Here is a 128,110-nt window from a genome sequence, read left to right on the forward strand (position 1 = left end):
GTGGCACATACCTTTAACCCCAGTACTGGGGAGGCAGAGGCAGGCAGATCTCTGTGAGTTCAGCCTGGTCTACCAAGCTAGTTCCAGGACAGGCTCCAAAGCAGCAATACAGAGAAACCCTGTCTCAAAAAACCAAAAAAAAAAGAAAAAAAGAAAAAAAAGAAAGAAAAGAAAAGAAAAAAGAATTATTAGAGTGGAGCCAGGTAGTGGTGGCACACACCTTTAATCCCTAAACCCAGCATTTGGGAATCAGAGGTAGGCAGATCTCAGTGAGTTTGAGGCCAGCCAGTCTACAAACAGAGTTCCAGAACAGCCAGAGCTGGGACTAAAGGTGTGCACCACTATCTGGCTTATTTCTGATTTTTAATTATGTGTATATGTGTGGGTTTGTGCACCTAAGTGCAGTGCTTATAGAGTCCAGAAGAGAGTTGGATCTCTTGAAGCCAGAGTTACAGGAGGTTGTGAGCCATTGATGTGGATGCTAGGAACTGAACTTGAGTGCTATTCAAGAGTAGGAAGTATTTTTAACTGCTGAACCATTTTTCCATTCCCTCTCCTGCACTTATTTATTCACTCAGACAAGCTCTCACTATGTAGCCCTGGCCAACCTGGAACTTGATTTGTAAACCAGGCTGGCCTTGAATTCAGGTATGTGCCATTGTATCTGGCTTCTGAAGTGTGTTTTTTTTTTGGGGGGGGGTTGTTTGATGTTTAGGTCTCATTTCGTAGTCCACATGGCCTAAACAATGGCCCTCCTCCCTGCCTCCTTGGTGCTAGCTTATAGTGTGTACCCCTCCTTCCTGCCTGGGTCCTGATTTTCTATGATCATCTCTGAGGAAGACAAAATGTACCCTATATTTTTGGTTGTGATCCCAGCCTTTAACCGCTGAGCCATCTCTCCAGCCAACAAAATGTATCCTAATCTTCATCTCCTATCAAAAATTCATGTCCTTAACAAAGAAGAAAAAAATAATGAGGAATAAACTCAGCTTGATTTTCCACCTACATAAATAGTGTGAGCCCAATTATGGCCAGAGCCTACAGGTCTGCCAGAGGATATTTAGATAGCTCTCTTACTCCAAGAAGTCACAGGAATCAGGTGTCACCTTTCATTTCTCTGAGCACTCATGTCTACATGCCACATCTTCAACAGCCCGGCTGTAACACTAGAAACAGGGACCAGACCTTCAAACACCATCACAGAGCAGATTTGAACTCTGGTGCTCTACTGGAACAGCCTCTGAGCAGATGTTCAACAAAGCTTTGAACAACCACAAAATAAAACCTATTGGGGAAAAATAAGTTAATTACATATACTATGGAAAAAACAAGGTCCCCCAAAAACTATACAGTGTCTGGTGTAGTCTAGGTTGCTCTCAAACTCACTATGAGGCAGTCCTCCAGCCTCCACCCCTCGCTGGAATTGCAGACCTGTACCACCAGGCCCCATATGTGCTGTGCTGGAGATGGAACCCTGTGCCTCCTGTCTTTACAAGAGTTCTTCCCTTTGAGCCCCAGTCTTTCACCAGGTCATCTTTCTCCAGGGTGCTTGGCACTCACTGGGAGTTTCCAGGGCTAGCTACAGGATCAATCCATTCCCTGGATTTTCACATGCTAAGCTTGTACATGGCCATGGTTTCCATCCCAAGCACTAAAGCAGAAAGCCAATGACCCTTAATGAAAGTCAGGCACCCACCTACTGGAGGCACCCAGGCTTTCTCCCACTACCCTGTTCCTGTTCCATCCTGTTGTCTCCCTCTCTGAGCCCCTCTAGCCTGAACTCTTTCCTTTAGCACCTGAACCTAGTTCTCCAGCTACCAGTCACCTTGGGTGACTGCCAAATAATGTTAAGCCACTAAATAAAGGACTCTTATCTCATCACTTTGAAAGATTCAGTGTTGCTAAAATTCCATCCCTGAGGATTTGTCCCTCCTCCTGAGATCCCAAGGACAAATGGAGGTTTGAGTCCACCAAAGTTCACCCAGAAAAGCTAATGAGTTTATTGAACTTACTTACAGAGCATGTGTAAGGGATTGAGAGCAGGAGTGTGGATAACCCCACAAAGCAGCCACACTGGAAAGCATGGATGAATGACTTTGATGTGGCTATGTAGATGAAGCCTGCCTCTCCTAGTCCTTTCCTATTTAGCCCCTCCTGGAGGCCACATGCAGTTAGAACAGAATTTCCGTCAGCTGGTTGGGAGGCATGGCTGGATTTTTTAGATGGTCTCATGACCATCTCTGCCCCTCCTATAAAGCAACATTCTTTAACACAAGCCCAGCTGAAATAATTTTGCAAACTGGCACAACTGATTTGATGAAGGTGGCAGTGTGGTTTGGAAGGCAGTCCCGCACAACACTGAGGCATGAGGAGGTCCAATACCATCCTGGGTTACAAGGGACATCTTGTGGGGAAGGAGGAAACCTATATGTGGGAGGGATGACTTTAGGAAGAGGAACAACTTGGGTGGAGAATGGGAGGCCATGCAGAACATGGGCAGATTAGGGGAGAAATGGTTAATTTTGAGAACTCTTACCTGCTGTGTGTAATCCAGCCAGAGGTGTGATGTAATTCAGCTGTGGTAGGACCCTAGGCTAAGGGCTGGAGAGCAACTGCTTTGTCAACTGCTTGTGGCCCAGTAGTGCCCCCTTTAGGGAGAAATGAGCATTGCTTACCAGGACTGCCAGTCTGGAAGCATGGGCCTGCTGGAGCCATGTACTGTTCAAGCCATACTTTAACTCAACTTCACCCCTGTAAGTGAACTTTTTAAAAACAGATTTAATATACACACCTGTATACCTTTTTACACCTTTATGTCAGAAGAGGGCATCAGATCCCATTAGAGATAATTGTGAACCACCATATGGTTGCTGGGTATTGAACTCATGACATCTGGAAAAGCAGTCAGTGCTCTTAACCAATGTGAACTTAAAAAAATATTTTTATGAACATTAATTAGTGCATGTATGTCTGTGAGGATGTCAGATCCCCTGTAACTGGAGGGGACAGTTGTAAGAGGCCACATGGGTGATGGGAATTGAACCAGGGTCCTCTGGAAGAGCAGTCAACAAACTCTCAATAGTAGTACCAGTGTGAAGCATGTGATGCCCAACTATGGATTGCTTTAAACTCTGTTACTCATCACATATAGGACCCTAAAAAGCAAAACAATTCTCTTCACATGTTTCTGACATGTTTGTATTTGGACAAATGTGTGACCCTAGCTTCGTTTTTTTTCCCCTTTGCATGGTATGAAAGCTGTTAGATCTGACGATATTGAGCTCTGAAGTACTTAGAGAGTGTATACAATCCTGTGTATGCATGAAGCTGAACACACACTGGAGTGGGGGCACTGGCTAAAAGCAAACAGCAGGGTTTTCATTATGTACTAAACTGAATACTTGAAACACCAAGTATCACATATTCAAACACAGCAATAAACAGGTTGGCCAGTGCTTGCTGTTAGGCCTGTGGAAGTTAAGAGCCCTGGGTATCACACAGTGAAAAAATAATCTTCATAGGTGTAGGAACACACCTACAAACGTTTTTAACTATGCTTTCCATGGCAACCATTTTGTATTTCGAGTGTTTCTCTGTATAACTCAGGCTGGCCTTAGACTCTGCTGGTATTAATGGTATGTGCCACCACCTATTACGCTTTTAATTAAAAAGAAAAACTTTGTGAGGGTGTTTTGCCTGCCTGCTGCCTGGAGGCCTAAAGAGGTTATTGATGCCCTAGAACTAGAGTTTCAGATTGATGCTGGACACTGAATCTTGGTCCTCTGGAAAAGCAGCCAATGGGCTTAAGAAGAGTCATTTCTCCAACTCCGAAGTTTGTAATTCTGACAGTAATGTTGAGGCAGGAACATTATGGCAAATTTGAAGCTAGGTTTTAGTATACCATGAGTTCTTGTCAGCTAGGACTCGAATTAAAAAAAAAAAAAAGTGTTATTTTTAACTTCATGGAAGTATGTGTGCTTACATGGCTAAGACAGCTAAGGCTCGGTTATTTCACTGTTCCTTAACATTAAAAAAGTAAAATGGGTTAAATGTATCCCACGTGTCTATCCTGCTTATTGTAATTCTGGATACTCAATATCAGGTCACCCTGTGCTTTTGAAAAACCTTGTCTCAAAACTGGGGTGTGGGTGTGGCATGCTTTTAGTCCCAGCATTCCAGGAGGCAGAGGAAGGTGAATCTCTGAGTTCAAGACTAGCCTGGTCTACAAGAGCTAGTTCCAGGACAGGTTCCAAAGCCACACAGAAACTGTCTCAAAAAACAGAAAAAAAAAAAAAAAAAAAAAAGGGGGGGGGGATCAGATGATAATGCGTCAGCATCATGTTGACCAAGCAGCTCTAACCCATAATTAAGGAAAGAAGGAAGCTATGAGCATTTCTCCCAAAGTCCAGGGTTGTCTTCATGTGACACCAGAACCTTTCACACAGGAAAACAATAGATCAAACCAAAAAGTAAAGGGGGGAGGGGGAACAACTCTGAAAAAAAAAAATTTTTTTTTTTTTTTTTTTTGGTTTTTCAAGACAGGGTTTCTGTGATTTGGGAGGCTGTCCTGGAACAAACTCTTGTAGACCAGGCTGGTCTCGAACTCACAGTGATCCCCCTATCTCTGAAAAAATCAGTCTACAAACTGAAGGATTGTGTCCTTTAGGCAGGTTTTATTTCCAGTATATCAAACCCTTGGCCATAAGAAATCTACTTCTGACTGGCAAAACCCATAAATCAGAAAGGCTCAAGGGAAAATATAAATCGCTGTATTTAAAATCTTAAGAAAATGTCAAGACTTCATTATTTTACCAGCAAACCACAATAACACCTGCACCTTCTCAGTAACTGGAAATGGTTTTCCCTTAAAACAAAAAATTAAGCATACCAGCCACACCAAGAAGTACTCAATTGACCAAGCTTGACCTATGGAAAAAATATTTTTTCAGCTTCAGTTTTTAACTTACTTTCAACTATGCATCTTCAGGGGAGGCCCATCTAAAGCTAGAGGCATTGAACCACTTTGGAGATACAAGTTGTAGTGAGGCACAATATGTGGGGGCTAGGAACCTAATATAGACCCTCTGAGGAACCTCTGAGCCATCTCTTCTGGCCCACTAACATACAACACACCTACCACCTCACTTGTGCAAATTCAGGACAATACTCCTTACAAATTACATTAAAACCTGAAATCACACAAAACTTGAAGGCAATTTTTCACACTGCCTTGGCTGGCCTGGAACTCAGATCTGCCTGCCTCTGCCTCCCAAGTGCTGGGATTAAAGGTTAGTGCCACTATGACCAACTTCAGCTATCACTATTCTTTCTTTTTAAAAAGAATTTACGTACACTGTTCTACAGGCCAGAAGAGGGCACCAAATCTCATTATAAATGATTGAGCCACCATGTGGTTGCTGGGTATTGAACCAGAATCTCTAGAAGAGCAGCCAATTGAGTACTCTTAAACTCTGAGCCATCTCTCCAGCTATTCTTAATGTCCTCAGTGCAATTAATTGAAGTGATAATTACTTGGCTGGAGAGATGATTCAATCATAGCAAGTCTTGAGCCTAGGGCCAGAATTTGGTTTTGAACACCCAAATCAGGTTGTATCAATGACTCCATCTTCAAGGGCATCTAACACATAACTACCTCAGTACCCATACATATTTATACACTTTCCATAATGAAATTTAAACCTTTAAAAAAAAAAAGCTACACTTGCAATCTTTTCACATCTTTAATAATATCACCAAACAGGACTACAAAGATGGCTCATAAGAATTTGTTCCTCCTGCCAGGCAGGAGGCAGCTCATGCCTTTAATACCAGCACTCGGGTGAGTTTGAGGCCAGCCTGGTCTACAAGGCTATTAGGACAGCTATGGCTGTTAAAGAGAAACTGTTTCAGAAGCATATTTGTTCCTCTTGTAGAGGACTATGTGCAGTGTACAAACACACACACACACCAGCTCATCACTCTTAATACCCTTTTCTGAACTACTGGGCACAAGGCACAAATCACATAACTACAGAAACTCATATACCCACACACTGGTAACATATCTTTTAAATTTTAAGCTCATTTATACCCCCAAATCCACACAGCCAATTTCAACATTCTTACCTGATAATTAACAGACTGATGACACAAACTTGACAGCCTCCACATTCCAGTATCAGGAACCAACAAACTAAAGTCAAATAAATATCAGACATCTTTGGGAATGCAAGAACTTTATTCAAAGTGCAATGAAACTTGTTAACAGGTTAAAAGATGGGGGAAACTACGACACCTCCCCCCCTCAAGCCCAAGAACAAGCACAAGGTGTGCTCTTTCTAGACACTGTAGTGAGAAAGGTGCGTCCATCTTCCTGTTTGACTTTCTTGGTGGTGTTACTGGGCTCAACCTCCAGGGTGATGGTCTTGCCTGTCAGGGTCTTCACAAAGATCTGCATCCCACCCCTGAGGCGGAGGACCAGGTGCAGGGTGGACTCTTTCTGGATGTTGTAGTCGGACAGGGTGCGGCCATCTTCCAGCTGCTTGCCAGCAAAGATCAGCCTCTGCTGGTCAGGGGGGATGCCCTCCTTGTCCTGGATCTTTGCCTTGACATTCTCGATGGTGTCACTGGGCTCGACCTCCAAGGTGATGGTCTTGCCTGTCAGGGTCTTCACAAAGATCTGCATCCCACCCCTGAGGCGGAGGACCAGGTGCAGGGTGGACTCTTTCTGGATGTTGTAGTCAGACAGGGTGCGGCCATCTTCCAGCTGCTTGCCAGCAAAGATCAGCCTCTGCTGGTCAGGGGGATGCCCTCCTTGTCCTGGATCTTTGCCTTGACATTCTCGATGGTGTCACTGGGCTCGACCTCCAGGGTGATGGTCTTGCCTGTCAGGGTCTTCACAAAGATCTGCATCCCACCCCTGAGGCGGAGGACCAGGTGCAGGGTGGACTCTTTCTGGATGTTGTAGTCGGACAGGGTGCGGCCATCTTCCAGCTGCTTGCCAGCAAAGATCAGCCTCTGCTGGTCAGGGGGGATGCCCTCCTTGTCCTGGATCTTTGCCTTGACATTCTCGATGGTGTCACTGGGCTCGACCTCCAGGGTGATGGTCTTGCCTGTCAGGGTCTTCACAAAGATCTGCATCCCACCCCTGAGGCGGAGGACCAGGTGCAGGGTGGACTCTTTCTGGATGTTGTAGTCGGACAGGGTGCGGCCATCTTCCAGCTGCTTGCCAGCAAAGATCAGCCTCTGCTGGTCAGGGGGGATGCCCTCCTTGTCCTGGATCTTTGCCTTGACATTCTCGATGGTGTCACTGGGCTCGACCTCCAGGGTGATGGTCTTGCCTGTCAGGGTCTTCACAAAGATCTGCATCCCACCCCTGAGGCGGAGGACCAGGTGCAGGGTGGACTCTTTCTGGATGTTGTAGTCAGACAGGGTGCGGCCATCTTCCAGCTGCTTGCCAGCAAAGATCAGCCTCTGCTGGTCAGGGGGGATGCCCTCCTTGTCCTGGATCTTTGCCTTGACATTCTCGATGGTGTCACTGGGCTCGACCTCCAAGGTGATGGTCTTGCCTGTCAGGGTCTTCACAAAGATCTGCATCCCACCCCTGAGGCGGAGGACCAGGTGCAGGGTGGACTCTTTCTGGATGTTGTAGTCAGACAGGGTGCGGCCATCTTCCAGCTGCTTGCCAGCAAAGATCAGCCTCTGCTGGTCAGGGGGGATGCCCTCCTTGTCCTGGATCTTTGCCTTGACATTCTCGATGGTGTCACTGGGCTCGACCTCCAAGGTGATGGTCTTGCCTGTCAGGGTCTTCACAAAGATCTGCATCCCACCCCTGAGGCGGAGGACCAGGTGCAGGGTGGACTCTTTCTGGATGTTGTAGTCGGACAGGGTGCGGCCATCTTCCAGCTGCTTGCCAGCAAAGATCAGCCTCTGCTGGTCAGGGGGGATGCCCTCCTTGTCCTGGATCTTTGCCTTGACATTCTCGATGGTGTCACTGGGCTCGACCTCCAAGGTGATGGTCTTGCCTGTCAGGGTCTTCACAAAGATCTGCATCCCACCCCTGAGGCGGAGGACCAGGTGCAGGGTGGACTCTTTCTGGATGTTGTAGTCGGACAGGGTGCGGCCATCTTCCAGCTGCTTGCCAGCAAAGATCAGCCTCTGCTGGTCAGGGGGGATGCCCTCCTTGTCCTGGATCTTTGCCTTGACATTCTCGATGGTGTCACTGGGCTCGACCTCCAAGGTGATGGTCTTGCCTGTCAGGGTCTTCACAAAGATCTGCATCCCACCCCTGAGGCGGAGGACCAGGTGCAGGGTGGACTCTTTCTGGATGTTGTAGTCAGACAGGGTGCGGCCATCTTCCAGCTGCTTGCCAGCAAAGATCAGCCTCTGCTGGTCAGGGGGGATGCCCTCCTTGTCCTGGATCTTTGCCTTGACATTCTCGATGGTGTCACTGGGCTCGACCTCCAGGGTGATGGTCTTGCCTGTCAGGGTCTTCACAAAGATCTGCATCCCACCCCTGAGGCGGAGGACCAGGTGCAGGGTGGACTCTTTCTGGATGTTGTAGTCGGACAGGGTGCGGCCATCTTCCAGCTGCTTGCCAGCAAAGATCAGCCTCTGCTGGTCAGGGGGGATGCCCTCCTTGTCCTGGATCTTTGCCTTGACATTCTCGATGGTGTCACTGGGCTCGACCTCCAGGGTGATGGTCTTGCCTGTCAGGGTCTTCACAAAGATCTGCATCCCACCCCTGAGGCGGAGGACCAGGTGCAGGGTGGACTCTTTCTGGATGTTGTAGTCGGACAGGGTGCGGCCATCTTCCAGCTGCTTGCCAGCAAAGATCAGCCTCTGCTGGTCAGGGGGGATGCCCTCCTTGTCCTGGATCTTTGCCTTGACATTCTCGATGGTGTCACTGGGCTCGACCTCCAGGGTGATGGTCTTGCCTGTCAGGGTCTTCACAAAGATCTGCATCCCACCCCTGAGGCGGAGGACCAGGTGCAGGGTGGACTCTTTCTGGATGTTGTAGTCAGACAGGGTGCGGCCATCTTCCAGCTGCTTGCCAGCAAAGATCAGCCTCTGCTGGTCAGGGGGGATGCCCTCCTTGTCCTGGATCTTTGCCTTGACATTCTCGATGGTGTCACTGGGCTCGACCTCCAAGGTGATGGTCTTGCCTGTCAGGGTCTTCACAAAGATCTGCATCCCACCCCTGAGGCGGAGGACCAGGTGCAGGGTGGACTCTTTCTGGATGTTGTAGTCGGACAGGGTGCGGCCATCTTCCAGCTGCTTGCCAGCAAAGATCAGCCTCTGCTGGTCAGGGGGGATGCCCTCCTTGTCCTGGATCTTTGCCTTGACATTCTCGATGGTGTCACTGGGCTCGACCTCCAGGGTGATGGTCTTACCAGTTAAGGTTTTCACGAAGATCTGCATTGTCTGTCACACACAAGCACATACACACACAAAAAAGTAAAAAATCAGGTCAGATATGACATAAATGTTCATTGATCTCTGTGAAATGGATAGCAGTTTAGTTCACATATTTAATCCAGCTATACAGATCCTGTCTGAAGATTATTTTCTAAATCCAAAAATAAAAATCATAAAATTATATTTCAAATAGGAGATTATTGAGTGGTATTGGAGGATGCCTTTAATCTCAGGACTGGTGAGGTATGGGTAATTTGTGAGATTAAGATCAGCCTTGTCTTCTAGAACATGCAGGGCTACACAGAAAAAGGTGTCTCAAAATACAAACCAAAAGGAAAGCCACTTAAGTATGGTGTACCTGGTCTATATTATCAATTTGGTGGGTGGAAACTGCAGTACCAATGTCTGAAAGTGATTTACTGGCTATCTGCATAGTGAGCAGAAAGCCTGGTCTACATTGACACCTTACGTCATTGAGAGAATCTATACCAAATAGGCAGGAAATCAGACCGGATCTGCTCTTTGATAACCAGCAAGGACTACTGACTTCCTTTAAAAAAAAAAATTGGGAGTTCAAGCCAGTGCACTCCTTTATTCTGAGCACTGAGGAGACATGGGACAGGCAGATCTCCATTAGGTAGGACAGTGAGATCCTATCACTAACTCAAGTAGGTCAAAACTCAACACCAAGAATGAACTTGCAGAAACCCCAGACTATAACAAAGTCTGGAGTGGTGGCAGACACCTTGAATCTTCTTATGTGGGGCCGCATAGGCCGCGGCTCTGGTTTAGAGTTCCAGGCCAGCCATGAGCGAGAGTCTCTACACGGAAAATGGGGGGAGGGGGCGTCAAGGAATGAAACTCAATGTAGGCTCACTTATCCCCCTCTGTGGATATCCGGTTCCTCTGTTCACTGTGAAGAGGCTACCCCGAGGCCGAGGCCCTACCCCTGTCCTACCAGTGAGGCAGAGCTATATAGTCAGGGAAATAGCCTCGCCACCCATTATGAGCCCATAGAAGCCGCGACGTCATGTGCGCCGTAGGCCAGGTTCAACCGCCACCAACCGACCTCCCCACCCCACCCCCGCCGCCTTCCGCATGCCTCGGTCACACTTCCGTCTTTAGTAACAGATGGAAACCCGACCGACCGACCGACCTCTCCGGACAGTCACACGCACACGGCTCTCACATCAGAGGCATCCACGGCCCTCAGCCCGTCAAATAAAAACCCCAAAACAAAGCCAAAAGCGGGTTAGCCGCAAGTTCCCGGCTTGTGAGAAGCCGCAGCGGCCTCGCGGGCCTGCTTCCCCCAACCTCGTCGAGCGCCTCAGGGCCGCTCCTCTTCCCCCTCAGGCTTCCACTCGGCCGCCATCTTGCCGCCGGGTCCTCCGCCTCAGGACAGTCGCCCTCCTCGCGGGCCGCGGGAACGGAACGTCCAGGCCGCGGGCTGGGCCCTCGTGTCTGGGTCACCCTCCCCCGACCCCTCCCGGCCTCTCAGCCCCGCCAGACGCGGCGGCTTTCCCCCTCACCAGCGGTGGCGGCAGCAGTCCTCACAAAGACGCAGAGACGATACAGGCGTTCTCGACGGAACTAGCTGCGGCCCGCCCCGGCGTCGCTTTATATAATCCTCGGAAGCCCCGCCCTCCCCGCGATCCCTCCGCGGAAATGCGGCCAGGGACTACTTTCCGGGCCGTTCCTGTCTCCGCAGCGGAAGCTCCTGACTACAGCTAACAAGGTCACCTCATGGAGTGTTCGTGTGTGGCGCCCAGACAGTGGGGGGCTTTGTGTGGCGGGGAAGGGCTGCGACCTTGTGCGGCCCCGCGGAGGGATCAGTGTGTGTGACGAGTCAATCGCTACGTGGTCGGCGCGAGAACCCGGATCGGATCAGCGCGGCCGGAGCGGAGCTCGGCGCATGCGCAGTGCGGCCTCGCGCCCAAGACACCCACCCGCTTTCCCGGCTTGGGGGTCCCTGTGGCCTCTGCGTGCTCTAGGCATCTAGGGCTTTAGTTCGTGTCACACTGGGGGCCCTTTGGAGGCCTCGCCTCCTCAGCCCCTTCAGCCCTGGCTGGTCCCTGAGCTCAGCTGTCAGCTTCCTGGCACTGTGACAGGATGGATGACTCTGCAAATCTCAAAACAAGGGGAACGAATAAAAAAGGTTAATACATTAAAAAAAAAAAAATTATAAAGTGGAGGAATCTCTTCCCGATTTTGGACAATGAATCTGAATTCGCTATAGGCAGAAAAATCCACACAGCTCTTGAAAACCCTTAGCATTAGACCTGAACGAAGCCCCTCGGAACTAGATCTTTCCAGGCTGTTCTTGAGCCTGTTTACACTTGGTATCCTTGGATTCCAGAAGGTTCTGGTTGCCACCAAGGAAAGGTCAAATTTTCAACATCTTGTTAATATTTAGCCTACCTAAGAGATTGAAACCTTTGAAGCCCTAGATTTTCTTATTTTGTTTTTGTTGTTGTTGAGACAGGCTCTCACTCTGTAGCTCTAGCTGCCTGGAGCAAGCTATGTAGACCAGGCAGGCCTCTGCCATCCAAGTGCTGGGATCAAGATGTGTGCTACCACATCAAGCCTAAGCCCCAGATTTTGTTGTTGTTGTTGTGAGACAGGATTTCTCTGTGTAAATCTGGTGTCCTGGAACTCACTTTGTAGACCAGGCCAGCCTCGAGTTCACAGAGATCCTCCTTTGTCTCCCTAGTACTGGGATTAAAAGTGGGTACCATCACTGCTCAGCTAAGCCCCAGATTTTTAATTGAAAACTCCAGTCATTTTCCATTAAGCTACATCCATCCCCCAAACCTTTAATTCATTAAATAAGATATAAATCCACAGAAGCAGGAGGATGTCCAAATTCCAGGCAAGCCTGGTCTTCATATAGAGAGTAAGTTTCAGGTCAGCCAGGCTATACAGAGAAACCCTGTCTCGCCAGGCGTTGGTGGCACACACCTTTAATTGTAGCACTTGGGAAGCAAAGGCAGACAGATCTCTGTGAGTTCAACTGGGTCTACAGAGCCAGTTCCAGGACAGGCTCCAAAGCAATACAGAGAAACCCTGTCTCAAAAAACAACAAAAAAAACAGTCTCTAAAAAAAAAAAAAAGATAATAATCATTATCATCATCCCTGGGGTCTCCAGAGAGATGGCTCAGCAATAAGAGCAGGTATAACTTCCAGAAGACCTGAGTTCAATTCCCAGCAGCCATGGCAAGTAATTCATAATGGCCTATGTGTAACTCCAGCTTCAGGGGGTCAAATAGAGATACACACACTAAATCTTTGCTGGGAATGGTGGTGCATGCCTGTTTTTTTGTTTTGTTTTGTTTTGTTTTTTTCCAGACAGGGTTTCTCCTTGTAGCTTGGGAGGCTGTCCTGGAACTCACTCTGTAGACCAGGCTGACCTCCATCTCAAAGAGATCTGCCTGCCTCTGCTTCCCAAGTGCTAGGATTAAAGGAGTGTGCCACAGACGCCCGGTGGTGGCACGTGCCTTTAATCCCAGCATTTTTCTGAGGGTTTTGTTGTTTTGGAGACAGGGACTCCATTCACAGCCCTGGTTACCCTGGAACTCACACTGTAGACCAGGCTGAGCTCTAAATTACAGGGAACCTCCTGCCTCTACCACCCAGGTGCTGAGATTTCAGGTGTGTTTGGTTCCCCAGGTTTAGGAATTCATAATAATTTAAGATCAGAAGTATTGTTAAAAACAGACTTTAATTTCTGTGATTTTCCATGAATGAAGTCATATACCACTGAGAAATTAAAATGTCATTCCCTAAGACACCCTGGTGGTTTCTGAGACAGATTTCTGTGCAGGCCAATTCTTTCTAGATTTCAGACATAAGTTTAGAAGGGACAAAAACACCGAGGCTGATTCTAAAGCAATTCTGGCTTCCAGATACACCCATGCTATATTTGGCTGTCACTCTGCTTCTGCCTCGTGATTCCTGTTTCTTGGCTGAGTCATCAGCTTTATGGCATCAGCATTTTCCAAAGTCTAGAAACTTCAGAGCCAAACAGCCTTGATTTCAGAGGTGGGGGAGGGAGAAGAGGAGGAAGGCTGGAGAGTTGGACCCGGCCAAGGGTTAGCTTGGAAAGGAAAGAATGTTCAGAGGGTTTGGGGGAAGATAACAGTGGGGGTAAATAAGATTCTTATGTTATTTCCAACAAACATGACCAAAATGCATTATATTAAGGTATGAAACAATATTGAAACTCATTATGTATTTTTATTATTTACTTATTTATTTAGATTTTATTTTGAGACAGGGCTTCCCTGTGTAGCCCTGGCTCTCCTGGAACTCACCTTGATGACCAGGCTGGCCTAGAACTCCCACGGAGATCTACCAGCCTCTGCCCCTCCCCAAGTGCTGGGATAAAAGTCTGTGTGAGCCACCACGCCCAGCTCCAGCCTCCCACTTTAAAATAGACATTTTCAAATAATCTTTGAGAATTACTTACATACATACATTGTATTTTTTATCACCTCCTCTCCCATTTCCTCCCTTCAACTCCTTTCTGGACACCCCTGCCCAGTCCCCTTCTTAACTTCACATCCAAACTTTTTTATTTTGTTTTTATTTTTAATAACCCATCAGCACTGTGTTCTCACCACAGAGGTGACCTGATCCTCAAGGGCACAGGGCAAGTAGGACGGGAGGAAGGAAATGGTCTCACTTCAGAGCTGGCTGCTATAACCCAACACAGCGTCCCAGCCAGGAGCGAGCCCTCCTGCAAAGCTGTCACAACCCTGATGGGAAAGGAGAGGGTAATACCAGTCACAGAGGCCAGAGACACTCATAGACAAGTCACAGTGACAGGCACTGCCACCCACATGGAATCCTGTGTCCCCAGATGTCCCCTACACAGACCTTGGGGACAGATTATCACAGTCGCCGGTCTATTTTCTGAAAGGGATTCTAATGTCTTCATGTCCTACTTGGCCTCGGGACTTAGGTATTAAGTCACAGCCCTAAAATCCCAAACCTCCTGACCTAGAATAGGAAGTGCTCGAAGGTGCTAGAAGTCCTGTGACTCACTGGATTCCGTTTGCAGTTCGTTCCACACACGGATCCGTCCTTTGCAGGCTACCAGGGATGACAGCTTCAAAGCTGGCACCAATGAGGACAGAGCAAGGGGCCTGGCAACAGGGAGGGATTGGCAGAGGACACCTGCGTGGGATGGGCTGAGCAGGGCAGGGCTAGGCCCCAAGCTTCCTGATGGGGGATGGGGCTGGTGGCTGCTGCTGGGTCAGCCTGATCTGAAGGTCACACCTGGTGTGTGACTGGGTTCAGGAAAAGGGACTGGGACTCAGAACAAGGGTCAGCTGGTGTTTTTCTCCTCAAAAGGAAGTGTGGAGCCAGAAGTCTGTTTTGTCATGCGTTGTGTAACTAGACGAGGTTACCAAGACCAAGGGCAAGCCTCAGCTTGTAGAGCAAGAGAAAAACAGGGTGCTGTGTTCTGCTTCCTGGTTATGAACAAACATAGGAAGGCTGCAATTTGCCTCAACTCACACAGGATCCAGCCCGTGGTCCACCTTGTGCTGTTCGCGGGGAATATTTGGAGAATTACTTGGTTTTGTTTTTTGTTTTGTTTTCTGTTTTCCAAGACAGGATTTCTCTGTGTAGTCCTGGCTGTCCTGGAACTAGCTATGTAGACCAGACTGGCCTCTGACTCTCAGAGCTCCCCCTAACTCTTGCCTCCCCAGTGCTGGGATTAAAGACTGCCTGGTTTTAAATATGTCATTGTTGAGAGTGGAGGTCAGTAGTGTTAAACAGAGTCCTCCCCTACCAGCTGTACAATTGCAGTGCTGAGGCAGGGCAGAAAGACAGGAAATGGTGGGAACTTGAGAGGGGAGGCTGAGAGACCTCTCACCAGCTGACACCTTGGACAGGCACTTCAGAGGCAGACTGAGCTCTGTAAATTCAAAGCCTGCCTGGTCTACATAGCAAGTTCCAGGCCAGCCAGGGCTACACAGTGTGACCCTGTGTCCAAAAACAAAATCAAGCCCAGCTGTGGGGGCACAGGCCTTTAAATCCCGTATTCAGGAGCAGAGGCAGGGGGAAATCTCTGAATTTGATGCAAATTCCAGGACAACTAGGGTTATATAGAGAAACTCAGTCTTCAAAAACCAAAACAACAACAAAAAAACTCCAAAGCAAGCAAGCAAGCAAACAAGCAAAAGCCCAAACCAAGTAATTCTCCGAATTAAAAACACAGAGCCCAGAGCTGAAAAGTCTGGTCTTCAGAGCAGGTCATGACTGGGTCCTTATGAACTGAGACCCACAGAGTCCTTGTTATTTCTACCCTTGTCATAAACAGGAAATGTTTTTCTCTCTCCCTTTGCTTTACAAGCTGAGGTCTGACCTTGGCCAATAAAATAAAAATATATCCAATACAGTTCATATTGTCCAATACAGAGATTATATTGTCGTCATAGACAGATACTAGGCCTGAATGTTTATGACTTCAGTCATGGTCTCATTCCTTTTGAACACATCATTGGAGACTCTGACACTGTTTATAGTAAAGGTACCCGATTTCCTGTATCATTGTGGGCTTGACTTGGCTAGTAGAGATGGCAAACCTGGCAGAAGCCAGTCAGTCATCTCACTCTGAGGTTTCCTAGCAACCCTGTGAAGACAGGAACTTCAAACCCCACCCCGTCCTAATCCATCATCATCACACACACACACACACACACACACCAGCAAGGAGCCCTTTTTCACACTCTTTGGGACCCCCATATCATGTATAAGCCTATATTAAAAATATTTGTTTACTTATTTTTGGCTTTTCAGGATAGGGTTTCTCAGTGTAGCTTTGGCTGTCCTAGAGCTAGATGTGTATTTCAGGCTGGCCTGGAACTCACAGAGATCTATCTGCTTCTGCCTCTCAAGTGTGAGTGCTGGGATTAAAGGCGTGCACCACCAGCGCCCAGCTAAAATGTCTTTCTTAAACCCCTACTCAGCTTCTTCATACCCCCTAGTCCTAGTCCTGAATGTGTTTGTTTGTTTGTTTGTTTGTTTTTGGTTGTTTTCTATAGAAGCCATGAACTTTAGTTTGGCTTGAATCTAGATGTCCAAAAGTTTACGGGAACTTTTTGTGCCTCCTGACCCTGTACCCCAAAACACTCAATATCCATTACTCCTTCATTCTCCCCCCCCCCACCCCGTTTTTGTTTTTGGTTTTTGTTTTTGAAGACAGGGTTTCTCTGTGGTTTTGCAGGCTGTCCTGAAACTAGCTCTTGTAGACCAGGCTGGTCTCAAACTCACAGAGATCCTCCTGCCTCTGCCTCCTGAGTGCTGGGATTAAACTCGTATGTCACCACTGCCCAGCTCTCCCTCCCCCTCCAGTTTTTAAAGACAAGATCTGACTGCCCTGGCTGCCTGGAACTCGATTTATGGATCAAATCGGCCTTGAATGCACAGAGACCCTCCTGCATCTGCCAGCCGAATGCTGAGATTTGAGACAGGGCTGCTCCTCATAGTCTTCCTTTCTTTTTAATAACTTCTCATTTATTATTAGGGGTGGAGCTGTGGGCTGTGTGTTATAACATGCATGTGTGTGCATGTGGATCAGATCAGCCTGATGGAGTCAGTTCTCCCCTTCTGACTTACATGAGTGGGGTTGGACTTGCAGCTACCACTCCATCACTGAGCCATCTTGATGCCCCCAGGCTGTTTGTCTAGAGACTTACTTATTTTTATTTTATGTGTAAGGGTGCTTGCCTGCACATATGGTCCAGGCACCACCTGCATGCAGCGCCTGAGGAGGCCAAAGAAGGCATAGAATCCACTGGCACTGGAGTTACAGTGTTATGGCTGAAGAGGTTCCATGTTATGTTAGGCATCCATCTAGTATCCACCGTCCATTGGCACCCACCAGCCATTTGTCGCTGACTCCAGTCCCTGGAAGATAAGTTTCCAGTAACCCTGACTCAGTGACCTCTCCTCAACTCAAAAATATACATCCCTGACTATCTACTTGCTTGCACAGATACCCAAAGATTGTTTTTGAGTTGGCTTAACTATTTAACTTGGCAGAACAGAACAGTTTTTACTTGCTCACATAGATATTGAAGGTGTGTGTGTGTGTGTGTGTGTGTGTGTGTGTGTGTATGTGAGAGAGAGAGAGAGGGATTTTCCCCTTTAAAAGCCCTTCCCCATGCCCCTCCTACACAGCAGTCTCAAATTTGGCTCTGAGATTGTCTGTCCTGCTAGCAGTTAATCAGTAAAGCTTTTCATTACATTTGAATTGGTCTATGGTCTTTTCCCAGGGATCATAAATTCTATAATAGATGACTTTGCGCTGCCTTGTGGGTGCTGGGAACCAAACTCTAGTCCTTTGCAAGTGTTTGTAACTGTTGTGCCATCTCTCCCAACCCCCCCCTGCTCTCTTGAGAGGGAATTTCATACTACATAGCTCAGGCTGATCATAAGCTCCAGGTGATTTTTCTGCTTCAGCCTTCCAAGTGCTGGGATTCAGAACTGGGCACAACATGGCATCTTTCTGAACTAAAACACCTCCTTTAAATATTTAGCCTACCCCTCCCCTATCCTTCACGTTCATCTTTCTACTTTAATCTGAGGCTTACTTTTCATCTTTTCATGGACATCTAATGGACTTTTCTTACTGTAAAATAATTTTTTTTGGTTTTTTTTTGAGACAGGGTTTCTCTGTGTAGCTTTGGAGCCTGTCCTGGAACTCACTCTGTAGACCGGACTGGTCTTGAACTCACAGAGATCTGCCTGCCTCTGCCTCCCAAGTGCTGGGATTAAAGGCGTGCCCCACCGACACCCGGCTTTGTAAAATAATTTTATAGTTAATATTTTTTGGTTAGCATGCAAACTACCAGGTATCATGAAAACATTTCATGCATATGTGTCATTATATGTTGTTCTCATTCACCATTTAAAAAAATTTTTTTTTTTTTGAGACAAAGTTTCTTAGCCCATAGTGGCCTGGAACTCATCATGTAGCTCAGCCTCTCACATTCTGGAAATACAGGAATGAACCATTTCTCCCAGCTTAAAATAAAACCCAGCAGTAGAAACACCATAGTCTTTTGTTTTTACCAAAGTTTCCCTCTATCCCCTTTGCCCAGCCCTCCCCCCACCCCAATCCCGGGGCAAATCCATCCACTCCTCCACTATTTCTCTTCAGACACAGGCAGGTATCCCATGGATATCAATCAACCACGATGTATCAAACTGCAGTGAGAGTAGGCACCTCCTCTTCTATTAAGGCTGGATGAGACGATCCAGTAGGAGGGGTGGGTCCCAAAAGCAGGCAACAAGGCCCGAGACATCTGCTGCTCTCACTGTTAGGAATCCCACAAGAAGACGAAGCTACACAACTGTACCACATATACAGAAGGCCTAGGTTAGTCCCATCATGATTCCCTGGTGTCATTTCAGTCTCTGTGAGCCTCTATGACCCCACCTTAATTGATTCTGTGAGTTTTCTCGTGGTGCCCTGGACACCATTGCATCCTACAAACCTTCCTCCCCCTCTTTGAAGGATTCCCCATACTCCGCCTAATGGAAAAACCATATTTTTGCCTGGCATTGGTGGCTCATGCCTTTAATCCCCGACCTCAGGAGGCAGAGGCAGGCAGATCTCTGTGAGATCAAGGCCAGCCTGGTCTACAGAGAGATTTCCAAGACAATCAGAGATACACAGAGAAACCCTGTCTCAAAAACAAAACAAAACAAGAACACAAAAACCAACCATACAAACAAAAAAACAAAAGAAAGAGAGAGCGTAATTTCAACAACTCATAACTCCGGAGATGCCCCCCACATTCCTAGTACAAGCCTTTGGCAGTGATGATCCCTCTTCATGTTTTCCCTTATCCCGAGTGTTGGTAAGGTAAAAGATAAAGGGTAAACCAGAAGCAGGTCATTAGTTTCCTGTCAGACTGGATAGACCATTTGAAAAATCACCACTAACTTCTTTTAATCCTTGTTGACATTAGGGAGAAAGAACCTTCCCCAAGCTCATTAAGCGAGCGTGTCAGGATGTAAATGGTGAGTCATATCAGGTATCTTGTCTCAAAAACAAAAACTTTGCTCTGCACTAGGGAGGCAGATGGATCTCTGAGTTTGAGGCCAGCCTGATCTACGTGGTGAGATCCAGATCAGGGCTCCTTAGTGAGACACTGTCTCAAATATGATAATAGGCAAGAGAAATAGAATTGCATTCAGTTCCAAGGGATCTGAGGCACTTTCCTGGCCTCCTCAGGCACCAGGCACACTCATGGTGCACAGATGTACAGGCAGGCAAACACCCACATGTAAAAATACTTTAAAAATAATAAAGGGCTAGGCAGTGGCGGCACAGGCCTTTAATCCTAGCACTGGGGAGGCAGAGGCAGGTGGAGCTGTGTGAGTTCAAGGCCAGCCTGGTCTACAGAGCTAGTTCCAGGACAGCTAGGGCTGTTACACAAAGAAACCCTGTCTCAAAAACAAACAAAAATAATAATAAAGAAAAACTTCAACATCAAGAGAAAAGGATGGATTGGGAATGCGGGTGGCAAGAGTGGGAAAGAGTTGGGAGTGGATATTATCAAGATTCATTGTTTACATGTGGGAAATTGTCAACAAGTTAGAGACATACAGCCAGAAAGAAAAAAGTATTCAATTTCCAGGACAACAGGTGGAATTGAAAAGTATTACATTAAGTGAAGTAACTTGGGCTAAGAAAGACAAACATCCCATGTTTAATTTTTTTGTTTGTTTGTTTGTTTTTGTTTTTTGAGAAAGGGTTTCTCTGTATTGCTTTGGAGCCTGTCCTGGAACTGGAATTAGCTCTGTAGACCAGGCTGGCCTCAAACCCACTGAGATCCACCTGCCTCTGCCTCCTGAGTGCTGGGATTAAAGGTGTGCACAACCAACATCAGGCTCCTTGTTTGCTTTTATATGGGAATGTTAGCTTCTAATTTTTATATATGCATATGAATTGTGACTAAGAAACTAGGGGGTCTAAAAGGAGGAAAACCAGGGCTTTATGAAGAGCAGTGGCAGGGCACTAGAACCCATGAAATAAGGAAATGGAAAGGGAAGCTGGGTGTGTGGTGCACATCTTTAATCTTGTGAGTTTTGAGGCCAGCCTGGTTTATACAGGACAGCCAGGGCTACATAGAGAGACCTTGTCGAAAGAAAGAAAGGAAGGAAGGAAGGAAGGAAGGAAGGAAGGAAAAGAGGAAGGGGAATAGTGGAGCAGAAGGGTTTAGGCAGGGATGGAGTCTGGGAAAATATTATATTTTTTTCTTTGGGCTCAGTGAATTTCTTACTGCTCTTGCAGAGGACCTAGGTTTGGTTCCCAACACAAATCAGGAGAATGAGGAGAGCCAAGCAAAACCAAGTAGGCACTAAAATGCTGTAAGGAAGCCTCTCTCTCTCTCTCTCTCTCTCTCTCTCTCTCTCTCTCTCTCTCTCTCTCTCTCTCTCTCTCTCATTTTTTAAAAAGGAAAATAAGCTGGTAGTGTTGATTCATGTCTTTTATCTGAGCACTTGAGAGGCAGAGGCAGGTGGATCTCTGTGAGTTCAAGACAAGCCCAGCCTACATAGTGAGTTCCAAGCCAGCCAGAGTTGCCTTGTAAAACCCTGTTTCACAACAATAGCCAGTCAGCAGTCCAGCATTGATGGAGAAGGGGGCTGAGGAGCTATGGAAATTTGATGGCTGCTTGAGGACTGTGCAGTCAACATGATCTGTAGAACACACAGGCTCTTTTACTTTTTACTTACGTAATTAGATACAGGGTTGCTCTGTGCAGCTTTGGTTGTCCTGGATCACCCTATAGATGAGGCTGCCCTCGAACTCATAGAAATACACCTGCCTCCCAAGTGCTGGGTTTAAAGGTGTGCTTTATTTATTTACTTTTTAAAGTGCACTTTTTTTTTTTAAATGTAACACTTCACGAATTTGTATGTCTTTCTTGCTTATCTCTGTATCGTTTCAATTTCAGTATATGTATGTACTGCCGAAGCCAGCGCTAAAGTGCACGCAGGTACTGTGCATCGCTAAGCATGAAAAGCCCGGGAGAGAGGGGGGGACGACACGGGGTCAGTGGGAAAGAGTGCCCTGAAGCCACCACAGGCAAACTACCCTGGTGGTCCTCCCTCTGGCTTTGCAATCTTCACTTTTCCCTGATGCCTGCTCTCTTATGATCGCTCTAGCGACGCATTTTAAAAATTTTACAGGCTTCAGGATTAGTAGGAATGTAAAATTCTCAGTTCCAAGAGTTTACCGTCATGGCGATCCTTACAAAAATGTCTTTTCTGGCTCAAAGACTCAGAAGTAGGAATAGATTGAAAAGAAAGACTCAGAAGTAGGAATAGATTGAAAAGAAGTGGAGATGCCGGGGATCGAACCCGGGGCCTCATACATGCAAAGCATGCGCTCTACCACTGAGCTACATCCCCCACCCGGTTTTCCACCTGCTTGAAAAACTCCTGCTATATGCTACTAATGACGGTTTGGGTAGATTGTGTTGCTTTTTTTTCTTTCTCCCTCTAAATTAAATTTGCGTGTGTTTATTTAAAAGGGTTTTAAAGGCTTGGTAAAATTAATTGTCTTATATTTTCCAAACAAATGTATTCGTTATTGCGTTGATATAAGCTAAAATTTTACCAGATTCAGAGAACAGGAAATAAAATAAAATAAATCCTTAATAAATAAAGACGACCCCAATGTTCTTCACCCAATATTCTTTGCTTCCTCATCCTTGAGATGCTTTCCAACCTCGATCGCTGAGTTTATAATAAATCTTCCTGAAACCCTTCCTCTCTCTGCCTCCCTCCATCCTTCCACCTATCCCCCTCCTGGAAGAATTTTCTGGATATGAAATGGCTAATAGTTTCAGACTCCACAATTAGGACTCAAATTTGGAGCAAGGTCTCAGACTCTGCAATGTCTCTGTGAACAGTGTCGGGGGTTGGGGGCCGGGGGTGGTTGTTTGACAGGGAGCCGAGAGAAAAGGCTACAAGCCTCCATGACTACACCCGGGGATTGCCCATCACTTCCGGCGAGGATACTGTACCCTCAAATGATCTGCCTGACAGTGATACCCATTAGCGCATTCACAGCAGCTGGTGCCTGATGTCGTCTACAAGAATGCTGGGCGTAGCAACTGACGTTGCCTGACCTCTCTGATGCTCATATGAGACCTGGAGACACACCTACAGTCCCTACCCTGCTTGCTAGGACAGTCAACAAGGACAGAACCCTTATAGGCTGGAGAATGAGATGTGGTAGCAGTCTCTGGTGTGGAGTGCAGCAAAGGGCTGCTGCATTCTCATCGTCATCCTCCTGCCCCCTGTGTGAATTTCCACGTCTTCTTGCCCCTGGGTGTTAGGGGATTGGAGGCTGCGTTGCTCACAGGGGATAGAGCAGTCCATGAGCAATCGGTCTGGCCCTTCCTCCTTTGGGTCCGAGGCCCTGGGAGGGAACCGGGCAGATAAACGGGTGGCTGACTTTGAACAAGGCTCAAGGAGCAAGGCGAAGTTACTCATCTTCCACCACGCAGGGATTTGCACTCGCTGTTTCCTCAGCGTGGAATGATTTTCCCAGTTCTCGGGACTGGCTCCCTTTTACTGACCACCCAATCCCCTCTAAAGGGCCCACAAGGGAACAAATGAACGGAAGGATGGTTACAGTTCGGGAAGATATACAATTGTATGGGGACAATAAAACGTCCTAAATTCACAGACATCAGAAGGTTATCTGTGGCAGGGGCTGGAAGGAGACGCAGTGTGTGTCGCAGAGTGAGCTTCCATCTTGTGACTGCAGGTACCAGGGACATGGAGGGATGCTGGGAGACAACAGTGTCTTTCTTGCAACTCAGGCTGAGCTCGTGTGGTGTATAAAGGGATGGAACCCATCAATGAGGATCGGCCTTATTTTTCTGCGACAGGGTGAAATATGTCCATGGAAGCTGAATTTAAATAGGCTGGAATACAGTTAAAAACACGATGGAATTGGTTTAAAAAAAAAAAAGGACGCTAACTCCCCGTCGGGGAATCGAACCCCGGTCTCCCGCGTGACAGGCGGGGATACTCACCACTATACTAACGAGGAAGAGAGCTGGTTTTTGGCTTTGCAAGAAGCTCCTTTAAGATTCTTCGAATTCCGTGTCACTGATTTATAAAAATGAAAAATAAATTTGATTTGGCAGAATCTCGCCTTTGAAATGTTCATTCCCTTCTTGAGTTCTTTTTTTGCCATCTGAATTCAGACCGCAGACATTAATGAGTAGACACCAAGCGTACACCAGCAGACTTCAACAGACATCACAGAGTAGGACGCTTTAGGGAACACTTCAAGTCACTCCAAATGTGGTGTATCTAGGTTTCCAGAGGCATTGGCTTCAGTGTACGATGTTCGTGACTTCTGTGAAGAAAACTTACGCACTTCGTACATTGAAAAGGAATGCAGAGAAAATAAAGGGCTGCCGAAACCCGGGATCGAACCAGGGACCTTTAGATCTTCAGTCTAACGCTCTCCCAACTGAGCTATTTCGGCGGCTGTCGCTGGATCGCTCTTTTTCTCCTCTCCTTGTTTCGAAAGCTTTCCGTTCTTGGCTTTTCCAAGATTCAATGCCTGGAAATTCACACTACCCAAATCTCATCCCTTGGTCACCCCACTATCTACCAGAGTCCTTCGGGAACCCCCCCCGGGACTTTATTGTTCACTTTGAGTTTATTATCATTTCCCCTGTGTATTAGCTGGAAGGACACACCTACTCTGACCTCAGCCATGGCGGAAGACCCCAGTATTGGCAACGCTTAGTGGGTGCTTACTAAACGTCGGTCGAGCGTGTAACAACCGCACGGATAAGCCCTTCTTGGCTTACAGGTCTGCTCCTCCTGTTCCCCTCTTGGAGAAGGAGTAAGGTCACTTCTGAAGGCAGGCCGCTGCCAGGCACCCAGGGGTAACAGACGCTGGCTGGGCGAGTAAACACTGTCAGGGCAGGGCTGGCCACACTTCACTCAGATCCCGCCTCCAAGCGCGTGGTATACGTTCCTGTGCACACTTGTTCAGCCTCGAAGCACGTGGAAACGCAAGAGGTGGGGATGGGAATGGGTCCTGCCTGCTTCCTTCCCTTCGTTGAGCAGAAAGTGGAAGGCTTGTGTGAGGCACCAAGGGGGAGGAAGTGAGGTCCCTGAGGTGGGCAGTAAGAGACAGGAGAAGGGATTAGACGTTCCGCAAGCCATCTGGGGGCTGAATCACAAGTCTTCCCCGACTAATGAGTGCATGGGCCGGGTGGGCTACAGAGGCAGCCACATCCAGGAAGGGTGGGGCTGGTGTGTGTGGTGGTCCAACCCGGAGCTGTGGTGTCTGGGCCACGCCTGCAGAAACGGGCCCATAAAGGGATATTGAGGGGGCCAAGGAGGAGGAAAGGGACCTTGTAGATGACCTTGATCTGGGATCGGGGGGCGGGAAGGGGTGAAGATGATGCCCAAGAGTTGGCGTGGTGGTTGGGTGGAAAGTTGACCGCAGGCATTGTCACTTTTCCACATGCAGAGTCAGCCATTTCAGCAAACCAAGGTCCCCCAAGTGGCCCCGCCGAAAGTTATGAGTCTCACTCTGACAGGCAATGTCTAATATACGTCAGAATGTGACTTTAAAGGATGGCTAGAGCTGAGTATATGGAGTCCTTGGGGTCGGTCCTATGTGAAGGAGCAGCTGGGAGAAGAAACGGGAGGAGAGGACACACACACACACACACACACACAGAGAAACTACCTTGGGCTTGCACCCTCCAGTCCCAGAGGGCTTACGTTTCTGTTGTTTAACACTCCCAGCCTTTGAGGTTTTGTCATGGCTTGGCAGCTGGAGGTCACACAACCAGGCTACAGTATACCTCTCCATCCACACACGGGGTTTTCCTAGACAGGATTGAGTTCAGGTGTCACGTACGGGGCTGATTTAGAAGAAACAGGAGGTCTTGCTCCCTTCTGGAATCCTATTCCCGTCCCACCCCCACCTCATATGGTAGGTAAACACTCTGCGCTCAGTCCGTTTGTTTAGTTTTTTGACACAGGGTTTCTCTGTAGCTTCCTGTCCTGGAACTCGCCCAATAGACTGGCCTCAAACTCACAGAGATGCGCCTGCCTCTGCCTCCCGAGTGCTGGGATTAAAGACGTGAGCCACCACCGCCCAGCAACCTTTAAAAATTTTAATTTGAGACCGTTTCATTAAATTGCCCAGGATTGTTTTTACCTCACTTATTAGTTCAGGCTGGCTCAGTTCTCAGCATCCACAAGGTGGCTCACAACTCCAGTTTCAGGGGATCTGACCTCTCTACTGTACGAACAGCAGACACCTCGGTAGTCCACATATATACAATACATTTTGGCAAAACACATAAAATAAATAAATCTAAAAATAATCAGTTTGGGTACACAAAGTATTGTCTCAAAAAAAAAAATAACCAAAATAAAAAAGCAAAGAACTGGGAGTGGAGGAGATGAAATTCTGTAAGCTAAGCACGGGGGGGGGGGGGGGGCTGAGGCAGGAGAATTGCTCCTGGAATTCAAGGCCTGCCCGGGTTACAGACCAAGAGGAATTAAAAAAGAAAACCCTGGCGAGAAGTGGGCACCTGTTTTACGCTTCTCAGAGAGTACTTTAACTTGGCTTTTACAAATAAATAAATAAACAAATAAATAAAACAGATCTTCACAACAAAAATGGAGTAAGGTGAGAAAGTAAAGTGGGAGATATCTTTGGAGAGGTAGCCCTGTTGGCAGGCTGGAATGCCTGGCCTCTTGGTGTTAACCAGATGCCCAGGGGCTGAACCATCTTCTTAGCCAAACTCATTCATATCAACCCTAAGTGAACTCAGGGATTCCCTGTAAAATTCGCGAAAGTGGGGAAGGGTGACGTCGGGGAGAACATAGGGTAAGGATCTGAAATTAAATTAATAACCCAGTACCAACAGTAAAACCATAGGACATCAATGATGCTGAAGCTATGAGTATTCAGGATATGAAGACCTGTGCTTTGACTCTTACATGATTCCAGCAAATGATCTTAAGCCTGGAGAACTTCGACTTCTAGAAGTTGATAACTGAGTAGTATTACCAATAGAATTACCTATTTGTATATTAATTTCATCTGAAGATGTACTTCACTCATGAGCTGTATCATCCCTAGGCCCCAAAACCGATGCAATTCCAGGACGCCTAAACTAAGCTAAAATCTCATCCAACCATCTAGGGTTATTCTATGCCCAATGCTCAGGAAACTGCAGATCTAAACACAGAGATAGTCCCATTTAAATGCTTTGAAAACTGAACTGTATCAATAATTTAATGTCATTGTGAAGCTTAGAGGGTTAACTTTTTCAGTTAAAGTTAGAGATATGACATCTCCATAATGATGTTCCACAATTAGACATATCTACATGATTTATCACTGTCCTAGCCTCTACGATTATACTTTTCATCCTAATTCAATTAAAAATTTATTTGCAAAAATTTCCTACTAACCCCTCCAATAAACATCTAAAACACACAAAATCAAATAACCCCGAGAATCCAAATGAATGAAAATTTATTCGCTTCTTTTTTAACCACAAAAATAATAGGTCTCCCTATTGTAATTGCTATCATAATTTTTCCTTCAATACTATTAACATCTTCCAAATGCTTAGTAAGTAACCGCTTCCACACATTTCAAGAATGATTAATTAAATTAATTACTAAACAAATAATGATGATTCACTCACCAAAAGGATGAACCTGACCTTTAATGCTAGTATCCCTAATTATATTTATTGGGTCAACAAACCTTCTAGGCTTATTGCCCCACACATTTGTCCCAACAACTCAATTATCTATAAATCTTGGAATAGCAATCCCACTATGAGCAGGGATCATAATTTCAGGGTTTCATCACAAAATAAAAGACTCATTAGCCCGCTTTCTACCTCAAGGAACCCCTATTTCACTAATTCCTATACTTACCATTATCCAAACTATTAGCCTATTTATTAGCCCTTGCAGTTCGTCTAACAGCTAATACCACTGCAGGACACCTACTTATGCATTTTATTGGAAAGGCCACACTAATTCTTACAACTATTAGCCCATCAACTGCTACAATCACATTTATTATCCTAGTTTTCCTTACTTTCCTAGAATTTGCTGTAGCTCTAATTCAAGTCTATGTATTCACCCCCCTATAAGCCTTTATCTACACGATAACACATAATGACCCACCAAACACATGGGTATCACATAATAATCACAAATCCATGACCGAGTCCATAGTGAAGGAGCACAGGTTTTTTTTTTTTTTTTTTTTTTTTTTTTCTTGCTCAGATCCATGGTGAATGAGGCTAGGACTTCTAAAATACAAAACCACCTTTATGGCCTCCCCGTCGGGGAATCGAACCCCGGTCTCCCGCGTGACAGGCGGGGATACTCACCACTATACTAACGAGGACGAGCCTTAGTAGGTATTTTCCAGACAAGTTGCTATAGACGGATACACAGAGAGGCTGTCACCCGATCTCTTCTTTTCCGTGTCCCTCTTCTCCTGCTCTTTCTCTCTTTCATCTATGTTTCTTTCCCTCTCCTTCTATTCTCTCTGACTGACATCTCAGTTTATAGCGCTCACATCATGAGCAGAGACGGAAAACTTCGCAGCAGTGTGTGTTTGATAACCATCACTATTCCGGAAAATCTCCTTCTTAGCAAGGGGATGTAGCTCAGTGGTAGAGCGCATGCTTTGCATGTATGAGGCCCCGGGTTCAATCCCCGGCATCTCCACTCTGTTTTCTTTTAAGCCCTCCAGTAAATTAGGTCGGAAAGCAAGGCCTCCTTTCCTACCACGTGGGGAACCGGCGCCCCAGAAAGGGCCCTACCGGGCAGACTGACTTTGCAAGGATGGCCGGAATCAGCATTTGTAAATCAACTCCTGTAGTTACTTGTGAATGGAGCAGGAGGAAAACACTGCATTTCTAAGGAGGTCCTATAACCAGCGGCTACTGAACGCCTATTGGTGTAATGTGCACGCACTGAGCATCCGTAGTGTGTCCAAATAGAATATCAAGTAGCCCAACAATCTTGCCAAGACCACGCAAGGAGTCTCAGCCTTTCTGGAACTCTAATTCCAATTCGAGGCTAACACTAGAAATCCCAGGGATGTTTTATGATGATGCACAGAACTGCGGGGACATCCACGAGATCCGCATGATCCGGAGCCGGCGCGGGCACATTCCTTGAGCGCAGAGCAGGAGCTTAGAGATGAAAACACCAGAAAGCTGCCCGGTGTCTGGACTTCAGTGAATGAGGGCAGAACCATGGTAGAACTGAGGCTTGGAAGCCCCCGAAGGCCAGAGGAAAGGGACTTGGCTCTATCATCAGTGTTTTAAAGGCTCCGTCTAGCGGCCACGTGAAGTTTTGCAGGCTGGAGGTGCAGGGAGGAGGCCGGGAAGTGGGGTGAGGTGGAGTGTTTTCTAGCCGATTCTGTAGGCAGCTGGCTAACATAGCCTATACTCTGGGGTGGGGTGGGCGTGCTTTGTTTAGTCATTCCCCTTAGGCTTGTTCTGCCACTCTGAAGCTTGTCACTAACGTATAGCACACATATGGCCCCCGACTTTCTGCCCTCTACTTCGACAACATGAGGTGGAAAACCTGTACTTAAACACATTTGAACACTGATGTGTAGCTCGGTTTGTAGAGTTCTTACCTCGAAATAGCTAGCACTGCATAAAGGCAGGCATGGTGGCGCATGCCTGTCATCCCAGCACCCGAGGAGTGTTTGAGGCTAACCTGGGCTATGAGACGCTTTTTCATTTGCAAACGTGGAGGTGCTCCTGCCTCGGCTTGTGTGGCACTGGGGTCGGTACCCTAGGCTACAAGTCCAGTCCTTGGTGCTTTAACTTCTAAGGGAACTATTGATTGAGAGGCTGAGCCATCTCCCTTGTGACCAAGGTAGGCCTCTATAACCACTGGAATGCTCATCACTGGAGCAGGGTTGGGGAAAGATTGTTTATTCATAGATGCCAGTAAGTGGAGGTTGGAGGACCAGGTCTCCTAGTTGCCCCTCCCACAGCTTGGGAACATTCCTGGACAAAGTAAGGGTTTATGGGATGATTTCGATGAGGTAAACAGCAGGCCAGGAGTTAGTGCCCAAGCTCAAGGGAAAATGGTATTGGGCCAGCAGTGCTACCTACTGCACACTGTTCCCTCATCACCCAGAAGTGTAAGGTTGTCTGAGTCAAGTGTGGTGACACACACCAGTTATCCTAGCTCTTGGGAGGTGGAGGCAGGATTGTGAGCAGCCTGGTCGACATAAGACCCTCCTTCAAAATGAAAAAGTAGGAAACAAGGGCCTTCAAGATGACACACTGGATAAAGGAAATTGCCACCAAGACTGACAACTGATCCAAGTTCAATTCCCAAGGTCTTGGGGAGGCAGAGGCAGTCTTTTCTAGGGATCTGGGGCCAGCCTGACCTCACATAGAGTTCGAAGTCAGGGCTACATAACCAGACCCTGTCTCAAAACCAAAACCCAGACTCCTCCCCTCTTAAAAAAAAAATGACAGATTTTCATAGGGCAGTTTTCACACAGCCTATGTTTTGGGAACACCCCCTTTTCCACAATCCTCTCCTCCTGTTAGTCCCCTTTCCTCCTCAGTTTTCCTTTCACATCACCCATAGGATGTATGGTTTTATATGAAGTCTAGGGCCCACAAATAAGAGAAAGTAAAGCATTTGTCTTTCTGCGGTTGGCTTAATCTGTTTAGTAGGATAATCTCCAGTTGTTTTCCTTAATGGCTCAAAGACTCCCCTCCTTACATAAACCATATTTTCTTTACCCATTCTTTGCCTTGATGGGAACCAGGCTGGTTGTGCAGCTTAGTGTTTGTGTGTTGCCTTGGTAAATGCCCAGAAGTGGCATTGTTGGGTCTTTAGGTAGATCTTTCTAGAGTTCTGAGGTGCCTCCATATTAATTTCCACAGTGACTGGACTGGTTTCCATTCCCAATACTATGCCAGAACTCAATAGTTCCACCTCCCTCCTTCTGCCTCCCAGTACTAGGATTAAAGGTGTGAACCACTACACCCAGCTCATTTGCTATTTTCATGCACAAAGCCATTTTGACAGCGGTAAAATCTCATGTAATTCCCCTGGAACTGAAGATACAGATGGTTATGAGCAGCCATGTGGGAACTGACAACCGTACCCAGGTTGGTCCTCTGTGAAAGCAAGTGCTCTTAACCCTGAGCTATCTCTCCAACCTCTCATGTAGTTCTGACTGGCATTCTCTGATGACTCATAAGGTTGGATTTTACTTTTATTATTTATGTGTTTATCTGTGGACAATGTGTACAATGCCTGCACAGGCCAGAAGAGGGAATTGGACCTTCTGGAACTGAAGTTACAGATGGTTGTTAGTCACCATGTGGGTGCTGAGAATCCAATGCAGGTCCTCTAGGAGAGTAGCCAGTGCCATCTGGACCATCTCATAAGTCCTGGCTGAATATGTTGCAGGCCACTTCCATTTCATCTTCTGAAAATTGTCCACTTCATGACAGGTGATAGCCTTTAATCCCAGCACTGGGGAAGCAGAGGCAGGTGGGTCTCTCTGAATTGAGGACAGCCTGGTTTCCAGGACAGCCAAGGATACACAGAGAAACCCTGTCTTGAAATAAGAAAACAAACAAACAAACAAACAAAAAACCAAAAACAACAACAAAAAGACAGAACTTGCTGTCTGTGGATGCCAAAGCAGGACCCTTGTAATCAGGGCTCTGGGCTATATTCATCCCTTACCTGGGGCCAACCTTTCAGGAAAAATCCCTGGGTCACACAAGTCTGAAATGCACCTGCTGCCCAAGATGCTATGGGGCTGGACAGGTACACTGGGGAAATGGTCCACTTTCCTGTCCCGGTATCAGGGAAAACAGACAGGCTGAATAGATGTTTATTCAGGGAGAAATAACTTACAACAGACAGATGAATGCCAGCAGGTTCTAGTCCCCAGACCTAGTTCCCCCAGGTCACATCTGTACCTGTTCCCACCCCCTAGTGGGCATGGTCAGTGCAACAGGTACGGACAGAGTGAATATCTCACTACATCCCGGTGTAGTCCTGTACATCCACAAGCGCTTATGTCATCTGGAGAGAGACAAACCCTCTCTCTCTCGTTGGAATAGTGAAGAAGGCACTTATGGTCAGTGCAGCAGCAAACTTGGCTCTGGGTTGGGTCAAGGTCAAAAAGGGCTTCCTGGGCCACAGCAAGTCTCCTAGTACCAGCGTAGATGCCGGCTGACTGTGTAGCTGGGTGTGAGGTCAACAGTCAGTGATGGGGGGCCAGCTCTTCTCAACGTCAGTGTGCATAGCCTTTGGGAGCCACTCACAGTATTCAGCCAGCAGGTCTGCAGGAAGAGGTGGTCAGGGTTAGAGTATCAGGCCAGGGACTTGCTTGGTTGGTCAGACTACCATGGCCTATGGTATGGTTAGGTCCTTCCCCTGAGTGAGCACCATCCCCCCACCTCAGTCTGGTCACACTCACATCTGGGGTTTTTCTTCCATGCAGCCAGCAGGGCATCACGGGAGTCTGCCTTCTCAGCCACAAGGGCTTTCAGTAGGCTCTCCGTCCTTGGTTGCAGCCTGTGGAAAGGGGGGCAGCTGACTAAGCCAGAAGGGATGAGTGGACAGCTGATGAGTGGGACCTATCATTCAGCACAGAAAGCCTCTTGTACACAGTGGCAGCATGTAGGGTTCACCAGCACTCTTCCCTACTCATGTCCAACCAGCTCCTTAGGGTACATGGATGTTCCAGATCATCAGGGTACAGTGGACTAGGTTGGTCCCTACCACCAAGACTGGAGCCCATATAAGGAGGGGACACAGACAAGAGGAAGAGGCAAGATTGGAATGATACAGCCACCAGTAGAGAGACAGGTAGGGAGATTCCTGGATAGTGGTATAGGGGCCCCTGCATCTTTCAGAGGTGTAAGATGTGCTAGGCTCACTGATAGCTCCAGAATAAAGGAGGCTCCTATAGTTGTCACATCTCTAGCATACATGACTAACAAAGGAGCCTCTCTGCCACTGCCTGCCTTAACAGTCTAGGAATATACTCTTTTACCTGGCCCAAGTCTTCAGCATGGTGCTGGGGCTAGACAGCAGGCAGCTCTTGAATGAAACCAGCTTGTGGAAGACCTAGTGAGAGAGCACACACTGGTTGAATGGGGGCCTACAGTTCATGACACCTAGGAATCAAGCCACAGGTAGCTCAAGCACCTACCTGTCCCTCCAGCAGAAACCGTGCAAAGTACTTGTAGCGGTCAATGCCTTCAGGAAAGTCCACCTGGACGGCAGGGAGTGGCCAGCCCACGCGGTCTGGAAGATGGGAACGTGATAAAAGGCCCATGTTACACGCATCCTCCCAAGCCCATCAGAGCATGAGGGCTGGCTGGGGTGACATCCTCAGACACATGTCCAAGAGTAGGGCACGGACTGATGAGTCTAAGAAGCTCATGGTTACAGGTGGCCAGGTCACCAAGGAAGTGTCCCTGACTTACAGAATACACTGGCCCGGTGGCACAGCACCCGTCCTGACTCTGCACAGTAAGTGGGGGCTGGCTCCTCCAGGGGTGCATCGAACTGGCAATAGGAGGGCAGCAGCGATGGGATCCACTGGATTTCCACAATGGAGACACCTGAGGCCAGTAGAGGGCACAGTCAGATCTCACATGCTTTCCCAGACAGGACCCACTGGTATCACCCTGTGACATGAGTCCCGGCCACTACACAGTACCTTTCATGTACATTTTGGTGGTCTCCACTATTTCCTGGTAGACCACAAACTCAGGTAGCTCTCTGAAGAGTACGGAGCTGGGATGGATGAAGACAGGGTCATCTAAGAGAGGGGTCTGCAGAGAGAGGTGGATGGAGGCTCAGGTCAGAGAAAAGTCTGAGCTCTCTGGGCCCTTCAAGTCCAACCTTCAGGATCCAACCATCAAGCCAGAGAGACAATGACCAGATATTACCGAGGATACATTACTCCTTGACCATCAACAGAGCTGAAGCATGGGGCCGGGAAGATGGCTCAATGAATAAAAACACTTGCCATGAAAGCCTAATGACCTGTTGGATGTCTACCTGTACATGTGTACCTCTACACACTAAAATAAAACATGGAGCTAGAGCCTAGTGAGATGGCTCAGTGTATAAAGGCACCTGCCACCAAGCCTGGTAATGTGAGTTCATTCCCTGGGACCCATAAAGTGGAAGGAGAAAAAAAGATTCCTGAAATCCTGATTTCCATACATGCACCACTGCACCATACACAAAGGCACAAAGTAAAACACAATCTCCATGTGGGGGCATAGCCTGGAACCCTAGCACTTGGTAGGCTGAGGCAGGTGGATCACCTGTTTCAAAAACCAGAGGTGAGACCCTGGTGGGTAGACCTCAAAAACGCAATGCTGGGAGGGAGGTAGCCCCAACACACCAAGCACCACATGGGTCCTCCTGGTGAAGCGGTTAGCACAGGAAAGCCAGAGACTCTGGGCGATGGGTAGAAAGAAGGCTTGGGTGTCTCCAGGGCAGAGAAAACTGTCTCAGTTGACCGTGCTGATGCTGAACATAGTAAAGCCAGGGAGTTGCCTTTATGGTGTAAAATGCATCTCTAGAAAGTAACCTTGAAGCTTAGGGTGATATCTTAACCTCCAGCAAACAACAGACTTCAATTGCTCTTTGGTGGGGCTTTCTCAGAGGACACGGGGACAGTTGCAAAAAGCAGACCTATGTCTCACCTTGTAGGCGTTCTTCCACTTGGGGTCTAGCAGATCCTCATTCTGAACCCTGCGGGCTAGGTGGTCACCCAGGCCAGCTGCCATGATCTGTCGCAGGTAGGTCACCTGGCTCTCAGTAGGTGGTTGCATTTTGGGGTCTAGGAAAAGCCCAGCCTCAGGGCACACTGCGTTGACTGGGAGGAAGGTGAGAAAAGTGTATAAGTCCACGATCAGAAAAGCCAACCAGGCCTCCAGGAAATCACCCAACACTTGGGCCCCACCCACATAGTGTCTGATTCTGATACATAGGTCAACAGTGACTCAATCCTGAGCCCCTTCCAAGGCCAAGGCATAGATTCCCATGCTTGCAAAGCCCAGTCAAGGGACAGCCATTCCAGGCTCCCAGGTGGTAGGATAGTTTACAGAACCTCAGCCCCATTATCCCCTCTGTTGAAAGGTAGCCTGCAGAGAGACCTGTGGCCCCACAAGGCCACCTGTCATTACTGTCAGGTGGCTGTCCACAATTGCAGGCTGTTGCCTCTGAGGATAAGGCTGTGTAAGTATGAGAGTAGACAGGACAGCAGGCCTCCAATGATGACCTGCTACTGTGGGCTGGAACAGCCACTGATCCATGAAGCCTGGAGCTGCTAGAATAGTACTGAGTTCCCAGTTAGCTTTGGAGAGGGATGAGTCCACCCTGTATCACTCCTTGAATCCTAGATGCTATTGACAGGAGCCACCTGTGGCTAAGATGAATGTGAATCCTCTACCCATGAGGCCAGAACTCTGGGGACATATGGGATGGAAGAAAGGTCCTGGCTGGAACAGGGGAAGAGGACCAGAGGGTCATTGCCAAGGGGTAGATGGCCTAAGGGACAGCCTTCTGGGTGGGTGTGCAAGGGAACCTGTCTTAGGGCATTTGGAGTTGACTTGGGGTTATGAGTCCACCTTAATGGACAGGCAAACGAGGAAGTGTTGAGTCTCCATCATACCAAACCTAAACATGTATGGAATGGGGACCAGATGTCTGCCCACACTGTCACCTGGGCTGTACCTGCGGTGGTCAGCTGGCCACGCAGGCGCCGGATCTCTAGCATGGCCTTGTATCGAAGTCCGTTAGCATGGCAAAACTGGGGTGAGCAGCCGGAGTACTCACAGGCTCCCACAGCACCTGTGGGGCAAGGTAGGGTGTTCTCACTAGTTGGCTCTAACCTACTCCAAGCTATCAATCACCCTCCTTCATGCCCTGGAGGTGATACCAACCCAGTAGCACCATGAGGTCACCAAGCTTCAGAGATGCCCCCTGCCCAGCCCAGGTCCTCTTCATCTGGGCCACACGGGCTCGACGGCCCTTCAACTCTGCAAGCTCCTCTTCGCTGGCAGCTGGTCTGTAAACATACACATTGCCCACTGGGCTTCAACCCACTGCCCTCATGGACCCTCTGACCATCAGCATCTCCAGGTCCTCACTGCTGTATCCCTTCTTCCAGATATAGGCTCCCCAGGCCACCACTGATCAAAGATAGTACAGAGGGCTCCAAGGGACCAGGCTGTTACCAACCTACCTATCCAGCTCCTCAAAGAGCTCACGCACAGTCATGGCAGCCACAATGGCAATGGTATAGGGCAGGCAGCCATGCTGCTGGCTCAGTGCTAGCATCTTGGCATAGCGGGGTGCCACGGGGAAGGTGGACATGGTCCGTCCCAGTGCAGTGATGGGGCTGCTTAGTTGTGACATCTGTAGCTTTTTCATTCTGCAGACAAGAGTCACGGTGGGTAGGAGCCATAGAACCTGTACATGGAGGCTCTGTGCATGCTTGGGTCCACCCTCCCCGTCCTACCTTTCATTCTTCCGAGGTGCCTGCAGGGCCCCCAGTGCAATCAGCAGCTCCTCGGCGGCAATGAGGGCCTCCACGGAGGGTGGTGTGGGGAATGGGAAGTTGATAACCTGGGTACAGGAAGGAAGGAGAGGGGCAGAGTGATGCAGAGAAGCAAGCCCCATGAGTCACACTGGCTATACCAGGCACTGGTCTCTCTTCCTTCCAGCTTGTCCCCAGGCCATGGGTCATGATAACTGAGACATGGGTCCTGAGTGCTCTGAAAGTTGTCAAGATTTTCCAGGTCCACGTGCTAGGATGACCCCAAATTAAGCCTACTGTGTGCCAGGGGCAATCCCTGTCAACTAAAATCTGGGAGTTTAAAATCAACAACATACAAATCATCATGTAATATTTACAAAAACAGCCTGTAATACTTAGAAAAACAGTATTATGCATGGAAAAAACATAACAATGGCCACAGGTTTGAATGTGAAGTTCTCACGATGACCTAAAGTATGTGAGTTTTTTTTAACTCTGAATCAGTTGTTTGTAACAAAGGAAAAAAAAAAAAAATCACTAGGGAGTCTCACTCCTTCTTAAAGGGACAGATCTCTTCACCAGAACACATCCCACGATGAGGGCGTAGGCGTAGGCCTGTGCCACTGCACAAAGTGAGGGTACAGTCTTTTTATTTTAAGAGTCAGGGTCTTGCCAGGCATGGTGGTGCACACCTTTAATCCCAGCACTTGGGAGGCAGCAGCAGGAGGCAGATCTCTGTGAATCTGCGCCTGATTTACATATGGAGCCAGGGCAATCAAGGCTACATCAGGCCTGTCTCAAAACAAAGAGAAAAGACGTGGCTTCATTCTAGTGCTGAAACCCATGTTTCAGGCTAGCCTCAGCCACTGCAATTCTCCTGCCTCAGGCTTCCAAGTGTTGGGGCTATAGATGTGTGTCACTATGTCTAACTTAACCTTGAACTTCTCATCTACCTGTATCTATATCCTGAGTGTTTCTATATCCCAGTGCTGGGTATCAAACTTAGTCCTTTGTGTGTGTAAGGCAAGCATTCAACCAATCAGATTACATCCCTAGCCAAGGGTATATTCTTTATTTTTAAAGTTTTTTTTATTTGAAATTTAATTATTTGTATGTGTATGAAGTGCGCATGTGCCACTGAATAAGTATGGACGGAGCACAGCAATCAACATGTGGGAGTTGGCTTTCTCCTTCTATCATGTGGTTCCTGGAAACTTAAATCCTCAGGCTTGGCAGCAGGTGCCTTACATGCTGAGCCATCTCCTTAGTCCAAGTAAGAGTACATTCTTCAAGCGGGGTGGTGGTGGCGGCACATGCATGCCTTTAATACCAGTACTCAGGAGACAGAGGCAGGCAGATCTCTATGAGTTTGAGGCCAGCCTGGTCTACAAAGTTACACAGAAAAAAAACCCTGTCTCAAAAAAAAAAAAAAGCATATTCTTCATTTTTAACTTTCTTCTGTGTTCTGGGATAGGACCAGACCAGATAAACAGAGGGTGACTCTTCCCTGCCTTGGTTTCCACATGACAGTGTTAGGGCATGGTATGCAGCATAAGCAGAACCTTTTCGATGGGCTACCTCATTCTGGAGTGGGGACAGGAATGTCCAACTCCATCTTAGGGCTACACCAGTGAAGCCATCATCCAGGGTTCATCAGGACATCTCTGAGTGCCCATGAACAGTGTGAGACCTAGCTGTCTGTCCATAAGCCTCTGTCCCCCGGGAGACAGAAAAGCTGTCCTCACTAGAGACTGAGGGCCACCAGGGCACCTTCTGACAAACCTCAGGGTACCACTTCTTTTGGTTTCCCTGGCAGGCGCAGCTATGGGATGACAGACTGGCCAAATCTGAGGACAGACTGGAAAGGCATGAGGGACGTTTCTGGTCAAGACTAACCTTCTCGATGTTGAGGGCTTTCATTTGCAGGATCAAGTCCTCTACTGGTCTTCGAGTGATCTCAGGGGGAGGAAACTGCTCAAAGTCACCAAAAACAGCTGAGGAATACAGCCTAAGTGGGGAGAAATAAGGGCCAGAAAGAAGAAAGTCAACCAGACCTGGGCCCAACCATGCCTGCCACTCAAGGGACAGGCCCTCCCCCCACCAGTGGCAGTGAGTGCCACCTCCAGCTGCCCTGACTACTCTTTTCTAAGTTTTCCCTTCTGTAAACTAAAATGGTATTGGGAGAATGGCAATAAGCTACCCAAAGTGACCAGGGTCATAACTGATGAGGGTCTATCTCCTGGACTTCAGAAGAGTCCTCCCAGCTACCAGCAGACACAGAGCCTAATTTAGAACTGAGGAAAGGTCTCAGCAGACACTTCCTGAGAAGGCACAGAGGCAGTCAGTGCACAAAGATCCAAAGCCACTGACAGGAGACCCTGCCTCATGTGACTGCAAACAAAAAATGGGGTGAAGATGTCAGGTAAGAACCTGGGCACCTGGCTAGTTCCTCTACTCTTTTTGTTTGTTTATTTTGAGATAGGCTTTGGAGCCTGTCCTGAAACTAGCTCTGTAGACCAGGCTGGCCTTGAACTCAGAGATCTGCCTGCCTCTGCCTCTGCCTCTCTAGTGCTGGGATGAAAGGCGCATGCCACCATCGCCTGGCTAGTTCCTCCATTCTTAAGCATTGAGTCTAGAGCTCTTCAGGGACAAGGACAAACACAGGCAAACTAACCCAGGGACATGTGTGTTTACCACAGGAGAAAGGAGCAGCAACCCCAAAGTGCAGCAGAGATGGATAGTAACAATGCGACAAGGCAGTGGACAAGTGACAGCCACCAGGAGAAAGCCTGTTAAGATGACCCCCAGAACACATCTACTGGGTGTTGGAGCCTGACAAAAGGTAACACCTTATAGCGGTGTCCACAGGGAGCAACCACTCTCAGGAGCACTGCCTCGATGGCGGTGACAGCAGCCCAACTGTGAAGCCATTCTAGACAGTGGCTTACTTCTGAAGTAGTTGTGGATCACCCATCACAAACATAGCAGACAAGGGCAGGGGAAAGCAGCCAGCAGTGTGGACGGGCTGTGGTGCTCTGAGGACATGGGCCTATTCACTGTAGGGGGACAGCAGCGGTTCTGCATCCCAACTCGTGTGGTGCAGGAGCAAGTGGCCTACCTATAGCAGTGGCCTGGCTCTGTCCGGCCTGCACGACCAGCCCGCTGGTCAGCGGATGCCTGGGAGACCCAGGTGACACGGAAGGAGGACACGCCTGTGACACGGTCGTAATAGCGTTTTTTAACTTTCCCACAGTCCACCACATACTTGATGCCAGGGATGGTCAGGGATGTTTCAGCCACATTGGTGGCCACTACGCACAGCCTTGTCCCCTCTGGAGGAGGTTTGAAGACCTGGGAAGAGGGGGTGGGCAAGACAACATCAGAATCAGGTGAAAATCTATGAGACAGCCAGTGGACACATTGCTCTGAGCTAGGCAAGCACCACTGTTGTTCACCAAGCTCTAACCACAACCATCAGGAGTGGTTTCTATCATTCCCTCCACTATCAGGGACTGGCCAGTAAACACCTGGAGGAAACGCACCCGAGGCTTGACCCACCCCATCTTAAAGCTCCCTAGAGCTGTCCCCTTACCTGTGCCTGCTTCTCCGGGGCCAGCAAAGAGTAGAGCGGGAGCACATGAAGGGGCAGGGAGGCATCTGGCTGCTCACCTGTGGTCAAGCATGGGACACCGGAGTCTGGTTTGTACAGATGCCAAAGGCATAGGCCTGCCTCTAGCTGCCTGGCAGCTCCCATCCCTTCACCCCCAGGTTTGAGGGCTCATGTTTAGACACAGTACTAGGAAGCTCCTGAAAATTGTTACTGCTGCCCAGCATAGGCCTGTGATGCCTACCACATCCCGAGAGCAGCATCCCGAGAGCAAGCTGGCCCCAGGTATGTGTTTGGGCAGTGTGGCAGACTGAGTTTGTATGGAAGGAGTCCTTTCTGGACACAAAAGTTTCCACGTAAGTTTCTCTCTCTAAAGATACACAGCCTATGGCAAATTCAAGCCAGCCTTCTGAGCATCTGGGACCATAGGTCTGTGCTACCAAGCTGTGTAACAAGGAGTTGTCCCATCAACATCCTCAAGAGGCCCTGAGAATCAAGATGCCTTCTCTGTGTCTGCCCACGAAAGGCCAGCCCAGGGATGGTGTCCCTGGCACTACCATGACAAATATTAGAACCTCAGGAGACCACAGTAGACAGAGCTATCAGAAAGGCCCATCTTCTGTGTTCACATACCAGGAGGAACCAGGATGTGTTTGGTCACATGTATGAGGACGGGACTTAGATTCTTCTGGTCCCAGGGCCAATAGGGCCTATGATGCCAAGAGGGGCTCAGCAGACCCATGCTGAAATCAATAAGCAATGAACCTGAGGGCAGAGCTCTGCCAGGCCACACCTTCGTTTGCCTCACTGTCACCCAGGTCCAGATCCAAGTCAGAGCCCAGGGCCTCCTCTTCGTCATCCATCTCTGCCTCCCTGTCCTCGTCACCTTCTCCCGCTGGTAGTACAGAGTAATTGTCCAGGTTGATCTGGGGCAATGCCTGGGTGAGGAGGCATCAACACCATGAAATGAAGCCACACACAGGGGAAATAACAACTTGCTCATAGAGGGCATCTCCCCACAGGGACCTCTGAGGTGAGGTCACTGAACAATAACTTCTGCCTCGCTTTCCTAGATTCAAAATTACGTATGGGGGCTGGCTGGACAGATGGCTCAGAAGTTAATAGCACTTATTCCTACAAAAGGACCTGGGTTTGATTTCTAGCACCTACATGGCAGCTTACAACCACTTCAAATTCTAGTTCCAGAGGATCTGACTCTTCTGACCTCCCATGTACCAGGTATGCGTGCGTGCACACACACACACACACACCCTCATGCACATAAAATAAAATCTATCCAAAGAAATACTTCTTTCTTTCAGAAATTAGGTATGGTGGAACAAAATTTTAATCCCAGTGTTCTAGAGGCACAGACAAATTGTTCCCTGTGAGTTCAAGGCTAGTCTGGTCTACACAGGAAGCACTTGACCTAAAAGGGTTACATTGTGACATTCTATCTGAATAAAAAAATAAATTAGACACAAGCATGGGGTACATCCCCCAAGGCTGCTCTGAGCTATGTACACAGAGTCAAACAATCTGCCTGGCCCACATTAAGTGTAAAAGAGGGTAGAAGCCACCCAGTAGCTATAACTGAGTAGCCACACCACTGGTGCTGCATCCAGCTGCATCCAGGATGCCTGGGGTGGTCCCTCCCCTGGCCTGCCCCACAGCTTCAGAGAGCAGCTCTCCTCACTTCAGCAAGTAGCCATGGCTCTATTTATGCTCCAGGATCCTCACAGGCATGTAAATCATAACACATCCCCAACTTGCAGCCTCCATAGCTGCACTATCCACCAGGACTCTGTGCTGTGGGATGGGGCTGGACCAGGGTGGCCTCCAGGAACCCCACATGGCTTGCAGCCACCTTGGATGAAATAGACTTTTACTTTCATTTCATTCTAGTGATACTTAAGCCCAAACAGCTATGTGAAGGTGGCAACTTGACAGCACAGGGTTCTACAGGCTTCTACATACCATGGCCTGGGCCTTCTTGGCCCTCGTCCGGGACTTCTTAAACCTCCTCATCCCTTCTGCTGAGTCCTTTTCCTCTTCCTTTTCTGGAAAGGGGGGAGAGGGTGGTTGGAAAGAGATGCCTGTGGCCAATGCAGGCAGCTGGCACTTTATTCTTGTCACCCTCAGCCAAACTACTGCCAATGATAGGCATATTATTGGGGGCACAAGGTGCAGGCTCTCCTCAAGGACACTGAAGTGGAGGCTGACATCTCAACTATGGCACCAGCTGCCAGGCCCAGGGATGGGGGTGGAGTGTTTTAATGGGGGACTGTGGGTCAGTTACCTTGTGGCTGGGAGCATCGGGTGGGGAAGGCCTTCCTAAGCCGGCGGCACAGTGCATGTACCTCGGCCTGCCCTGTGAGGAACACCAGGATGCCACCTGCAAAGAGAACCCAGGCAGTCACTTGGAAAACTTACCCTTGCAAGAACAGCCTGCTGAGGGGCTGGAAGAACCAGGAGTCAAGGAAACAGCTACCAGGTAGGAGCCAATTACCCTAGACCAGCAGAGTGGTGAGGAGCACCTGACAGACTGCAAAACCAACAGAATCAAAGGAACAGAGGAGACTATCCAAGAAGATGCTTTCATACTCCCACTTCTGCCTTAGGTGTGTGTGTGTGTGTGCGCGTGCGTGCGTGCGTGTGTGTGCACGGGGGGTAGGGATGGGGAGCATCTAGGGCTGGGGTAAGTCTCGGGAACAGTCATCATACCACTGTGGTTTGACTGTGCCCTATGCTGTCAGAGGGATGAAAGGCAAACCCAAGTCTTCAGTGAGGGAGGGATGTGCCAAGCCCATCAGGCCTCACCTGCAGGCAACATCCGGTGGATCTTGCAGATTTTCCGGAAGCACTCGCCGCTGTAGTCATCCAATGGGGTCCGCTTGTTGAAATGTACTGTCACAGGGAACTGCCTGGACTCAACCTGTGACAGGTCCACAAAGGTATGGGAATGCTTCATTCCAGAGACTCCTTTCTCTAAACCAACCCCTAAGACCGCCAGTTCCCACAGCCAAGGTCAGGTTGAAGTCAGCAGGGGCTTATCCAAATCTTACCTTGATGACCGGGGGAGGTGTGGTGAAGAGCCGCTTGTTCTGGGTGAAGTCCTCTACCCGAAGCGTGGCAGACATGATGAGCAGCTTGAGGGGCATGTTCCTCTGCAGAAGACAGTCTGCTGACTCAGGCACAGCACAGACACTGTGCATGTGGAATTATGTACCTCTCAGCCCCGTGGTCACATATAACCTCACATTCCTCAGATTGCCCCCAGAAATGAAACAGTCACAGGGAAGCCTGTCCACTGGGGTTCTGCAGGTGACAGAGGCCAGAGCCCTGAACATAAAGCCAGCTAAAGGGGCCATGGTGTGATGCAATGGGACAGCCAAATGAAGAATAGGGTCAGCACTGGGATGGGGGAGGGCTTAGCTATAGGAACCAGTTTCTTTCTGGAGGGACAAAAAATATTTTAGAACTGGCTGGATGCAGAGACAGGTGGATGTGTCAGAGCTAGGAACTCCCCTCACCCTCACCCCACTGTCCATCCTGCTCGTAGTCACCTTCATTCTCAGTTCATATTTTGGGGAGACTGTCAGTGAGCCTTAGACCTCCCTGGTATTCATGCTGTCTCTTTGTCTACCTTCAGCTCATAGATCTTGAATTTGCCTACTGCCCTGCCACCTTGGTGAAAGGGTGGCTCCAGGAGGGCAGGAATGATAGATGACCCTTTCCTGGCCACTGTCTATCCCCAGTGCCTTTAATATGGCTGGGTACATGATACCCCAGAATACCCACTTCTCCACTGAGCTGGTCTGTTCAAGGAGAGAAACAGGGCTGCTCATCAAGTTCCCTTCAGATAGTATGTCCCCAAAGCTGGTTCCTCAAATCCACTGTCTCAGCACAGAGTTGGAAAGAGGAGCAAGCTTGGGGAGGGAGGAGTAGGCCCAGGGAGCAGAGAGCTCAAACCAGCAGCCCTACAAACCCACCAGAGCCTGAAGCTCCGAGGGTACCCTTTAGCTGGCTCTAGCAAGGCCTTCCCAGCTTTAGCTTTTTGCCTGAGCCTCTTGGATGCGAAGAGGTCACTCACTATGCATGACATTGGATCAAGGCCTGTGAGTTAGAAGGGCCATCACAGAATCATATGGCCTGGCATTGGCAATAACTCATGCCTAGGAAAACTGTTTTCTGGGACCGCTCCCAGACCAAGCCCCTGACAAGTCCCCTCCCTGTGGACTTCCCACACACCTTGGTCCGGAGAGCCACAATGCGGGACAGGAGGCCAAGAAGGATATCTGTGTAGACGCTTCGCTCATGGGCTTCATCGATGATCACCACCTTGTATTTTAGCAGCAGGAAGTCCTGAGGGGGTGTGGGAGTTACACCAGAGCACCACAATCACAGAACTGAGCCATGTGACCAAATCCCTCAGACACTCCTAGAAGCCCATAGGAGAAGCAGCTAGGCATCCTGACTGCCTGTAGTCATTGTGCATGACCAGAAGCCAGGCTGCTATTGCACACTGAAAATTCTCCTTTTTCTCTTCTTTTGAAAAAATATTTCCTGTTGTAGAGTAGGGTGGTGCATGTCTTTAATACCAGCACTCTGTGAGCAGAGACAGGCAAATCAGAGTTCAAGGCCAGCTTGGTTTACAGAGTGAGTCCCTGGACAGCCAGGGATAGATACATAATGAAACACTGTCTCAAAAACAAAACAAAACAAAACAAAAAAAAAAAAAAAAAAAAAAAATCCTGTCTTTCTCCACCTTACTTTCTTTTGACAGGTTAGTTATCCCAGGTTAACTTTGAACTGTCACCAAGAATGACTTTAAAATTTTTGTTCTCCTGCCTCTAGCTCCTAAGTCAGTAGCTCTCAACCAATAGGTGGCGACCCCTTTAGGTCAAACAACCCTTTCATAGGAATCCCCTAAGACCATCAGAAAACACAAATATTTATATCATGATTCATAACAGCAAAATTACAATTATGAAGTAGAAACAAAAATAATTGTATGGTTGGAAGGGTTACCACAAGTTATCACAACATGACAAGGGTCGAAGCATTAGGAAGGTTGAGAACAGCTAGCTGTCCTATGTGCTTGGATGATGTGGGTTGTTTTCTGTGGTTTGGGGGCAGGAACCCAGGGCTTCCTGCATGCTAGACAAGCTCTCTACCAACTGAGCCACATCCCAGTCCCTCTAGCAAAAATGAGTATGCAAAGTAACAAAGCTGACTGGCCCAGGCCCTCTCTGCTTACACTGACCCTGTACCCTCCATCACTGACAACTTTTGCTTGAAAATGATTCTATAAGGGGCCAGCACACTGATCAAGGAATTGAAGCTCTGAGACTGGACCTGCTCAAAGTCATACATGCCAGGCAGTGGTGATGACACCAGGGTGACCCTCTACTCTCCACCGCTGTGTCCTGTATGACACAGGATAGGCAACTGACCTTCTGGATCTCTTTGAGCAGCACACCATCTGTCATGAACTTGATCCTGGTTTCTTCTGTCACGTTCCCTTCGTAGCGGATCTGGTAGGAGACCACCCTGTAGGGAGAAGATTTATCTCAGGGCTAGTGACATCTCCAGAGCTACAGGTGGATGGGGCTTGGGCTACATGGCCCCTTCAAGGGAAACAGGGAAGGACCATCCCTAGAAGTGCTCGTCCCAAGCTTTGGTCTCTGGGGCCAAGCATGCGGGGAAGACTAGGTGATAACCAGACTCATGTCACCAGACAGACTGTAGATCTAGGGCAGAGTGTGGCAAAGCTCACTGGGAAACAAGCAGGTCTTCACTCCCAGAGCCATGCCCTGACAAGATGATGGAGGATGGTACAGGGCTAGGAACAGACAGTAGCTACTGACACTGGCCCTCAGGTATCTAGGGTTCATTATCCTCTCTATTGATGGGCACATAAACATTTTACAATAAAAAGTTAAAAATTCAGGATTGGGGAGGAGCTTGGTGGCAGAGTGGCTGCCTAGTACACGCAGGGCCCTAAGTTCCATTTCCAGCACCACGATGTAAAGAAATATAAATAAATCCCAGGCAGAGGGTTTTACAATAAGAATTCTGGGTTTACATGGCCTTATACCACTGGCTTATTAGCTGGCTGCCACTTCCTCACAGCCAAGGTTCTATACAAGTGCTGGGTGTTCAACAGGCCCCTTCCTCTGCAGCCCCTGCCTCAGCAGGTTAAGAGGGCTGTGCTGGACCATCCGTGCGAGTGAGGCAAAAATGACACCCACCTGCACCCTCCTCCCAGCAAGACTGTAAAGATCCCCTAGGGGGCTAGGAATCAGGGCCTCACCGCTGTGACAGATTCATCTCCTTGGCTACCCGCTGGGACATGGCTACGGCAGCCACTCGACGGGGCTCTGTGACACCGATGATGCTGTCCTCACTGGGGAAGAAGACACATTAACCATGCCTGTCTGTCCCAAAGTCATTTCCACCCCAGGGTCACTAGTCACTGAAGATGAAACCCAAAGCACAGGGTACAAATATCACTTGCCCAATGTCAATGCAGCACAGTCATAGGACAGCCAGGGGAAAGCCTATACTCCACAGCACTGATGGGGACCTAGCAGAACTTGGTATACGGCTGGAACACATCTCTAAGGGATATTATTATGATGAGAAAGATTCCTCTAGAGGATAGGGCTGATCTGCCTGGCATTCCTGAACAGATAAGGTACATGTGTAAGCTGTTAAGTCCACAGAAGGCCAGAGTTCAGATAACAGGTATAACAAATACACCCTGTAATGCTGACAGAGTGGAGGCCCAGCTGAAGAGAATACTAGAACCCTGCATCACCTTGACAACTTTTCTGCCAACTGAATTAACTTCATAGTGAGTTGAGGTGGATGGCAGGGTATAGTAGAAAAAAAAAAAAAAAAAAAAAAATCACACAGAGTGTACAGAACCCGGGAAGAAAAGTTTCCACGAGCACAGACTGAGTGCACATATGAGAGGGTTCCCTTTAGCTTAGGTGGCTCACCTGGACTGCAATCTTAAAGGAGTTTGGCCCTTGACCATCCCACATGCTAATCCCTGTTAAATGCCACATGCCAAGGGGACAAGCCACAGTGGTGAGAACAAGTTACTAAAAACAGTGACCTGACACAGTAGTCCTAAGAGGCCCATAGGGGGCCACAGTAACACCAGGAACCACACTACTTCATGTGCCTGACACTAAAGCACTAGCTTTAGTTACTAAACCCACATGACCACTGAGTTTAGTGTCACCATCCCCATCTCATAGCTGACAACAGGCCTGGAGAGGCTGCTGTCACACAGTAGAGCCAGGATTGTGTCTCCTGGCACTCAGGCCCTTAGCAGCTCTTGGAACCTAAGTGTCCACTGTCCCCAGGGAGTAGAGGACATCCCTGGCCCAGCCCCACCTGCTGTAGCCTGCTTCGTAGAGAAACTGGGGCACCTGTGTAGTCTTCCCACTGCCAGTCTCGCCACACACGATGACAATGGGGTGCTCAGCCACCGCCTCCATGATGGCTTGCTCTTCAGCAAGGATCGGGAGCTTGAGCCGTTCTTCCTGTGGGAAAAGATAGAGGGAGGGGCTACACAACAGCAGGAGAGGGTACCCCACTCACATACAGGTCATGCATGAGACACAGTGGCTAAAATGGATAGCCAGGAACTATCCAGGGATGGGTTGGTGGTTAAGAGCAAAGGCTGCAGCTGAGCGGTGGTGGCGCACACCTTTAATCCCAGCACTTGGGAGGCAGAGGCAGACGGATCTCTGTGAGTTAGAGACCGGCCTGGTCTACAAGAGCTAGTTCCAGGACAGCCTCCAAAGCTATGGAGAATCCCTGTCTCAAAAAACCAAAAAAATCAGTCAAACAAACAAAAAGAGCACTGGCTGCTCTGGCAGAGGACCTGGGTTGAATTCCCAGCAGTCACACGGCAAATCACAACCATCATCTGTACAGTCCCAGGGGAACCAATGCCCTCATCTGATCTCTGCAGGGACATATGTGGTGTACATACCTTTAGGCATGCAAACCACACTATCATATAAGATAAAATTTAAAAAATTGTCTTTTAAAAAATAAAATAGAGCCGGGCATCAGTGGTGTACGACTTTAATCCCAGCACTCAGGAGGCAGAGGCAGCAGGATCTGTATGAGTTCGAGGCCAGCCTGGTCTACAGAGTGAATTCCAGGACAGCCTCCAAAGCTACACAGAGAACCCTGTCTCAAAAAAACAAAAAACAAACAAACAAAAAACAAAATAAATAAATGGATTTAATCCCAGCAACTGGGAGGCAGAGGCAGGTGGATCTCTGTGAGTTCGAGGCCAGCCTAGTCTAGAGTGAGTTCCAGGACTGCCCAAGTTGTTACACAGAGAAACCCTGTCTCAAAATCTACCACCCCCAAATAAAACTTAAGTAAAATAAAACACATAGCCAATTGGTGTTGAATGGTGAGGGAGAAGCAATAGCCTGAACCCTAGAAACACTGTTATACCTCCCATCCCACTCTAGAGCCCCACAAGATGGGCATGACTATGACCCTGTTCCTAGAAGTAGATGCTAAGGCTCCTTTCCACCAAGATGTCCCACTAACCTGTGTCTCTAACCACAAAGAGAAGAACACACCTGCATTTCAGGTGTGCGGTTCACAGGGATGAAGACAGCAGGCTTGGCCAGGCGTAGAGGTGGGGCAGAGGTTGGTGATTTTGAAGGGGTAGAGGTCCCAGATGGAGGGGGCTGGAGGATGGGTGCAGGATTCGTGGCCTCAGAAGGAGCTGGTGGCAGATGTGCTGCATCTGTCCCTGTGCTGCCCCCAGGTTGGGCAGCTGTGGCTTCTTCAGGCTCTGAATCTCCAGAAGACTCAGATTCTTCTTCTGTTGATGATGACCTGCGGCGCTTCCAGTGGGCCCCAGCAAGGCTACTAATTTTCTCTTGGTCCTGGGCTGCTGGCTGGTCAGGCTTCCTCCTGGGAGAGCAGAGACTTCAGGCAGGGATCTCAGGACATCTGATATGGCTATGGGGGTCCCTCAACATGAGCCAGGGGCCACACCCCTTTGACCCCAGGCCCTTTGCACTGGCTATTTCTTTCCCCGAGAAATACTTCCCACAGATCGTCACACTTAAGTGTCTGCTCAAAGTCAGCTACCAGGGAGACTGTGTCACTGGGCTCAGTCCCAGATGCCAGTCCTTTTCCTAGCTATCCCCTTGTCTCTGCCTTACCTTTGGCTTAGTTTTCTGGTACAGAATATATGAGTATTTGGCTAATGAACACCCCAACTTCCAAAGGGAAGGGAACATTTTGCTCCTTATTCTACCTCAGGTCCAGCAAAGCTGGGGCAGTGCACACTCAACCAGAGAAGCTGTGGTGTATGTTTGTGTGTGTATATTTGAGAGTGCATGCTGGTCTGGGGTGTGCTGCCCTGCAGGAATGCCAGCTTGGGGTGGCCCCACAGTTGCAATGGTCAAGTCCAGGTGGGAAGTGAGCTTTCAGTGTGAAGCCTCTGAATTCTTGATGTCACCTATGTAGTTGAACCACGAAGTGGTTCACGAAGTGACCACGAAGAAAACCTCAAGAGGCAGCTTCATGACAAGTGGAGCCTTTGAAGTGCAGGATCAAGCCATGACAGGAGAGAAAATGTGACTTACTTGTGACATGTAAGATGCGAGGCAGGTGCACAGCCTTTGGCAGAGGAGCATTCAGTATGGATAACCCTCCACACACTCCCACCCATGCAAGACGCCATGAGCTGCGAGCCCTCTCAGGATCTGTGACTCACTCTTTGGTATGATACATGCGGTCCCCGGTGCCTAGCTTGGCCGTGGTGTAGAAGAGACTCATTTCGGCCTCCGACACTTGGACTTCACTCAGTTTCTGGAGCAGTTCGGCACGCTGGGAAAGGCAAGAGCGCATCAGTTACCAGGCAGCTTCTGACCACTGCCCAGGTACCAGGCTTTCTGCTGGGAGGAGGCCAGGCTTGAAGGGGGATTCCACCTAGTTAATACTAGACTCTAAACTGTAGGACTGGATGTCACCACACATGAACTCTTCTGGACAGACAGTTTAGCTCTGCCTTCATGCTTACAAAATCTAGGGTCACTACACGATGTGACTACTAGCTGTCCCTACCTCCAGCAACCACACTGAATAAAGCACAGTATCCCCTGCTGAGCTGGGGATAGACCTGACTGCTCATTTGGCTAGTCCCTGGATTACACACATACCCAAATAACTTTTTTTTTTCACCCAGTGTGAGCTGTGGCAGTTTTGGCTTCATTGACCTAACATTATACATTCATATTTTGTATACATACCTCTTCAAGTACATGTGACACTTTTTAAAACAGGGCAGCATGCTCAGAGTCTCAGATGCCACATGTAGCTAGTGGCTACCGTGTCACTCCCCTCCTTTCAGGAAGTTCTATAAGACAACCTTGCTGCAGAGAGTACATGGAAGGACAGAGATGCCCGAGCCCCACCATGATCTGGGGAGAGCTGGGGCAGACCTGTCACGGTGAGACGTACCTGGCTCTTCTTCTCCTTCTGTTCTAAGACTTTCTGCAGCACCTTCTTCTCCTTCTTCGTCAGCGGCTTCCTCTCTTTCTTTGATGTGGGTGGTGCCTTGGTCTTCTTCTTCTTCTTCCCCGGCAACACCAGTGCATTGCTCGCATCTACTCCTTTCAAAACATCTTTGTCTGAAAATGACAGCAGGTCTGACTAAGGTGCAGGAAGTCACAGAGTGTCCTCAATGCTCATTCATGACAAGCATCAAATTAGGCCACCACCTCCTTTAGGTGGTCTATGAATCTCTGAGTGCTGAACAAGGATCTATGTCACAACTGTTATCATTACCAAGCTATGATATTCTATAGGGGCTGAGGGATGTGGGTCAGTTGATAGGGAACCTGGCTAGCATATTCAGAGCCCTGGGTTCCAAACCCAGTACCAAGTAAAACCAAGTATGGAGGTGCACATCTGTAATCACTTGAGAGGGTAAGAGGAGAGGACTAAAGTTCAGTCACTCCTAACTACACAGGCCAGCCTGGGATACCTGAGACCCTCAAGTATGCCCAGAACTAGGCTGAGCTGTGGGCTGTGCCACATCTACTTTTAAATTGAGAGCCACAAAAAACAAACACGCAAGCAAAGAGCCAGAGGGTGTATGATTCCACTGAGGAAAAGTTAGGTCTCATCTTATAGTTATGAAAACAAAGGGCCAGGAATGTGAAGTGACTAGCCCCAAATGTAACAACCTCAACAGACCTCACACTTCCAGATTCTTCTCTGATGCCCTTTCTTACAAACTCACCACCTTCCTGGTCCAACCAAGGGATCAAAGAATACCCTCAGGAGGTGTTCTCCAACAGATGTTGGAGTTCCACCTGGGAACATGTTTAGTCTCAGGAGCCTGGAAGTCACACTTGAATCTACTGGATTGCTCTTCAGCTTCAGCTCACTCCGTCCTCTAAGACGCTAACCAACGCTCCGCTCCTGTCATCCCTTCAGGACCCCAGGCAGCACCTGAGATGAAGGATAAGTCCTCACAAGTTCAAGGCCAGCACTCTCCACCCAGTTCTTCATTCCCCTCTTTCACAGCCGGATTCTTCTCAGTGAGCCAAGTCAGACTGAAATCTGTACACATAATTGTTTATGACCCCTGAGCTTGCCTGCCTTGAGCAGCTGATTCAATAGCTGTTGGGTTTCCTTCTGTTCTAACACCTGTAGGGCTCCAAGCACTCACATCCAAATTTGAGCTCATGTGGCTCCCCTGAGCAGTCCACATCTACCTTCTCCAGTAGCCTGTCCAATGCCCACTCTTGTCACCTTTGTGCCCAGTGACTCAGCAAATCCAGCCAGCTCTCCTTCAGAATATACCACAATCCAAACACCATCTCTCTGGTCCAAGCATCATCTCCAGACTCCCATCCCGTCATCCTTCAACCTGCAATGCCACAGCTTAATATGCCTCTGTTACACGCTACCCTCCTCAGCTTCCTTACCTACACACTTCCTCTGTTCTATTTTAGAAGGTGGGGATTGAGACAGGATCCTGTGTTGTATCTCTAGCTGGCCTGGTCCATGCTACAAAGCTCAGCTGGCCCCAGAGTCACATCACTCCTGCTTTGGCCCCCCAGTGCTAGGTGTATAGGTCTATCTCTCACATACACAGCCTCTTGTTTGTTTGTAGACAGGGTTTCACTGTGTAATCCTGGCTGATCTCAACCTCTCATTTCTTTTTTTTTTTTGGGGGGGGGGTTCGAGACAGGGTTTCTGTGTGGCTTTGGAGTTGGAGGCTGTCCTGGAACTAGCTCTTGTAGACCAGACTGGTCTGGAACCCACAGAGATCCGCTTGTTTCTGCCTCCCTAGCGCTGGGACTAAAGGCCGTTTCTTTCTGCCCGTCTGATCCAGGTAACCAGGCATACCTGGAATGACAGGGATTTCCATCTATCTATTCCGCTGTCACTACTCCCGGAGCCCAGAACAGTGTCCCGGATGTTCACAAGTGCCCCAGCACTCAAGCATTGTAAGCAGCCTGGTGCACGGCTCACAGGTCTGGGCTGAAACACATTATTTACGCATCTCTGGCAAGGAGATGATTGTGGAAGGCCTGGGAATGGATGCAAAGACCTCATCTATGCACCAAATTCCCGGCAGCGTCCGCACATCGCAGTACAGACGTGCTGTCACGCCCCCTGCCACAGTCACATGGAACCCACTCCAACGACCCTCCCGTTCCTCGGCTCCTCACCCTCGAGCTCCAGCCGCACAGGGGGTGGCTCGGGGCCCTTGGCGGGCCGCGGCTCTGCCTGAAGCCGTCCCTTCACATTGTAGCGGCGGCGCAGCTTCCCCATGGCGCCTCCGCCACGCGCGCGGCTCCCTCAGCGAAGCTCACTGAGAACCAGAAACAGGGCTCAAGACTTCCGGGTTGCGCACGCGCGGGAGCCGAGACTCAGCCGCTGAGGGGCGGAGCTGGAAGCCCGACTGGCTGGAAAGGGAGACCGTAGCGGAAGAGGCGGAGCGCAGTCTGGCTGTGGGCGCGGCCTATGTAAATAAGGGGGCCGGCCCTAGGAGTGCTTGAGGGGGTTGTGGGTGTGATCAAGCAGTCAGTCCTATTAGGTGCAATCTGAAGATTTATGTACTGCATACTAATTTGGGACTGAAGAATTTGGGGCTCAGCGGTTAAGAGCAGTGGCTGCTTCTTGCAGAGAACCTAGCAACCAGAAAGACGGTTCGCAACCATCTGTAACTCCAGTTGTAGGTGACCCGGCGTCATCTTCTGGCCTCCGTGGGAACTGCTCTAATGTACATTCACAAACACTCAAACATGTAAAAATAACAAATAACCAGGGGTGGGAGCACGTGCCTTTAATCACAGCCGGCACTCAGAAGGCAGAGATAAGCAGATCTCTGTGAGTTCAAGACCATCCTGGTCTACATAGATAGCTACACAGTAAAACTTTGTCACTAAATGGGGTGGAGGGACTAGAGAGGGTGGCTCTGCGGTTAAAAGCACTTGTTGCTTTTGCAGAGGACCTGCCTTCAGTCCCCAGCACCTACATAGTGGTTCACAACCATTCCTAACTCCAGCGACCTTTTCTGAAAGGATACACATGAATGGCATGTAGGCAAGGCATGTGCACGTAAAGAAATAAAAATAAAATAAATCTTTAGTACTAATTTGACTAAACATGAAAAATAAAGCTCTGCCCCTACTTCCAACATCTCTCTTCTTTTGCTCATCTGTGTTTTCTGATATCCACAGGAAAAAGTGTAAAATATTTCCACAGCAGGAACAGAAGATGTAAAAAGGAGGCATTTTATTTATTATTTATTTACTTACTTATATGGTTTTTCAAGACAGAGTTTCCCTGTAGCTTTGGAACCTGTCCTGAAACGCTGTAGACCAGTTCTGTTAGACCAGGCTGGCTTTGAACTCACAGAGATCTGCCTGCCTTTGGCTCTGGAATACCACTGCCTGGCTAGAAGGTATTTTATTAAAGGGTTTAAAACTCACTCTGTCACTTTGTCTGAGGCGTACTCGGAAGCATTTCTCAACCCTGTAATTACCTTGCAAGCAGAATAGTTCTATTGTACTTAAACTTTTTCTGTTTAAGAATTAATTTGAATGGTGGGTGGTGGCACACTGAAATCTCTACTCTTGAAAGGGAAGCAGAAAGATAAGGCGAAATTCAAAGCTGGCTTTGTCTATAGTGTAAACTAAAGGGCAGTCTGGCTTACCTGAGACCCTAGCTCAAAAAAGAAGGGGACGGGAAAGGGCAAAAAGGGAGAAAGAGGCAGAGTTTGGGTTACATAGCAAAACCCTGTCTTTGAATAAAAAAAAAAAAAAAATTATGGAGTCTGAGGACACCTGCAATTGAATGCAGTGCATATACCCACACACATAATTTTAAAAAAATTTGCTGGGCATGGGTGTATGTGCTTCAAACTCCAACACTTAAAGGAGGGGGTGTGGAGGCAGGTAAGCAGTCTTTGTGAGTTTGAGGCCAGCCTGGTCTAAGATGGCTTGGCAGGTAAAGAAAACTGACTCCTAACCTTGACTATCTGAGTTCAATAATGGATTACACACACACATTTTTTTTTTTTTTTTTTTTTCTGAGACAGGGCTTCTCTGTGTAGCCCTGGCTGTTCTGGAACTCACTTTTTAAAACAGGCTGGCCTTGAACTCACAGAGATCTGCCTGCCTCTGCCTCCTGAGTGCTGGGATTAAAAGCATGCACCACATCTGTACTTTTTTTTTTGAAACAGGGTTTCTCTACATAGCTCTGGCTATCCTAAAACTCACTAGGTAGATCAGATTGGCCTAGAACTCACAGGGATCTGCCTGCCTCTGTCTTCTGAGTGCTGAGATTAAAAATATTCACTGTTTTAGCCCACGAAAGGACACTCCACAAAGTCTGATGACCTGAGTTCAATCTCCAGAAACCACATGGTAGATGGAGAGAACTGACTTTCTAAAATTGTCCTCCACAGGGACACACAAAGTGTGGCACACACACACATACAAAAATAAATAGATAAATGTAATAAGATAACATGTAAGATAACATGTAAATAATAAGATACAGAGAACATCCTAGACACTAAGAAGAAAGAGGCACCCACAGCAGCATGGATATATTTCATAAGGGGTGTCTGGAGAGATGGCTCAGCAGTTAAGAACTCACACTGCTCTTGCAGAGGACCAGAATTCAGTTTCCAGAACCCATAGTGAGTGGGTCACAGCTGCCTGAAATTCTTGCTTCAGGGATTCCAGCACCTCAGGCCTCTGAGGGCACCTGCAATTGAGTGCACATACCCAAACACTGACATACACATAATTAAAAGAAAAAAGTCTTGCTGGGCATGGCGGTACATGCTTTGAACTCCAGCACTTCAAGGACAGGGTGTGGACACAGGTGGATGGTCTCTGAGTTTGAGGCCAGCTTGGTTTATATTCAGTTCCAGGTCAGGTAGGGCTACATAGTGAGACCCTATTTCTCTGGGGGGGGTTGTATTATATCTCCCTCTAAAATACTTTGTTTTGGGGACAGGGTCTCACTGTGTAGCTCAGGCTGGTATGTTATTCACCAAGATCTGCCTGCCTGTTCCCCAGTGCTGGGATTAAAGTTGTATGCTGCTATTAGCTCTTTTAAAGTTTTAACACAATGTGCTGGTATCTGACTTTAATTCCAGAACTCCTGATAGCCAGGCTGGTGAGTCTCAGAGTTCCAGGCCAACTAGAGCTAAGACTGTGTCTCAAAGGGAAAAAAAAAAAATCACATGAAAATATCAGTAAAAATATATGAAGAGACAACCCATAAAGAAGCGAATCAAAGCCAGGCAGCGGTGGCACATGCTTTTAATCCTAGCACTTGGGAGGCAGAGACAGGCAGATCAATTCCCAGCAACCACATGGTACCCTCTTCTGGTGTGCAGGAATACAGGCAGACAGAAAGCTGTATTAAATGAATAAATAAAAGACCAAAGAAGGGCCAGGGTGGAGGGTGAGCTATGCAAGGCTGAGGAGAAGGGCATTAGGGTGAAGGTTGTCTTGCCTTGTAGATAAAGCTCCAGAGGATAGTCAAAGTCTTGGGAGGATTTGTCAGCATAGGGGCTGGGCTGTGGCAAAGTTTCCTGGGAGATTTCAGGGAATGGACAAGCCCTAGATAAGACTCTCAGAGGAAGCTCCTTCCTGCCTGCCAAGTACCATAATCCCCTCCGTGGGAGCAATTGCTGCATAGGCTGGGGTGGCATTTCCTGCATTTTATTAATTTAATTTTTGTGGCTCTTGGACATAGGGCCTTCCACACACTAGGCAAGTAAGTGTCTTGCAGCTAGGCTACATCTCTAGTCCTTTAAAACAGAGATTTATTTTTATGAATGTTTCGCACAAGGTTTCACTAGGTTGCTCAGGCTGGGTTTCAACTCATTCTGCCTAGGCAGGCTGTGAATTTGTTCTTTTCCTGCCTCAGCCTTCTGTAGCTGGAGAGACAGACCTGAGCCATTGTTTTACTATCATCATTTTTATTTATTTATTTTTAAATTTAATTTTTTTTAAAAAACAGGGTTTCTCTTTGTAGCTTTGGAGCCTGTTCTGGAACTTGCTCTGTAAACCAGGCTGCCCTCCAACTCAGAGACCCACCTGCCTCAGCTTGTGCCACCACTGTTTGGCTATCATCATTTTTAAATTAAAATATATAATTTCACTCTTCACTTGCCTGCCTTCAACCCCTCCCATGTACCCCACCTTATTTTTTGGAGATAACTTAGGCTGGCCTGCCCTGGCCTTCCTTTCTCCCTCTAGAGCCTCTCTAGGGTTGGGTTTACAGGCACACATCACCATGCCTGTAAACCCAATATGATTATCGTGGCTCTTAAATATTTCAAACCCATAGTCCTCTGGTCCTCTTGCCTGCCATACCAGGCAAATAAGAAGCCCAGTCGCTTTTCCTGTAGGAAGCCTTGAATTTTGAATTGTAAATTCCTCTCATCCTTACAGCTCCCGTGGTAAGTTTGGACTCTTCAGGTCTTCCCGCCCTTTAGTCCCTCTAGGTGGCGCGGGTACTTCCTGATACCAGAACTGACTGGCAGGACCAACCCTAGACACCCTCCCCCCAATCCCTCCCCCCCCCGTCTTTTGACTTGAGACCTAAGGAACACCCTGTGATCCCATCAAATGCTTTGTAAAGGACTGCACAATACCAAACCACTTCTCCCGTTCCCTCCTCGCACAGCACATCAACTCGCCTTTCCTATCCCATCATCAACTTGCTCTGTCCAACCACTTCAGAGCTCGGAAATGCCATCCGTGGAGGAGGGGCCTGAGGACGAATGAACGCGTGCTCCACATGGCCTGCTTTTGGGGTGCGGGGAGGTGACACACACTTGCCCTTCGGTTTCCCAAGCGCTTTGCAAGGGCCCATCCCAGGAAGGAGCCTTTGCAAGGCCCGCATGCGCTGCGGTGTATTGCAGAGTTGATACTCTCAGCTCCAGGGGTACCGAGACCCGGGGCGGGAGAGGGGGGGGGAGCGCTGCGGGAGGGAGGCGGGGCTTCGTGCGCGGGGCGGGGCGGGGCTGTAAGGCGGGGCGGGGCGACGGCGCGCCCACGCGGTGCGGCCCGGAGCCCTCGGTGTCTGTGCGCTCCGCCCTCTCCCCCCCCCCTTAGCCCCAAGACCCTCTTCCCGAGGCCGAGCATGGGCGCGCGCGCGTCCCAGGAGCCCCAGGCCCATGCCGGCCTGCGGCTGCTGCTGCTGTTTCTGCTTCTGGCGCTCCTGCTGCTGGCGCTGGTAGCCCCCGGCGCGCAGGGGGCTCGGGGCCGCGGGACTGCGGACAAGAACAGCCACCGGCGGGCGGCCAGCACCTTCTCGCAAAGCGTGAGCAGCCTGTTCGGAGAGGACAACGTGCGCGCGGCTCAGAAGGTGGGCGGCGCGCCCGCGGTCACCTTGTGGGACCGGGAGACCGTTGAAGCGGGGTGTGTGGGGGGGCACGCGAGCCGGGGACGGTCGCGGCCTGCTGCAGCCCGGGTCAAGCGCAGCCCCCGGGAGCGCGTGACGCCCGCGCGCTGACCCGCCGCGTCTCAATGGTCTCCCACTGTGAGCCAGGCATTGGGGACGCCCGGGTCCCCGCGAGGCCTGGCCTCGAGGGCCTCTTGCCTCCCACTTCTCTTGCCTCAGAGATATCTGGGCCGAGTTCTCCTTTCCAGGGAGCGATGGGGTCTCAGCCTTTGCTTTGGCAACCTGAGCGCCTACTGTGTGTTTGGTTGGGGTGGCGGGCCGGGAGAGGGGGGCACCTCTCGGTTGGAGGCTTTGATATAGCTTGAACACTTGGGGTCTCTAGGACTGGGATGAGCCCCTCCATCAAGGAGCTCTCCACCTTCTGTGGTAGCACCTATGTTGGGTGCATGCACCACCATGCTGAGAAAAAGAGAAGTAGAGATGCATACGTTCTCTTTCTTGCCTTCGTCGCGTTTCCTTCCTGGTCTCTGGCCCTGAGGTTGTGGAGCCCACAGAACTTTGGGTCCAAGTTGGGGCCCTCCCTCTTTCCTAGCGGATGAAGTTAGGCCAGTCAGTGGCTTCACTTGGTGTATGTGAGTGTGGAGTCCAGAGGTCGGCCTCAGGAGCCATCCACCTTTGTGTTTTGAGATAAGTACTTATTGCCCTGAAGTTTGAAGATTAGGCCAGGCTAGCTGACCAGTGGGCCACTAGGATCTTCCTGCACCAGGATTACAAGCATTCTTGGGATTGAATCCAGGTCCTCCACTGTATAGAACAGGCTTAAATTCATAGAGCTCTGCCTATCCTCGCCTCTTGATCCTAGTCCTCATGTTTGCACAGGAAGCTCTTTATCAACTGAGCCATCTCCTCAGCCGCAGTGGCTTCACTTTTAAATACTTTTAATAAGTATGTTTGTTTGTTGATTGTGTGTATGCACAGGTACATGTGGAAGTCAGAAGACAGCTTTAAGACATCAGTTCTCTATTTCCACCATGTGGGTTCATGAGAATCCATGGCTGGTCATAGAGGCCTGCTGACAAATACCTTTACTGGCTGAGCCATTTTGCCTATCTCTGGTTTCCCTTCTTTAAACTTCAGTTTCTCTGTTAAATGGGGATGGGAATATTAGCGCCTTTGATTAGGAATTCACATTGACTTTTTTCTTTTTCTTTTTCTTTTTTTTTTTTTTTTTTTTTTGAGGCAGGGCCTCTGGCCTGGAACTCTCTATGTAGACCAAGCTGGCTTCTAACTCATAAGAGATCCATCTGCCTCTGCTTCCTTAGTGCTGAGATTAAAGGTGTGTGCAACCAAACCTGGTTGTATTTTTATTTTTGATTGTGTGTATTCATATGGCTGTGTGTAGCTATACACATGGAGCTGGAGTTACAAGCCATTGCAAGCTGTCTGACATGTGTGCTGGGAACCAAACTTGGGTTCTTGGTAATAGCAGTATGAAATTTTAACTGCTGAGCCATCTTTCCCGCCTCCTGATGGTTGTTTTGAAAATGGTTACCTGCTTAATAGTATATGTACCACCTGCTTAATAGTTAGTATATGTCAGTGTTTTTGGATGCTGGCGACTGAACTCATAACCTTGTACATGCTAAGCACTCAGGCTACTCAGTCCTTAATAACTTCCAAATGAATGATGAAGTTATTATTCTCCTATTAGACCAAGCCCTTTCATATTTAAATATTTCTCACCAATGACAAGTATTCCATATGTATAATCCAGTCACATCCAACTCCCCAGATTCTCTCTTCTGCCCAAATGAGACAGAAGTGGTCAAGACTACACAGCCCCAGGCCCCAGAGCTATGGAGGCCCAGTGGCAATTCAAACTCATGGCATCATGAATAAGGCTTGTTTCACACAAATTATGATTAGAATGTGGAGTACCTTCTCCCTCACCCCCACCCACCCACCCCCTTTTTTTTTTTTTTTTGAGACCAGGTCTCACTTTGTAACTCTAGCTGGCCTGGAAGCTCACTATCTAGACCAGGCTGGACTCAAATTATAGAGCTGCTCTGCCTGTCCTTGCCTCTGGAGTGCTGGGTTTAAAGATGTGTGGGTCACCGCGCCTGGAAAAGAAACTTTTTTAAAAGCCTCCTACCCAAAAGGGATGTTAATTAGTAAACCCAGGCCTGTTGACTACACAGCAGACTTTTCCTCTAGTAAAAATTAACTGGCGGCCCAGACGATGGTTGACTCAGCATGTAAAGGTGCAAATGTACTGGCCAGTAAAGCCGGATGTCTTGAGGTTCCTTCCTTTCCCCCAGCAGCCAAATGGTGGGAAGAGAGCTTTCTTGTGCAAGTTGCCCTCTAACCTTCATAGGTGGAGTGTATACACACACACACACACACACACACACACACGAATTCTTCCAAATTATATTTTCCCCACTACACACGTAGGGTGTCACTATCTCATAAATACTGTTGCAGTGGTTCTCAACCTGTGGGGGTCATGACCCCTTGGGGTGGCATAGGCGATATCCTGCTTGTCAGGTATTTACATTACGATGCATGGCAGTTAGGAAGTAGCAATGAAAATAATTTTATGGTTGGAGGTCACCACAACATGAGGAACTGTATTAAGGGTTGTAGCATTAGGAAGGTTGAGGACCACTGCTCTATTAACCATCCATGAGGGCAGGTGAAATGGCTCAGCAGGTATAAGTGCTTGCTGCCAAGTCTGGCAACCTGAGTTCACCCACATGGTGGAAGGTAAGTTGTCCTTTGACCTCCATATGTGAACCACAGCGCATGCATGCATGCATATAAATAAAAATTTAAAAACCATCACATGATCCCACAGGATGGGGCAGAATTTTGTTTCCTAAAAAATTAACCTATTGGGGCTGGAGAGATGGATGGCTCAGAGTTAAGAGCACTAGATGCTTTTCCAGAGGTCCAGGGTTCAAATCTCAGCAACCATGTGGTTGCTCACAAACCATCTGTAATGATATCTGGTGTCCTCTTCTGTGGCGTGCAGGCATACATGCAGGCAGAATACTGTATGTATAATAAATAAATCTTTAAAAAACAAAAAAGAGTTAGCCTATCATTTCCTTCCATCAGAGTGTCAAGTCAGGGGCTAGGGAGGTCACCTCAGGGTCTGACAACACTGGCTGTTCTTTCAGAGGACCTGGGTTCCATTCAGTAGTTGGTAATTTTAGTTCCAGATCTCACACCCTCTTCTAGACTCCATGGACATTACACTCATGTGTGCATACACAAATACACATACTTTAAATAAATAAGTCGAGAAAAATCTTAATGCTGGATTACCTGGATTATTTCCTTCCTGTCTCCACCACTCTGAGGTCTTACCTAGTCTCAACTCATCTTTGTCTTCACTGCCCACAAAAGACCTGCTCCTTTTACACACACACACACACACACACACACACAAAATGCTTAAGGTTTCTGTTTTTATTTTTGAGGTAGAGTGTTGCTGTGTAGTCAGTCTGACCTTGGACTCTCTCCATCTCCCTGTTTCAGCCTCTAGAGTGCTGGGGTCACAGGTGTGGGCCAACATGCCCAGCTCTCCCCTCTTTTTAGTGTGCATATGTATGGGGTCACAAGCTCATTTTCACACAGATACCAGAGGAAGGGAGGGTTTTGTTTTGTCCTGTTTTTTGAGACAGTGTTTCTCTTTGCATCCCTGTCTGGCCCAGAACTCACTCTTAACACCAGGCTGGTCTCAGATTCACCTAGATCCACCTGCCTCTGCCTCCTGAGTGCTGGGGTCAAAGGTGTGGACCATCACCACCTGGCTCAGAGGAGAACTTTTTTTTTAAAAGATTTTTTTTTTTCTATTATGTATAGTGTTCTGTCTGCATGTGTTCCTGCAGGCCAGAAGAGGGCACCAGATCTCATTACAGATGGTTGTGAGCCATCATGTGGTTTGCTGGGAATTGAACTCAGGACCTCTGGAAGGCCAGCTAGTCACTGAGCCATCTCTCCACCCCTTCAGGAGGACTTTTAATTGTTCTTCTCCAACATTCTGCCTTATTCTCTGAAACAGGGTCTTTTACTGAGCCTGGAGCTAGACTGACAACAGTAATCCTCCTGTCTATTAGTACATTGTGGTTATAGGAATACATCAGTACATGAGCACACCTGGCTTTTAAGTGGGTGCAGGGGATTGGAACTCAGGTCATCACACCCAGCTCATGGCATTGAACCCAGGCAAGCATGCTGCCAACTGAGCTAAAACTCTAGCCCCATAATTTTTTCTGTTTATGGCAGTGAGATACAGGTTAGTTCACATTTCACCATATGCACTCAGTTTGGTAGCTACAAGTGTGTTCATTGGGTTGTACATCCTTCACCTCTATCTAGCTGCAGACTGTCCTATCGCCCCCAAAGGAAACTCATCAACTAAGCCATCAACTGTTGGCCTCCACTGCAGTCAGGCACCTGCTAGTCTCTCTGTCTACAGATTTTCCTATTTGGATTTTCTCATAAAGGGGATCAGTCACTACTTGGCCTTGTCAGCTTGCTTTGTTGCTTTTGAGAGGTTGCGAGGAGCAAAGGCTGTGTGTGGCGGCGTTCATTGGAGTGTGCCCCTCCAAATGTGAATGGAGAAGGGCCTTTCAGTGCAAACTGTTTTCTGTGCACAGACAGCTTCCTCTGTAGAAGCTGGAAGTGGATCTGTTGCCAGGCTGGTCCTGTAACACACAGCTGTAACCCTGCCACTGGGTAGGTGGAGGCAGGAGCCATAGTTCAAGGTCAGCTTCAGCTGCACAGTGAGTTGAGCCATCCTGGGCTACATGACACCATGTGTTGAAACCAAAAGAACCCGGTGGTAAAGATGCACACCTTTAATCCCACCACCGGGGAGGCAGAGGCAGGTTGTGAGTTCAAGGCCAACCTGGTCCACAGAGCTAGTTCTAGAATAGCCAGAAACTTGAAGGGGTAACATTTTTTCAGGACTTATTGTTATTATTGTTATTATTACCTTTTTTTTGGTCATGAATGCCCTGTCAGTGTCTCTTCTGGAGCCTTTGCTCTATTTCTTTCCTGGTCTTCAATTGAACAGTTGGTTTTCTTGTGTTTTTACAGAGCTTCTCCCCTATTGCTGCTTGCAGGGAAGAAGTATTTTGAGTAAAGTAATGGACACTTTCCTGGTCCTTTTACTCCCACCTTTATCTTTTGAGCAGTTTTATTGAAGAGCATCCAGTTGACACCTCCTCAGACTGCACCAAAGGGTGTGACCCGACAAATGAGCCATGGGCACTCATGGTGACACCACCAACACACACGATACCTCCTTGTTAACAGTTTTTCTTTTTTGGGGCTGGGCTGTGGTGGCACACACCTTTAATCCCAGCACTGGAGAAGCACAGGCAGGAGGATCTCTGAGTTTGAAGCCAGCCTGGCCTTTAGAGCGAGTTCCAGGACAGCGAGGGCTATATGGAGAAACCCTGTCTTGGAAAACAAAGCAAAAACATTTTTTTCTTTTTATACTTATTTATTTGCGTGTGTGTGTGTGTGTGTGTGTGTGTGTGCGCGCGCGCGCGTGCATGTGCGTGCCACAGTGTTTGAGAGGAGTTCAGAGATGACCTTTGGGGGGTGGGGTTGTCTCTCAGTCTCTCAGTCCTGGGGTTCAAACAGGCATAATGGCAAGTGCCTTTACTTACTGAGCCATTTCTCTGACTCTCTTTTTCTCCTCCTCCTCTTCTTTAATTAAAATTTCAAAAGACCAGGCTGGAGAGATGGCTCAGCACTGGCTGCCCTTCCAGAAGTCCTGAGTTCAATTCCCAGTATCCACATTGTAATGAGATCTGGCGCCCTCTTCTGGTCTGCAAGCACACATGGAGGCAGACCACTGTACTCATAATACATTGTGGTGATAGAAAAAAAAAATTCAAAATACTGAAAAGTTGGAAGAATAGAGAGCAAAGACCCTTAGCTGCCTTTACCCATTACACCTGTTTTCTCTACAAGAGTACCAATGTTATGCCCGTATTATGAACCCCCAAGAGCCTTTATTGCAAGTTTGAGCCTGGGCTTTCTGTCTGCTCCAACACAGGTTGCATTAGGGAGAGCATCGAGCTCAGCTATGGCAGGTTTCTTTTTCTTTTTCTTTTCTTTCTTTTTTTTTTTTTAAAGGGAATAAAGGGTAGGGGTAGAGAAATTCCGGATTCAGATGGGGGTTGAACTCCTGATTGGGCAGGGGTGTGGCAACAGAAGTCTTGTCAAACAGGGATTGGTACTGGCGTTGCTACAAGGAAATCGGCAACCTATATAAAAGTTATGTAAGCTCTTCTTAATGTTCTGGAGCATCTGTTATTTGCTTAAATCAATTTTGATTGGTTCCCTGCAGGGTAGTCTGTGGGTTTTCCTGGTTATTATAAGGATGAGGCCTAGTCCCAGTGTTGTTAGCCTACGGCCTATCATGGCTGCACTGATGTTAAGTTAGGCCTGTTCACATTCACATACATACATATATACACACACTTTCTGCATTTTTTTCCCCCACCATTTGAGGTAAGGTAATGATATTGTACTTTCTGCACAATCCATACACATCATCCCCATCCAGGAAACTTCTGTTTAGTAATATTTTATATTATACAGGTGCCAGTTACATTTCTTTTGGTGTGTGTGTGTGTGTGTGTGTGTGTGTGTGAGCCATGGCTGTCATTCTTCAAGCACTCTCCATGTTTTTTTTTTAAGATTTATTTTTAATAATGAGTATGTGTATATCTGTATGTGGACATGAGCATGTGAGTGCACATTCCCATGGATGCTGGACGAAGACATCAGATCCCCTGGAAAGGAAAGTATAGGGAGATGGGAGAGGGCTAAGTTGAAAAGCAGTCAGGCACAGTGTTGCATGTCTGCAGTCTCAGTGATCAGGATGCTGATGTAGAGGGTGTCACTGAAAGTTTGAGGCCAGGTGTGTGTGTGTGTGTGTGTGTGTGTGTGTGTGTGAAGATCCTATCTCCAAAACACCAGAAAAATGGGAGACATGAGACTTCATCTTAAAAAATAATGGGCATGGTGGATAACCCCAGTGCTGAATGGATAGGGGAAGGAAGATGGGTATTTGAAAGTTGTTCTTGAGAGGGTAAAGTTGTTCTCTGTGAGTAAAGGTGCTTGCTGTGCCTGTCTGGTGACCTGAGTTCAATCCCCAGAATCTACAAGAAGGTGGGGGGGAGAAACCCACTCCACAGAGTTGTCTTCTGCCCTCCTTGTGCATGTTCCTCCCCATAATAACGAGCAATTTTTATTTCTTTATTTTCTTTCCACCTGTTTTGTTCAGTGGCAACACCTCATTTCCTGGAAGTCTGCTCTACCTGTGTTGGCCTGGCACATAGGCACCATGCCATATTGGTATTTCCCCCTTCCCCTCCTTCCCAGAAGATCCTTGAATTAACAAATTTGGAGTCCTAACGTAAGACAGCTCTCTCACCTGGAATCTACTGGCTCTGCCTCTGGCTCTGATTGTGTTGTCTCTCACCAAGAACTCAGTACTGCACCGGGTGGTTGGACCATGAGAATGCAGTTCTTACTGCTTTGGTACAGGGAATCTAAGGTCAAGGTTGTGGTAGGCTGGCTCCCCCTGCATCCCAGAATGGGTCTGCAGGCCTTCCTTGCCCTCTGTTCTGATGGCTGTCCTCTGTGTGTCTCTGATATTAGCTCTTTTTTCTTTTTCTTTTTTTAGCTAGGCGTACATTCTACCTCGGAGCTACACCCGTAACTTTTTATTTTGAGATGGGGAGTGGGTCTCACTGAGATGTCTTGGCTAGCCTTGGACTCATTCTTTAGCCCAAGGCAGGCCTTGACCTTGCAATTTCCTTGCCTGTTTGGGTGCACAGTAGTCCTTGTACTCACAGATAACACAGGAATGTGAAAGACACAGGGCTGTCTTTTTCAGGGGGAAGGATGTATAACCTGTTTTCCCTTCAGAGGGCTGAGAATAGAGGTAGCTAATAGTCTAGGTAACTCCTGCGCTATCTCTAGGGCCAGGCCATAGCTGGCTCCCCCCAAGCTTTTACAACCAGGAGCGGAGGTGGCTAATAGTCTAGATGACCTCTACACTATCTATGTGACCAGGGGTTCCCCCAGGCTTCCAAAGAGGACTGGAGGTGGTTGATAGCCCAGATGACTTCTGTACTCTCTGTATGATGGAGTCCATGTCCTTGGCCCTAAGGTGACTCATGTAGCCTATCTCAAGAGCTCGTCTTCATGGAAGAAGTGACATGTACTTTGAGGAGAGTTTTGATGTAATTTTGCCTCTTTGTGCAAATAGGATTGTGTTAAACCAGGAAACATTTTCCCAAATTGTGCTGTGCCTAAGTGTACCTAAAATAAACTGCCTGGTATCGGGCTCTAGAAGTCTGAATCAACACTGACTACTGACGTGTTGAACCAGATTTCCTTCTTGCCTCATTCAGATCATTATTCTGTCATCCCTGGTGTTTGCATAGATAACCCCCCCCCCCACACACACACACACATGCATCTGCCTCAGCCTCATCAGACAGGGATGATAAGCCTGTCCCACTGACACACTGTCTTATAACAAACTCTGCCCTATTACACTCGCCTACCTTAGTGGTCTCACTGTACACAAGTCACTTCTTTAAAGACCCTGTCTTCAGATGTTCCTCACCAGGGACTAGGAGCTTCACGGATTTAAGAGAACGCAGCTAGCTGAACACTTATTTCCATAAAAGTCTGTGGGTCTCCTTCTATGTCTAGCTTTGCCGGAGGGACCAGCATGTTCTCCAGCTGAGTGGCTGAAAGGGCATGGCTGGGACCTGCCCTGGCTTGTCCTCTTCCCCTGCTGGCCAGTTCACAGCCTGAGGAAGAGCCTCTATCTGGATCTGTCCTCCCAGGAGCCCCTCCTTGCTACCCCGTCACGTCTGACTGGACAACCGCAGCAGCCCCTGAGCCTCTGCCACTTACAGTGGACCAGGTGACCATACTGAGCTGTTTCAGTTGCCTATGTTGAGTCCTCTTCTGGCCCCATTTTCCAGCTGGGAAAACCAAGGCCTGGAAGATACAGCATGAGTCAGAATGTAGCTTCCCGGGCAGCTGGTGCCATTAAAAGCTGTTCTGCCGCCTGCCTGCTTCCCTCCCCCTTCCTTTCTTATGTTCTTTTTGTTTGTTTGTTTCTTGCTTTGTTTGTTGTTGTTATTTGGTTGGTTGATTTCTTGAAGCAGGGTCTCCCTATGCAAATTCTGTCCTGGAACTTTTTATGTATATATGTAGACCAGGCTAGCTTAGAACTCACAGAGATCTGCCTTCGTCTGCCCCCTGAGTACTGGGTGGGATTAAAGGTACACACCACTATGCTTGCTTTTTATGTTTTTCTTTTCTAAGATTAATTTTAGTAAAAAGTGTGTGTGTGTGTGTGTGTGTGTGTGTGTGTGTGTATGCATGCATGTGTGCACGCGCGCGCATGCAAGCACAGAGAACAGAGGAAGACATCAGATCTCCATAGAACTGGAATTACAGGCAGTTTTAAGCTGTCCTGTTTATGTGCTGGAGACTGAACTCAGGACATCATTATCCATTTATATCTTCAGTCGTGGTTTCAAGTTTTTTGCTAGGTGTATATAATATCACTCCTAGTTAGGGTTAATGCTATTGTGATGAGATACCACTACCAAAGTAGCTTGGGAGGAAAGTGTTTATTTGGCTTATACATCAAATGGTCATCAGTGAAGGGAGTCAGGACAGGAGCAGGAACCTGGAGGCAGGAGCTGATGCAGGGTGCTGCTCACTGGCTTGCTCCTCCCCATGCCTTGCTTAGCCTGCTTTCTTATAGCACCCAGGACCACCAGCCCAGGGATGGCACCATCCACAATGGGCTGGGCCCTCCTTCATCAGTCACCAGTTAAGAAAATGCCTTACAGGCTTGCCTACCACCTGGTCTTATTTCTTCACCGAGACTCCCTCCTCCCTGATGACACTAGCATTGCCAAATTGACAGGAAACTAGCCAGCAAACTCACTCAAAAGAAACTAAGGAAATCAAGCAGTAAGTAGTATGGTTTTCTGACTCCTCGGTCAGCTGGATTTTCTGATTCTCCTAGAAAGCTAATGAAATTCTCAGAGGCCACAGACAGAGAGCATGAACCTTGTCTCAGATTTCAGAGTTGGTCCCTTGGAGAGCCAGCTGCCCTGGAAGCATCTTGAGGGCAGAAACTCCCAGGCAGAGGAGGCAAGTATGATGACCAAGAGCCACCCATTCTTACCCTAAGTGTTGCTCCTGTGTATAGAGGAGTGTGCTTTCCATATTCTACATGGCAGTGGGCCAGCTGTCAACTCTTGTTCACTGCTTGGCTATAGACTGCCCATGAGGCAGCTCCTGGTTTTCCTCTTCCAAGTTCATGCTTCAGTGTTTGACTGGATTGGGAAAGACTGTAGCTCAGGTTTCTGACTGTCTTCTCTTCCCTGCAGTTGCTGTCCAGGCTGACTGAGCGCTTCGTGCAGGGAGTGGACATGTTCGTGGAGACATTATGGAAAGTCTGGATGGAGCTCTTAGAAGTCCTTGGACTTGACGGTAGGTATAGGGATGATCATGCAAGGGTGTGGTGTGTTTTGTTTTGGGGTGCAGTCTCACTATGTAGTAAATCTCCATGCCTCCAAGAACTGAGGGTACGAATGTGAGAGTGTTAAGGGGATGGAGCATCACTTTACCTTTAATAACTGAATGTGGAGTCCACAAAGCTTCGAAGGCCGTGAAGATGATGGAGGCATAGCCTGTAGTGATGATGATGTCATATGGGCCATGGACCACCTGGAGCCCCCAGAAGCTGAGAGAGGCCAGAAGGATGCTCCTAAGAGCTCTCATTCAGGTGTACTCAGAGCTGTGTTTCAGCATTTAGCCAAAGACAAAGTCAGAAGAGAGAAAAGTGTGAGTGGAGGACTCGGGAGAACACGCTTTGAGAGTGTGGTCCTAGACATGCACTTTTGGCCTCTGGAACTGGGAGAGAGGATGGAATTCACCATCTAGTAATCATCAGCCACCTGGTGTACACACAGCCTTGTAACAAGCCCTCTCAGATTCCTTATTAGTTCAAGGCATCCCTTCTTTACAGATCTGGGACCAGGGTTCAGTGTGGAGCCATACTGTTCAGGTGGGACCCATACATCACTGCTGTTGTTAGTTCTGCACCACTGAACTCACTGCTAGCCTGGGATCATTGAGTTTAACCTTCGGAAGGCCTCACACCTTGCCACTCAGATGGAGAATGGGAGGCAGAGACGGTGGCTCTCAGAGGATGCTGTGCAGCACGCTGCCCCCAGGGCAGTTACAGCCCTCCCTGGGACTGAGTTGACTGAGTCAACACTTCGCCAAACACTGCAACTGTGTGCAATCCTTCGAGGCTGCCTCAGCCATCCTACTGGGATTGCGCAATTCCAGGTTGCTATCCCTGGGCGGAGGGCCTGTGTAGATAAACGTGATTGCAAGGAATTGCATGCTGCCCAGGCTGGGAAACTGCAGAGCTGGACAGCTGCAGGACACCAGGCATGGTTGAGGAACATAGGCCTGTTTCCATCAGCTGAGAGAAGCTGATGGGGGAGGTGAAATACTTGTTTGTGAGGTTTGTGTTTCTTTCTTGCCTTTGATAAGTTGCAGGGTACCCTAAAGCCTTGGGGAATTGTGCCTCAAGCTCAGTAGGAGTGACAGTTGCCTCTCCAGGAACCATAGCCAAGGTTCTCAGTTCTCAAGCACTTCCCCATCATTTTTCACCGTCTTAGTTACAATGAACGCTCCTCCACTTGGATTGGTTTGATAGAAATAAGCTTTGAGGTATATAGAAATTTTCTACTGGTCATGTTACAGGGAAAAGAAATTGGTGAAGGCCAGGTGTGGTAGAGTAGGCCTCTAATCCTAGCACTCCGGAGGCAGAGGCAGGCGGATCTTTGAGTTCCAGGCCAGCCTGGTCTACAGTGAGTTCCAGGACAGCCGAGGCCACACAGGGAACCCTGTCTAGAAAAACCAAAGAGAGAGGAAGAAAAAGAGAAAGAGACTGATGAAATTTACCCTGGCATGGTGGCTCATGCCTTTAATCCCAGTACGCAGAGGCAAGCAGATCTCTGTGGGTTCAAGGCCAGCCTAATCTACCTCAGACCCCTGTCTCAAAGTTGGTAAAATCAATTTTACTGTTTTTGTTTTGTTATTACTTTTGGTTTTGTGGTTGTTGTTCTGCTTTGTTTTTGAGGCAGGGTTCATTTGTACTCCCCACACCAGCCTCAAATTCACTCTGGTGGGTCAAGGATGACCTTGAAATTCTGATTCTCCTCCTACCTTAGCCACTGTGACCAGCTTGAGAAGATAGCTTATTGCAAGCACAAGGATTTGAGTTCAAACCCGGACACCATTTTTGTAAAAATATTTTTTGAGATTTATTTATTATTTTTGTGTATGGGTGTTTTGTCTGCACCACATACATGCAGTACCTGAGGATTTGCCCCCTGGGACTGGAGTTACAGGTGGTTGTGAACCACCCTGTGGTTGCTGGTAATTGAATTGGGTTCTCTGCAAGAGTGCTTTTCACCACTGAGCCATCATCTTACAAAAGCCTTACAAAAGATGTTTTAAACTCATGATGCCACAAACAGTCCCGGGGATGGCGGGCACCTGTGCTTCCTCCACTAGTTTGGAGGTTCAAGACCTTGCATCACTTTGGAGCCTGTCCTGGAACTAACTCTGTAGATCATGCTGGCCTCCAACGCAGAGATCTGCCTCCCAAGTGCTAGGATTACAGGCTTGCGCCACCACTGCCCAGCTTCTAGTGCTTGCTTGAATTGCCTTTCATTGTGTTGGATTGTGGCAGGAGCCTCTGATCTCCGCTCTCCCACCTGCTTTCAAAGAAGGTCCTGACTATGTGGGAATAACTGGCCCTGTCCTTTGTTCTGTTTCGCAGTGTCCAACCTGTCACAGTACTTCAGCCCGGCCTCCGTGTCCAACAGTCCCGCCCGGGCCCTGGTGCTGGTTGGTGTGGTCCTCCTGGCCTACTGGTTCTTGTCTCTGACCTTGGGTTTCACCTTCAGCCTCCTGCACCTGGTGTTTGGCCGCTTCTTCTGGCTTGTACGTGTCATCCTGTTCTCCATGTCCTGCGTGTATATCCTACATAAGTACGAGGGTGAGCCTGAGCACGCCGTGCTACCGCTCTGCCTGGTGGTGGCCATTTACTTCATGACAGGGCCCATGGGCTACTGGCGAGGAGGTCCCGGTGGCCTTGGCAGCCCCAGTGTGGAGGAGAAGCTGGAACACCTGGAGAACCAGGTGAGATTGCTCAACATCCGCCTCAACAGGGTGCTGGAGAACCTTGACCGCTCCAAGGACAAATGAAGGTCAGTTGCCTGGCCGCCCAAGGGTGCCACCCGCAGTGATGTCAGAAGACACAGAAAGAAGAAAACAGCCGGCAGCCCCACCAAACCCCAACCCTCCCAATAAACTGAGCAAGAATGCCACGCCTGGTATTTCCCACTGTGTGTCGACCTTAAGACCCCCTGGAGGAGAAAGAACTTAATGTAGAACTTAATCAGAAGGTTGCTAGTGGGAAAAATAATTTTTTAACAATGGATATACCCCTATTAGCTGTGTAGTCAGAGAAATTTATCTGCATAGACCATAAAGTTGATTTTTCAAACATTTAAATCTTTTGTAAGGTTTTTAAATAAAGGCAGATCCAGTCAAGTTTATCAGAACTTTGAAGGAAGCACTTGAAGATTTTAAGGAAGTTTAAATTGGCTGCTGGGTAAGTGCTGTGTGCGTTATCTTCCTACTCCCGAATGTGACCTTTATTTTATGTCTTCTGAGATGGTGTTGACTTGGTTCATGAATGCTGTTATTGTGCACACTCCGGCTTCAGAGTGGAACCAGATCACGTTTGGATCCTAGGGACCCTGTGCGCTCCTTCCATTGTGTTCCTTCACGTCTTTCTGTTTTTATGGTGCTGGGGATGCTGAGCCTACCCCTACCCCTGTCCATTGTGTTTCTGAATGAAGGTACCCATAGGTGTCCTGGGATCTTTTTCTCTTCCCTGGACTTTAATATAGTCTAACACCCGGCCTTCCTAGAATTAAAATACATAGATGGGGCTTCAAAATGTCTTTGGAGCTTGATGCCAAGAACTTCCTGGGTGGGCCTTGAAGATTATTCCAGAATCTAGCTGAATCTTACATTCCCTATTTGCCAGGTAGGTCCATATAGCCAGCTGAACTCTGACAGGATTTGCTTATTTGTTTCATTTGCTTTTAATTGACTCAAGACCATAGAAGAAACTATTTGTGGCCAGTAACATCTTTCATTTCATTGATTCTAGAACATTCTTAGACATAAGCAACCTTGATATGAATTGTTTGTTGTCCTGAATTTTTTTTTTTTTTTTTTTTTTTTTGAGATAGGCTGTCTCTGTAATGCTTTAGAGGCTGTCCTGGAACTTGCTCTATAGACCAGGCTGGCCTTGAACTCACAGAGACCCGCCTGCCTCTGCCTCCTAAGTGCTGGGATTAAAGGCGTGCCCCTCTAACACCTGGCTGTTTGCCTTGAAATTTTTATGATTATGTGTGTTAGTTGCTTTTTGCCTGGGGTCCAGGGAGTTGTTTCAGCTTAGCCTCTGGGAGAGGGGGTGGTGGGCAGAGAATTGGGCCGGAGGCTGGAAGCAACACCCCTCTGACAGGACACTCTGAAAAGAAAGCAGGATGTGGCTGGGATTGTCATTGTCTCTGTGGACCTTCAGTGTACCCTGGAGTCACTGAGTCCCAGCTTCAGCTTGGTGGAGCCGGAGGCACCTGTCAGTTTCATGGCAGACCATGGTAGAGGGACCCAGCTGACACCAGCTCTGGTGCCCTGTGTCAGAAGTTCTGTTTGGAGTTGCAAGTGTCTGGAGTACAGATACAGATCTTTCTGAGGAAGTGTCTGAGACCTCTGTTCTTGTGACCATATGGGGTTCACACCTGCTTGAATTTCATTCATTTGTGAAACTCATACTGGGGAAATCTCTCCATGAACATTGGCTACACATGACCTCTGGTGTGAGACATTATGTATTGTTTAGCTACTGTAAACAAATCTACGTGCAGCACAGGGTGTAAGTAACTGGGGGATGGTACATTGGTGGCTAACATCATCTTTCCTTCCAAATGTTTGGCCATATCATAACAAAAGATTGCTTTGCAGATATTGGCTATCAGCTTCTGAAAAACTGAGCATCCCTGTTCTTGCCTTGGCTCCTTTCGTTGGTGGCCACAGAGATGTTCTATTTCAGGTCCTAGACAGTCCACTGTAGCAGAGTGTGCAATCCCAGTATTCAGGAGGCAGAGGCAGGAGGATTGCTGCTATTTTGAGGCTAGCTCAGTTTATGTGGTATATGCCAGGCCAGCCAGGATTACATAGCAAGACCAGAAGCCAGGTTTAGTGGCACACAAGAGCCAGAGGCAGGCAGATCTCTGAGTTTGAAGCCAGTCTGGTCTATATAGTGAGTTCCAGGACAATCAGAGTTATATACATCGAGACCTTGTCTCAAAACATAACAAGAAAAAAAAGTTAAAAAAAATCTGCAATATTTTTTTCCAACCTGACCAAATGTAGACTCTAAAGCCAGTTTTATGGTTTGATATCTATAATACAATATGCCTTCATTTTCATTTAATTATTTCTTTCAGATTGGGTCTCATGTATCCTAGGCTGGCCTTGAACTTGCTTAAGTAGCTGAGATGGGCCTTAAACTTCTGATCCCTCCTGCCTCCACCTCCTGAATGCAGGGATAATAGGGTTGGGACCTAGGCTATGTGCATACTAAGAGAGCACTCTAGAGTCCAGCCCCAGGATGCCTTCATTATAAATGGAAGAATGCACATGTCAGAGTAGATTGTACTTGAAGTTCTAGTAGAACTTGAGGTGGTAGATGCATATTTATTTTCCTTGTTTGGATGTATTTTTTTTTTTTTAAGGCAAGGTCTCTGCATACATAGCCCTGGCTACCCTCCAATTCAGAGATCCATCTGCCTCTGCCTCTCGAGTGCTGCTGTTAATGGTGTGAGTCACCATGCCTAGCACTGTTTGGATGTATTCTTAACCCCCACCTAGTTAGAGATTTTTGCCTAATTTCACCAGAAAGCCGGCGCTGGTGTGTACTTGTAGCTACAAAGATTTTCCAAGGCACCCTTCCCATCCTCTTTTACTTTCAGGTCCTGGGCACTTGAGCTCTATTCCCAGCATGCAAGCTGCTTTCCAAAACAACCTGTGACCATTCTACAATGTTTTTGTTTGTGACCATTTAAGTACTTGGACTTTGTGCTCCTCACCTGTGAATTGTAGAATTATATATATCTATATTTTGTGGGTTCTAACCTAATACTCTTACCCTGGGCAGCTGCCAATATGTCCAGACTGGTATCAGCAAACTTCAGCCCATTGCACCCTTCTGTGTTTTGTTCTTTGGTGATTCCCTCCATAGCTAGGACAGACACGGAGAGCCTGTTTTCTGTCTTGGTGGCCCAAGAAGCACACTGTTTGCATTGCCACCTGGACGGCTATGGCAGCTGATGGCATGACTGACTCTTTGCCCTGATGTCTCTGCGGATTTCAAGCTTTTACTGTTGTGTCAGCTTCCTGTCTGCATCTGTGATAAATCTCTGAATATCCTACAATTAAATTAATTTCTTGTGACAGTGACTAATGTGCAGTTAAATCCCCTATGAGGTAATTATTTCCCTGTTCTTAGCTGCAAATCATATTCTTTTTTTTTTTTTTTTTTAAACCAATGATATCTTCATGGCTGAGTTCTTGTTTTGTGCCTCAGCTTAGAAATTTTATATAGTATATTTAGTTCAACACAATAGAAAGCCATTCCGTGAACATAGTGGGGGGGGGGTGCGTGCACACGCACGCATGTGCATATACCATAGTTGGGAAGCTGATTCTACGAATATCTAATATAGAAAAAAAGCACCAGGCTTATTATTTTTTTGCAAAGTGATAGATACATTCCTCTTATTTATTAATCATTGGATTTGATGTTAGAAGTCTTTGTGGATTGACTTAAGAACTGGATTAAAACATTGTGAACATTAGAGCTTAATAAATGTTTACTGTAATTTTGTTGTTTGGACTCTTGGATGGATTTCTTCACTTTGGTGAAGTACCTGTGGTAACTCCCCTAATTAAACATTCATTTTATTTTATGTGTAAGACTGCCTTGCCTGCATGACTATATATGTACTTTGTGAGTTTCTGATGCTCTCAGAGGTTAGAAGAGGGGGTCAAGTCTGAACACCTGGAATTGGACTTACTGATGTTTGTGAACCACCATCTACAAGAACAGCAAGTGAGATAATGAGAGATTCAGTCTAAGGCGTGGTTACTAAATTCTTGGAGAATTAAGGAAGAAAGTCTGTTTCTTCCTTGTATCATGATTTTAAAAGAAAAAAAAAAAAAAAAGGAACAGCAAGTACTCTTAACTACTGAGCCATCTTCCTGGCCCAAAGATTATTTATTTTAAACTTTTTTTGGGGGGGGGGGTTTCTGTGACTTTGGAAGCTGTCCAGGAGCTTGCACTGTAGACCAGGCTGGCCTCAAACTCAAGAGATCTGCCTGCCTCTGCCTCCGGAGTGTTGACATTAAAGACGTGCACCACCAACACCTGGCTAAGATTAATTTTTAAAAAAGATTTATCTATGTGTATGAGGGCTTGCATTTTTGGCACTGTGTGCATATGGTCCCCTCAGGGCCCAGAAGAGGACATGGATCCACTAGAGCTGGAGTTACAGATGAATGTGAAATGCTATGTGGGTGCTGGGAAACAAACAAGGATGCTCTTCAAGAGCAGCCAGTGCTCTTAACCATGGAGCCACCCCTCCAGCCCCATCATTCATATTTACATTTATTTTATTATTGAGAAGAACCTCACTAAGTAGTCCTGACTGTCCTGGAACTCACTTTGTAGACCAGGCTGATTTTGAACTCACAGCAATTCACCTGCCTCTGTCTCCTGAGGGCTGGGATTAAAGGCGTTCACCACCACTGCCTGACTATTTTAAAATTATTTTGAATTCTCCTTTCATGTGTTTGGAGTTGCCCGCAGAATCCTAAAGAGAAAATTGGATCCCTTGGAGCTGGAGTTACAGGTGGTTGTGAGCCACCTTAGATGGGTACTGGGAGCCAAATTTGAGTCCTCTGAAGAGCAGTGCAGACATCAGCAATAGCACCAATAGTGTTACTGAAGAGTTGGAGAGAGAGGTAAGGGTAGAAAGGGCAGGAGAAAAAAGAGGGATCCACTGTGAAGATATGAAGATGGGACACTGGGGACCTTGTAGCTGGAAGGATCCTGGAAGCTACTAAGCATTAAGGGCCAAGCCTATGGTTGTCAGAAATCATGGGGTGGCAGGATGATGGGGGTGGTGGATGGAGGAAGCCAGAGTGCTGGCCTCTGCTGTCTTTGGCTTCAGCTAGTGGTGTCAGCAGGCAGGTGGTGCCCTCTAGCGTTGCAGGGCTCAGCTCTAGGAACTTTAACCCAACATGTGCTCCAAGTTTAATGTGGCTCTAGAAATTGAGATTTTTTTTTTTTTTCCAGCTTGGGTGTATCAGGCCTTTTATCTTCCAGGCCCACCAGCTATGAAGATTCTTCAGTTCTTCTTGGCAGCTGGTGTTCCAGCTCTCCGTTGGGTCTGGGAAGTTGGAATGCCCTATCTCTTATGGGTCTAAACTTAACAATGTTTAGACTCTGGGCGTCACACTTTTGGCCTTGAATGCTTGGCTGCTCCCAGTGACCAGAGCCTACACGTCTCTTATTTTCTTTGTTTTAAGTCTCTTGTTTTCTAGCTTCTTATACACTTATATCCTTCAGTTATATGAGGCCCTGTGGCCCTGTCTTTTTTTTTTTTTTTTAAGATTTATTTTATTGTTATGTATATGTGTACCTAGAGGCCAGAAGAGGGCACCAGATCTCATTACAGATGGTTGTGAGCCACCATGTGGTTGCTGGGAATTGAACTCAGGACCTCTGGAAGAGCAGACAGTGCTCTTAACCAGTGAGTCTTCTCTCCAGCCCCATGAGACCCTGCCTAAAAAAAAAAAAGTCCAGTGAGGTGGCTCAGTACATACAGGTGCCTACTGTGAAGTTGACCTCTGTTTGATCCCTAGGACCCACCTTATAAGTAAGAGAACTGACTCCCCTAAGTTTGTCTTCTGACCTCCACATGTGGACCATGGCACAGATATTCCCACCTACTTACCCAGACATGCATGGGAGGTGGATCTAGTAAAAATACATTATATGCACATGCATGGAAGTGTCAAAGAATAAATAAAAAGGGATTATCAGGAATGCTTACAAATTCAAACAACTTACAATTGATAATAATGGCTTTTCTTTCTTTTCTTTTCTTTTTTTTTTTTTTTGGAGACAGGGTTTCTTTGTGTCACCTTGGCTGTCCTGGAACTCACTCTGTAGACCAGGCGACCAGGCTGACCTCAAATTCATAGAGATCTGCCTGCCTCTGCCTCCCAAGTGCTGGGATTTAAAGGTGGGGGCCACCACAGCCAGTTGGGTTTTATTTTTGAGACAGTATCTTACTATATAGCTTTGGCTGGCCTCAAACTCAGAGATCTGCCCTAAGCCTCCTGTATATTACTCCCTCCTTAGGGCCCAGGGAGGGATGGGTCCCTCTTACCTGTCTCAGTCTTAGACTTCCTGCACTGTAACACTTGCTGCTGTCAGGAACTAAGGACTTGATACTTGAGGCTCTTGAAAGCTGAAGTCCTGGAAGGCACCATCTCCTACTATTGCTTTGTGGAATGTTTGTGGGGACACACACACACACATACACACACACTGCCATGCTGCCACTGCCTTCTGCTACCAGAAGAGGATAATGAAAGTGACCAAGTTTGTGGTTAAAGCCCACAGTCATAGCCTTTACCTTGTGAGCCTCAGGCCTTAAGTCTCTAGCTTCTAAGTGGTCTTCTAAGTCTACTATGAGATGGCCCAGTCCCTGAGCCTTGGGTGCTCCTAGGAGGAAGACCACCAGACCAGAAAAGTATCTCTTCATCCACCTTACACTTTTTTTTCTTTCTTCCTTTCTTCTTTCTTTCCTTCCTCCCTTCCTTCCTTCCTTCCTTCCTTCCTTCCTTCCTTTCTTTCTTTCTTTCTTTTTGTTTTTTGAGGCAGGGTTTCTCTGTATTGCTTTGGAACCTGTCCCGGAACTTGCTCTGTAGACCAGGCTGGCCTATGAACTCAGAGATCTGCTAGTCTCTGCCTTCCTAGTGCTGGGATTAAAAGCATGTGCCACCAGTACCTGGCTTACCTTTCACTTCTAAATAGTGCTGAAGGACCCACTGCATGAAGTGACTCTCAGAGTAGTCTGATTCCCAGAAACTCGGGACAGTTGTTCATTCCCACAGGATCGTCTGCACTAGTTTCAGAATCTAGAAATGTCTTCAGCCTACGATAGGCCACAATGATAACAAGAGTCAAACTATCCTTAAGGCCAATCAGTCCTGGCTGGACCTGAGCCATGGTGCCGGGAAACATTGCCTGGTGTGGGTGGAGTGCTTCCGGTGTTGTTTGCATGGGGGAAAGTGGGTAGGTGAAGGGAGACATGCTTGAGTAATGGGTTTCCAGGCAATCAGGATGGCAGCAAAAGTGGTCATTCCGTACTGCTGATGGCAGAGGGCCCCTGTGTCTCCCTCATCTCCCCTTGGCTTAGCTTGTACAAGGATCTGGTAAGAAGGGATCGTCTTTGTCAATAAGGAGAAAGCCTAGCCTGGAGGTTGAGATACATAAAACCTGAGCAAAATGTGGCTATTTTTTTTTTTTTTTTGTTCCTGAACTGGCTCCCAACAGCTCTCATCCATACCACCTTCCTGCAGGCAGGAGAGAATGTCCTTTTCATGCCAGGACAAAGTTGGCACTTGAGAGGCTATTTTGTTAGTTCAATTTATTTATTTTTTGATAAGCTCTCACTAGGTGGCCAAAGCTGGCTTTGAACTCACTGTATGGAGCAGATTGACCCTAGTGGACATACCCTGGCTCAGCAATAAATAAACAAAATTGCAGGCCCTTCAGATTTATTTTGTGTCAAGCCAATATACCTATTTGGACCAGCTAGATGGGGAGGGAGAAAGCTAGGGCACCTGCTTTCACTGGGGTCCACTTAAGGGCCCCTGCCTGTGTTTACCAAAGTGCTATGCAGAGGAGACAGTATGTTAAGGTGACCATATTTTACAGAGCCTCAATGTCACCTCACCCTGTCCCATCTGAAGCAGTCCCCTACTCATGTGCCCCAGCCACTGTCTGTGCTGCAGGCCCCTGTGCACGGTCCCCTGAGCCTTTATGTAAAGCATTGGACTGGGTGGTTTCTCAAGGATTCTCATGTTCCTCGTGCATGGGCTTGCTTGCCCGTGTCACATCTCAGCATGCATATCTGAGCACACAGATAGCTAGAATCCTTGCTCTGGAATGTAGGTCAGTGGTACAATGCTCGCCTACCATGCAGGAAGTGAGACATGCCAGGACTTTAAGGAGTTAAAGACCAGCCTCGGCTACATATTGATTTTTCAGGCCAGCTTGGGCTGTATAAAATCCTGTTTCAACCCTTCCCCACCCGCCCGGAAAAAAAATACCCACCATTTTGGGGGAAGGGGAAATATGACAAAAAATACAGAAATTATTAAGATATTGTATGGAAATTTTTCTCATATAAACAAATTTGGAGAAAAAACTATTTTGAAAAGAAAAGCATCAGAATCTCTGATGTCAACCCAGGGCTAAGATCCAGGTTTCCTAAGTTTCCGGACTATTGGGGCTGTCAGGTTGTCAAGGTGACAGAACTGCCTAACCTCCCGGGTCCCTGGAAGCTCCGCCCTTCTGCCTAGCTCTCATTGGGCACGCCCTTTCCGGGATCCCCTTCCGGATTGGCTGGGAGACGCAGCCCACGCACCGGAATGCTGTGTGATTGGCTGTCGTTCAGGCCGGCTCTTCGCGGCGCCTCCGTCTCGGCTGATGTGGGGCCAGTCCCGCATCAGCCAATCAACGCGCGAGTCTCGTGTGGCGCGTGTCTGTGCACAGGATCCCTCCGCCGGGATGAGGCAGGGGCGTGGTTACTCCGGTTGGAAAGAAGTTCCTCGTGTCTAGTGCAGAGAATGAAATGCTCCGCAACCGTGACAGAGGTTCCCTTCTTCGAGGCCGATAGGGCTGCGGAGTAGCTGTGGCAAAGCAACTGAATCCGCCCTGTGTTCCAGCCCGGCACCCCTCCAGAAAGAGAGAGATGCTTGGAAACCGAGCACCAGGGAATTGGAGGCAGAAGCATCAGAAGTTCAAGGTTATCCTGGGCTCCATGAGATTGAATCTCAAAACCAAAAACACCCCTAGAAGATGCCAATAAAAGAAAGATAGGAATGGGTGTGGTGTCACAGGCCTGTCGTCCTACCTGCTTGGGAGACTGAAACAGGAGGCCCACAGTTCAGGGCTAGCTTGGGCTGCATAGCAAGTTCAGAGCCAGCTTGAGCAATTCAGGAAGAATATTCCTCTTCATTCTCCTGCCTCTGCCTCTTTAGCACATGCTGCCAGCAAGAACGACCACAACCACCGACTGAACTTGTCTCAACATAGAATGAAATGAGGGTCCCAGATATGGCTCAGCAGGTAAAGGTGTTTGTTACCAAGCCTTAGGACCAGAGTTCAATTCCCAGGACACACACATGATGGACTGAGAAAACTGACTCCTGTGAGTTGTCTTCTGATTTCTGCTGTGGCACATGTCACATACACTCCCATCTGCCCAAAATAAATGTGTGTTGGGGAGATGAATCAGTAGTTACCAGTGACTGCTGGAGACACACACACACACACACGTTTTTAAAATGCTGGGTATAGTAATGGATGTCTATAATCCCAACACTGAGAAGGTGGAGACAGGAGGATTCCTGGGAACACTGGCTATTGGTGAGCCAATTGGTGAGCTCCAGGCTCAGTGAAAGATTCTACCTCAAAAAGTGGGGTGGAAGGCCGGGGGTGGTGGTGCCTTTAATCCCAGATGCACCGTGTTAGCAAATGTATATATATCATGCACCTTGGCTCTTGCTCCCCTTCTTTCAAATCAGATGCCAGCAGAAGACACTGGAGACTTTGTTGGTAAGGACCTTTTCTCTGGAAGCTGTAGCAGAGAGAACTTCAAACTTACGTAAGATTTGAAAAAAGCCAAGTGAAGCCAGAGGGTGTGTGCTCACCCCATTTGGTCACCTTTCTCACTCTGAGCAAGTAAGCAGTCTGGAGCAAGCTTCCAGTGACCTGGCTGGCTGGCTGACTGAGAGTCTTGAGGGTCAACGAAGACAAAATGACACCTTGGTATTAGCCTGGGAACAAGCTGTGTTGCCTAGGTGCAGTTTTAATGGTTTGTCACTTAGCTGTGGGTGCTGCCAGAAGGAAGGGTTCTGGATGGAGGCTTGGAGAAGTGCAGTTCACTGCCGTTTGTCAGGATGTTGCTGAAGAGGGACAGGCAGATGATAAGAAAGCAACACCGTTGTAAGTCTGTAGCACTGCTTACCTGTTCTGGCATCAGGAGAGGTGGAGTTCAGTGTCATTCTTGGCTATAAAGTGTGTTTCCATGAGAACCCAGGCTCTAAAATAAGGGCCAGGAAATGGTGGCACATGCCCTTAATATCAGTACTCAGCAGGCAGAGGCAGGTGGGTCTCTGTGAGTTCAAAGCCAGCCTTGTCTACAGAGCTAGTTTCAGGATAGTCAAGATTATACAGAGAAACCCTGTCTAGAAACAAACAAATACAAGAGGAAGAACAGAAGAAAAGAAAGAAGAAGGAAGAAGAAAGGAGCAGGAGGAGAATAATAATAATAATAATAATAATAATAATAATAATAGTTCTGGGGTTTGCTTGCCCTGGGCCCTTTTGTAATGGAAACAGTACAGACATTTTTCTATCTGGTGGCCCAGAGCTCAGCATCCCAAGAATCATCCAGCCTGTCTACCAGCCCAGGGTCACCCTCCCGTAAGATTTTGCACTGTGTGTCATTCATCCTGCAGGATTTTGCACTGTGTCTATTTTGGCCTTGTTCCTAATCCTGGAGTCTTCCTGTCCCTGCTTGGTGCTGGGAGGAGGAGGAGAGGCTGAGCTTTGTGCCCTTGCCTCTGGAGTTTCTGGTTTGAAGGAGTTGGCACCTGCCCTGTTTCCACAGCCCCTGGGGTTGTAGTGGGAGAGTGAAGCAACCCACTTTGAAGATCAGGAAAGGAAACCATCCCACAACTAGTCTTGCCTTCCTTTTGGCCTGGTCTGGAGGGCCTACATCATGCCTCAGCTTTGACTTGGCTCTGAATCAGAACCTCCTGTGCTGTGCCTCAGGGAAAATCAGTTTTGTACTAGAGATTTGTTCTTGTCTAGTCTCGGCTCTGTGCTTGCCCCAAAGCACAGCAGCTGGGTCTGCCATCCCAAACAGCTCAGAGCCCAGGTCTTTAACACTTTTAATACATCTGCACACAGTGTACTGGCCTACAGGCTTATGGGCAGATCACACACACACACACACACACACACACACACACACACACACAAACACACAATCAAACACATTCCACAGAGAGAGGGTGTATGGGACAGAGACTGATTGATTGAGAAAGTCCAATTAATAGCTGTATGTTCCTGCCCCAGCTAGGTCACTGTAGTGGTCCATATGGACCTTTGCAATGTCCTTGATGGTGACAAGCATGCCTCACCTATGGTTCTTCAGGGAGATCAGTGGGCTGGACACTTCACACATTACATCATCCTGTTAGAAATGGTCTTCCTCTAGCTGGGCTTAGTGGCACTTGCTTTTAAATCCCAGCATATGGTAAGCAGAGGTGGGTGGTCTCTGGGAATTTAATGCCAGCCTGGTCTACAGAATGAGTCCCAGGATAGCCAAGGCTACACAAAGGAAAACCTGTCTCAAAAAACAAAATAAAAAAGTATGTAGGACAGTGCTTGGTTATTCTGGTTGTAGCTTAACTCTAAGGAATCTTTCATAGGTGCTGCATTGTGCTGGGTGGGAAAGTTAGAGGAGTTACAAAGACTGAAGAGTTATCAGGTGGCTATCATTAGCATATCCCAGGATGACTGGTAAAGCTCCTGGAAAATTCAGACTTCTTTGGATCCCTTCATGCTACCCTGCAGTGAGCAGCCACTGAAACTGTGTTGATCTAGCCAGACTAGGGTTTTGCCCTCATGGAACCTGCCTTCCGCTGATGTAGGGATGAGGGTCTCTCTGAGGTGAACTAATTTCTGAGTGAAAACATACTTTTTAAAAAAGATCTATTTATTTATTATATATAGAGTGTTCTGGCATGTAGATGGTTGTGAGCCACCATGTGGTTGCTGGGAATTGAACTCAGGGTCTCTGGAAGTGCTCTTAACCTCTGAGCTATCTCTTCAGCCCCAAAAACATACTTCTGAGACCCCCCCCCACACTGGAGACAGCACAGGCACATAGACCCAGCAGTGGGCACATATATGTAAATGTATATACGTGTGTGTGTGTGTGTGTGTGTGTGTGTGTGTGTGTGTGCCCATCAGGGTGGGGATTGGGGAGATGCATCTGGAAGCCACTTGTGTGCAGCATGCACCCAGGCTGAAGTTGGAATTTCTGTGTGTTTGTGATGATGGGAAACTGGTTACCATTTGCTGGTGTAAGAGCTGGAGAGATTGCTCAATGGTTAAGAACACTTGCTGTTCTTCCAGAGGACCTGATTTTGCTTCTCACAATTGATGGCAGCTCTCAACCATCTGAAACTTCGGCCAAAGGCTATCGCTGGTTCTTTTTTTTATTTTTTATTATTTGATTTAAAGGCACTGGTTCTTAAGAGGCTGTAGGCTTTCAGCTCTGTCTTTGTTTCCTTCCTTCCTTCATGCCCCAGGTTCTATCTTGCCCTCTCCCCCTAACCCAGGAGGAAAGCAGGACGATACACACCAGGGGAAGCTTCTAGATTTTTTTTTTTTTTACACCCCAGTTTTAGAGCCATAAGAAATCACCCCTGGGGCTGGGAAGGTGGCTAAGCAGGCTACTGTCTATTGTACAAGCAAGAGGACTTGTGTTTGATCCCCAGAACTTGTGTGAAAAAGTCCAGGTGTGGTGGCACACATCTGTAATCTCAGCACTGGAGAGGGGAGGTAGGTGGATCCCTGGAGCTTGTTGGTCAGCCACTGTAGCCTACTTGGTGAACTCTGGACTGGTGAGAGATCCTGTCTTTAAAAAGAAAAAAAAAAAAAAGTGAGAGGCTATGGAGACAGCTTAGTGATTAAGAGCATTGGTTGCTCTTCCAGAAGACCTAAGTTTGATTTCCAAGCTCCCCATGGTGGCTCCCAACCATCTATAACTCCAGTCTCAGGAAATCTGACACCCTCTTCTGACCTCCATGGGCACCAGGCATGCACATGGTACACAGATATATATGCAGGCAAAACACCCATACAGATCAATCAATCACTCAATCAAACAAACAAACAAACACCCCTCCCCATAAACAAGGTGGGAACTAGACGTAGTGGTAAACACTTTTAATCCCAGCACTTGGAAGGCAGAACTCTGTGAGTTCAAGGCCAGCCTCCTCTACATAGTGAATCCCAGGACAGCCAAAGCTACATAGTGAGGCACTATCTCAAAAAACAAAAAACTAACACACACACACACACACACACACACACACACACACACACACACACAGAGAGAGAGAGAGAGAGAGAGAGAGAGAGAGAGAGAGAGAAATAAAGAAAATTAGCTTGTTTTGGGGGTATTTTAGATACTTGGTAGGTAGCAAAACACAAAATAGACTGACCAGACTATTAGCATCCAGTATGTCCCTTCCACAGTAGAATCTGAGCATGCCTTCCCTCTGATGGAAACTTCTGATGGCATCATTCCACTGGAGTCAAAGCCAACACCTCTGTTGCTTCCCAGGACCAATGTCAACTGCCACCATTTCCTTCATGACTTTGTCTTCTATCCCAAGTCCTATGGTACTAAAGACCTGGGCCTTCTTGGAATGTTAACTGTGCACACCCCACAGGGGATAGTGTCCCTGTTTGGATGGAGGCCTGGACACTGGCTGCTCATTCTGTTTGGAAACATTCCACAAGATTTCCCAAAGCTCCCTCCTGTCCCCTTAAAGTCACTGGGAGAAGTTACATTGAGCCACATCCATAGCCTGCTTTCGTTTGTTTGTTTTCTGATAGGGGCTTTATTAACGTGTGGACTCAAACTCTCTCTGTAGCAAGGATGGCCATGAAACCCAGACTCCCCTGTCTCTTTCTCCCAAGTGCTGGAAATTACAGGGTCTTGCTTTGGGGTACAGGCTGAAGTAGAACCTCATTCTTCAGAGTGCTGGGTTTCAGACTTGCTCCAATATGTCCTGAGCTAACGCTTTTATTTTTAGTCCTGAGGATGGAACTGGGGTCTCACTCATTATCTTTTGTTACACTACACACCCCAAATATCCGTTACAACATCCTTGTGGGTGCATGCACACGACACACATTTTAGCGGTCTTCCCTCCTCCGCACACATCTGTCTGCATGCGTTTTCTGCTTGAGACGCCTCCGCAGCTAAGTGACTGTAGAAGGAGCAACTTAATCTTGAATAAATGACGAGTGAATGAATGAAGAATGAACGAACAAACGCAAGGATGGCAACACCCAAAAGAGTCTGCAACAGGTGAGGGTGTGGACCATGCTCACCGCGCCTGCGCAAGAGAGCACCTTTTTTTTTTTTTTTTTTTTGGTTGCGTGCTTCATTTGCAGGCGCGGCGGAGGGTTACAGCGAAGGGCGTGGTTTTAAAGGGCGTGGATTCTGGGGGCGTGGCGAAGCCTGCGTGTGGGCGTGGCCATGCTGGGTGTCCCGCAGGCCGCGCCGGTGCTGGCTCAGTCTCGCGCCGTCGTTAGTCCGCGCTGTGTTTAGTCGCTTGGCGCCTTGCGCTCTACGCCGTCCCCGCAGTCCCTGCCCGGCAGACCCCGGCCACGCAACTCCGCAACCATGTCCAAGCTGGCACAGCTCGGGCGCGAGGAGATTATGGAGTGCCAGGTGATGTGGGAGCCTGACAGCAAGAAGGACACGCAGATGGACGGCTTCCGGGCGGCCGTGGGTGCCGCCTGCGGCCTGGCTCTGGGTGAGTGCGGGGCACGCGGCTAGTACACCCCCGTCCCGGGCCTTCCCGGAAGCGGTTCCCTTCAGAGAGGCCCGCTCTAGGAAGGTCTATCCTAGCAGTTGGGACAGGCCTCTGATGGATGGATGGATGGCCAGTGTCCCTGTCCAGGAGTTAGGGGAGCCTCCTTGTCTTGGGGTCCCCCTCAAAGGAGCTCCCTCTTAGTTGTTGCCATAGGCCTCTTGTGAATGGATGGCTAGGGTCCCTGTCCTGGAGTTTGGGGAGTCCCCTGGTTCTTGGCCTTCCTCTAGGAGGTGCTGGTCTTTTGATGGTGTATCCTTCACTGGTTTGGGGAGCAGCACCTCCTACAGAGACCTCCCTCCTGGCTGCAACACCTCCCTGTAGGTGAGGCTCACCCTCTGAAAGTGGCCAACCCCACTCTGGTTCTTCACATCTTTTTGTAGGCTTGCTTGCTTGGGAAGTGGCTTCTGGGGTCTTGACTTCCAGCCTGTGGGGATTTCCTTCTGGTCTGATCTGCAGTTCTTTTTGAGTTGATGGGATTCATGTGACAGGTTCCCTCCATCTGCCTTTGACAGGGACCAACTTGAAATCTCAGGTCCCTGAAAAGGTCGCAGTTCGTTTCTCCTCCCTCCTTTAAGGTTATGGTTAAGTCATTATGTTTAAACTCCGAGCCCCAGACAGACCCTCCTTCAGCCACCACCCTGGTCTGTCTGGTTGTGGGTGGGGCAGAGCCCTTCTCCTGGGTGAGGCTCTTTGCATATGCCCTTCCCAGGGATCCATAGGGCTCTGCTAGTTCTATGGCCTGCTCTCTGAGGTGTCTGCAGAAGGTTTTCAGTTCATGGTGGCTTTCTTTTTCATTTTCATTTCTTTTACCCCCGTCCCCAATCATAGGTACCCCCTTGTTTCTGTTGGTGTCAATACTTGTTTTGCTCCCAGGATCAGTCTCAGGGGGCTCCTAACCGAATCTCCCCCTTCCCGGCCCCCGCCCTGAGCAGCAGTCCTCTGGGTATCCTCCCCAGTGTCTGTCTGGGCAGCACCTGGCTTTCCTGTTTCCTTCTGCATGGCTCACCCTGCATGCCGGCTGGGGTAATCTTGAAGTGCAGGTCTTTTGTTGTTGCTGGGTTCCCAAGCCCTTGACAGTCCCTTGTTGAATATGGAATTGCAGACTTGCCCAGCCTGGAATTGGGAGTGGAGCCTCCACAGGGTCGTTTTCTTAACTAACCTGGCTCCTCCCCTTCCCTCCTTCCCTCTCACCTGGAGACAGGTGTGCGCCTGGCCACATGCAGGGCTTGCAGGCCGTGTGTGGTCAGTTCATGGGTGTTGGATTGGAGAAGAACATTAACCTAACTCGATCAGTGTCCGGAAGTGGGCCTGACTTCAGGACATCACTCCACTGAGGCCAGCTCTTTGAAGTGGGCCAGCCCTTTCTCTATAGCAAGAGAACAGTGGGGAGCTGTAACCTGACTCCCTGCAGGGACCTGGCTGGACCACTTCTTAGCTGTGTGACCTGGAACGGGCCATCCCATTGCCCGAGGCCTTGGTTTCCTCATCTGTAAGAGGAACATAATGAGAGGACCAGGGTATCCTGGTGGAGAGATGGCAGTCCCAGTACTGAGCCTTGAGCACTGTCCACTGTCACTTGGAGGTTTGCTGAGTAACCCCTTAGCTTGAATGCCCCCTCCTTTAAGTCTCTGGCTGCTGGTGCATCCGGGGTTTATCTTCAGAAGTTCTGTTGACTATCTTGTATTTAAAAGTTGGGAGGCTCACCAGCCAGTGTGGCTCACACTCAGGTGCTTAGGCAGGAGGGTTGCTGTGAGTTCAAGGATTGCTTGAACAGTTACAACAAAGCAAAGCTAAGGGGCTGGATATGAAACCCAGAGCCTGCCGTCTGTGCAATGTTCCCACGTGGCAGCCACGGGTGGTGTGCACAGCCCCTCCCTCTGCCCTTTCCTCCTCTCTCCTTCCCTTTCACCTGCCTGGCCCTGAGGTTTGGGGATTTTTTCAGGTCTAACTTAACTCAAATGCTGTCTTCTTTTCTCCCTGCTCCATGAGCTTTTTCATATTGTTTTGGTCCTGCCTTACTGGTTCATGCACGGTGAGCATTTCTTTTTTTTTTTTTTTTTTTTTTTTTTTTTTGTTTTTCGAGACAGGGTTTCTCTGTGGCTTTGGAAGCTGACCTGAAACTAGCTCTTGTAGACTGGGCTGGCCTCAAACTTACAGAGATCCACCTGCCTCTGCCTCCCAAGTGCTGGGATCAAAGAAATGTGCCACCACTGCCTGGCATGGTGAGCATTCTTGTGTAGAGTCCTAGCACCGTCTCCCCCTACCCCCACCAGCACACAGAGGCTCCTTCCTCGCTCTTTTTTTTTTTTTTTTTCTTTTGGGACAGGGTCTCACTATGCAATACTGGTTAGCCTCAAACTCACTCTATAGATCAGTCTGGCCTTAAAAGGTCTCAGAGATCCACTTGCTCCTGCCTCAAAAGGGCTGGGATTAAAAGCAGGCATCTACCACCACGCTTGGCTGCCCCTAATCTCACGATACCCCTGCCTCTTTCTTGAGTGTTGAGATTACAGTCACACAACATTACAACTCCAGTATTTATTTCATTTAAACTCAGATTTGTAAATGCTAACACCTTGTTCAGAGTCTTGGTTGAATGTTAAACACATTGAACCAAATACGCCTGTGGTCACCTGGGCCTCGGATTGCGCCCCTGAGTGGGTTCCCAGCTCACCCCATGATGAAGCTGAGGTAGGGGACAACAGTGGAAAAGTTCCCACACAAGGTCCTCGAGGTGCTGAGATGCCCTTGTGATCACAGGTTGGTGGTGCTGGCCACACCCCTCAATGATGTTGCTGGGCATACTTCTGTTCTCTTTAGGTCCTAGGGATCAAACCCAGGGTCTCTCTATGTAGCCCTGACTATCTTGGAAATCGCTATGTAGACCATGATGGCCTCAGAGATCCATCTGCCTCTGCCTCCTGAGTGCTGGGATTAACGAAGTCTTAAAGATTGTTCAGGTTGGCTTGGAACTTGCTCTGTAGACCTGGTTGGCTCTTTTGATCCTCCTGCCTCAGCATCCTGAGTAGCTAGGATCATGGACCTGAGCCACCAGGGCCAGCCTAAACCCACTTTTGTGTTCAGAGTAGACCTCTGGTGTGTAGGCAGTTTTATCAAGTTGGGATGCATTTTGCATCCAGAGCCTGCCATTTGTGAGGACCCAGCTGATTAAGCCCGAGGGAGGGAGAGGAGCTGTGGGGCCTGTTTGGCTAGTGTTGTTTCCCACAGGTTCCTAAAGCTGCCTCTCCAGGGGAGCCACCCCAGCCTTGTGCTGCCTTCTGCCTGCCTAGACTGAGGTGCAACACTACTACATATTAAGTCTTGTGCTGACAGGTCATGTATATATGGGCTCAATATATACTACTGAGGTGCCCTGTGTGCTCTTTACGCAAGTGGAGGGTTGACATCCACGGATGGTTTAGGTGCCTTTACTTTGCTGGGAACTGTTCTGGGGCACTTCCTAGGTCTTCACAGTGACCCTCGGGATAAGTACCACAAACTGAGGCTCAGAGGAGGTCAGTGATGTCTGAGGTCACTTCCAGTGGCAGGGGTTGAATGTGGACAGCTGAATGTAGGTGTTTGTGCTCTTAAGCCGAGTGTCCTGTTGGTTTGCACAACAGCCACAGTCACCGCCATCACAACAGTGCCATTGCTCAGAGGCAGGTCAGCTTGTCCGAGGCCATTTGTTCAGAAGTGGCAGAATGGGTAGCTAATCTGAGTTGTCCAGCCCGACTTGGAGCCTGAGTAATTCTTGCACTGGTGTGGGAGAATCTGTAGCTTCTTGCCAAAAGTTTGAGGTGACCCACGAGAGAAACTAGGTTCTGGGGAGGCAGAGTGGCCTGTCTGAGCTTGACCAGCAAAGTCACTAGGTCAGCTCTGGCTCAACATTTGTAAATTCCCTAACCCTGCAGTTTGCTGGCATGCTATATCTACTTTGTATACATCCTGCCTGGGGCCTGGAGGGGGCTGAGATCTTGTTGCCATGAGTGTAGAGCTGCATAAATCCACATCTAGCTCTGCTCTGGCTTTCCCACCTGTGAGCTGGCTGTCAGTGTCTCTGCATCTCCACTTTGCTTCTCTTGCCTTGCCACCTGCTCCCCCCCCCCCCCGCCCTCCTCCCTCCCCCGTACTCCCTGCAGCTGTACGCTCTTGTGCACTAAGCGCCTTAACCTCTGAGCTGCCTCCCCAGCTCCCATATCCAGCTCCCACTTAACTGGGCAGGATCTGCAGAGGGGAGCTGGGGATGGCTTCGGATATCTTCGGAATGCCTGCTGCATTCTCCCTCTGGCCCCCAGATGTCTTGCAGAGGTTGACAGGGTCTCTGAAGCACTGAGTTCACATGCCTGTGTTGATGGATGTTGTTGTGGGTGTCCTCCACATGCTTGGGTTACTCTTGCAGGGCCCCCTGCACCCCCTGAGGCAGGAGTCTGAGGGGTTGAGTTCCAGGCTTCGGTGATGCCCCACCCTTGTTGAGAGAGCGAGTTATCCTGAGCTTAGGGGACTGATCTGCATGTAGGGTATCATCAGTGAAACTGGAAAACTCCAGGAGTGGCTAAAACAGGCTCCATTCATGTGACAGTTTCTCTCCTCCAGCTTTGCGCACCTCTCTCTCACCTCTGAGCCCTGTGACTAAGGGGACTTTGGTCTCGAGGATCAACTCCAGGGCCTTGTGAATGCTAGGCAAGTCCTCTACCACTAAGCAACATCTCAAATCCTCTCTTCTTATTTTTGGGACAGGGTTTCAGTCAAGTTGCCCAGGCTGGCCTTGAACTTATCTCCTAGTCTTAGTTTGCGGGTCATCTGGAATTCTTGCCCCCAAGCCAGGTGCACATGTCAGTTTTGAGTGAACATATGTCCTGTTAAGAAAACCTGGAGACAGCCTGGCATGGTGGCACATGTTTAATCTCAGTATTTGGGAGGCAGAGGCACTCAGATCTCTGTGAGGCAAGGCCAGCCTTGTCTATCTAGAGAGACTCCATCTTGAAAAGAGACAGAGAGGTAAGAGAGACACACACAGAGAGAACGATCTTTCGGAATGGGCTTTGGAGCTAGAGTAAGGAAGGGTGCCTGCTGCTAGGGGAGATGCCTTGAGTTTGATGCCCGGAATCCACATAGCGGAAGGAGAGGAGAGGTTCCTGGAAGTTCTCCACTGACCCCCACACATGCTATGTGGTGTGTGTTCTAGATGCCCCCATCCCCCCAAATAAAAAATTAACCAGGGAGACTGAGGAGACGGTTCAGGTGTATACTCTGCAAGCATGAGGACCTGAATTAGATCCTAAGACCCACATAAAAAAGGCTGGGTGTTCCTGTAATCCTCGTTCTGGGGAGGTGGAGACAGGTGGACAGCTGGGGCCTGCTGGCCAGCCAGACTAACCTACTTAGCCAGCTCCAGGCACCAGTAAGAGACCATCTCAAAAAACAAGCTTGGGGCTGGGATCATCACTCCATGGTTAAGAGTACGTGGTAATTCTCGTAGAGACCTGGATTCAGTTCCTAGTACCCACATGACAGCTCACAATTGTCTGTAACTCCAGTTCCAGTGGACTGGACCCTCTCTTCTGGTCATGCATGGGCACCAGGCATACGTGATGGACAGACATACAGGCAGACAGAACACTCATACACATAAAATAAATAAGTCTTCTTTAATCCCAGCACTTGGAAGGTAGAGGCAGGTGGATCTCCGTGAGTTCAAGGCCAGCTTCGTCTGCAGAGTGAGTTCCAGGACAGCCAGGACTATACAGAGAAACCCTGTCTTAAAATCCCTCACCCCCCAAAAAGGCTTTTTTAAAAACCCAGACAAGTAAATGGATGGTGACTGAGGAATGACACCTGTGGTTGACCTGTGGCCCGCACATGTAAACACACACAAATACACAAAGATACCAAGCTGGGTGTGGTGCTGTACTTCTGTAGTCCCCAGAGGGTTATAGTTGGAGGACTAAGAGTTTGAGGCCAGTTTGGGCTGTCTTGGGGACCATGGATGAAGGATTTGTATCATGAGGTTTAGCCCCCCCCCCAGTCATTCAGGAGTGTTTGAGTCACTGGGTCATTGGCATGTGAGGTTCTGAGACCCCGGGCTCCTGTTGAGGGGCCACCCTTTGAGGCCAGACTGAAAGCATGCTGTTTTTTTCTTTTCTTTCTTTCTTTCTTTCTTTCTTTCTTTCTTTTTTTTTTTTTTAAAGGGAATTATGATGACTTGTACCACTGGTCTGTGCGGTCATATTCAGACTTCTGGGCCGAGTTCTGGAAGTTCAGTGGAATCGTCTACTCACGAATGTATGATGAGGTAAGTGGGTCTGACCACACTCTTGTCTCCTTTCATGTTGACTGGGGAATACTGAATCATGTCTGCTTTAAAAATCCCATGTGTGGGCCAGCAACACAGCTCAGTGCATAAAGGTGCTTGCTGCCAAGACTGATGACCCGAGTTTGATTCCCTGCGACCTGCATGATGGAAAGAGAGAACTTACTCTTACAAGTTGTCCTCACTCCTCCTCACACGTGCTATGATACATGTTACATGCAGCACCCCTTACACATGCACATATTAAAAATGTAAGAGATGGGAGGGGGGAGTGACTGGAGAGGATCTGGGTTCAATTCCCAGCAACTAATACAGCAGCTCACAACAGCCCATAACTCCAGCTGCAGGGCACCCGATGTCCTCTTCTGGCTTCCACAGGGTTCCACTGTACACATATGGTACACAGACATTCATGCAGGCAGAACACCCATACATACTATAAAATAAAAAGATTAAAAAAAATAGCACATAGGATACCGAAGCAGCAGGATTGCAAGCTTAGAGCCAGCCTGGGCTACAAATAACCCCCTCCAGATTACGTGTAGCATGAGATGGAGTGTGAGCGTGGCTTTGAAATGGGCAGCGAGATGTATAAGCACATCCTTGTTATAGTTATTTAGAGTTTGAGGACCTTGCAGAGAACTTTTATCTCCCCTCGGTGGTCCATAAAATGAAAGCGTCCCGTACCTGAAGCACATCTCACTGCCTGTTGGCAGCAAAGCCTCCTGTAAGGCTGATGTGTGATGTCAGCACCAGGGGAAAGGCAGAGCCATTTTCCCAGAGAATCATGGGATGGGGTGGGGGTGGGGCAGGGCCTCAGGCTTGACTCCTGGTGTTGGTATGTCTGTGGGCCAGGGCTCTCTGCTGATTTTCTTTTGTGCTGGAGATGAACCCAGGGACTACGTGATGCTGAGCATCTGCTCTGCTACCGAACCATGCCCTAGTTCCATGAGTCGCTGCTCCTTCCTTTTTTTGTGTAGCCCGGGCTTTCTAGAACTCGCTCTGTAGACCAGGCTGGCCCTAAACTCCTAAGTCCTCTTGCCTCCACCCTGAGTGCTGGAATAACAGGCCTGAACTCCCCCACTTCCCGTATTTCCTTTACTTCCTCTTTAGCAACTGTCACAAATAGGTGTTCAGTGAACTCTGTTGTAAGAATTTCCGGGGGTGACTTCCCTGGGTGCAGGGCCGTGGTGTCTGCACAGGTCAGCGTTGGTGTATGGGTGATGTCATAAGGCTCTGGCTCCCTTCTGCTGTCCCTCTACAGGTGGTGGACGCATCCAAAGGAATTGCAGATGTCCCTGAGTGGTTCAGAGGCAGCCGCCTCAACTATGCTGAGAACCTCCTACGCTACAAGGAGAATGACAAAGTCGCCCTTTATGTGGCCAGTGAGTCCCCTGGGTGGCCTTGGTGGTGAATGTGTGTGGCCCTATGGGTGTAAAGGGGCTGCAGGAAGGGTACTGACTAGATTCAGAATGGATATTGGCATATTGTTATATGCCCTCCTAGCCTAACAAACCCCTCTGCTGGGAGATGGAGAGGGCTGGTCAGGGGAGGATTCAACTGTTGCTTGTTTCTGACTTTCTTGTGTGTGTGTGTGTGTGTGTGTGTGTGTGTGTGTGAGTGATTTGTAATGGTGTGTGCACGTTAAGGAGTGTGCAGGTACACTTGTATGCAGATATGTGTGTGCAGGTGCACCTGTGTGTGGGTGTGGAGACCAGAGGCAGCTCACACCCTCATGCTAGAGTTTGAGTTGTTTCAGGTGGCTGCTTGTGCACCTTTGAGTAATAACACTGTCCCTTCTTCAGTTAGGCTGTTAGCTTACTGTAGAGAGAAGGCGGCTTTAGTGGAGTAGGTGGAGCTTCCTGAAGCCATTATCTTTTTGTTCATTAGCATTTGATATTTTTGGACAGTGCCAACATCTACAACCAGTGAGAGCCACTGGGGTATGGCAGGGGCTTGGCTAATGCTTCTGAAAAGGATCTAGTGTGCTGTGCCCTTTAACGTCACATGCCTAGTGTCTGTCCTGCTCTGGCTTTCTAGTCTCTCTAGCTTGGCTAATCTTTATCAAGTTTTTTTACTTAATCATTAGTGTTGGGGGTGGGGTCTGGTCACTGGGCTTGGTGTAGGATTAAGTGAGCTTGAATGAAGGTTTCAAAGCCCAGCCATGTTGTTGGTTTTTTTCTTTTTTCTTTTTAATTTACTCTTTGGAGGTCCACCACCCAACTCCTGAATAAATACATGGAAATTTATACTTACTTATGAATGCCTGCCCTTAGCTTATCATGTTTCTAGCCAGCTTTTTTTCTTTTTTTTTTTTTTAATTTTATGTATGAGTGCTCTGCATGTATTCCTGCATGCCAAAAGAGGGTATCAGATCCTATTATAGATGATCGTGAGCCACCATGTGGGTGCTGGGGATTGAACTCAGGACCTCTGGAAGAGCAGTCAGTACTCTTAACTGCTGAGGCATCTCTCCAGCCCCACCTAGCCAGCTTTTCTAACTTAAATTATCCCATTTTCCTTTATGTTTTGTCTCTGGGCTTTTTACCTTTCTTTATTCTGTATGTCTTTCTTTCCTTCTTACTCTGGCTGGCTGTGTGTCTGGCTCCTGGTGGCCTCTCTCTCCGTCTCCTTGATTTCTCTTTCTGTTTATTCTCTCTGCCTCGCAGCCCCACTTATCCTTCTCCTGCCTAGCTATTTTGGCCGTACAGCTCTTTATTAGACCATTCGGGTGTTTTAGACAGGTAGAGTAACACAGCTTCACAGAGTTAAACAAATGCAACACAATGGAATGGAACACATCTTTGCATTGTTAAACAAATGGTCCACAGCATACACGAATGTAGCATTTTTTAATCTAATATTCTGCAGCACACCCATAAGCTGTTGCTGTGTGACCTTAGGTAAGTTACTCAGCTTCTCTAATTCTGCAGTGCCAAGTGGGACAGACGATAGCATCTACTTCAGAGTTGTTGCTGGGCTAAGCTGGGCATATCTGTGTGTGTGTGTGTGTGTGTGTGTGTGTGTGTGTGTGTGTGTGTGTGTATGCATGCATGTGTGTTGTGTCTCAGAACAGTTCTCAGCACAGAGGACATTCGTGGGCTCCTCTGTTGAGAGACAGGTAGTGGAGATTACAGGTGGGCATAGCCCAGTCCTTTTATTATTCAAATGGATAGCAGATTGGTGATGCCTGGGGGCAGAGGTGACAATGCAGGGTATGTGACCACAGGATGGATCTGTGGTGACAGACATGTGGTAGTGGCAGTGCTGGGAAGTATCAAGGTTGACAGCTATGCACACACATATCTCCATATTCCCTGACGACCTCAGAATTGCATTCTTGTTCTGTATAATATAATCTCTAGGACTGTGGGATTCTCCTGCCTTCATCAGCATCTCCTCTTGGGGGATCCCACCTTGGGGTCTCAGAGCATGGAAGCCTGGCTTCCACGAGGCCCGGCTCTCCTCTGGAGTGGCCTCACCCTGGGCCTGTTCTGCATTTCCCTTGTCTATTCCTCTATTCCTGTACTGGCTGACTCAGGCCCCTTCCCTGAATGGCCTGTGCTTCAGCTGTCCTGTTCTCTTCTCAGGGGAAGGCAGAGAGGAGATCGTGAAGGTGACCTTTGAAGAGCTGCGGCAGCAGGTGGCTGTGTTTGCAGCAGCCATGAGGAAGATGGGTGTGAAGAAAGGGGACCGTGTAGTCGGTAAGGACCTCTCTTCTCCTCCTCCTCTTCTTGTTCTCCTTCCTTTTCCTTCTCCTTCTCTCCTACTTCCCCTTTTCCTTTCCCTTCCTCCTTCCCTCTCTCCCTCCTTCCTTCCCTTTCTCTCTTTGGTAAATGCCTTTTAGTGCTGTTCAATCCCTGGTACCAAACTCAAAACAAATCAAGCCACACCAGCAATAAAGAAGATGGAGAGACTTGACTGAAAAAGTTGTGCTGTGTGTAGAGCACACCCCTGTGTGACTCCAGCCATTTACTCAGGCCGGAGTTGACTCACAGTGAATTACAGAATGAGCTCTGGGTGAATCACCCATCATTCCAGAATTAGGGAGGCTGAGTTAGGAGGATCGCAAGTTCCACACCAGCTCAGGTTACATAGGGAGACCACATCTCAAAACAAAACCAGTATCATCATACAACAAGACAAAGAAAGATAAAGCGAGACTCCCCTACTCTACTGTTCTGTGAGGACCAGGAATTCTCTTCATTGTTTTTCCAAAGCAGAAAGGGGCAAGGGTGTCCTGGTGTGGCCTGTGCAGCTGGTGGGTTAACAGAGGCATGTAGGAGTTAGCACTGCTGTGGGGCACTGTGAAGGAGGAAAGGGAGCCAGGCAGCAGGCTTAGCCTGTGCAAAGGCCCTGTGGCTGGCGAGAGCAAAGCATCTGTAGGAATGAAGGCACTGTGACAAATGACCAGCACTGATCTGTCGTGGTCTTTTCCACCTCTCCCTGCCTCAACCTAAGTTGCTCAAGGCCGTATTCCTTCTCAGTGCCTCTCAACATTTTTGACCATAAGGCAGGAAAAAGATGTACAGAAGCCTAACACAGTAGGAGTGGGCAGAGAGAGTCTCTGGGCTTGGGCCCAGGCACTTGTTGGGGACTGTTGTTCATGAGGTACCCTGGAATCTGCAGGCTACCAGGCCTGGTGTCTCTCTTGACCATCGCTGCACCCCGTTGTCCCCTCAGGTGGCATCGTATTCCCTGCTGAGAGCAGCTCAACCAACTTTCCAGTTCTCCTTTGACTTTGATTTCCCAGCAGCAGGAAGGCCTGTGGGAGCTGTCCTTCACCCAAAAACTTCTTTCAGTTAATGGCAGGAAAGGTGTGCCTGGGGAGAGCCACTCTTCCAGGGCAGCTTGGGGCGCAGTTCCTGACCCACAGTTGGACAAGGCCACAGGCCAGGGTGATTATCTGAGTAGTTACGTGCCGTTTCTGGCAGGGTGTGCCTCTCCCGAGGGGACTAGCTGACAGCAGTTGCCAGTGTGTTTGCAGAGGGCGGGTCTGTGCTACAGCACAGGGAGCAGATCCAGGGCTGACCCCCGAGCCCTGCAGCTCCTCCTTAGATGGTGGGCAGGGGCAGGGCATGGAGTGAGGGCAGCCTGTGCTGGTTGATAGGGAAGGCATGTGCCAGCTCACCCCGCTCTGTCACTTGGGTTCTGTGTTTCCCCACTGCACCTGTCATGCACAGACACCATCTTAGGGGCCACCCTGGCAATCAATGCTTTTGGCAGATTTCTCACTGGTCTCCAATAGCAGCTTGACTTTTCTTTGTGGGCTCACGGCCTCTGATGTCATCTTTATGTTGTTTGTCTGCCCTGCATTCTCTGGGGACGGGCTCTGTGTCTGTCCCTGAAGATAGGCTGTTTCCGTTCTTGGCCTGACATGCTGTGGAAGGCCAGGCACACAGCTGGCATCCAATAAATAGCTGCTAGGTGAATGCGTGTGAGGACTGGGCCAGCAGTCAATCAGTTGAGGTTTTCATTTGTTTGTATTTGGGGGCAGGCTCCTATTATGTGGCCCAGGCTGGCCTGGAACTTTGGTCCTTGTGCCCATATCACTGTATGCAGCCAGTGCAGGCTTTCAAGCATGAAATCTCACCTTTGTTGTGTCCTTTTTGGCCATTTAAGCTGTTGCTTTTTGAAGTTGAGCAAAACAATGCTGAAGCCTCCTCTCTCTCTCTCTCTCTCTCTCTCTCTCTCTCTCTCTCTCTCCCTCCCCCCCCCCCCCAATCAGGTTTTCTCTTTGTAACTCTGACTGCCCTGGAGCTCACTTTGTAGACCAGGCTAGTCTCAAACTCACAGAGATCTGCCTGCCTCTGCCTCTGCCTCCTGAGTGCTGGGACTAAAGACGTGCGCCACCATTGCCTAGCTGCCTTTTTTTATTCTTGTTTTTCTTCCCACCAGCTTGTTTTGTGGTGCTGGATTGGAACTCAGGGCCGATGCTTGGCAAGGCTCCACCACTGAGCCATGAGCCAGCCCTCTTTTGCATTTGTAAAAGTCTGTTTGCAGCAGCTGTTTCTGAGAGAAGGTAACACAGCGCCAGGCCAGGGGTGCCTAGGGACATTTGAGACCCACCCTGGGGCTGGGCTCTCGCTGGAGAGACTGTCTCAAGGGGCCAGAGCTCTCAGTCAGGCTGGCTCTTGGCCTGCCCTCCTGTGGCTCTCAGTCAGCTTCCTGCTGCCCTGACCATAGTTCCACGTGAAGAGTGACTTAAGTATCAAATGGCACAGGTGCCTGCAGGGCTGAGGAGGTGCGTTAAACTATTCACAGCTGTTTTCTTTTGCTTGTGATGTGATATGGCCCCCAAAGGAGGCCTAATGATTGGCTTAGGAGGAGGGCGGGCTGCTTGTTGTGTTAACAAGGAGTTGACTGGACCCCCCCCCCCCAAGTAAGTTCAGCTTCCTTTGGGTGGCAACAGTGACTCTTCAGTTCTGCTCACAAGCAAATGAACACTTCTGTAGTGGCCCTTGCCACCTGCCAGGCATGGGTGGACTCTTGAGGGGATGGTGTTTGAGTCTTGCCCTTCAAGTGCCTATGTACCATCAAGGAACACACAAGTTTAGAGAGGCAGAGTCCAGACTGTTGTGTCCTTCTGGAGAAGGTTGTCATGGGGTCTAAGATGGGCGCTTGGCCATGGCCCTTCTCCCAAGGCCCGTGATGACGTCCTTTCTCCCAGAGCACTGGCACTGTCTGTCTTGTTGATGGGGATCCTTCCAGCCATAGATGCTCTCTGCCTCCCTGCATGATGCCAACTTCCCTGGTGATGGGGCCTCCACTCATTTTTCCCCACAGGGTGACACACAGCAATCCCTGTGCGTGTGCTCACCTGTCCTCTCTCATTCCACTCACCCATCTGCCAGACAGAACATTTCTTAGTGTTTGTGGAGTGTGCTGAAACACATTGGGAAAAACAAAGATGAAGACGGAAAGTCCTTGCCCTCACCTGAGAACCCCACAATATTAACTAGGTAGTACAGACATGGTCAGGCCGATAAAGTACTCTGGAAGTACCACTGTGGGTTTTTTTTTCCTTTCTTTTTTTTTTTACATTTTATTTTTTATGTGTATTAGTATTTTGCTTGCATATGTGTTTGTGTGAGGATATCTGACATTGGAGTTACAGAGAGTTGTGAGCTGCCTTGTGGGTGCTGGGATTTGAACCTAGGTCCTCTGGAAGAACAGTCAGTGCTCTTAACCGCTGAGCCATCTATCTCTCCAGCCTTGCCATCATGTTTAAGTGCCTAGCTTAAGGAAGGATTTTGTGATGTAAGAGCTGAAGGACCTGTGTGCCCTGAGTGTGGGAGCCTGCTGCGTGTGTAGGCATGCTTAAGTACAACAGTTTGTGCAAAAAGGCCCTGGGGGAGGAAGAAGCTTCGTACACATGAGGGGCTGCATGAAGTGAGCAGAGTGAGGGAGAAGAGCCCGGAAGGGTAGAGCTGCCTACGGAGGCCGTAGGGGGTCACTCTGGTTCAAGCGTGGAGAGTAAACTAGTGAGGGAGGCATGGTGAGAGGACGTGCTGGCATTTCTGTTTCTCACATACTTGAGGCCTCCTGGGGAAACTTCTGGAAGACTGTTGACTCCCTCAACCCAAGGCTTTCTCCCATCCCTCCCACAGGTTATCTACCCAACAGTGCACATGCCGTGGAGGCCATGCTGGCTGCTGCCAGTATTGGAGCCATCTGGAGTTCTACCTCACCAGACTTTGGTGTGAATGTGAGTTGGGGTTCTGTGCCCCTGGTGGGGTTGCCCCTTGGAGCTTGTGGCTGTCTGAGCTGAGCTGTGAACATCTCCCTGGACAGCCATAAGAGGGAGGGGGAGGCTGTAAAGATCGGCTCTCATCCTTGGTGCTGGGGATTTGAATGATTGATCACACAGCCTCACACACACCCAGAATGAACAGGGATCTGGTTTAGAATCATTTAGTTTTTTTTCTTTTTAAAGACAAAGTCATACTTTGTAGTTCAGATTGCCCTTGAACTTGAGGCAATCCCCTGTCTTAGAGTTTCAAGTTCTAGGATTACAGGCATAAGCCACCTCACCTGACCTGGACCTTGTTTTTAAGTTTACTAACAAACTGGTTCTTGCTTCCTTCCTGCCCTCTGATTACTGCTACTCAGTTAGCAGGTGGCGTGTGCGGTTTTTAGGTGGTGTGTGCAGCAGTTATTGCTGGTCTGGTGTCATGATGTCACCTTGCCTCCTCTGCCTGGGACTTTGGGACTCTGAGGTTTCCGGAATGCCTGACCTTCTTGGGCTTTCTGAGCAACTGTGGGGCTCAGGGTGTGTCCAGCGTGGCCCAGGTGGCTGATGTGTGCTATGGCAACTGAAGGAAAGCCTGCTTTGGCCACAGTCATCTATCTGGTCAGTAGGGGCCTGGACTCGTGGAGGAGTGTACTGTAGGAGGACACATAGCATTCATGCCACCAGCTCTCCTGGTGCCAGCTGCTTCTGACCCAGGCTGGGTCAGTTGGTGTGGCCAGCAGCTGGCGGTAGAGCACAGGCTGAGTTTGGGCTGTGCTCCCTGGTTCATTCTTCAGGGGTGAACGTGTAAGCTCACATCTACTTTAAGTAAGGCAGGTTCTCTCCACAAAGGCTTTTGAGGTTCTGATTTCTCATGGAGGAGGAGTGCTGAAGGCTCAGGGCCCCTCACTTCGGTCCATGGCCCAGTGAGCTGAGGTGATGCTCGTGTGTCCTTTTCCACTTCCTGTGCCCTTTCCCACATATAACCAACCCCAGGACTGTCTGGGATCAGCAAGGATTGGTTTGAAACTCCACAGGTGCCTACCAGCCCCAGGGTCTACTGTGGGATTGTATGAGCTAATTGTGGCCTATGGAGTTCTCATGGGCCATTCTAACAAGATGGCCCTGGATGGGGTTCTCTCAGGAGGTGGCCAAGAGTAAGGAAGCAGATAGGCTTTCTGGTGTAAGGCTGCTCACCTGAAGTCTAGAGCCTGGGATGGAACCCACGGTGCACCCGAGAGGACACAGGAGGCCTGTGTGGCTGGGACCCTCTTAACCGTGTCTCTTGCTCACTAGGAGGGATAGGGTGCTTTGTCATCAGAACTGGGGTAACCTATATGGGGGCTGCAGACCTGAGACATAGCTCCAGGATTGGCCTTCTGATGGTGAGGGGTGGGGGTGTGCCCATCTGTGGACTGGAGTACCTGCTCCTGGGCAGATGTTACCACTAGAGGCCTGTGATTCCAAAGGACTGGCTGGCTTCCAGTGAGTGGCTTCCCTGGCTGTTTGTCTTGTCTGGAGTCACAGCTGCAGGCTGCTGTCTGGTGTGTTATGCTTGTTTGGTGTCATGGACACTAGGGGGCAGCAGAGCTCCACCACGGTGTGTCCTCCATCCTGCAGGGCCTTGGCCGTTATCTCTGGTTGGGCAGAGAGTCTGCTGCTGTGCTGTGTTTAGCCACTCAGCCTCAGACTCTAGGGAGAGTCTCTTTTCGCTGTTCCTCTCCCCTGCCTTACACAGGAAGCAAGCCTACAGCTGTCTGAAGGGGCCTGGCAGCTATGGCCTGGGACAGATAAATGGCGTCTTCATGAAAGGCTTCAGGGGCAGCTGCTTGCCCGCTGGCCCCTGGCCTAGGGCCCTGAGTCCTCTGGCAGGCCTGCTGCTTGCTCATCTCCACACCTGTTCGCTGTGAGCTTTGGCCTGGGACGGGTCCAAAGGCATTGAAGCTGCTGCTCAGACTGTGTCTACCGGACACTGACCACCCATGTTCAGGGTGGAAACCAGCCGGGAGGGGCTTCCGGAGCGGGGCGCAGGTCCACTTCTGACACGCACCATGGTGTCCCACTTTGGCCTGTCTCAGTCTCCCTAGCACCGCTGCTCTGCATTGCTCTGTGGGCCTGTGGGCCACTGCCCAACAGGAGGTGCCCACCCAGTGCCGTACTTGCCAGCCACTTTGGGTTTTTCTGTTTTCTCCTGAACTGATGGTGATTTTAGAGACACCAGGGAGGCCACCCTCTAAGACCCGCGTGCTTAGGGCTCAGCCCGCAGCCTGTTGCCCTCATTCTCCATGTACACTTGTCTAGCTGCTTGAATGTTTTGTGTGTGTAAATAGGACAGCCACTGCCTTTACTCTGGGTAGCCATCTGTGTGACTCAGCATGGGCCACTGGTTTCAACACCTGACTGGTTGCTAAGCACTGGCTCGGGTCAGACCCGTGGTGGCAGGGTGTTCAGTGTAGCACAAGGCAGTTGGCACAGCTCTGGGGACCTCAGCAGGCCGGCTGCTCCTTCACGTGTCCTGAGCACTCTACCTCACCTGCCCGGCCAGGGAGCTTCAGCTGACATTTGTAGACTCTGATTTGGAAATGCCTGTTGTCTTTGCTGTCTGAGTACTAGCACTGCTATGGAGGGTGTCTCTGCGATGTCTGAGTCTTATCACTGAAGCTGGGGAGTGTCTCTGTGATGTCTGAGCCTCAGGCTTTATCACTGAGACTGGGGGCCTCGGGCCTCTGGGCTGCTGGGTCCTCCCACGGCCAGCTGTGAGTGAAGATGGTCCTCTGAGATGACGGCCCTGCAGGCCACCTGCTAACACCCTCCTAGGCTAGCTTCTCAGCTTCTCTGGCCTTGGGCTTTCTAGCAGAGTTCTTATTCCTTCTGTGGGAACACCATCCCTGGTCCCGAGCCCGGCTGTGGGCTTCCCTTGCAGGCGCTGATGTGATCTGTCCGGGACCTCAGCACCCACTTCTGTCTTGCCGTCTATTCTGTGTGTTTCTTTAGCAGAGCAGACTGTCTCCTGGGAGCCCGTGTACCCAGGGGTCAGGCTGCCCTCCCAGCAATGCCCCTGGCCTCTTGGCATGCTCTCTGCTCAGAGTTCTTAAGTCAGTCCTTCTTCTCAGTAACGCACCCCAATCCTGGTCCCATGAGAGTCAAGGGCTTCAACATTGTTATGTAATTTTACTGACAACCGTTTTCTTACCACCTAACCAAGAGCTTTCCATTTGTGATCATGTCTCAGTCACAGAGCAGGCACAGGGTTCATGGGCTCCTGTGGTTGAACACTTCCTATAGCAAAGACCAGGACAGACCCCTGTGTTTGTGCTGCAGGTGGCCCAGGGTCCTGGAGTGTTGGGGTGCCCTTTGTATATGGGGTGAATGAGGCTGGAGGAGATAGGCGTGGGGTACCATTGTTAGCACACCAGGTCCTGGGTGTTTACCACTCAAAAGCCAGTGTGTGGGAGGCAAGAGGTGGAGAAGGTTTATTCAGAGATGGAGGATGGTGCCCTGTCCTGGGAGAGTCTTGGGTGCAAAGGGGACTTTCATAGCGGGAGTGGGGGGGGGTGGAGCAGGAAGGCTGGGTCCTCATCACCCCGGGGGAGTCTCCCTTTCCCCTCTGTTCTGCCCAGAGCACCACAGTGACATTCAGTGAACTGCCAGGGCTGACGGCCCCTCACGGACATCTCTTGTGAAGGTGACACCTCACAGCACTGCACACTTGCGTTCAGTGGTAGGCAGTTGGTGATGGTCCCCCAGTCAGAGACTCTCTGAGGTGATAGCCACACTTTGGACATGGCCTGCTGCATTGCAAGGGGCGGTGTGTGAGTGACTTCCAGGGGTAATGACTCTCTTCTCAGTCAGATTTGGTAAGAATTTTATTTTATTGGGAAAAATAAGTTTTACTATTTTTTATATAGTACTTTTATAAAAGTTAATAATTTTTTATATTATACTAATCTACTAGTATAAATCTTTCCTTTTAAATTTTATCCCCCACCCCAACATTGTTTCTCTGTGTAACAACCCTGGCTGTCATGGAACTCACTGTGTAGACCAGGCTAGACTCAGACTCAGAGATCCATCTGCCTCTGCCTCCTGAGTGCTGAGATCATAGGTGTGTGCCGCCATGCCTGGCTCTTAAGTTTTATTCTTATTTTTTTAAAATAATTATGTGTGTGTATGTTGTCTTTGTGGCATGCATGACACAAGACGCATGTAGAGGTCAGAGGGCAGCTTGGTGGAGTCAATCCTGTCCTTTCCAGGAATGAGCTAGTACTGCCAGCACTTTCATCCTGTGGCTGGCTCAGCAGCCAGTTTGTTTTTGAGACAGTCTCACTCTGAGCACAACCTGACCTTGAACTCATGAACTCCTGATCCCCCATCTCAGTCTGAGAGCTGGGCTGACAGGCATGAGTAACAAGGCCCACCCACACCTTTCTTCTTTGAGCTGTCTGCATTGTGAACTCTTTTAGAATTGGAACCAGAAGCAACAACACCAGCAGTTGTCTGGTCCTGTTCATTTTTTGGGAGAGTGGGGACCCTCGTGGGTTCCTAGCAAGTACCCAGCACAAACGGAGGCGGAGTGAACCCCTGTGCCTGGGCTCTGCCTGTCCATCAGTGTGGGACTGGAAAAGCGATAGCATTGAGGTGAACTCAGTCCTAGAACCGTTAGCTTCACGATGCTCAGGGTTAGAGTGCATGAGAACTCCAGGTGCGCTGGCAGGGACAGATTGCTGGGCTGAGGGGATGCTCAGTGGGGGGGGGCACCCTGAGATATGTCGTCCCCCCTCCCCTTTTGGATTCCTGCTGAGCCAGCACCTCTCCCTGCTGAGAGTCACCCAGGGAGGTCTGGCAACACTGAGCACTGGAACAGCTAATTAGTCACACTTAGGGCCCCAATTAACCTAATGCTCCTTCTGCAGGTGGCTTGGCCCTCAGCCAGGTGGGGACCCTGTGTGTGATGTGTGGTGTCACTGTAGGTGTCCTCCAAGCAGCTTCTGGCAGAAGCACAGAGGGCAGAGGGGTGGAGCCTTCCCCGCCTCTGGCCTTGCTAGCTTCGATGATGGCCTGCTGGCCATCCTGGGTGGGGTAGGGGCTGAGGAAGTCTAAGATGCTGTCCGCTGCATCACTGGCCTTGCTAACATCGATGATGGCCTGCTGGCCATCCTGGGTGGGGTAGGGGTTGATCTGTTCCCCTTGGGGGGGAAGGGGAAGGGGGAGGGGAGGGGTGTAGAGCAAAGTGGTCCCGTAGCTGTGCCTGTCTACATAGATTTGTATGGGAGGTAGGAAAGGGCTACACTGGCGGGCTGTGGACTCCCTGTGTGGTGCACGGTTCTGTGGGCAAGTCTGCTCCTCCAGCCAGGGCTTCCTGGGCAGCGTGTATGCTTACAGGGCAGTGTGAACACTTGCAGGAGGATGCAGGCTCCTCTCACATCGAGGTTTCACAAAACCTTGCACCCTTCCTCCTGCAAGGCAGATGACATAGGTTTATGGAGGCCAGTGCTGAGAAGTGCTCTGTGCAGTGAGAACCCTCTGCTGGGGCAGTTGGAACATTTTCTGATTTAGGTCATGTTTCTGAGTCTTTGGGCTTTTTTTTTAATTAATCAATTAAATTAATTAATTAATTATTAACATTGAGGCTTTCCTTGGGGTGGCCATTGCTTCCTGGATGTGTCTGGAGTTTGCATGGACTGCCTGTATTGGCTGCAAGCACTGAGGGCAGGTGGCATTGCTCAGCACCGCCACTGACCTTTTCCCTCCTGCATTTATAGTTTCCCATGACCCATCCTCTCATTTTCAGGGTGTCCTGGATCGGTTTTCTCAAATTCAGCCGAAGCTTATCTTCTCAGTGGAAGCTGTTGTCTACAATGGCAAGGAGCACGGCCACCTGGAGAAGCTGCAGCGAGTTGTGAAAGGTACTTAGGGGTCCTGCCCTTGGGCGCATGCGCAGACAACAGCTGGGCCTGACCTTGTCCACCCCTCCTTCAGGACTTCCTGACCTGCAGAGAGTGGTGCTGATCCCCTATGTCCTCCCAAGGGAGAAGATAGACATTTCCAAGATCCCCAACAGGTAAGGAGCCGCCACTCTCCAGACTAGGCCCCATGTTGGGAGAGCCATTAGCTGAAGCCCTCACTGGGGGGTGAAGCATGGGAGGCCCCCAAACTGAGTCTCTCCAGACTGTCCTTTTGCTCTGATGGCACCCCCCCCCCCCCCAATCCAGGGCTCCTCTATGTAGCTTTGGAGTCCGCCCTGGCACTTGCTCTATAGACCAGGCTCTGCCTCCCAAATCTTGGGATTAAAAGTGGGGTCCACCACTGCCTGGCCCCTTTGCTTTTCTGACATTGGTAATTTGTCAGTGGGTTAGGCCAAAGGTGTCTGTTTTTGTTGGGGTCCTTTCGATCTTCGGGGGACAGTTGAAGGGATCTGGTTATCTTTGCAGGGATCTTTCCTTCAGTCTTAGCTCACGCTGCTGGTAGGTGCTCCCCACCTCCCAGGCTAAAATCTGAGGCTGTGAGGAGGGGCTGTGGGGACATGGCAGCCCTCCCCAACCCCTCCCCCTGTGCCGTCTGTGGGGAGAGGCTCAAGACAGGCAGCGAGCCAGTAACATTGGGCTCCCTGATTTTTGCTGGGTGCTGCCTGGGCCCTGCAGGATGTGAAGCACGAGTTCTGACATCCACAGGTGTTCTGACACCCACAGGTGTTCTGACATCCACAGGTGTTGTCTGCTTCAGAGGATGAGACACCTGTGGGTGGGGAAATGCTGGCTGCTAGGCCCACAGGACACAGCCTATCCATCCATCAGGAGGGGACGGAAGTACTCAGGCGCTGCAAGCTGCCTGGCTGCTTCTCCGTGAGATCTGGGGTGGTTGCCTCTGTTAGAAACAAATCAGAGTGCAAAGAAACGCTCGCTCATCCAAAGTGTCCTGATGAGGCAAGCTTCACTTTTGATGCAGAGGGTGTGTGCTCACTCAGGAGGTGGCTGTCCTTTCCCCATTGGCTGGGCTCTGACCTCACAGTCTCACTGGATTTGCTAGCCTGGAAAGAACTGGTACACAGGAAATGGAGGAGGAAGGGAAGAGTGCCATTGCTCAGCGAGAAAAGGGGTGCCCTCCCTAGGTCACCAGATTCCCAGAATGCAGTAGGAGTCTTCGGGTAAACAAAGGTTTAAGTGGGTGGGTGGGCATTAAAATATTTGCATGGACGGTTTGAATTCTTTGTACTAATTCTTTGTATTTGATAAACACGATTCATGTTTGACATTTCTTGTGTTCCTGATTGGCCTTGAGGTCTGTCCTTCACAGGGCCCTTGTTACCTGGAAAGAATGCTGAGGGTAAAGGGCAGTTTGGTAAGACCCGGCAGTTAGGGTCTCCCCATTTGGGTTCCGATCCCAGCTGGCCCCATGACAGTGATTCACCTGTCTGTTCTTGCCACCCTTTAAGTGCCGATGGTATATCCCTTTGTGAATTAAATAGGCCAGAGCTGGGATAAGTGCATAGTTAGCTATGGGTAACAGTGTGTCCCCGTGAGGTCCAGTGGGTTCTGTCCCTTGAAGCCACCCACGACTACAGCTGTGTGTGAGTCCATTGTGAGCCCGCCCAGGTATTTGCTCCTTTGGACCCAGCTTGCCGACCTGATAACTTACAGCTAAATGAAGGAGATCTGGTCTTATGCATGTAACCCTAGATTTAGCCCTGGTGTGTCTGAGGAGGCCGTGATGCAGAGGTGAGGAGGAAAGCCGGGGAATCTTCTGTTTCTCAGTAACTGATAGAAAGTGAGGTGGTCAGGAGAGTCACATCCATCTACCCGTTAGTTTTTCTGTATAGTCCTGAGCTGTCCGTCCCCTCATGCAACCCAGGCACCAGCCACTGCCATTGTTTTCTTAAGATCTCTGGCTGCCACAGATAAACCTGAACAGCAAATTGCTGGTCCGGGGAGCACAGGCAGGGCAGAGCCTCCCCTGGTCTTTTCATTTTTAGGAGAGAAACAAAAGCAATGGTTATTTACTGTGATTTATGGTGCCTTTGAGAGGAAGGGCTTTCCCTGTAGGAAGTGTCCATTAGACTGGCACTTCACAGAGCAGGGCTTTGGAGGGGGTGTGTGTGGGGGTGCGGCTGTCAGAACCATTTTGGATGTCTCTTTAAAGCTATTCCCTGTCCCTGGTCTCTGAGGCATGTCTTCTCATGCCAGGTGGGGCGGGTTTCAGTGTCATTAGCCTCGGCAAATTGCTGAGTTTAATGACATCCCACCTCCTTGCTTGGAAGAGAGAGTTTGATTTGTCAGAAAATAGAGACATGCTGTTCCCTTTGTTCTGTGATTCTGGGCCACCCACATCTGGTGACTTCTGGTGGCTGTGGGTTGAGGCAGAACTTAGTTAACAGCTTAGGTTAGTTGTATTTATTTCTGGTCAGATATTTGCACATGGCTATTGTAGGCCCTAGGATGTAATAAATGAAGGGATACATATTGGCTTGTGGTGGCTTTGGGCCAGTTATTTTACCTTCCTGCTGTGCCCTTCTGCCCCCGCCCCAGGGTGGGGAAGCCTTCAGGTTAAGCTATTGGGGCAAGCACTCCTGTCTGGGGCTGCTCATTAGGAGATGAAGTGCAAATAAGGGTGTGGACTGGTCCACACTGGTGGAGGGGGGGGGGCGGTGTCTGTGGACAGTGATAGGCTCGCTGTGAACTAGGTTTCCCAGAAGTGTAGAGGGGATTGTCTGGGGGGGGGGGAGGGGTCTCTAAGGAGGCAGCCCTTGATGCAAGAAACTCCGGCCCCTAATCTTCATGTTCAGTGACTTCCCCTTTAACCATCTTGAATTTGGGAGTCTGACCCTTCCTTTCCTCAGGCACAGGGCTTCCATACTCAGCATCCATGGATGGAGGCGAGCCAGTGGTCTAGGCTCTTATGGTAGATGAGGAGGGATCTTGGGCTATATCTAGCTGGGCAGAATCAACAGGCCTCTTTTGGCATTCTGGAATGTTCACTGTTGGTTTCTCATGTTCCTGCCTACAGTGTGTTCCTGGATGATTTCCTGGCAAGCGGGACAGGCGCGCAGGCACCTCAGCTAGAGTTCGAACAGCTGCCTTTTAGCCATCCTCTATTCATCATGTTCTCCTCGGGCACGACAGGAGCACCCAAGTGCATGGTGCACTCTGCTGGGGTAGGTGGCTCAAGATTTATTATATATACAGTGTTCTGTCTGCATGTATGCCTGCAGGGCAGAAGAGGGCACCAGATTCCCCCCATTATAGATGGTTGTGAGCCACCATGTGGTTGTTAGGAATTGAACTCAGGACCTTTGGAAGAGTAGACGGTGCTCTTAACCTCTGAGCCATCTCTCCAGTCCTCCTATGCTGGCTTGACAATTCTGTTCTGCTGAGTCCCCAGGGGGCATGCTTCTGGGACTGGCCCAGGGCAATGGAGCATTGCATTCTTAGCTGTGATGGCTGTGATAGGAGGCAGGTGGGCTAGAGCACACTGTTGCCGAGGGAGGAGGCACCCTGTGAGCCAGCCACCTTGACACTGCAGGTCCTGGGCCCACGGGATTGTGAGCTCAGAGGGTGGGCTGCCAGCATTTTCAAAGGGCAAGCAGGAAAGAGGACAGTGTCAGCACGTCAGCCTTGCAAGGGATGTGGCTTCAGGGGCCTGACAGTCTGTAGTGTGTGTATGGAGCTGGGTGGCCTTTGAGATTTATGTAGGACTGTAGGTTGTGGTCCAAAACACTCGAAAGCCACTAGGTTATGCTAAAAGCGATTCACTGAGAGCTCCCTATGCTGTGAGACTAGAGACTCAATAGGAGGGAATGCTGGCTTTTTGGGGGTGGGGAATGAAGACTGAGTGTCAGGAGGTTGGTTTCTCCCACAGCCTCATGCCTGGCCTGGTCAGTGGTCTTCTTGTGTCTTCAAGTGGCCTCTCATGAGATACTCAGGCCTCAGTCTGTTTTCTTTATTTTCTTTTGATTTTTCGAGACGGGTTTTTCTGTATTGCTTTGGAGCCTGTCCTGGAACTACCTCTGTAGACCAGGCTGGCCTCGAACTCACAGACAGCTGCCTGCCTCTGTCTCCTGAGTGCTGGGATTAAAGGCGTGTGATGCCTGGCTTAGTCTGTTTTCTTTGTCTGAATGCTTCAGATGAGGGAGGGTCTGGGTCATGTTTTCTCTGCCCACTCCTTGCCTGCCCTTGTATCCCCAGGGAGCTGACTAAGCATCTTGCCTGGTTTTGAGAGTCCTCTCCCCTCTTGTTTTTACTGTTATTGAGACAAGGTCTGACTGTGTGGCCCAGGCTGGCCTTGGGCATGGCGATCCTCCTGCCTCAGCCTCTGAACACTGGGATAGCTGGCATATATTATTATACATGGTAGGGAGTTCGTTGCCTTGAATCTAGATGAACACAGCATGGGGGAGAGGGGAGTGTTGCCCTGGTACGTGGGGTCATCACTGGCCTGTTTCTAGAGTTCCTGCATCCATGGGGGTATCTTAGAAAGCAGTGCCCCATTCCCTCCTTTAACTTATTCAGGGCTAGGACTGTGGCTCAGCAGTATGACATCTGCCCAGTACATGTGTACCCTGGGTTCTATCCCCAGCAAAAAAAAAAAAAAAAAAAAAAAAAAAAAAAAAAAGCCAGGGAACCATGTTACTACATCACCTCCCTGGGATAGGCAGTTAGCACAGGTGTTTAAGAACAGCTATGCTCTGTTTTGAGCTTGGAACAGGAGGATTCATCACCTCCCAAACAGCGCCACCTACTGGGGACCAAGTGTTCAAATCTATGGGGACATTTACCCTTCAAACTACAGAAGGGTTGTATGGAGGTCCTTCTTTGATTTCTCTTGAGTGTGTGACATGTGAGGTCTTGTGCCAGCTCCATGGCTCTTCTATAGCCTGTGGCCTCCTTATAAGCCAGGTGCTCACACATGTGGCAGGCCCAGGCAGTGAGCTGATCATTCCAGGGGTGTCAAAGGGTGACACCCTCAGTCTGTCCTCAGGATCTTACAGGGGACCCAGTATAGTGACAGGAAGACCAAGGCTGAGGATGGAGTGATGGGCAGTGGGCACTCACAGTGCTAGTTGGACTCAGAAGCTCCCCCCACCCCAGCCTTCAGCCAGAGCTGCTGGGAATATGCAGGTACAGGGTGGGGGGGTGTGCTGACCCATCCTGGGGGAGAAGGAGGAACCAGGTGCAGGCCTCGGAGAGGGTGTTTCCTAGGCTGTGCATTGTGGATTTGGACCCTAGGACTGTTGCCTAGTGAATACTGAAACCAAAAGTAGAGGGTGTGTGGGAGGTGTCCTGTGCAGTCCCCTCTGCCATGGTGTCTCTGAGCTCTGTGTTTAGATGTCTTCTCCGAGGAGAGCCCAAAGGCAGGGACATATCTGCTATTGGCCCTTGAGCTTTCTCTCCCATCTCAGTGAAGGTCACCTCTTCTTCCTGAAGTTAGTATGTCTCTGATGGTGTCCCTGATGGGATGAGCTCATGGGTGGAGGGGGTGTACTGGGACTTCCTGATTGATGCTTGGGTGTCAGATGGCAGAGTGACACTGAAGCTGTCTTTGAGAGCCAGAGAGCTGTAGTTGGCTTTCTCAAGGAAGGGGAGATGGACGATATGTCTCACCCATGCCTTGATTTCCCTCCCTCCTGCAGGGCACCCTCATCCAGCACCTGAAGGAGCACATACTACACGGCAACATGACGAGCAGCGACATTCTGCTCTACTACACAACGGTGTGTCCTGTGGCCTTCTGCTGCCCCTCCTGGGGCTGGGTGGGACAAGGGACGGCAGGTGGATGTGGCCTGGAGCAGCATGGGGTGCTGGCACTAATCCAGAGTTTGAGTTGGGAGTTGGGGTGTCTGAGTTGGGAGTTGGGGTATGTGAGTTGGAGTGTCTGAGTTGGGAGTTGGGGGTATGTGAGTTGGGAGTTGGGGTGTCTGAGTTGGGAGTTGGGATATGTGAGTTGGGAGTTGGGATATGTGAGTTGGGAGTTGGGGCATCTGAGTTGGGAGTTAGGTTGTTTATGTTGGGAATTGGGGGCGTTCTTGTCTAGTCTGTAGAGGTTCCAAAGGATCTAGCAGTGTTTTTTGGGTGGGTGTGTCTGTGCTGGCATAGCATACTAGGCAAGTACTCTACCACCAAGCCACATCCCTAGTTCTTTATTCTTTTCATGTTGAGATAGCATCTAGCTGACTTGTCCAGGCTAGATGGAACTTAACTCTGTAGACCTTGAACTCCTGACTTCCCGCCACAGCTTCCCAAATCCTGGGATTACAGGCATGCACCACCATTCCCTGCTTCCTGGGAACTTCCTCATTAGCTGTATGACCCCATCTCCCAATACTGACTCTAGGATGCTGGGTGACACTCAGATACCCAGCAAGTCTGCCCAGGCTTACCCTCTGGTCCATGCAAGGGAGCTTGGGTACCCCTTTGCCCTCCAGGTTGGAGATTCCTGCTGGAATTCCTCCCTCCCTTTGTTTTTTTTTTGTTTCAGATCTGCCCAGATTTTCCCTGAGTAGTCGGAGTACTTATTCATCAGTGGGCTTGCCTGTGTCATTCCTTTTAGAATGTTTTTGTTTCTTTTTAGATTGGGTTTCATAATGTAGTTAAGGCTGACCCCAAACTTGCAGTCCTCCAACTTCTCCTCACTGCCCTCAGTGCTAGGATTCCAGGCCTGCACCTCTGTCTGGCTAACCTGGTCTCTCTGTTTTCGGCAGGTCGGCTGGATGATGTGGAACTGGATGGTGTCAGCCCTGGCCACAGGTGCATCCTTGGTCTTGTATGATGGCTCTCCGCTGGTCCCAACACCCAATGTGTTGTGGGACCTTGTGGACAGGATAGGGTAGGTACTCTGGATCCTGCTTGTGTGTGTGTGGCTGCATGCATGCCACAGTGTACAGGTGGATGTGAGAGGATAACTTGTTGGGAGTTTAAACCTGGGATTAAACTCAAGTTGTCAAAGGTGCCTGTTGATGGCAGGCACCTTTACCCATTGAGCTGGCCCACTGCTAGAGTTTTTAAACCCTGGCCATTATCATTTTACATAAACTGCCTGGCCAGAGTCACGCTATTACAATTCCAACACGAGGCTCACAGTGTTAATCAGGAGTCTGTTTCCTAGTGAGACTGTGGTCAGCCAAAGGTTAATTGTATCCCTTGGCACCTGCTAGCCATGGTGTGGGGTGGGTATAGTGGGGGAAGCTTCCAGAAGGGGGATGGAGAGGGAAATGGATGTCATTGCGTCTTCAAGATCCAATGTAGTGTGTGATACATGTGTATGAGATTATGTTTATATGTGCATGTGCAAATGTGCACTTGTGTGCATGGGATTACATGTGCATGTGTGTACACATGAGTGTGAACTACAGGTTGTGTGCATTCACAACTGCAAAGCCAGTATGCTCATAGACCTGTGGGCTGGTCCCATGCAGGGTGTACACACTCTGTGCCCCAGTACTAAGCCATGGTCTTGTCAGGTGCCACCTGCTGTGTGGTGGAACATACCTCCTTACTGTCCAACATGGTATGTGTAGCTTCGTTCCTAGGCAGGGACTGCAGCCCTCGAGTCTCTGCTCAGCTGTCAATGGCAGTGAGAAACACAGGTGCAGGGTAGATGGGTAATGGGTAGGATACCCCATTGCAACCAGTCCTGAGACCAAAACAAGGTTAAGTATGCACTGGCAAGATGTCTTAGTGGATGAAGGCACTTGCTGCTGATAATCTTGAGTTCAATCCTCAGGACCTATGTGGTCAAAGGAGAGATTAGAGCCTGCAGGTTTTCCTCTGACTTCTTCATCTGTGCCCTTCTCCCTGCAACAACATAAATAAAAGCATAATTAAAAAGATACCCATTTGCCTTGTAGCCAGAGGCGCTGGCCAGGAACAGCAGGCTGGTGGCATCCCTAGGACCTCAGAGCTTTTCATACATGTTCATAAAACTAGGAGTGAGTCTAGCTTGTGGTAGTAGCTTCCGAACAGCAGAGGGCACCACCAGCTCTCTAACTCTCCAGGCTCAGACCCTTAGAAACTATCCTGGAACTCACTCTATAGACCAGGCTGGCCATGAACTCACAGAGATCCACCTGCCTCTGCCTCCCGAGTGCTGGGATTAAAGGCATGCACCACCAATGCCTGGCTGAGACCAGACCCTTCAGGGCTGGTTTTTCTTATTGAGGTGAGTCCAAGGAGAGATGATTTTGGCTAAAGATGGGGCCAGAGTTCCACACTTGCTATCTTGGGACATAGGGCAGTCAGTCACCCATCTGCAAAGGCCATGTGACAGTAAGACAACCCTGCGTGGGAGTCCTCACTGTGAGTGGCTTTTTGTCTCCTGGAGGGAGATGATCACTTCTCACTGTCATAGGCCTCTGCTTGTGCCAGGCCCCTGGTCCGTGTGGATCCCTGCTGGACCAGGCTGTGATGGGACAGAGCAGGCATGGAGCTGAATCAGGAGGGCAGGAGGTGGGAGGTTGTAGCTAGAGTCTGTTAGTGATGGTTAGAAGCTTTGGGGCCCTGCAGGAGGCCTGAACGTGTTTTCTTTCTTGCCCGTGTCATAGTATCACCATCCTGGGAACTGGAGCCAAGTGGCTGTCAGTGTTGGAGGAGAAGGACATGAAGCCAGGTGAGTGGGCCCCTCGGTCCATGTTTCAAGGACCTGACATCCATTCTAACTGTGTCCTGCCTATAAGTGTGGCTGAAGGCAGTGGGCTTGGCTTAATCTCTGGTCTTTTTTACCCCCAGTGGAAACTCACAACCTCCACACGCTCCACACGATCCTGTCCACTGGCTCACCACTGAAAGCCCAGAGCTACGAGTACGTGTACAAATGCGTCAAGAGCAGTGTACTCCTTGGCTCCATCTCAGGTAGGGCCAAAAACAGTGGCTGCCAGGGGCAAGGAAGTGTGGGGTAGCCCTTGGAAGCTGTAGATGGGCACCATAGTTAGGAGCATCATAGCAATGGTATGGCGAGTGATAGGATGTAGGATTAAAGGGTACTTGCTATTCTTGAAGAGGACCAGAGTTCAGTTCTTAGCACCCATGTTGGGTGGCTTTAGCTACCTGTAAAAAGTTTCAGCTCCTTCTGGCATCCTTGGGCTGTCTGTCTTAGTTAGGGTTTCTAACACCATGACCACAGCAACTCTTATAAGAAAATATTTAATTGAGGTGACTCGTTTACATTTTCAGAGGTTCAGTCCATTATTGTGGTAATGTGCAGGCAGATATGGTGCTGATTACATATTGATATTCAGGGAACAGGAAGTGAACTGTGACACTGGGAGTAGCTTGAGCATAGGAGACCTCAAAGCTCATTCTCACAGTATGACACACTTCCTCCAACAAGGCCATACCTACTCTAACAAATCCATACCTTCTAATAGTGTCACTCCTTTTGGGGGCCATTTTCTTTCAGAATACCTCTCCCTCTCTCTTCCTCTTTCTCTAACACACACACACACACACACACACACACACACACACACACACACACACGGTACCTTCCTAACCCTTCTGGAAGTGTTTCTGATCAGATGTTCTCTGGGTGGGTGAGTGTTCAGATGTGTGAGCTTGAGGGCATGTGTGTAAAGATGGAACATGTGTATGCATGTGTGTATGTGTGTGAGGGCTGCCCTGGACATGACTTTAGGTACATTACACTTCCTTTCAGCAGTGACTCTTGACAGGTCATGCTGTCTTGTTCCATGGGAATCTGTGGATCACGACGTCTCTTTTCTCTATCAATTTGTCCCTTGTAGGGAGAGCATCATGATGCTGGCCCCTCTGCCCTCCCTGGTACTCTGTTTCTTTTGGCTCTGCCCGAAGGTTTGAACACTTTCAGAGCTGGCTAGACTAATCTCCAGTACTCCTTCGACACATCTGTGATTCTGTGTGGGCCTCCTCACTGCCTCCTCAGCCCCATTATTGTCCAGCCTTTCTTGCACCTCATGCCCTCTGGTCCATTGTTGCTGAGACTATAGTGCATCCTGCTCACCTTGATTTGGTTTCTGGGACGTCCTGGCTGCTGCCTGGGTGTCTCATAGCCATCTTGGCCTGTGTCAGGACCTGGCCTGTCTTCTTGGTGAGGCCCCTGCCCCATTCTTGTGAGTCTGAAGCAAACCCCAGTGGTGGTTGCAGTAAACATGGGACCTGGGGGTGGACATAAAGGAGACAAAAGCAGCTGCACAGAGCCTCTGGGTCACGCCTTCCCAGAAGGGACACTCGTGTGGCTCAACCCTTCCCACACCTGCCGGTACCTGGAGGAGGCGGTGGTTAACCCTGTAGCATGGCTTTGGGGCATCTGGATACCTAGTGGGAGGGTCAAGGTGTCTACATGGACTCTGTGCATCCCCTGGCTGGGATCCACAACCCAGCCCCACTGTGCTCCCGATGACTTTGCTGTGTTCCAGTGTATGTGTGTGTCCAGGTGTGGTGTGGTGAATGTCTGTGGGGAGGTATGTGGTGTGTGGGTATTATCAGGTGAGGCTCATATTTACCTATCTTAAGCCTCGGGCTTTCATGTGATCAGCTGAGAGCATTTGCTGAGTCCTTGGGTAGGGAGGCTCAGTCAGAGAGAGAACATCACCAGACATAGGGGCGCGTACAGAGCTGGGTCCAGTCTCTTGTCATTGCTGCCTCTCTCTGCAAGGAAGCCCTTGCTGTCAGGCTTGTGTCTACGGGAGTGGTGCTTGTTCAGGTCGGTATGTATCTTGCTGACAGGGAACCCTGTCCCCAAGGATCATCTCTTCCTGAGGGCCACCTGTCCTTTACTGTTGTTTGCAGGTGGCACTGACATCATCTCCTGTTTCATGGGCCAGAACTCATCTATCCCTGTGTATAAGGGTGAGATTCAAGCCCGGAACCTTGGCATGGCCGTGGAAGCCTGGGACGAGGAAGGTGAATGGCTCCCTGACTCTTCTGGGGTGTGAGGAGGGAGAACGCAGATGTTTCCCTTGCTTGTGGTGATTCTTCATCTCCCTGAGAGGGGAGTGACCGTTCTCCTGTGGAGAACATTGTCATTTCTCATGGGTGTGGTTTTGCACTCATAGGCCTCCTGACCCCAACTTAGGAGAAGTAGGTGTTGAGATGGAGTGCCATGAGAATGGGGTGGTGGGTATCAGGTTGTATGTGGGTTTTATCAGGGATGCCATGGTACACATGGAGGGTTGGTTACCTTTGCCTGTACGCAGCAAAATTTTGTTCCAAGTAGGAGGGTAAGGAAGGCAGTGTATGCCAGAGTGTAGTCATGAGTACCCAGGCTCAGTCTTCTCCCCGTATGCCAGGGAAGGCCGTCTGGGGAGAGAGTGGCGAGCTGGTGTGTACCAAGCCCATCCCCTGCCAGCCCACGCACTTCTGGAACGACGAGAATGGCAGCAAGTACAGGAAGGCTTACTTCTCCAAATTCCCTGGTAGGTGGGGGCGGGCTGGCACCACACCTTGCCTGGCGAGGGCGTGGCTTCTCCAGCTCCCAGTGGCTCTCAGTATCTCATCAGGGTCCTCGCCTCTGCTTTCAAAGCCTCCAGCCAGCAGCCCTGTGCTGAGAGCCACGGGCAGGGGGCTGGGGGCAGAGGGCTGGGGGCAGGGGGCTGGGGGCTGAGGGCAGGGGACTGGGGGCAGAGAGCTGAGGGCAGGGGGCTGAGGGCTGGGGGCAGGGGGCTGGGGGCAGAGGGCAGGGGGCTGAGGGCAGAGGGCTGGGGGCAGAGGGCTGTCGACTGCCTAACCTCTGCCCAGGGCTTGCCTGCTGGCTCCAATGAAAGTGGCATTGGAGAGATGCCTGGAGACAATGGAGGGTGATGCTATGATGCAGGTTGACTTGTGCCAGACACGCCACCCATGCACCCTTACACATTAACACTGCCATTCACTTTGTCAGGCTACCCTGTAGACCGCCCTCTCTGTGGCCCTGATTCCTCCTGCCTCGCGTGGAACTAGTAGTTTTGAGGCCTTGGTGGATGAACACTGTTAACACCCTCCATGGGTTACCACCACGGTGGGGGTTGGCTTTTACAAACTACATGTGTGCAGTCACACGTGCAGTCACATATACAGTTCACTGTCTCTCCCTCCCTGGCCGCTGTGCTCAGCTATACACCACTCGTCCCTGAACGTATGAGCGTACGCTGGATGGTCAGCATCCCTTCCCATCTGTCCCTGCCTCAGGTGCCTGTCTGAGTGCATCCCAGTCCATCTCCTTAGTGTGACCGATTTGTTCCACCTTGCTTGTAGGTATCTGGGCACACGGCGACTATTGCAGGATCAATCCTAAGACAGGAGGCATCGTCATGCTGGGCCGGAGGTGAGGTGTCCCTCCCTGCTGCCGTCCCCGCTGAGGCATGGGGGAAGTGTCCTGTGAAGTGACAGGAGAGAGGGCAACAGATAGCAGTTGGTTGCTAGGGGAGAAGCCTTACTGGTGGGCATGGTGCTTGCCAGGACGGATGGGGCATCTCGCCACGTGCTTTAGCCATGTGCCTCTTGCCTTCTGCAGTGATGGCACCCTCAACCCCAATGGAGTACGCTTCGGCAGCTCAGAGATCTACAACATAGGTTCGTGCATTTCTTCTCTGATACTCTCACTTGGATCTGGGGGGGGGGGTTCGCACAGGCACCGGGACCCTGATCCCCAAAGAGTTTGTGGGGGTGAATATCTATACATATATATTCCCTTCTGGCACCTCCTAAGACCTCAGAAAGGGTTAAGGCCACTTGGCCTTGACCTTTCTTCAGGTTTACATTTTTAGAGAAAGCTCAGAGCATTGGTTAATCTTATCTCTGCTTTCTGGGCAAGGAAACAGAAGCACAGAGAGGGTGTGTGAACGTTGAAGGTCACACAGCACTGTTCAGGACACCAGAGCTTCTAGCCCAGGCCCCAGCGCCATCCTTCTTGGGAAGGTGGCCTCCTTTGTCATGCTGATGAGATCTGAGCCCCAGGTAGTGCCAGGTCAGTGTAGCCAGGTGAGTGATCTGAACTCACTTCCTCCCATGCCTGGCCCCTTTCCCCCATCAGTGGCATCTTAGTATATATGACATAGACCCTCAGTCCAGGTGGCCCGGTGCCCTGCCTGTCTGACTGGTGCATGGTACGGTGGCCTGTAGAGAGCTTCCTATGAGCCTATTTCCTTTCTGCTTCCACAGTGGAAGCCTTTGACGAGGTGGAGGACAGCCTGTGTGTCCCCCAGTACAACAGGGATGGCGAGGAGCGGGTGGTCCTGTTTCTGAAGATGGCGTCTGGGCACACCTTCCAGCCTGATCTCGTGAAGCGCATCCGTGATGCCATCCGCCTTGGCCTGTCGGCTCGCCATGTGCCCAGCCTCATCCTGGAGACTCGGGGCATTCCAGTACGTTGTCTCTGACCTGGACCTGTGAAGGGTGGGGTGACTGCAGCTTGCTGTTAGTTCTATACGGGTACCATGTTGCCTAGCAACCATCTTCTCCCTCATGACCACGTTTCTTCAGCAGCTTCTGTGGGATGCCATATTGGGGCTGGTGGCCTGTGGACAGCTGTAGGGATGTGAACTCTAAAGGGAGCCATAGGTGTGGGTGTTGGGGGTTTTGTGGGGCATGGGGAAGGAGCCCTATTGTGGCTCGGTCGTGTTTGTAGTGGGGAATAAGGGGCATGAATTTGCAAATATGCACATGTGTGCAAGTGTGTGCAAGCGACAGTTATCCATACGTGCTGTGAGGCTGCCATTCCATGGCTATAGGCTGCTTCTCATTAGATAATGGGAGGCCATTGGGCTTCCGGCTTTGGGGCTCCCTGTGTAGACGGAACAAGCATGTGCAGAGCTGGACTTGGAGATGGACTCAGCTGGGCTGAGCTGGGTGAGACTTCGTGGAGTATGCTAGGAGTCGTCAAGCCATGATTTGACTAAGAACCACCTGCGTGGCCTTCACTCTGCCTGGAAAAGTTCTGACTGTGTCCTCATAGCCACCTAGGGGTGGGGAGGAAGAGAGCCTGAGGTGTACCTTGTGTGAGAATGAGCCAAGTGTGTGAGTGAGTGAATCAGTGTGTGAGTAAGCAAGTGTGTGAGTGTGAGGGAGTGTGTCCTCTTGACACCCTTCTGGGCAGGGACAGATCTGTCTTTAAGAAAGCACAGGGACAGAAGAGATCTGTTAGAGGGGGTAGCATCTGAGACAGGTGTGGTATCACTCTGGTCAAGGGATACGGGCACCTGGCATGCCTACTCCCGGGCTCCTGGATGTGGATCTGGTGCAGCGCACAGCATTGGAGACACCCACGTGCTCATGTGGTTTTGACACAGGCGTGGAATCACATGGCAGGTTCCACAGATGGTATCGGCGTTGCTTCTGATGATGTCCTATCCAATAGGTTCCCTCTGGTGTCTGCAGGTGCTGTAGCATGTGTTTGAAGCCACTGTGTATCTGGTTTTATGGGCCTTCTTGGAAGAAAATGTGGGCCGAGACCTGAGGCATGGCTGCATTGTGTCACCTCTGGTTTAAACATGCCTCTGTTTGTCTCCTGCCTTTTCCCACAGTACACACTCAATGGCAAGAAAGTGGAGGTCGCTGTGAAGCAGGTGATGGCTGGCAGGGCTGTGGAGCACCGGGGGGCCTTCTCCAACCCAGAGACCCTGGACCTTTACCGGAACATCCCTGAACTGCAGGACTTCTGAGCCAACGGCTCGCACACCGTCTGTCCGTGCATGTGATGGAACTTAGGGACACTTTAGAGACAACAACTGCTCCAGATGGCCCTGGGCACTGCACATTCCGTGGGCTCGGAAATATCATTCCTGTTTTGGAGTCATTGGTGGGGACCAAAATGTGCCTGGCCTTCAGAGACCAAAAGAGCACACGGGGGCTTGTCTTGGCCCTGCTGCTGTAAGTCGGCACACAGCCTTGCAGGTGCGGGGTTGGTAGCATTTGGTGACAGCACACCGGAGGAGCGATGTGGCCTTCAGCCTCAGGAGCCCACTGTCCCATCTTGCTCTATGAAGGTGAAATACCTATACTTCCTGTCCTTAAGTGGCCTGGCTCTCTCAGCTGTATTGTCCTCTCAAGAGCTGGCTGAAGCCAGGGTACCTGGCCCAGTGTGCCTGTCATCTCACAGCTGGCTGTTGGGATCCCTGGGCTGACGGCTCATATACTGTCTGCCATGGCCAGAACACCATTCTAGGGAATTGTGAGCGACACTCCAGCCAGCCAAGAGCTCTCTGCTGTGGCAAGTCCCCTCTGCTGGCTACTGTCTTTGCCCATCTCTGGGTCTTAATAGCACAGTGTTTGAACAGGTCAGATGTTTTGAAGTTAACTGAGGATCTGGTGTCTGGGGGCACTTGAACCCCTGGGTGGTACCCATGCCATCACTTAGGTGTGTGCTGGGATCCTGGAGTCCTTCAGGGATGGAGCTGCCTGGCTTCAGAGGGAGATGGTATGCTCCCTCTTCGTGCCTGGGCTCTTTCTGTTGTGACCATCCTCTGCACTTGCAAATGGACTCTCAGGCTTGGTCATCAGGACTCGACGGTGCTTCTCATCCAGTATGTGGAGTATGTCACAAATCCTGGTGATTTTTTTTGTATTTTTTTTTTTTTTTTTTTTTTAAAGCTGAGCACAATGTCAAACCTTTTGAAAATGTCCTGGATTTTAAGTCTATAAGGGAAAAGTGCTATGAAGAATTTTATGGAATAAACTTGTGCCATGCACACCTGTACATGCACAGTAGGTTTGTGTTTCTCTGAGGTGACAGGACATCCATGTGTAGCTGGCTGTGTCCAGGGTCTGTTCACTGCTGCACAATGGAATCAGGTGGTCCAGCATAGTTGTGTAATGGTGTTTCCTACGTTCCTGGAATTTAGCAATGGTGCTAGTTTGTGTTAGGTCAATGTCTAGGCCTTCCCACACCCTAGGCCTCCCTGTCACCCACACCTGGCTGGGTGGATTGTGCCAGCTAGCCACAGACCCCAGCTCAGCCCTTTGGAGCCTTCCTACCACAGAGAGCGGGTGACGGTCCTGATCTCCAGGACACAGGCGCACCCAGCCCCTCTGTGTACTGTGCCCTGTCATTCCTGGTTGGCTGTCTTACCTGCTGCTTGGTGGTCATTTGACTTGTTCTCACAAAACCTTCCCTCTGTGTTCTGGTGTTCTTGTGTTCCTGTGTCCCTGAGGTCTGGCCTCCCGTGCCTCAGCAGAGTGATGGCTTTCCTGCAAGGTCAAGTGCCTGAGCCCCACTGACAGCGCTGCTGGGGAACTTGGGGACCTGAGCACTGAGGGGACCTTCTTTATTTTGTTTTGTTTTGTGTTTGTTTTTCAAGATGGGTTTCTCTGTGTAATAGTGTTAGCTGTCCTGGAACTCGCGCTGTAGACCAGGCTGGCCTTGAACTCACAGAGATTCATGTGCCTCTGCCTCCTGAGTGCTAGGATTAAAGGCATGTGTCACCACCATCAGGCCTAAAAGGGCCTTTTGCAGTTTCCCATGGGTCATTGTGACAGGCTTGAAGCCACCAGTGGCTCCTGGCTCAGAGGTCAGAGCCTGAGGTGGCCCCATCAATGCACACAGGGTTGACTCCTACAGCTTCTGGAAGAGCCCCCTTCCCAGCCTGTCCCTGTCATTAGAGGTGTCTCCTTTCTTGGCTAGCACCTCTCTGCCATCTGTAAAGCCTTGGTGGCTGTTGCCCTGGTCATCCTTTGCCATCTGTGAGTGAGCATCTGATTCCCCAACCCCATGTATCACAGGTTCCCAGAGGAGGGGGCAGCTCTGGGTCAGTCTCCCTGTGTGATTTCTAGGGATGTACAAAATTTTATGTTCCTACCATGGATGTGTTTATGGGTCTTTCTTTCAGTTCCCCTTTTTTTGTTTCATTTATTTATTTTGATGGTATAGGGGATGGAACTTGGGGCCTTATGTGCTAGACCAGTGCTATGCCACTGAGTTATATGCCAGCCCAGTTTAAAAAGAGACTTAATTTTATTTTATGTGTATGAATGCTTTGCCTGCATGTATAGATGAGCATCATAAGCATGCAGTGCCCACGGAGGCCAGAAGAGGGCATCAAATCCCTTGGCTGGTGTTCGGGATGGTTCTGAGCCACCATTGTAGGTGCTGGGAACTGAACTTGGGTCCTTTGCAAAAGCAGCCAATGCCCTTTACCACTGAGCCAAATTACCCAGCTGTGCCTCAGTCACCTCTGTGGGAATCCAGGGTCTTGCAAAGTCTATATCCCATAATTCATTGCTTTCTTATCCTGACTCAGCAGGGACCCAGGGTGTGACAATTCTATAATGGTCTACTTTCCTGAGGTTGATCTTGCAAATTGAATTTGGGGGTCAGTACCTCTGACTGATTTCGTGATAGCAATCTGGGGACTGATGGGGTGCTGGGGCACTATGGGTTTGGGAGCTCTAAGCTGGGATTTCTGGCTAGGCAGCTATTCCCATCTTTTCCCACCTACCTGTCTTCTTCTGTCCTGGTGTCTCAGCTCCCCACATGGAAGGCAGAGGTCCGTGATGGATGGCTACTGTTCATGGTGGCTCCGTTGGCCACTCTGTCAAAGTGACAGTATCATTTTAGATGTTCTGTCTTCAGACCCTGGGTTTATTTTTAGCCAACCTTCTGCAAGGCGGAGCCATACAAGAGTTCTGGGCTTGGCTTTCATCCTACAGGCTGGGGTAGAGCCAACCAGTACAGTCAGAAATCTCAGGTCATTGCTAGGGTGATGTCTTGTTACATCCCTCCATTAATCATGATTTTGACTGCCTGAACACAAATGCTTTGAAGGAGTCAGGCCAGGGTTAGCTGTGTGTGTTTGAGATGGGTCTCATGTAGCTCAGGCTGGCTTCTATGTAGCTGGGGGCTACCTCAAATTCCTGATCCTCCTGCCTCTATGCTTAGTTTTGTGTGGCACTGGGGACAGAATTCAGGGTCTGTGTATGCTAGGCCCTCCACCATCTGAGGACCAGGCACGTATCTCTCTTGAGTCTTTAGGCCTTCCCAGGATTATAGGGTGACAACTGTGGTTCTAGTCTTGTGGGCTTTGCTTAAAGCAAGGAGAGGTGGGACATGATCAGGTATCTGCACTCTTGGGGGTCCCCAGATAATCTCTGGTCCAGAAATAGATCTGTAGGGGAGTCTTGGAAAATCAGCAATTTAGCTTTCCTACCCTGGATGGATGAGGAGGAGGGAGCCGGGAAGGTGTTCAAGGTTGAACTTAGCTGTGCATAAATGGCGAGCTCAAGACTGCCAAGGTTGAGGATACCTTGGGAGGGGTCTGATTCCCCTATGACATGCACATGGCTGGCTGATCCACTTCCGGCCCTGCCTGGGTGGCTGCCACCTTCACTGTGGAGGTGGGCGACATTAAGAATCAGAAGCTAGTCTTTATGCAAATGCACGCCCCACTTCGTCTTCAGATTTTAATTTTTCTATGAATTATTCCATTTTCCTCTCTCCCTCTCCCCTACCCTTCCCTGTGGAAGAAATCAAAACACCTAGCAGACGATCAGAGGAATTTTCCAGTCTTTCTGTTTTGCTGAGTATCTTTCCAGGCCAGGACCCCTTTAGGATGGGGAAATAACCAGCAGCACAGTTCCTGTGATGTGTATCTTACACATCAAGCTTACCAGTCATTTCTATGTGAATCTGACCCCATTCCAGAGAATGCAGGAGGAGAATCAAACACTGAGGGTAGAGGAAGGGCTGGGTGGCCAGCCAGGGAAAGCTGGAGGCCAGAAAGGTGCCAGCCATGTGTGACCAGAAGGAAGGGTGCTCTAGGCAGAGGGGACAATTGGTGTAAAGGGGCCTCTTCTGGAACCAAGGCTGGGATGTAGGTGCCATTTCCCACTGACCATCCACTGGACTGTATCCACCTGGAGGGCTTCTTGGTCCCATTGTCCCTTCTCTCATCCAAGCCATTAGCAGGTGCTGTCTCTCGCCCTAAGTCTTTCACACTCTGGGCTCCAGAAGGTATCTGGAGTTGTTATTTTTGTTTTGATTTTGGAACTAGGGCCTCAGTATCTCTAACCCCCTGTTTAACCCAGGCCTCAACCTTCTAAGTGCTGGGATTCCAGACGTGAGCTGAGAGACCCAGGGATAGCTCAGGATCTTCTGAGGGGTCACTGGAGCAGCTTTCCTGGTTTTCACCTGGGTCACATGAGGCCACATTCCATTCTGTCCCAGCCCTGAGAGTGAGGGGGCAGGAGTCTGCAGAACTTCTTGGCTGTGCATCTCCAATGGGCCTCTTTAGTGCCAGAACAGTCCTATCCCAGGGTCTTGCACGTTCTGCTGCTGTCCCTGGCAGGGCTGTCCCCAGCCTGTGCAGCTCCTTCCCTTATGTGTTCTCTCTCTCTCTCTCTCTCTCTCTCTCTCTCTCTCTCTCTCTGTCTCTCTCTCTCTTCAAGACAGGGTTTCTCTGCAGCTTTGGAGCCTGTCCTGGAACTCCCTTTATAACAGGCTGGCCTCGAACTCACAGAGATCTGCCCTGAGTGCTGGAATTAAAGGCGTGCACTTCCTTGCTCTCTGTTAGGACTCACACTGATGAACTTTTCTGTCCCTAACCTGCTTAAGCCACTCCCTCCCGCTCTAAAATCACCCCCATTTACTCTTGCCTTCTCTAACCTAATTTTTTCCTGACAGCTTCCTCACAAAGGTGGCTACCTGTCTCCTGCCTCACATGCCTAAGGACTGCACTGTGATGCTGGGTGGGTCCCTGGGGCAGGCAGGACAAGTGTGTGACCAAGGAGTGGATGAAGAGTGAATGAGTTTTTAGGGAAGCCATCCTTGCGCTGAGCCTCATGGCTTCTTCGAAATCTCAGCAGCTGTTACATAACTGGCTGTCTGCAGCGCTGTCTGCACCGGCTCCTCAAGTGGTTATATTTGGTGTTTACAGCCTTTTTCCCTCCTGTGAGTTGTGCTGAGAGCTGGGGGAGCCAAGCTTGGCTGCTGCAAGGAGATGAGTCTCCTGCTGTGGTCCAAGAGGCCCTGGGGACCTGGAGACACTGGCCTTGGCTGCATCCCAGCAGCCCTGGCTCAGGAACAGCCCACATGCCGATGTGGGAGGTGAGGTTTGTCCTGTCAATCACAAAAAAAGAGGAGAAAGCAAGAGCTAGAGAGGAAGAGTGCAAAGGACACTGTGTGCCTAGCTGTGTGATCTCTGTCTACTTCCTTGACATCTCTGAGTCCTGTAGTCCTTATTTGTAGAGCCGAGATGAATCAGACACCCCTTTGCGGAAGTCATGAAGTCACTCGCAACACAAGACTGGAGTTTCAGAGGTAAAGGGAAAGCTTGAAAGAGAATTGCCCTGTATGTCTTACAAGGTTGAGTCCTGGCTTCTGCTGAGCTTACTCGGCACTCACTCACACAAAAGCAAACCCTCTTTCAGCCTTTCCCCGCCCTCAGTTTATAGGAACATTTCAATTTGGAGTTGCATCCTGGGCGTGGAGAGGGATGTGGTGGAGGCAGCCTGTGTCACTGGCCTTGTTGACAAAATGGGTGTTTTCTTCAAATATCTCTTCTTTGTTCTATACTAAGTGAGATTTAATTCCAACTGGCCACTCAGAATAAAGATCCATAGAATCTGGTAAGATGGTCCAGCATGCAAAAGTGCTTGCCAACTGCCTAGGTTCAGTTCCCAGCACCTACATGTAGAAAGAGGAAGCTGACGCTAGCAAGTTGTCGTCTGACCTCTTTTCTTGTGCAGTGGCATGCAAGTGTGTGTGTGTGTGTACGCGTACACACACACGCACGCACGCACACTAAATGTAGCTTAAAAACTGAAAAAGAGCCAAGTGCTCTTGGCATGAAACAGCTGTAGTGGTGTCAGTGATTGCAAGAGGTGCTGTCCGTGGCCAGCGTTGCAGTTACTCTTTCTGAGGGTGAGTGTCCTTCCCACTCTGTTTTTCATGGTGCTTGGCTACTTGACACACTTTGACCAATGAGACAGTCCTGGATAGGATGCAGGTAGTCTCTGGGAATGTCTGTTGTGCCCAGACCTGCTCCCCTGAGGTTTGTTGTGCCATGTTGGACAGCAGGAGATGCTGGGGTCCTGGAGTCCTCACAGCTGCCAAGAATTTCTGGCTAACACCAGCCTCGGGCAGCTGACCCTTTATCAGAGGGCAGGTGTGAGAATGCAAAGGCGTTCTTGAGGATGCTTGTTTGAGGGATGTTTGTTAGGCAGCTTTGCTGGCTGTTGCTGACATGATCAGGCACCATTACAGTGCCACACAGAGATCTTATTCTATTTTGAGGGTCCTTGTCCCTCTTTGTCCCTATACCTATAGGTTCAAGGCCATGGTTTGATCACTGACCAATGGGAATGACCTTGCTTTAGATGAGTTGATGGCAGATGCAGGGCTAGACAGAAAGTGGCTATGTGCCACAAAGCTCTTCCTCCTCTTCCTCCTCCTCTTCTTCCTTCTTGGTTTTTTTTTTTTTTTGAGACAGGGTTTCTCTGTGTAGCTTTGGAACCTGTCCTGGAACTCACTTTGTAGACCAGGCTGGCCTTGAACTCACAGAGATCCACCTGCCTCTGCCTCCTAAGTGCTTGGATTAAAGGTGTGCGCCACCACCAGCCAGCGCCATTATTTCTCTTTCTGAGGGAAGCACCAGGTGCCTTCTTACCCTGTGGCCAGGCATCAAAACAGTGGGCATGCAGAGCCCTAATCTGTCTCCGCATGCCTTTTATCTTTGGCCTATACTTTCCACTCTTACGTGTTTTCTCTTTACTTCCTCTGGCTCTCTTTGCTTCTGCTCTCACCTCTGTCTCCAACTCCTTGCATCTGTCCCGGATGCTGCCTGGAACTTTTCAGCTCCCCTACAGCCACAGCTGTCGGTGTGGCTGCCACCACCTCTGCCACTATGGTCACTACATAGACAAATGTCCACTCTCTCATGAATCCTAAAAGTGGGAAAGGAGGGGCTGATGGCTCAGCAGGTAGGAGTTAGTGCTCTCACAGAGGACCAGAGTTTGGTTCCCAGCACATGGATCACAACTGCTCGTAACTCTAGCTCCAGGGGATCAGATACCCCTTTCTGGTCTCTGTGGATACTGCACGCATGTGCACACACAAATCTTTAAAAAGAAAGAGAGAGAGAGAGAAAGCCCTGAACACTAGGGAAGGTCTAATAGCTGTCAACCAGGGAGTATGATCACACAGGACTTCAGCGTCTTAGCCTTTTTTACAGAGAAGTAAGCACTAAAGGGGAATTTGTAATAAGAGTTCCTTATCATTCTAAACATCTTGATATATATTTGGAGTGGAGAATAAGCTAATACCCACTGTGGAATCTGGGAATGTAACTCCACCATTAAAGGCTAAGACCCACA

General features: G+C 49.2%; 4 protein-coding genes and 5 non-coding genes across 13 annotated transcripts; 3 read left to right on the forward strand and 6 right to left on the reverse strand.

Moving 5' to 3' along the window:
* Positions 1-6,219: 6,219 nt before the first annotated feature.
* Ubc (ubiquitin C) lies at positions 6,220-10,995 on the reverse strand. 5 transcript variants are annotated; one of them, XM_051204979.1, is made up of 5 exons: positions 10,947-10,995; positions 9,217-9,423; positions 8,012-8,988; positions 6,865-7,327; positions 6,220-6,637 (listed from the first exon to the last, which is right to left on the reverse strand). In XM_051204979.1, exons 2-5 carry the CDS (start codon positions 9,418-9,420, stop codon positions 6,305-6,307), a joined length of 1,977 nt encoding a protein of 658 aa, XP_051060936.1. In that variant the 5' UTR covers positions 9,421-9,423; positions 10,947-10,995; the 3' UTR covers positions 6,220-6,304. The 5 variants fall into 5 exon arrangements, with proteins under 5 accessions (XP_051060936.1, XP_051060937.1, XP_051060939.1 ...); XM_051204980.1 differs by lacking the exon at positions 10,947-10,995 and adding an exon at positions 7,849-8,004 and having other exon boundaries at positions 6,865-7,392; positions 8,461-8,988; XM_051204982.1 differs by lacking the exon at positions 10,947-10,995 and adding an exon at positions 7,784-8,004 and having other exon boundaries at positions 8,461-8,988.
* Positions 10,996-21,778: 10,783 nt separating this feature from the next.
* Positions 21,779-21,850, reverse strand: Trnaa-ugc (transfer RNA alanine (anticodon UGC)). The gene has a single exon. It is a non-coding gene; the product is annotated as a tRNA-Ala (tRNA).
* Positions 21,851-23,432: 1,582 nt separating this feature from the next.
* Positions 23,433-23,504, reverse strand: Trnad-guc (transfer RNA aspartic acid (anticodon GUC)). The gene has a single exon. It is a non-coding gene; the product is annotated as a tRNA-Asp (tRNA).
* A 371-nt stretch (positions 23,505-23,875) lies between these two features.
* On the reverse strand, positions 23,876-23,948 carry Trnaf-gaa (transfer RNA phenylalanine (anticodon GAA)). The gene has a single exon. It is a non-coding gene; the product is annotated as a tRNA-Phe (tRNA).
* A 3,855-nt stretch (positions 23,949-27,803) lies between these two features.
* Trnad-guc (transfer RNA aspartic acid (anticodon GUC)) lies at positions 27,804-27,875 on the reverse strand. The gene has a single exon. It is a non-coding gene; the product is annotated as a tRNA-Asp (tRNA).
* A 254-nt stretch (positions 27,876-28,129) lies between these two features.
* Trnaa-ugc (transfer RNA alanine (anticodon UGC)) lies at positions 28,130-28,201 on the forward strand. The gene has a single exon. It is a non-coding gene; the product is annotated as a tRNA-Ala (tRNA).
* Positions 28,202-31,349: 3,148 nt separating this feature from the next.
* Dhx37 (DEAH-box helicase 37) lies at positions 31,350-52,550 on the reverse strand. The gene is made up of 27 exons (XM_051204890.1): positions 52,398-52,550; positions 50,173-50,342; positions 49,427-49,539; positions 48,276-48,615; positions 47,062-47,210; positions 45,968-46,060; positions 45,108-45,204; positions 43,903-44,016; positions 42,717-42,818; positions 42,472-42,586; positions 41,951-42,046; positions 41,629-41,711; positions 40,445-40,589; positions 39,637-39,713; positions 39,163-39,395; positions 37,941-38,052; positions 36,027-36,133; positions 35,751-35,939; positions 35,449-35,573; positions 35,240-35,356; positions 34,207-34,379; positions 33,207-33,321; positions 32,971-33,108; positions 32,694-32,788; positions 32,535-32,608; positions 31,956-32,053; positions 31,350-31,818 (listed from the first exon to the last, which is right to left on the reverse strand). Exons 1-27 carry the CDS (start codon positions 52,498-52,500, stop codon positions 31,733-31,735), a joined length of 3,459 nt encoding a protein of 1,152 aa, XP_051060847.1. The 5' UTR covers positions 52,501-52,550; the 3' UTR covers positions 31,350-31,732.
* A 4,692-nt stretch (positions 52,551-57,242) lies between these two features.
* On the forward strand, positions 57,243-71,327 carry Bri3bp (BRI3 binding protein). The gene is made up of 3 exons (XM_051205000.1): positions 57,243-57,567; positions 68,067-68,169; positions 70,541-71,327. Exons 1-3 carry the CDS (start codon positions 57,343-57,345, stop codon positions 70,966-70,968), a joined length of 756 nt encoding a protein of 251 aa, XP_051060957.1. The 5' UTR covers positions 57,243-57,342; the 3' UTR covers positions 70,969-71,327.
* A 14,144-nt stretch (positions 71,328-85,471) lies between these two features.
* Positions 85,472-121,508, forward strand: Aacs (acetoacetyl-CoA synthetase). The gene is made up of 18 exons (XM_051204801.1): positions 85,472-85,767; positions 92,016-92,119; positions 93,402-93,522; positions 95,728-95,841; positions 99,748-99,845; positions 105,661-105,775; positions 105,849-105,930; positions 108,870-109,017; positions 111,493-111,573; positions 112,561-112,685; positions 114,400-114,464; positions 114,584-114,706; positions 116,621-116,734; positions 117,121-117,246; positions 118,064-118,133; positions 118,323-118,381; positions 118,970-119,172; positions 120,331-121,508. Exons 1-18 carry the CDS (start codon positions 85,635-85,637, stop codon positions 120,466-120,468), a joined length of 2,019 nt encoding a protein of 672 aa, XP_051060758.1. The 5' UTR covers positions 85,472-85,634; the 3' UTR covers positions 120,469-121,508.
* Positions 121,509-128,110: the final 6,602 nt, after the last annotated feature.

The sequence above is a fragment of the Phodopus roborovskii genome, unplaced genomic scaffold, assembly GCF_943737965.1.
Source record: "Phodopus roborovskii unplaced genomic scaffold, PHOROB, whole genome shotgun sequence".
NCBI lineage: Eukaryota > Metazoa > Chordata > Mammalia > Rodentia > Cricetidae > Phodopus > Phodopus roborovskii.

Excerpts from the sequence above, each read along its gene's own strand:
- Aacs (XM_051204801.1), top strand. The coding sequence starts at position 85,635 with ATGTCCAAGCTGGCACAGCTCGGGCGCGAGGAGATTATGGAGTGCCAG. Across the intron at positions 92,120-93,401 it reads ACTCACGAATGTATGATGAG|GTGGTGGACGCATCCAAAGG; the intron begins GTAAGTGGGTCT and ends GTCCCTCTACAG. Across the intron at positions 109,018-111,492 it reads GCATGGTGCACTCTGCTGGG|GGCACCCTCATCCAGCACCT; the intron begins GTAGGTGGCTCA and ends TCCCTCCTGCAG.
- Dhx37 (XM_051204890.1), bottom strand. The coding sequence starts at position 52,500 with ATGGGGAAGCTGCGCCGCCGCTACAATGTGAAGGGACGGCTTCAGGCA. Across the intron at positions 45,205-45,967 it reads GAGATGAATCTGTCACAGCG|GGTGGTCTCCTACCAGATCC; the intron begins GTGAGGCCCTGA and ends TTCTCCCTACAG. Across the intron at positions 39,714-40,444 it reads TGACAGTGAGGCAAACGAAG|GTGAGCAGCCAGATGCCTCC; the intron begins GTGTGGCCTGGC and ends GCTTGACCACAG.
- Bri3bp (XM_051205000.1), top strand. The coding sequence starts at position 57,343 with ATGGGCGCGCGCGCGTCCCAGGAGCCCCAGGCCCATGCCGGCCTGCGG. Across the intron at positions 57,568-68,066 it reads ACGTGCGCGCGGCTCAGAAG|TTGCTGTCCAGGCTGACTGA; the intron begins GTGGGCGGCGCG and ends TCTTCCCTGCAG. Across the intron at positions 68,170-70,540 it reads AGAAGTCCTTGGACTTGACG|TGTCCAACCTGTCACAGTAC; the intron begins GTAGGTATAGGG and ends TCTGTTTCGCAG.
- Ubc (XM_051204979.1), bottom strand. The coding sequence starts at position 9,420 with ATGCAGATCTTCGTGAAAACCTTAACTGGTAAGACCATCACCCTGGAG. Across the intron at positions 7,328-8,011 it reads CTGACAGGCAAGACCATCAC|CCTGGAGGTCGAGCCCAGTG; the intron begins CTTGGAGGTCGA and ends CAAGACCATCAC. Across the intron at positions 6,638-6,864 it reads GCAAGACCATCACCCTGGAG|GTCGAGCCCAGTGACACCAT; the intron begins GTCGAGCCCAGT and ends ATCACCTTGGAG.